The sequence below is a fragment of the Castor canadensis genome, chromosome 9 (assembly GCF_047511655.1).
Source record: "Castor canadensis chromosome 9, mCasCan1.hap1v2, whole genome shotgun sequence".
Classification (NCBI taxonomy): Eukaryota; Metazoa; Chordata; class Mammalia; order Rodentia; family Castoridae; genus Castor; species Castor canadensis.
Window position 1 is genome coordinate 81,833,496 of NC_133394.1, and position 106,651 is coordinate 81,940,146.

Here is a 106,651-nt window from a genome sequence, read left to right on the forward strand (position 1 = left end):
ATTTTCTTCTCTTATTAAGTTTTTCCAGATACAATTACCTCACTTTTTTTTTCTTTTGAGAGAGTCCTTTCAAGGGCCCAAGGGAAAAAAGAATAGAGTAGTATAGTAAACTCCCAGGTATAAATAGTGTGACAGGCTTGCAACCCAGCTTCAAAAATCCTCTCCTCAAAAGCAATCCTATTTGCTCCTTCTGTTCACTACATTATTTTGAATCAAATCCAAGATATCAGATTTTTTCAACCATATATCTTGTTATTTATATATTTTATATGCGTTTTCATATATATATATATATATATATGAGAGCCCTTATGTTAGAAATGAAAGTTCCAGTTGAAGACACAGAGAGAGATGGGGAATTGTCTCAGCAACACAGAACTTTACTTCTGATCAGAGGGTGAGAGTATGCATGCACGCAGGGCAAGCACAAAAGGGACAGGCAGTCTGTCTGTCCCTCCTTACATCCCTGACACGATTTGACCCTTCCTCTTGACCTGGATTGGTCATAATCTGGTTCATAATCTTCTCGATTGGCCAAAATTCTATACTAACTCGGAGGGGGGGAGGGTTAAAATACACAGCATGGAGGGCAATTTTTGTGGGCAAAGGGGCTTAGCAAGAATCTGGAAGAAGAAGCCGGAACTACAGACAATGCAGGTAATTGAAATGGCAACACACACGTCGACGGAAAGGACTACTTTTTCATAATTCCCCCCTCTTTAACTTAGATTCTTTTCTTCAAACTCATTTAACATTAATTGACTATTTCAGCTGTGCTTAACAACAGCTGGCGTGACACAGGATTTTGTTTAGTTAGAGTGGTTTCTGTGAGCCAAACAGTTAATCCTTGCACACAGGGTATAATACAGCACCCAGTTAAGATCATGGCCCCAAATACAACAATGAGGGATGTTAGAATTGAGGCCATTACTCCTTTCCATTTCCCAAACCATTGTTCCAGCCAGCTAGTAAAAAGGGTCATTTATTCCTGATTTTTTTGTTAGTTTGTTTGACAGGGCTGTCAAGCCTTGGAGAGCCTTGCTTATAATTCCATCTGAGGCTGTATTATTAAGGACGTATGTACTGTATTCAACTCCAGTCAGGACACATACCCCCCCTTCTCTGCTAGGATCATGTCCAGAGCCATTCAGTTTTCCCATGCCATTTTATTAGTGGGGCCTAATTGTTCTGCAATTCCCTTTACTGTGTCTCTGGTACAGTTAATGAGCCTCTGCTGATTATTATAGATGTAATTAATCCAGTCCACATTTTTATTGATGGTAGACCACCAAAACAACGCCAATTCAAATCCTGCAGCTATTTGCTTTCTTGCTTTGAATTCATCAGGAGCTCCTTGTGGGATCCCAATGGCATGTATGTAAACGTGAGAGTGGAATGACCCTCCAGGGGAAGTAAGATCTCACTTTTGTTTCCTCTCAGCCAGGGAAGATTTAGGATTTTGAAATGCCAAAGGGAAAGGGATAGCCAATTGGACTAAAGTACAAGTCCCACTCCATATGACCAGAAAAACCTCAAGTAAGGGCTCACCATAACATCACAAAATGTCTACCCTGGCAACAGTTAGAGCAGTTTTATTGGTTAAATCTTCAAAGGATCGGCGTTCACTGCACCTGGATACATTCCCCAGAAAGCTAACATCACAAAATGTCTACCCTGGCAACAGTTAGAGCAGTTTTATTGGTTAAATCTTCAAAGGATCGGCGTTCACTGCACCTGGATACATTCCCCAGAAAGCCTAGTTCCTCCCCCAACACACACGCACCTGGAGAGGCATGAGTTGTAGTTAGAGTTCTGAAGTGGGGGTCTGACCAACTGATGTGACATTAGCCTTTTTGGGTCATTAATGGAAGGGAACAGTAGTGACAATGTCCTGAAAGACTTATTGCCCCAGGCTGTCCTTTCTTGGAAGAGGGAAATCATACATGCCATTACAGCAGGGTCTGTGACCCATCCAAAGGGGAAAGAGATGACTTGGGGGTTCTTGTCTCCCTTCGGCACATGTGTACCAATCGTTCTTGTTTAAAGTGTAGAGGGAATACTTGATCCATTCCAACCAGGCATTTGTCTCCCTATAACCCATCTCAATAGCTATAGTTTTCCTCAAGTCCTTAACTTCTATTTCTTAAGTTATTCCTATCTGATTATGGTGAAGCTTGGGAGATGGCATTGGAAGCAGAACATTAGAGGGTGTTGTGGTAACAGGTTCTTGAAGCAATTCTAAAAGAAACAAACCTATTGGGTTTTTACATGTATTATGAGTTCCTAGCTCATATTTTCTGAAGATAGATGTGGTTCAGTGGACATAGAGGAGGGATCATTGATAATCAACATAAGGGGGTTGCATTGAAGATGCTGACAGTTGGGAGGGAACATGGCACTATGATTTTGCATTTTTGACAGTATTTATTTCCAATAAGGATGACCCATATAGCTAGAAACCATGAAGCCACCTGTATAGCACTCCCTTCCAGGTCTGTTGTCCACCCCACATTACCCCTACTAGCGCATGGAGGATTGTCATGTTAGCTAGTGTGATTACCTCAATGGGAATTGGGGGGAAAGGGCCATATACACATATATATTTCCCAGTCCTGGATATAACATTGGTCTTTAAGATTACCATAAGGGATTGCAAGACATGCATCAAACTTGACAATTATAGGAGAGGAACCCTGGGGAACACTAATAGTAGTTATGCAATTCCCTAAATGAAGAAGAAACAGTCCTGCTAGGGCTTTTTAAAAGTTATTTTTGTGTCATCAGGTTTTGAGGACATGGTCCAGTGTTCTTCCTGGGGTGCTCACTTTACTCGAGTGTAGTGGGTCCATCCTCTTCCAGTGGTGCATGCTGCTGTCTCAGTAGTAAGTAGTACCTGGTATTTGTCTCCCAGGATGACTCAAGCCACTCTCCACTCCTGGTTCTGACCAAGATGTAATCTCCAGACTGGTGAGGGTGTGCTGGGAACTCGAGTGGTGGGGCTTAAGTCAGCAATCCTTGATGCCCAAGGGATGACAAGAATGAAGAGAGACCAAGTATATAGTTTTGATGAAACTGGTCTCTGGTTTCAACAGAGGGAAGGCCAGAGGGCCAGCCTAAGTAAGGTAACCCATATAACATCTCATAAAGAGAAGCTCCTATATCTTTCCAGGGAGCTGTTCCGATCCTGAGCAGGGCAAGGGGTAGGCACTTAGTCAAGGGTAGCCTGGTCTCAAGAACTAATTTGGTTAACTGTCTTCTAAGGTCTAGTTCATCCTTTCAGCGCTTCCTGAGGAAGAGGGATGCCCATTTGAGGCCTGATGCCTTCGTTAATTCCTTGATTATGCTGGCTGTGAAGTGGCTCCTATTATCTGAATCTATATTTTAAACAAGTCCAAATTGAGAGGTTACATTATCCAAAAGTACTGTGACTACTCCATTTGCAGTGGCACTTGATAGAGGCATAGCCTCGACCCAGTTGGTTAGATGATCTACTGTAAATAGTCAACATTTTAAGCGACCACTGGGGTAACTCTGTATAATCCACCTGAATGCTCTGAAATCCTGGATTTCTCCCCCCTGTAAGTTGTCCTCTCAGAGCCTGCTTGCTAACTTTTCTGCAAGTTAAACAGCTCTCAGTAACCTGTTTTACCAAGGTATAAATTCCTGGACATACATAAGCCCTGAGAATAGCATCACACATGGCTTGGGTTCCCCAGTTACTTCCCCGGTATAATTGGGTCTTTACTTCTCTCCTAAGGGGTTTAGAAAGTATTTTTCTCCCATCTGGAAGTAGCCATTGCCCTTCTGGGGTTTGGGAGATGCCCAGCTTTTCTAGTTGAATCTTCTCCAAGGGAGTGAAAATGGGGTTCAAGGATGGTGCTTGGACAACAGGAATGAGCTGTAACATTTGGAGTTCTGAATGAAGAGCAGCCTCCTTTGCAGCCTTATCAGGTAAATTGTTTCCCTGAGTCTTCCAGGAGTTACCTCGTTAATGTCCTGGAACTTCAACTACTGCAATTTCCTCAGAAAGCATAAGGCTCTCTAACAGTTTAATAATCAATTCCTTGTGTATCAGATCCTGTCCCTTACTGTTAATTAATCCTCTTTCCACTCATATCTTCCCAAAGGTATGTGCTGCCCCAAATGCATGCATAGAATCTGTATAGATGGTTCCTTCCTTGTCTTTTGGAAACTTTAGGGCCTGATTGAGTGGAAACAACTCATAGGTCTGAGCTAGCCATCTGTTAGGTAATCTTCCTGACTCAATAACTTTTAAGTTTTTCTCCGTCCACCACTGAATACCCATTGTGTCTTTTCCCTTGAATCATTTTAGAGGAACCATCTAGAAACAATTTGAATTCATCCAGAAAGGGAGTCTCTAAGATCTGGCCTAACTTTGGTCTGATATTCAATGATATCCAAGCAACAATGTTCCATGGGATCTTGTGTTTCCCCTCCCAATAGGAACTCAGCCGAATTTGGATAATTCCAGTAGTCACAGTCAGATCATCCCTTTCCAATGGGATAGCCTTGTATTTTAAAATCCTAGAGTCAGTTAACCATCTCTCCACTTTTTGTTGGAGAGTGACCCTAACCTGGTGAGATATGATGACTATTAGAGATCTCCCAAAAGTCAGCTGCAGTCAATAGGGCTGTGGCCTCTACTGCCTGGACACATTCTGGCCATCCTCATGTGACAGGATCAAGATTTGGCTAAATAAGCTATAGGCTGTTTCTTCTCTCCACGTTCCTGGGTGAGGACTCCCAGGCTGTTCCTTTATCTACATTAACAATAGGTGGAAGGGCTTCTCCAGGGAAGGTAGGGCCAACCAACTCAGGGGTGCTGACCAGAGATTGTTTAAGATAGTCTGTTATCAGAATTTCCTCTGGCTTCCAAATTAAGGGATCAGGCTCCTCTTCTAGTAGTTTGTAGTATAACGTTTTGGTTCTAAGAATTCTACCCAAAGCCTACAATATCCAATCAGTCCCAAGAATTTTCGAAGCTCCCTCCTCTTGGTCAGAGGCAGAAGCATGCCAGTAATCCCTTGTATCCTTTCAGGGCTCAGTCTACATTTTCCTTTACTGACTAGGTGTCCCAAATATCTTACCTCTTCCTCTATAAACTGCAGTTTGGTTTCAAGACTCTTAGTCCTTGGTGGCCCAGGAAATTTAAGACTGACTGTAGCATCAGTCACCTCTTTTTCAGTAAATCTGGACAACAGAAGATCATATACATATTGGAAAAAATGTGTCTAAGGGGGAAGGGCAAATTCTTCCAGTACTCATTCTAAAATTTGGCCAAACAAGTTGGGAGAATCAGTGAAACCTTGTGGAAGAACTGTCCATTGATATTGTTGTTTCCTGACAGTTTGGGTCCTCCCATTAGAAGGCAAAAATGTCCCTATCCTCCACTAGAGGAAAGGCCCAGAGTGCATCTTTCAAATCTACCACACTAAACCACCAGTGATTGGGAGGGATTCTGTTAAGGAGGATATAGGGGTTTGGGACTATAGGGTGTCTGCTGCAAACTATTTGGTTGATAGCCCTGAGATCCTGTACCAGCTGACAAGATCCATCTGATTTTTTCACTGGTAGGATGGGAGTGTTAAAAGGAGATATGCAAGATTCCAAAAGGTTATCCTTTAACAGTCCTTCAATTATGGGTTTTAGATCCAATCTCCCTTCTAGGGGAATGGGATATTGTCTACTTTGTATTTTTATACAGGGGGGTGTTTAGGTCAATATGAATTGGGGGGATTTGTAACCTCACTCTATTTCCATCCTCAGTCCAGATCCTCGGGGGAGGACTTGGCTCTCAATTTTTGCAGTCATCAAATTTAAAGAAATCTTTTAAAAAATTTTAACTACTTTTATTTCTATGCCTAATTCAGACAGTAAGTCTCTCCCCAAAAGGTTGGCTCCAGTCTCAGGTACAAAAAAGAAAATGACTCATATTGCCCTATCTTGAAATTCCGCCTGATTGCAAGCAAAAAAAAAAAAAAAGGGAACATTGACTTCCTCTTCCTTTACCCTGGAAATTGGAAGCCATTCTGAAAAGAGGGATAGACCTGGGGGGTGAGGGGGAGGCCATAATGAGGGATGATCTGGCTGCTCCAGAATCGACCAAAAAGGTGATCTCTTTTTCTTTGGGTCCTACTTTTAAATTTATCAAGGGTTCTCCATAGGACCCATCCATATAAAAGAACCCCTGGCCCCCCTATTCTTCCTCAAAGGTCATAAGGGGAATTCTCTTCTCTTCTTCTTCCCCTCAGAGCATTCCCACTTGAAATGTCCTGGTTTCCCACACTGATAACATCTGTTTTCTTTCTTTCCCCCTGGGGTCTGAATCCTGCCTTCCTCTTCGAGATTTTTGGGTGGGTTTGTACCCAGCTTTTTGAGAAGTGTTTTTCCCCTAAGTGGCCTGCCCAAGAGTGGATGACATAATTTTATCCTTTTGCTTTTGTTTTTCTTCATCCCTCCTCACAGAAAACTTTTGGGCCTCCCTCAATAAACCATCTGAGTTTTTATCTTTCCAGTTTTCTATCTTCTGTAATTTTTTAGCAATGTTTGGCCAACTATTAGTCACAAAATGGAGTTTAAGTATTCCCTGTCCCCAAGATCATCTATATTTAATCCTGAATACTTTCTCATTTGGTCCTTCAGTCTATGAAGGAAGTCAACAGGTCCTTCATCTTTTCCCTGTTGCACATCAAAGGCTTCAGCAATGTTTTGGGACCATGGAACAGCTTCCCTAACAATGATTCTGATGGTGGGAGAAATGGGGGACTTAAGGAACCTGATCTTTAAAGGGATTAGTGAATCTGTTCCATAGGGTTTTTGTCCCGATTTTGGGATTCTGCCTGAGGAACCCCCATATTATAAAGACGGGGAACAGGAAAGAGGTTCCCATCTGGAGGACTTTTCCTTTGGCTCTGTTTTGTCCTCTGCTCTGTTATCTTTCCCCTATTTTAGAGGGAATAGGACTACAGGTCCCTGCTTCCAACAGAGATCATAGTCAATTTCTTCTTGGCTCCCTGGATTTTTATCATTAACATGTTCAATCAGTAATTGACAGACCTAGTCTTCATCTGACCCAAATTTTGGCCAAAAGACTGCCAGTTTAAAGATGGGTCCCTGGGTCCAGATGAAACAGCAGTATTTAATCATTTGTTGCTTCCTTTTGCCTTTGGTCCTCCGGTTATTGTACCAGTATTTTTTTTTTTACAGTACAAGAAAGTTTATTTATTTTGCAATGCTGAGGATTCAACATACAAGTAAATTTAAATCCTTGGGTTTTTTTTAATGTTTTAAGAACAAATAATTTTCTTAAACATTGCAAACTGCATACACTAGCCTTCAAATACATCATACCTCAGTCCAACTACAGTCAGTCAAATCAGCAGTAGTTCATTATAGAAACTCAGATAAGAGCAAAAGAACTTTCAATGTACATTAAGACACTAGTAGGATCTTGATGGGCAGGGATTGGGGAATTATACCTCATTTCTAATCACTAATGTGTAGTAAAGATTATCAAGAAAATTACGTGAAAACATATAGGAAGAAGTAATTCAGAGTCTAAGGTAGATTAAGTTTGGAAACACTAACAAACCCAGCAAAAGTATAATGGTATAACTTCTTTATCTGCTTTTTTTTTATTCATTTATTCATACGTGCATACATTGTTTGGGCCATTTCTCCCCCCATCCCTCCACCCCCTCACTCTCCCCCCACCCTCCTCGCTTCCAGGCAGAATCTGTTCTGCCTTTATCTCTAATTTTGTTGAAGAGAAGACATAAGCACAATAAGAAAAAGTGTTTTTGCTAGTTGAGATAGGGATAGCTATACAGAGAGATTCCTAGCATTGCTTGCATGTACAAATGTGTTACATCCCAAGTTGATTCAACTCTACCTGACCTTTTCACTAGTTCCTGATCTCCTTCCCATATTGACCTCTGTCACTTTAAGGTTTCTGTATTAGTTCCTCTGCAGTGGGGACATCAAATGCTATCATGTTTTGGATTTTCTACCTATCCCCATACCTCCCATGTGTCCTCTCCCCTTGTCACGTGACCCAAGTCAACCACATTGCTGTATTTGCTCTAGATCTAAAGTCTGCATATGAGGGAGAATATACGATTTTTGGTCTTCTGAGCCTTGCTAACCTTTCTCAGAATGATGTTCTCCAGTTCTATCCATTTACTTGCGAATGATAAGATTTCATTCTTCTTCATGGCTGAGTAAAATTCCTTTGTGTATAAATACCACATTTTCTTAATCCATTCATCAGTAGTAGGGCATCTTGGCTGTTTCCATAACTTGGCCATTGTGAATAGCACTGCAATAAACATGGGTGTGCAGGTGCCTCTGGAGTAACCTGTGTCGCGTTCCTTTGGGTACATCCCCAGGAGTGGGATTGCTGGATCATATGGCAGATCTATGTTTAGATTTTTAAGAACCCTCCAGATTTTTTTTCCAGAGTGGTTGCACCAGCTTGCATTCCCACCAGCAGTGTACAAGGGTTCTTTTTTCCCCACATCCTCGCCAACACCTGTTGTTAGTGGTGTTTTTAATGATGGCTATTCTAACAGGGGTGAAGTGGAATCTTAGTGTGGTTTTGATTTGCATTTCCTTTATGGCTAGAGATGGTGAGCATTTTTTCATGTGTTTTTTGGCCATTTCAATTTCTTCCTTTGAGAAAGTTCTGCTTAGTTCAGTTGCCCATTTCTTTATTGGTTCATTGATTTTGGGAGAGTTTAGTTTTTTGAGTTCCCTGTATATTCTGGTTACCAGTCCTTTGTCTGATGTATAGCTGGCAAATATTTTTTCCCACCCTGTGGGTGGTCTTTTCAGTTTATTTATTTATTTATTTATTTTTTGAGGAGAAGGAAATAAGTTTTTTGTTTTTTTTTTTTTTTTTTTTGGTCTCTTCAGTTTAGAGACCATTTCTGTTGTTGTGCAGAAGCTTTTTAGTTTTATGGAGTCCCATTTGTCCATCCTTTCTCTTAGCTGCTGAGCTGCTGGGGTTCTATTGAGGAAGTCAGACCAGTATTTTAGCATCTGTTCTAAGGAGTTGTCTGGAGGGATTTTGTTTGTGGATTCATCTTCCCTAGAGCTCTTTTTATTTGCGTTGTTTCCCATCCTGGTCTATCTGGCTGGTGAGAATACTTGGTAGGTGTTATACCTCCCTGATTTCCTGGAGGTGTCTCGCACACTACCACACATTCCTCATTCCTCTTTGACCAATTCCCTTGTGGGACAATATCCAGCAGGTGTTGCTTCTTAGTGATAGGCCAGTCCATATGAACCCCCAACTAGGACCAGGTGATCACCTGGAAAACTGCCTGGACACCTACAGAACTGTGAATCAGAACTCCTCACTCACTTGTGCCTCAGACACATCTCATTCACTCTCACACAACCTCCAAAACCTTCCCGGACACCAAGGAATACTTTGCCATCTAATGGTGTTTCTTACCTTGGCCTGTGCACAGAGTTGCCTGGCCACCACAGTGTACTGTGCATGCCAGGGCCCTTTCTCCCTATAGAGAGAATCCAGACCCAGGAAGGAGTCCCTAGTCCAGGAATGCTGGTCACCTGATAGTCCATGGCCCCTGCAATGAGACAGAGGGGTGCGTGTCCCCCAAAGAAAAAGGCTTCCGAGCACCCCTCCCAGATGGAAGTCAAGGTTTCATGACCAATGCATCAAATTGTAAGAAATGAAAGTTCCAACTGAAGACACAGAGATGATGAATTATCTCAGCAACACAGAACTTTACTTCTGATCAGAAGGGTGAGAGTATGCATGCACGCAGGGCAAACACAAAAGGGACAGGCAGTCTGTCCCTCCTTACATCCCTGACATGATTTGACCCTGCCTCTTGACCTGGATTGATCCAAATCACGAGTTCACAATCTTCTCGATTGGCTGAAATTCTACACTAACTTGGGGGAGGGGTTAAGATATACAGCATGGTGGGCAATTTTCACGGGCAAAGGGGCTCAGCAAGAATCTGGAAGAAGAACCTGAACTATAGACAATGAAGGTAATTAAAATGGCAACATACACTTTGATAGAAAAGACTGCTTTCTCATACTTTTATATCTATCTATCTATACATATATATCATATATATGTATCATATATAGATATGTATATCATATATATGGCATATATGATATATAAATATATATGATGAATTTATGTATATGCACACATATATATACATATAGATATATAGATAAGAACTCTCTGAAAATAAAAACCCTCAAATACCATTATTATATCTAAAAATTCAAAATAATTCTTAACACAAATATTTGATCCAAGTGCAAATTATTCCAATTGTCTCACAGTTTTCTTATAATTGTTTTGATCAATTCAGAAGTCAAACAGAATCACACATTGCATTGGTGTATTGAACTCTTAAATTTCTTTACATTTACATTTCTCTTGAATTCTTTCTTTCTTTGCAATTTGTTGTTGAAAAAAGTAGAAATGAAAGATGAGGTTAAATATGTAGCCAGGAGCCAGATTTTGTAGGGCTTTGTAAGGTATTGTAAGGACTCTGGATTTTAAGTGCAATGGAAAGCCACCATTAAAAAAGCAGATCATCATGATCTCAGGTTTTTTTCAGCCTCATTCTCATTCTGGCTGCAGTGTGGACAATGGATCACAGTGGGCAAGAGTGGAAACAGGCAGAGTCATTGCTGTCTCCAGCAACCAGCCCTCAGCCTTGTCCTTCAGTTATGACTTCACACAAAGATTTTCTATTCTCAAAATAATCAATACCGACATTGGACATAGACATTTTCTGCTAAACAGTTCTCTTTGGGACAAGAAACAACCTTGCTTCAGTATTCTAAATATGAACATGAATGAGTTTGCAGCAGATTAATCTCAGCATGGCAGAGTTCTTGCTCTGAAGTGCTCCCCTCTGTATAGACAAAGCAACCCTGGTCAGGCGCCAGGATGAACTGAACCCCCACTGTTTATAGCAGTTGCAGGAGAAGCCACATTGGGTCTGCTTGATTTGGCAGCTTTAAAAGAAACTCAGTCCTTATTAGTAATCAGAGCCAAGTCCCCATCCTGTTGTTTTTTTTTTTTCAGTTTCCACTTCAAAATAAATTATTTCTGACTCTATTGAGCACTGCAAATAGGACCCAAAGATTTAATAAAACATGCTGCTCAAAGAGAATTGATAACAAAGGTTTGGGGTTTGATAAAATGTTCGGTGCTAGCTAAGGGCCTTTTTTAGCCCAGATAATAAATTGTTTTTGTTCTGCTGTTTAAAAAGATCAGATTTTTGCCAGGTACAGTGACTCATGCCTATAATCCTAGCTACTTGGGAGGCTGAGAGAAAGAAGACTATGGTTTGAGACCACTCCAGGAAAAAAGTTAAAGAGACTCTCATCTCAACCACTAGCTGGCACAGTGTTGCAAACCTGCCATGCCATCTACACAGGAGGCCATAGGTAAGATGATCAGGGTCCAAGACCCATCCTGGGGAAAAAGTGAGACCCTATCTGCAAAATAACCTAAAAATACAAACAGTGGTAGAGTGTTTGGCAAGTGCAAGGCCTTGAGCAGAAGCACCACAAGAAAAGAAAAAAAACAAAAAAAGAGATTTTCTAATTTCCTCTAGAAAGGACAACAATTTATGTCACCTGCATTCTTTTTAAAAAATTATTTCCTTTTTACATTTCTCTTGGCCTTTGTTGCCCTAATGTACTGATTGAATGGATGGTTATGTTGGGGCCACCAGAGTCCCAACACTGCCCCTTTCTTACTTGTGTAATCGTAAGCGACTTATTTAAAATCTCTGTCCAGGTTTCCCCCCTCTAAAAAGCAGGAAGGGAGCTAGGCACCGGTGGCTCATGTCTGTAATCTTAGCTACTCAGGAGACACAGATCAGGAGGATCACAGTTTGAAACCAGCCTGGGCAAATAGTTTGCGAGACCCTATCTCAAAATTACCCAACACAAAACAGATGGCAGAGTGGCTCAAGTCATAGAGTGCTTACCTAGCAAGCATGAAACCCTGAGTTCAAACCCCAGTACTACCAAAAAAAAAAAAAAAGGCAGGAATAGTAGCAGGAATATGTCCTAGGCTTGCACTGAGGACCAGATGAGTGAGAATTTATAATGGATTTTGAACCCAGCTTGGCACACGGTGTTAGAAAGTGTTATTAGCTACCTCCAAACTTTTAAAATGTTGGCGAGGTTATGACTTCTTTATGTTCTTTTAGTTTAGTTTGGGTTGGCACATGTTAGCTTTTCACTGTGACAGATACAACTTAAGGAAGGAAGGACTGACTTTAGCTCACAGTTTTAGAGGGTTCTGTCTGCTGGATTCATTGCTTTGGGCCTGAGGCAAGGTCAAATATCATGGTAAAGGGAGTCCTCAGGATTGCAACTAGCATCCTAATTCATAAAAATTGAGTTCAAATTAATAACGACTTAATTTCTTTTTTTGTGTTTGTGGTACTGGGGTTTGAACTCAGGGCCTACATGTTGAGCCACTCCACCAGCCCTTTTTTGTGAAGGGTTTTTTGAGATAGGGCCTCATTAACTATTTGCCCTGGGCTGGCTTTGATCCTCCTGATCTCTGTCTCCTGAGTAGCTAGGATTACAGGTGTGAACACCAGTACCCAGCAACAACTTAATTTCAATCACAAAGAAAACTTTGTTCCTATATAGCTTTGTTCTGTCCCATCCTTTATGGTATTATTGTCAAAGAATTTACATTTTTATGTATTGTAAGCCTATCAACACAGCTTTATAATTATCGCTTGATGTAGTTGTCTTTTAAACTGCATAAGATTAAAACAAGTAGACCAGGCATGACGGCATAGCCATAATCCCAGCACTTGGAGGCAGAAGCAGGAGGATCAAGAGTTCAAGGTAAGCCTGGGTTACATTGCAAGATCCTGTCTCAAAAAACATACAAACAAACAAACAAGAACAAAACAAGTTACAAGTAAAAACAAACATATCTATTGTTACTTTATAAATAAGTTCTCTTCTTTTTCTTTTCTTTCTTTCTTTTTTTTTGGAGATAGGATCTCAGTATGTTGAATGGCCTTGACTTCAATGTGTAGCTCATCTAGATCTAGGGCCGCAAGCATGATATCACTGAGCTGAGCTACACCCCCGTCACCTTCTTTCTGCTGGTAAAGAGTTCTTGGTGGATGTCTTTTCTTCAGCAGTGTGGCTGTACCATTCTACTGCCCTTTGACCTTCATGATGGCATGAGAAATTAGCTATTAAACTTACTGAAGAGACAGGCACAGTGGCCTGTGCCTGTAGTCCCAGCTACCTAGGAGGCTGAGGAAGGAAATCTGCTTGAGCCCATGAGTTCAAGACCAGCCTGGGTAGCATATGAGATCCAGTCTCAAAAAAAAACTTGTATGTAGTGACTTGCTTCTTCCTTGTTGCTTTCAAGATTCTCTTTGCCTTTTGATAGTTTAATTGTAATGTGTTTCTATGTGGGTTGCCTTAAATTTATTCCTTTTTTTTTGCCAAAAAAATTAATGAGTTACTTGAATGCTTATATTAATTTTTAAATCAAATTTGAGACATGTTTAGCCATTGCTTCTTCAAATATTCTTCTCCCTTTTCTCTTTTCTTTCCCATTATGTAAACATTGGTCCATTTGACGATGTTTCACAAGTCTCCGAGGATCTGTTCATTTTTCTTCTTTCTTTTTTCTCTTTTTCCCTCAGGCTGGATAATCTCAAAGATGATCTTTGAGTTTGTTAATTCTTTTTTTCTGCCTTCTCAAATTTACTGATTAACGCTTCTAGTGAATTTTTCATTTTAGTTATTATACCTTTTAGCTCCAAAACGTCTACTCATTTTTATCATTTCAGTCTCTTTATTGATATTCCCTTTTTGGTGAGACATTGTCTTCCTTTAGTTCTTTCAACATTTTTATAATAGTCCCCATCTTTGCCAGGGGAATCTGAGAGTTCAATGCTTTCAAAGACGTTTGCAATTCTGCCTTACCTGCCACTTTCTGCTTGTGCAGAGATTTACAGACAGCTAGAATGAGATTAGAGCCTCTCATGTCTTTCCTGGTCATTGTGCCTACTGCACCATATATGTTTCTGGCCTTCTGAATCCTGGTTACATGTTAAAGCATTCACCTCTCCCCTTTTCCCACCCTCCCTAGTCAATGTGGACATCTCACTTCCCAGCTTCTCCTTTAAATTTTTTGTTTATTTGTTTGGTAGTACTGAGGTTTGAACTCAGGGATTTGTGATTACTAGGCAGGCACTTTACTGGTTAAGACATGCCCCCAGCCCTTTTTGCTCTGGTTATTTTGGAGATAGGGTCTCACTTTTTGCCCAGGCAGGCCTGGACCATGAGCCTCTCATTTTCTGTTTTTCCTGTAGCTAGGATTACAGGCATGTACTACCATGCCCAGCTTCATTCCATTGAGATGGGATCTTGCAAACTTTTTTCCCCAGATTGGCCCAGAGCCACTTTCTTCCCAATCTCAGCCTCCCATGTAGCTTTGGTTGACAGTGTGTCACTGTGCTCAGCTATTGGTTAAGATGGGGGGGGGGTCTCACAAACTCCCTGCCTGGGCTGGTCTTGAACCACGATCCTTCCTATCTTAGCCTCCCAAGTAGCCAAAACTACAGGCATGAGCCACCAGCTACAGGTACTCCTTTAAGTTTTTTGTCTAGATTCACCTGGGCCCAACTGTTATTGCCTCAGGCAGCTACAATATTAAACTGTTTCCAGCCAGTTGTTTTCACTAATTGCCCTGAGGGAAAAGGCTATTCAGTCAGTGAGCTCTGAGCCTAATCAAATACTGGCCTTGTGAATGAAGTTTCAAGGAAATTGCCAGACTGGGAAATAATGATAATCTCTGGGGGGAGAGGGCCCCTGAGGAGCTCCAAACCCAGCCTGCCTGTCTCCAGAGACTGTTCAACTGCTGGTTTTTTATGACTATGATGATGATTGAAAGGTTGTTGGTTTTCGTGGCCTCTGGGGACCTGGAGAGAGTGAAATGGAATATGGCACATATTGCTAACAATACTTAGTCTTCTATTTCCTCGAATCAAGTACTTCTTTGATTATTGCAAGCCTTTGGTTAATTTCCAGAGTTCTGGAAGCATTGATTTTGACCATGTCTCATCCGTCTTCTCACTGTTTTTATAAAGGGGGTGTTCACTCTACCATTTGGAAATGACTAATATGATTGGCTTTCTCATGAGTGGTTACTGAGCCTCTCTCAAGTAAAAGGTTACCCTTCAGAGTCACGCAGTTTACCTAAAATCTTAGCACATTGGTTTTTGCAGAGGAAAAGGAAGAAAAATGTGAAGCTATAACAAGTAAGCATGTATACTGTTATTGCTTTGATTAATGAATCCAGGGAACTTTTTTTTTTTTCATTTTTCTTTTATTATTCATATGTGCATACAAGGCTTGGTTCATTTCTCCCCCCTGCCCCCACCCCCTCCCTTACCACCCACTCCACCCCCTCCCGCTCCCCCCCCTCAATACCCAGCAGAAACTATTTTGCCCTTATCTCTAATTTTGTTGTAGAGAGAGTATAAGCAATAATAGGAAGGAACAAGGGGTTTTGCTGGTTGAGATAAGGATAGCTATACAGGGCATTGACTCACATTGATTTCCTGTGCATGGGTGTTACCTTCTAGGTTAATTCTTTTTGATCTAACCTTTTCTCTAGTACCTGTTCCCCTTTTCCTATTGGCCTCAGTTCCTTTAAGGTATCTGCTTTAGTTTCTCTGCGTTAAGGGCAACAAATGCTAGCTAGTTTTTTAGGTGTCTTACCTATCCTCATCCCTCCCTTGTGTGCTCTCGCTTTTAGCATGTGCTCATAGTCCAATCCCCTTGTTGTGTTTGCCCTTGATCTAATGTCCACATATGAGGGAGAACATACGATTTTTGGTCTTTTGGGCCAGGCTAACCTCACTCAGAATGATGTTCTCCAGTTCCATCCATTTACCAGCAAATGATAACATTTCGTTCTTCTTCATGGCTGCATAGAATTCCATTGTGTATAGATACCACATTTTCTTAATCCATTCGTCTGTGCTGGGGCATCTTGGCTGTTTCTATAACTTGGCTATTGTGAATAGTGCCGTAATAAACATGGATGTGCAGGTGCCTCTGGAGTAACAGTCTTTTGGGTATATCCCCAAGAGTGGTATTGCTGGATCAAATGGTAGATCGATGTCCAGCTTTTTAAGTAGCCTCCAAATTTTTTTCCAGAGTGGTTGTACTAGTCTACATTCCCACCAACAGTGTAAGAGGGTTCCTTTTTCCCCGCATCCTCGCCAACACCTGTTGTTGGTGGTGTTGCTGATGATGGCTATTCTAACAGGGGTGAGGTGGAATCTTAGTGTGGTTTTAATTTGCATTTCCTTTATTGCTAGAGATGGTGAGCATTTTTTCATGTGTTTTCTGGCCATTTGAATTTCTTCTTTTGAGAAAGTTCTGTTTAGTTCACATGCCCATTTCTTTATTGGTTCATTAGTTTTGGGAGAATTTAGTTTTTTAAGTTTCCAGGGAACTTTCTAGGAGTATATTAAGGAAGATTAACCATTTTTAAACAAGAAATAGCTTTTCTTTTTTGAACAGCCATAGTTCATATCTATGTGTCTTACATAAGACTTCCTGCTTATGGGCTATTTCAGGCCATGAAAGGAAATAAGGGGAAAAAAAACCAATGGATATGAATTTTTGCCATTAAATCACTTTTTATTCAATTATGTTAGAAACCCTTAAACAATTTAGCTTTAGAGCACCCCAAAGAGACAGAGGATGTTATTGTCAGGGACACAAGATCCAGGGTGTATGTTTCCTGGATAATTATGTTTCAGCTCATTTATTCCCAACAGAAAAAGAAGACGGAGTAAACAGAAAGATAACTCATCCTGTAAGCGGGACCTTGTGAGCTGCACAGTTGACAGTACAAAAGAGCCAATGATGAGACAAGCAATTAAAGACACAGGACTCAAAGGAGCAACAAATGCAAAAGGCATCTCCCAGGTACAAAGTGGTGTTCAGGGGACAGGGCTACCCCACTGTTTTGTTTTGTTTTGTTTTGGATGCTGTCACTTTGATGAGAAGCTTATGTAAATGAATCAGTGGCTGGTGCTTATGCTTAGCATGCACAAGACCCTGGATTCCATCTCCAGCCCCCTGCCAAAAATAGTACAACCTAAAATTCTCAGGAGTTATTTTGTCTTAATTTGATTATCTAACAATTACTTAATGTACAGCCAGGTGCCAGTGGCTCACACCTGTAATCCTAGCTATTCAGGAGGCAGAGATCAGGAGGATCCCAGTTTGAAGCCAGCCTGGGCAAACAGTTTTAGAGACCCTATCTCAAAAAAAAAAACCCAACAGAAAAAAAGAGCTGGTGGAGCGTCTCAAGCAGTGGAGCACCTGCCTAGTGAGCATGAAGCTCTGAGTTCAAACTCCAGTACTACCAAAATGAAAAAAAAGAAAAAAATCCTTAGTCTACCGCTGAAATAAAACTGTGAAGTCAAAGATAAAACCTTTGTGATATTTTTGCTTCGGCAGTACTGGGGACTATAACCCAGGACTCGTGTGCTAGGCAAACGCTTTACCACTAAGCTACATCTCCAGTCCCTGGAACTTATTTATTTAGTCTACAGCATTAGAAGACATATTTCCTCGATGTGGCTTTTACAGGCAAGATGTACCTTATCCTGCCAGGCACTGTAGCTCACTCCTGTAATCCTAGCTACCAGAGAGGCTGAGATTTGGAGGATCCCAGTTTGAGGCCAGTCTGGGCAAAAAGTTTGCAAGACCCCATCTCACCCAATAAAAGTTGGGCATGGTGAAGCACACTTGTCATATCAGCTATGCGGGGAGCATAAACAGGATTGCTTTTCAGGCCTGCCCAGGCATAGCCACGTGACTCTATTTGAAAAATAGTAAAACAAAAAGGGCTGACACTTCTAAGATGAATAAGAGTTAGTCAAGAAAAAAAGTGAAGGTGGGTGTGTTAGCCAGCTTTACTGTAACAAATAACAGACAGCTAATAAGAAGGGTTATGTTGGCTCACAGTTGGGGAGGTTTCAGTCTGTGATTAGTTGGTTCGACACATTCCCTTTGGGCCTCTTTCTAGGGGGAGGTGGACGTCATGCTGGGAGCCCATGGCAGACCAAACTGTTTACCTCACACCCCCAAATTAAAGAGGACAAAGACAAGACTAGGGCCCACAATTCCCTGTGACCCAAAACTTGCCACTAGGAGCCACCTACTGAAGATTCTACCACCTCACAGTAGCACCACACTGGGCCCCAGGCCTTTACCAAATAGGCCTTTGGTGGACATTTAAGATCCAAATCATAACAGCAGAGAAAGAGGAGAATATAAAGAGAAGAACTTTATTGGGTGAGAAAGTTGTGTCTGTTTCATGAAGGCAGAAGTGTGGATCTCTGAGAACCAACTGAAAGTTCAGAATGCTGGACTTAGAGAATCAAGGGGGTATGAAAAAGTAACTAGGCTAGATGCAATGGCATGTACCTGTAGGCCTAGCTATTTGGGAGGCTGAGGCAGGAGGATCATTTGAGTCCAGAACTTCGAGGACACCTTGAGCAACAAAATGAGATCCTGTCTCAGAATAGAAGACTAAGGAGATTAATAAAGGGCTAATCATGAGTCAAATTGAGTACTTTAGGCTTTATCTTGTGAATGATAGGAAACTACTAAAGATTTAAATAGGTGAAGAAAGAGTCCTATTTGTGTTGATGACACATTCTTCTGGCTTCAATGTGGAAAATGGAAGGAAGGCAGGATTAAGGCTTATATACTCGAATTTTATAGGATTCTTACAAATGCAAAGTCACATTAAAATGATCATCAAGGGCTAGGAAAGGAGCTCACAAGTTACGCACTTGGCAACATACGTGAGGCCCTGGGTTTGCTCCCAGCACAGAAATAAGTAAATGAAAACACATGAGTATCCAAATCAATCTGGAAAATGATGTGTGACCAAAGGAAGCTATCAAGGGATGGATTTTAGAAAGCATGTTCTTGGGGGCTCAGTGGTAAAGCATATATTTAGTATGCTCAAGGCTCTGGGTTCAGTTCCCAGCATCTCTCTCCCAACAAAGTGGGGAAAAAAATGGACTCGAGGCTTGGCTCAAGTGGTATAGTGCCTGCCTAGCAAGTGTGAAGTCCTGAGTTCAAATCCCAGTACCACCAAAAAAAAAAGAAGAAAAAAAATTGACTCATAAGAAATCAGTGAACAGAAGAAACAAAATGGGAAGAGTGAAAAGGAAGAATGTTGGACAAGATTTAAAGAATATTTTTAGGCTGGAGGAATAACTCAGTGGTAGAGCACTTTCATAGCAACCATGAGGCTCTGGGCTAAATCCCCAGCACCCAAGGAAAAAAAAAAAAAATCACAGAATAAAATATATTCAAAATAGTATGTGTGGGGGGAGGGGTGTTTTCTTTGCTTTTTATTTATTTGGAGGGGGAGGCCATACTGGGGTTTGAACTCAGGGCTTCATGCTTGGTAGGCAGGCACTCTACCACTTGAGCCACTCTACCAGCCCCTTTTTGTATTGAGTATCTTTAAGATAGGATCTCTTGAGCTGTTTGCCTGAGCTGGCTTCAAACCATGGTCCTCCTGATCTCTGCCTCCCGAGTAGCTAGGATTACAGGTGCCACTGGCACCTGGCAGCTTTTTATGGACAAAACACTTGTATTTTTCATTTTTGTAGTGCTGGGGATGAGTACAGGCAAGGCAAGTACTGAGCTAGAACACTTGTAAATTCCCTGATCTAATAGAAATGAGAGCCATTTTGTTACATACTAGAATGCATTGAACTTGAAATAGATGTTTTATAATGATATTTAAATAGCATCCATTAACATGATAATCAAGTTGATTGTCACAGTTCACCCTGATTTAATGATAAAAGATGGGCAGATAGCATAGAAAATTACATCCTCCCATACACGGGGTCAGACTAAAATTTAGAGGCCTGTGTACTATCATGCCATGATTCCTCCTCTCACATGCATTTCCAAGTAAAAATAATAATAAACATCACTATAATAAATATAAAAAGTCTAACACATTTCTGATTTTTTCAGTGATAACTTTGTTTCTGTGTTGTCCTTTAGGGTAGCTACTAGTCACCCAAAGCAATTTAAATTAAAATTAAATAAGATTAATAACTTCATTTCTCAGTGTTGCACTAGCCCCATTTCAAGTGCACAGTTGTGGCCAGTGACTATCTTATTTTTTAATTTTTCAATTTTGTTGGTGGTACTGGGATTTGAACTCAGGGCATCCTGCACTTGCTAGGCAGGTGCTTTACCACTGGCATCACTCTATCAGTCCAAGTGACTATTAAAAAGAACACAAAAAGAACATTTCCAGGCTGGTGGAGTGTCTCAAGTAGTAGAGCACCTGCCTAGCAAGCATGAGGCCCTGGATTCAAACCCCAGTCCCACAAGAAAAAAAAAGGAACATTTCCATTCACACAAAAATGTCCTATTAGACAGTGCTGAGTTATGCTCTATAAAAATATATAACAAATATTTTCAAAAATCGTTCTCTCGCTTTTGTTTTCCTACTGTAAGAACAAGCCTACTGAATTATTCACAATTGGTAGGTTACAGAATCAAACTAAGTGTCCATCAACTGATAGATGAAGAAAATTCAGAATGCGGTTACTATTTGGCCATAAAAAGAATGATCTCACTCATCTGTACAATCTAAAAATTTTGACACGTGCGATGGCTCTGTAGTCCCAGCTACTCAGTAGGCTGAGGCAGGAAAATAACCTAAGCCCAGGTGTTTGAGGCCACCCTTGGCAACTTAGCAAGACTCTGTAGAAGAAACGATCAATGAGCCAGGTACTGGTGGCTCATGCATGTAATCCTAGCTACCTGAGAGGCTGAAATGGATAGGATCACAGTTCTAGGTCAGCCAGGGAAACAAGTTCAAGAGACCCCATCTCAACCGAAAAAAGCTGTGCATGGTCCATGTCATGCACCTGTCATCTCAGCTATAGTGGGAAGCCTAAAATAGGAAGATTGCAGTCCATGCTGGGCAAAAGTGAGCCCCCCATCTCCAAAATAAACAGTGCAAAAAGGGCTGGCAGCATGACTGAAGCAGTAGAATGCCTGCCTAGCAAGAATGAAGTGCTAGGTTCAAACCCCAGTACTGCCCCCCCCAAAAGAGATAATAGCGATCTTTGGCATCACTGCATTATTTGTTAAGTCTTCCAATGGAATAAACTAGAACTAGGCAATTTTCTGTTCTCTGAATGATTATATTTTTGAAAAAATCTTTTTGTAAGAAAGGTCCTGCTGATTATAGTTTGACAAGTAATTTTAAGAAAGAGATATGTCCTGAGCCTGGCACTGGTGGCTCACACCTGTAATCCTAGTCACGCAGGAGACAGAGATTAAGGAGGATCGAGGTTTGAAGCCAGCCCAGGCAAATAGTTCCCAAAACTCTATCTCAAAAAATCCCATCACAAAAAATAGGGGCTGGTGGAATGGCTCAAGGTGAAAGCCATGAGTTCAAACCCCAGTACCACTAAATAAATAAATAAGTAAGTAAATAAATAAATAAATAAATAAATAAATAAATATAAAAGAAACATGTCCTGGTAAGTACTCATTCTTTTAGACTCAGTTCAGATAAAGTTCTTCTCTGAATCCTTTCCTGATCGTCCAGAAACTTAGGTGTCCTCGTAACCTTCCAACACATTCTTCTTTTATAGAACTTGCCACATTTTGGTCTTATTATTTGTGTCTTCCCCAGTGGCTGTTGGACTGTGAGTTGGAGGGGGCAAGGGAGTACATTTTATACAAAACGTGTCACCAGGCCTGACACAGTGTCTGGGACTCAGTCCTGTGTTCTGGGAACATGGTTGTCTGCCAAGGTGTGGGATTTTAGCTGGGCAAAGCACTTTGGGAGTATGTTTCGTTCTGTGTCTTCTCATTTACGCTATTAAAGGGTTTGGGGATGATGCTGTCATCTTTAGTTTAAAATTAGGAGCAGTTCAGAGAAGCTAAATGACTTTCCAAGCATGGCACAATGAATAAAACTCTGGGTTCTAACTAAATTGTCAGCCATCAGCATTCTAAAATAATGTTATGCTCACCCCTGACGCCATTCCTGGAAGGTGTCTATTAAGGAATCAAAATCACGTTTTATTCCTAGTATAAGGCAAATATTCCCAAGTTAGAAGGAAACGTGACAAGTCTTACATAACACCCTGTAAGATATGGTGGAAGTACTCTGTATTCATGTATGAAAATGGAAGAATGAGACCTATTGAAACTGTTCTAAGACGCGGGGGTTGGAGGATAAAGGAAAATGATGGAGGGGGTGAATCTAAGTTACATTGTAAGCACTTTTGTAAATGTCACAATGTACCGCCGGTACAACTATAATACACCAATCAATTAATAAAAGAAAAAAAAAACCCTGTAAGAAAGACAATTGTCATTTTAGACTTTCCCTGCGGAGCCTAACTTAGAGCAGTTCGCTTCTAGTCCCACCCCTTGGAGGGTGGGCTTGCCGTACTGCTGCTCCTGTTCCTAGTCCCGCTCCTATTCCAGCAGAGGGCGCTCCAGGCGTTTCTGTGGTGCCTTCCATTCCTCCTGCTTCAACCTACTCCAAAGACATTAAGTTTTAGCCCAATTCTTCTTAGGCCAATTAATTGAATGGTCCTGTTTCTCCCTGGGGGTACATTAGGAGCTGGTAGACTTTGAACATCTTGAGGAGAGAGTCTCTGCATTTAATTACATCTCTCCATGCTTAATTAAGTTGGTTATACTTAAAAATACAATGTGAAATAGATTTCCTTTCCCACCTCTCCCCTTTCCTTGCCCCCCCCCACCTCCTTTTTGTCCTGGTTGCTCCCCCAGTCTTAGAGCATAATTTTCAATGTTGATTTTCCATACAGACCAACACAGGATGATTCAATGATAACAGTGTGCCTCCCTTCAACACATAGCTTACCCAGTTCATGTCACATGGTAACACGAAGATATTTTTAGACATTCTTCATCTGGCAGTTGAAATACTTCAAAATATCTTTACATCTGCAGTATGGACCCAGAACTCATTGCAGAGAATCAATTCTGATTGTGGCAAATTGTTGGCTTGTTTGTGTTTTACTGGTGGTTCATGCAATCTCTAAACAATGGTAAAGAAAACATTATTCAGTGCTTCTAAAAGATGCAGTTCCACCAGGTGCCAGTGGCTCATGCCTGTAATCCTAGCTACTCAGGAAGCAAAGATCAAGAGGATGGTGGTTCAAGGCCAACCTGGGCAAACAGAGACCTCATTTCAAAAAATCCAAAACAAAAAAGGGCTGTCAGGTGGCTCAAGTGGTAGAGCACCTGCCTAGCAGGTGTGAAGCCCTGGATTCAAACCCAAGTACTGCCAAAAAAAAAAGTTAAAAATATTTATTTCTTTTCTCATTTTTATTAGGATATATTTGTTGCACAGGGGGATTTATTGGTCCAATTTCAAATAGACTTACATAGTACATTGGTTAGATAGCCCCCGCCATATCCCTCCTTCTCCCTCCCTGCCCTACTTAAAGCAATTGCAAGAGGTTTCATTATTCTATTTCATATATATATATGAAGCCCATCAACCATATTCCCTCACCTTCATCTCCTCCATTCACGCTCCCTCTCCCACAAATACCCTCCACACACTGTACCTATTTTACAGTCCTGTCTTTCATTATTAATTGCAAAGTCAATGTTCAAATGGGTTTCTTGATGTACCCCTGCTGTGAGTGTGCTTTACTTTGCTCAGTTCAGCCCTTTCCATTACTCTCCCTTACCCCTTTACCTCCCACTCCCCTTTATTCAAAAGCTTTTCAATACACATTACATCTTCTTCCTGCACAGATGTAATGCATTGTGATATTGTTGACTATCATTTTCTTTTCCTTTCCCTCCTCCTGAGTTCCACACAGTAGTTCCACTATTACAAACATGTTCTTCATATAAATGTATATATCATCATGTTTGTTTCTGTGTACATGTTTATCTTTTGGATCTATCTTCCAATATGAGAGAAAACATGCGGCCTTTGTCTTTCTGACCCTGGCTAACTTCACATAATGTCCTTCAAATGCATCCATTTACCTTCAAACCACATGTCATTATTCTTTATGGCTCAGTAAAACTCCATTATATTATCACAGTTTCTTAATCCATTCATCATCAGTGGTAGGGCATATGGGTTGTTTCCATAGCTTGGCTATTCTGAACAGTGCTGCAATAAACATTGGTGTGCAGTCTCTAGTGTATCCTTACTTACATTCCTTTGGGTATATGCCCAGGAATGGTACCACTGGATCGTATGGCAGTTCTATTTTTAGTTAAAAATATTTATTGAATATCTTCTATGGTCTGGCTGTCATGCAGGCAGAAATGGTAACATGATAAAAATTTCACTTACAAAAAACCTATTTTTAAGTTGAGTGTGGTGGTGTGTGCCCATAACCTCAGCACTAGGGAGGCAGAACAGAAGAATCAAGTTTGGAGACAGCCTGGGCTACAAAAAGAGATACTGTCTCAAAAAAAATTATTTCAGGTAAACTAAAGATTTACATATAAAATGTAAAACTAAAACTTTTAGAAGAAAACATTTTTTTTATTTCTTCAGTACTGGGGTTTGAACTCAGGGCCTACACCTTAAGCCACTTCACCAACCCTTTTTTGTAAAGGGTTTTTTTCAAGATAGGGTCTTACAAACTATTTGCCTGGGCTGACTTCAAACCACGATCCTCTTGATCTCTGTCTCCTCAGTTAGGAATACAGGAGTAAGCCACCGATGCCCAGCTTGAAAATATCTTTTTAGTCCAAGAATAAGATACTGTTTATTTCTTTATTTCTTCTCTCGCTCTCTCTCTCTCTCTCTCTCTCTCTCTCTCTCTCTAACTTTGAGATGGAGTCTCACCATGTTGCCAAGGTGGACGGCAAGCTCAGGGGTTCAGATGATGCTGCTCCCAAGCACTGGGGCTGCAGTCCTTTGCAGTGTGCCTGGTAGAACAGAGTTTCTTAAAAAAGATATGAACTTGTCAGCTCACTTGGTAAAGACTGATCACTTTGATTACATTCTAATCAAAAGACACCATTAGAGAGTAAGATTATTTAAAAAATCATTTAAAAATAAGACAAATGACAAGTTGGGAAAGGAGATTTCATACTAACATAATTTGAAAAGGATCCTTTGAATATTATTCAGGATATTAAAATTTTACTTCTAAAAAGAAAATTAGAGGGCTATGGGTGTAGCTCAGTGGTGGAGTATATGCTTAGCATATGCAAAACTCTGGATTCATCCCCAGCACCTCCAAAAAAAAAATCAGAAAAGGAACAAAAATCCAATAGCAAAATGAGCCCTGAAATTTAAGATTCTGTAGAAAAAAAATCCAAATTCGTAATAAACATATTAAACATATTAAAATATCATTCGTAGCTTGATAAATGCAAATTAAAACTACAAGATACTATTTTATTTTATTTTTTCATTTTTCTTTTATTATTCATATGTGCATACAAGGCTTGGTTCATTTCTCCCCCCTGCCCCCACCCCCTCCCTTACCACCCACTCTGCCCCCTCCCTCTCCCCCCTCCTCAATACCCAGCAGAAACTATTTTGCCCTTCTTTCTAATTTTGTTGTAGAGAGTATAAGCAATAATAGGAAGGAACAAGGGTTTTTGCTGGTTGAGATAAGGATAGCTATACAGGGCATTGACTCACATTGATTTCCTGTGCATGGGTGTTACCTTCTAGGTTAATTCTTTTTGATCTAACCTTTTCTCTAGTACTTGTTCCCCTTTTCCTATTGGCCTCAGTTGCTTTAAAGTATCTGCTTTAGTTTCTCTGCATTGAGGGCAAAAAATGCTAGCTAGTTTTTTAGGTGTCTTACCTATCCTCACCCCTTCCTTGTGTGCTCTCTCTTTTATCATGTGCTCATAGTCCAATCCCATTGTTGTGTTTGCCCTTGATCTAATGTCCACATATGAGGGAGAACATATGATTTTTGATCTTTTGGACCAGGCTAACCTCACTCAGAATGATGTTCTCCAATTCCATCCATTTACCAGTGAATGATAACATTTCGTTCTTCTTCATGGCTGCATAAAATTCCATTGTGTATAGATACCACATTTTCTTAATCCATTCGTCAGTGCTGGGGCATCTTGGCTGTTTCCATTACTTGGCTATTGTGAATAGTGCCGCAATAAACATGGATGTGCAGGTGCCTCTGGAGTAACAGTCTTTTGGGTATATCCCCAAGAGTGGTATTGCTGGATCAAATGGTAGATCGATGTCCAGCTTTTTAAGTAGCCTCCAAATTTTTTTCCAGAGTGGTTGTACTAGTCTACATTCCCACCAACAGTGTAAGAGGGTTCCTTTTTCCCTGCATCCTCACCAACACCTGTTGTTGGTGGTGTTGCTGATGATGGCTATTCTAACAGGGGTGAGGTGGAATCTTAGCGTGGTTTTAATTTGCATTTCCTTTATTGCTAGAGATGGTGAGCATTTTTTCATGTGTTTTCTGGCCATTTGAATTTCTTCTTTTGAGAAAGTTCTGTTTAGTTCACGTGCCCATTTCTTTATTGGTTCATTAGTTTTGGGAGAATTTAGTTTTTTTAAGTTCCCTGTATATTCTGGTTATCAGTCCTTTGTCTGATGTATAGTTGGCAAATATTTTCTCCCACTCTGTGGGTGTTCTCTTCAGTTTAGAGACCATTTCTTTTGATGAACAGAAGCTTTTTAGCTTTATGAGGTCCCATTTATCTATGGTATCTCTTAGTTGCTGTGCTGCTGGGGTTTCATTGAGAAAGTTCCTACCTATACCTACTTACTCCAGAGTATTTCCTACTCTTTCTTGACAAGATACTATTTTATATATATGCCAGGTTGTCATAAATTAAGAAATCTAGCAAAAACCCACCAAGTGTTGGCCAGAATGGAGGGCAACTGAAATCCTGACTTTCATTTTCCCTGTCTCATTCTCGCTGTCTCTCTCTGTGTACTGGAGTTTGAACTCAGGACTTGTACTTGCTAAGGCAGGCACTCTACACCTTGAACCACACCTCCAACCCCCCCTCAGAGATTTTTCATAAAAATATAAATTGATACAACCATCATAGAAGTCATGGATAATTCGGCATTATCCAGTGAGTTCAAAGTCAGGCATAGGGTAAGACTAGCAGTTCCGCTCATAAAGCGCGTGCCGTGCGTGGCAACAATGTCTGTAGAAGTGAAGAGCTGGAAGATAGGACAGATCGGCAGGACAGATGAGCGCTTATGGTGTGGTAGTATATGTGCCCAGGGCAACACTACACACCAGTGAAGAATGAATAAAGAGCGTTCATGTAAATCAGCAGGGACAGATCTCACAAGCACCATGTGAGCAAGAGAAGCAAGTTGCAGAAAATATGTAGAGTATGATACCATTTATTTACATTTCAGAAACATGCAAAGCAAATGCAAATAGGGTAAAACTACAAAGAAATATGTGAGAATGATATTCAAACACCATTACGTTCAGGGTACTGTTTATCTCTGTGGGAAACAGACAGGGATGTGTTTGGAAAGGATGTTCAGAGGTAAGTACCGTCTTATTTCATAATCCTTTATACGTGTGTATAATTACACATGTGTTTGTGTATAAAAGGATAATTCACCTTATACATACACATATACTGTTAAGTGCCATGAGGCATATATAATTTTTCCTTTTTATTAGCATATGCTAATTCCTCAGAATGAATTTCATTATGTATCATATGTTCATACATGTATTTGATGTAGTTTGACCACATTCACCCCCTCCCTGCTCCCATTGGTCACTTTCCTCCTCCAAAATAGTCCCCCTTCTATTTCTACATCTTTTTTTTTTTAATTTAGATTCTGCATATGAGAGAAAGCATGCAATATTTGTGTTTCTGAGTCTGATTTATTATGTAGTTAGTTTTAAATAATAAAATTGTAAGTGTAGAGCTCTCCTAGCTCTGACTGGGAAGATGTCACTCTGAAAGAATGTGACAGGTTTAAATTAGAGTCCTGGTTGTAGACAAAGCATTCAGGGAAAACCTATGAGTACTATGAACAAAGAAACTACAAAATCACACTGGATTGGATTTGAGGGGAACAAAAAGCTGTAAAAAGATGTTTCACCTAGAGTGGCAGTCATGTTTGCAATCCCCGGATCTGGGAGGCTGAGGCAGGAGGGTCACGAGTTAGAAGCCAGCCTGGGCTGCATGGCGAGTTCCAAGTCATCATTGGACTACATAGCAATGTGAGGGGAATAAATGACAGTGGTGACTCCATTTTGGATAAAGGAGATATTTTAGAAGCAGACATCTGAAGGGGCATGAGAAACAACAGGCCTCTCATCAAGATAACAGAATGCAGCTGCAAGATGTGGGTGGAAGGCCCCAGGACCAGGAGGAGCTGACAAGACCTTCTCGGAATGTTCTGTTTGATAAGGATGTGGTCAGGCAGGTGACCGGATTCAGTGAGAAGTTGATCAGGTGCCAACCAATCACAAATGTAGTTTCAAGGTAGAATAGTTGGACCTAAGCCAAGCAGAGCCCTGTATCAATCCTAGACTCTGGCTATACTATGGCTTAACTTCCTTACCTCCTCCCACATGGGAGCTCTGCTATCTTTGCAATAAACCTGGCATCTTCAGTCATCGACTTCACCCAGCCACAAACTTGGGATCAGCAATCTAGTATCAGCAAGACCTTGTCTCAAAACACAAACGAACAAATAAAAAGTTCCACTATTTGAAAATTTGGAAGAGATGAGAATTCAGGTGTTGCTGAGGAAGTTGAAAGGAGTAAGTTACTGATTATAAGTCAGAGTTTGCTGAAATTCACTATTGATAGGTGAGACAGTGGAGCACTGGCAACTGGACAGAGAGGTCAGTGGTGCTGAAACCAAGGTGAGACTTCAGTGAGAATTGGATTCTTGAAGCAGGAAGCGATCAGAGACCACTCTTACGTTTACTTAGGGAGGAAGTAACCAGCCGGGTAACAAAGAACAATAACAGCATCATCTGCTAACAGACCAGCAGCAAACTGTGCCTACATACAGGAAGAAGCCAGTTCACGGGGTGGGGGGGGGGGAGAGAAAGAGAGAAAGAGAGAGAGAGAGAGAGATGAGTTTAAAACCCAGTACTGCCTAAATAAATAAATACATTCATCCTTATTAATCAAAGAAAGAAAGTTAAATATTGGCAACTATAAAAAAAAAAAGAATTGGTAGAGGTGTCAAAAAATAAACAATCTCATATATTAGTGTCAGTCTAAACCTAGAAAGGGGTCACTTAAGATGTCAAAAATCTCCTTAGTGGGGCAGGGGGTATAGCCTAGCATGGTCCATGCGCTGGGCTCATAACCAGCTCTACCAAAAGAAAAAAGAATTGAATTTTATGTGCCTTTTGATACAGTAATTCTACTTCTTAGGAAGTATCTTTGAGGCAGGACAGATAGATGAGGAGACAGGGAAATTATATTATTTTAATAAATATTTAAAAGGCCAGACTCAGGCATTGGAATGAGAAAGTAAAAACTGAAAAGATAGAGCAGCTAGTTCCCTCCCATCTCCTTTCAGAACATACAAGAGCTATCTGCTTCTGCTTTCCTCTTTGAGATGTTAACAAGCTCCCAGGTTCCTTAGAAGGGTGAAAAATACTGTATCTGGTAGGGAGAAGTTCTAATAATAGGCGCCCCTATTATCTCTGCACTTGGAGTTGGCCAGGATGACCACCCCCCCGCCCCCGTTTTAATAAGCACCTCAGCTACCCAGATCCATTACCTTTGACCGCGTGTATTTTCCCAGCTCCAGTATAAGACTAAGAAATGGAAAGCAACGTTTTGAGTCTCTACTCCAATTTCCTGCATAGGGACAGGAAATATTCGCCCCTCCCCCCCCCCCGCCCCATTTCTTCCCACTTTTATCCTGTTATACTAAATTTCTTTCCTAACAATTTTTACTACATTTGTGTCTTGCTTCTTTTCCTGCCAGATGTGTAGGAAAAATGATCTTTTCTGTCAAAATATATGTCACCCTCTTAGATTACTTTAAAATTCCTCAGGTTGCCATCTTAGTTGACTTGCATTGTTTAAAGGGTTCCTGTTTCTTCTTCCAGATTCTTGTACAGCCTCATTGCCTGTGAAAATTGCCCACCAAATTATGTGCTCTAACCCATCCCCTAAACCTTTTTAGCCAATCAGGAAAGATTGTGAACCTTTGGCCTGGACAAATCCCAGGTGAGGGACAGGTACAACTGTGTCAGGGATATAAGGAGGAGCCACTGTCAGCCGTTTTGTGCTTGCGTGTCTGCTCCGCTGGAGTGAGTACATGCTTGCACCCTTTTGATCAAAAGAAATCTTGTCAAGATTTTCTCTGTCTTTTGTGTGTCTGTTTTTAGCACCAGAGAGTCTTTAATTCCAACAGATGCAAGAACTGATGTATTTATCAGTGCTATTTTTTCCAGTAACATCTTGATGTTTTAACTACAAGCTATATAACCCAGTACATTTTGTGTGATAACTGAAAAACTCAAAACAACAAGCATCTAAAAATGAATGCTTCACAAAATGGGTAGTTGTTAAGTCCATACAGTAAAATACTTTGCAAGCATTCTTCAATGTTGTTAGATATAAATACTCTAGTTTGGAGTTGGCAAGCTATTCAGCATAAATTCTAAAGAGGGGAAAAAAGCAATTTTTAAAAATCCTTGTGGCTCAGTGGCAGAGCAAGCCTAGTATGCTGGGTTTGATGCCCAGAATTCCCTCCAAGGTATATATGGATATATATGTATTGTGAGAAATATGGTCACTTGTTCAAACTCAAAGAATTGATTCAGAGACACATGAAGTGCAGCAGAAGCGAGACTTTAATGGCAATCTGAACAAGAGTGAGTAAGCCAGGTACACTTAGAGCAGTTAGAATAAGCACTTTATTGCTAGCACTCAGGACCCTAACCCTGTTCCTCTTTGGCTGAGTTTATATTCTTTTCCTGGATGACACCTAATTCCTATTGTGTTATTTTAAAATATGCCTGTCTTGGGATTGGTCATATTTTAGAAGTGAGATCTGCCTCTTCCTGTGGCAGGAAGGTCTTCCTGTGATATGTGCCTTCTGGCATGTATTCAGTTTTTACCTATTTTCTCATTTTATTGTGATTTACCCCTCCCAGCTTAAGTTCCCATTTCAGTTGCCCCTTCCCCCAACATGCATAAGCAGATAGACAAGCAAGTGGCTAGGGTTAAATGCCTTGCCTTGAAAATGGACACCACTGGTGTTATTTCTAACATGCATATATATGGAAAATAATGTATGTAAAGAAATTATCTAAAAGGTACACAACAAGATAAGAATAGTTGCTGAGTTTTATGTTTGTTGCTTTTTGGGACAGGGTCTTATTATGCAGCCCAGGCTGGCCTCAAACTCACCATCCTCCTACCTCAGCTTCTTGAGTAGCTGAGAGTATAGCATGATACTTCTATAAAGAGATAAAACGTTACTAACTTTTACTTTCGGTTCTGAAAAATGTCTATGTAGCTTTCCTAGTTATATCAAAAATTTGTTTACAGGGATGTAATTCAGTGATAGAACACTTGGGCGAGCATGCATGAAGCTCTGGGTTCAATCCCCAGCAGGGGTGGGGGTAGGGAAGGAGAGTGAGTGAGAGAGGAAGGAGGGAGAGTGAGGGAGGGGGAGAGAGACAAGAAAAAGGAAAAATTATGTTTAGATATCATGAAAACAAATGAGGAAAATATCGGGGCACAGGAATCAGCTCAAACAGAGTACATCCCTGTACATTCTGGCCAGAGGGAGTTGAGTATTACATTATTCTTCTATCCAGCATCCTTTCCTATGCGGTACTTTACAGTAGACATCTGGCACACAGCAACAACCTGTCTCAGATTGGGTTGCCCCAGAAACACAAGTAGGGTATTTCATTGGGGAAGCCATCCCAAGAGGCAATGGTAGAGGAGAGGGGAAGTGAGAAAGGGAAGAGAGCCAGTAATAAAAGCAAGCTCAGGGGTACCCTCAGGAAATTCACAGAAACTTCATTCACCTAGTGGGGTCAACTCCAAAGTACTTTCTGTGTTGTTTCCCAGAGTTCCAAGGTGTACAACTCACTTCCCTGATTTGCTATGGCCCCAGGCAGATAAAAAAAATCTCAGGTCAAGCTGCAGGTGCCTGCTGATGGGAGCTGAGGCTCCACCTGTGTGCTCTGCAGCCCCAACTTCATCCACACCAGCATTTACATAAAGAATCTTAACCTCTAGGCCTCTTGTTCTTTCTACTACTGATTTTGAATGATTGTTTCCATGATGCTATGAAGGGCTAAGCCTCCCCTGAAATGTTAGGGGGTGGGGATAAGAAGAGGGAGGGAATTGAGAAGATTGTAATTTAGTTCAACTGCTTTGTGCTTAACTGGCAAGATGTGCTGAAATAGGAAAGATACCCAACACTTAAACTGGGGTCCCCAGAGCTTAAATATAATGGAATACTTTGTTTGACCAGACTCTAGAAACCAAGAGATCGCTGAGATAAAAAGGTTTATTGAGCCATTACAGATGCGAGTCAGAAAGAAAGGACAAGCCTGGGACAAGTTCCCGTAGCCCCCAGCAGAAAGGCATAGGTAGCGGTGGGAAATGTCCACAGCTCTAAAGAACCAAAGTATTTTATAATTGTCATTTGTTCAATTTTGAGAGAGAGGTGGGGGGGGGGGGGAAGAGAGAGAGAAAAAAAGACACAGAGAGACAGAAAGAAAAGAAAAAAGGAAAAATTATGTTTAGGTATCATGGAAACAAATGAGGAAAATATCGGGGCACAGTAATCAGCTCAAACAGAGTACATCCCTGTACATTCTTGCCACAGGGAGTTGAGTATTACATTATTCTTTCATCCGGCATCCTTTCCTACATGGTACTTTGAGGGAGAAATACAGGCATTGGAAGCACAGGCAGAAGTGGTTTATGATGAAGCTGCATTGGTGATAGACTAGAGGGCAGGACTGCTCACAGTGGGGAAGTTTTGGGGTGGGGGAGGCAGAAGCCAAAGCAAGTGCTACCTCTGGATTGGTTGTGACTGCAAGCAGAATGATGATACTTAAGAGGTCGTGATAGGATTTGAGTTCAGGTTTTAACATACATTCAAGAAAGGAAAATGATCTTTTCTTCTCTTCAGCCTATAGCATATTTCTGATTAACCTCCTAGACTATTCCTGGTCCTTGTAATTACATTTAGGACATCTCAGAAAATTTGTCTTACCAATATACATACACTTGAAACATTTGGTTTATTTATTTATTTATTTATTTATTATTGTTGTTGTTTGGCAGTACTGGGGTTTGAACTTAGGGCTTTTCTTTTGCTAAGCAGGACCACTTGAACCACACTTCCAGCCCTACTTGCTACTTAAATATTTTAAGTAGCAATACTCTTCCTATGTGAGGATCCCATATCCGCAAATTCAACCAAAACCACAGATGGAAAATATTCAGGAAAAAAATCCCAGAAAGTTTCAAAAAGCAGAACTTGAATTTGATACATGCTAAGCACCCTGCTGAATCCACATGAACAAGGGTGTGTGTTGACACACCCAGCTATAGCTCTCTGCTGTTCCAGAGACCCTTTGTCCTCTCCAACACTGGCAACTTTGTTTCACATCTCATTCAAGTCAGTACTGAATATGTAGACATTTTTCTTGCCACTATTCCTTAAACAATATAACAATATGGCAACTATTTACATAGCATTTACCTTGTATTAGATTTTATGAGAAATGTAGAGATGATTTAAAATATAAAGAAGGATGTGCAGAAGTTACATGCAAATATAACTGTGACCATTTTATGTGTGGCAATTGGGCATCATGAATTTTGGTGTCCAAGGAGTTCCTGGAACCAATCCTCTGCTAACACTGAAGGTTGACTCCATATAGTGAAGTGTCAGTGTCAGTGAGACAGATGAAAATGTTAACTGAGGAGGGAGGCACTTCCATATTTAAAGAAGGTCATAAACTGAATCCTGGCCTACACTAGAGGATCACCTGACTGTTGGAAATGAAGGTGATAAGCCCAGCCTGAGCAAAACGTAATAGCAGGTGTTAATTTTAAATCCTTCCCCATCCTGCTTTGTGTCAGAAAAGCTGGACTTTATGTAGAAAAGTAAGTCCTCTGGCTTCTGGTAGCCATATATGAAGATGGGGATGTCATTGGAGGAGGTCAAGAGGGAGAGGAGAAGACTAGAGTGTTCTATAACAACTTCCTTCTTGCACAAGGGTTGCCTCAGCTAGCTGGTGTTCCTTATGAAGGTTTTGGCCAGGAGGCCCTCTAGACACAGTTTTCTTCTTCAGATTCTGGAAACTGCTCTCTTGCTGACTCAAGGGCACCAAACTATTCATTATAGCTTTCCATAGGATCTGTTGACACCTTTATTAAATTCCGCCCACATTGCCTGAGTGCACCAGGAGCTTCCTGCCAGCAGCCAGTCTGTGACAGTGAGAATGAACTGGATGAGAGAACAGGGAACTGTATGACAGAACAGACAGTTGAGAAGTAGAGGGGTTAAACTAGACACTTCTTTTTAGCTGTAAAGAAAAATGGCATTCCAGATTGGAGGATGATATACTGAGAGAATTTTTAAAGTCCTGACTGATGAGGGTTGGTGTTGTAGCTCACTGGTAGGGTACGTGCCTAGTATGCACAAAGCCATGGGTTCAAGCCCCAGCACACACACAGAAGTCCTGAGTGATGTGTAAATGACTGCTTGCCCATAGGCATGCAGCAAGGGTGATCACATGTCTTCTGTCCAGAGCTCTTCTTGGCCTCATCTGTTCTCTACTGGACAGCTGTTAGCATAAAGGAAGAGTCATGTTGGACCTCTACATTTATAGGCATATATCCAATTACTCTGTGACCTTCTATAGTTCAAGTCTTAGCTGATGGTAAAAGGAGCAATTGGAACCTTCCAGATAGGCTGAACAAGAAGCTACTTTCTTCTAATAGTCAGGTTTTGCCTCTGAGGAAATAGGCTGAAAGGCTTTCTTCTGATTCTGCTTCCTTGAAAAAGAAAAACAATTATAACAATTTCTTTCTTTCTTTCTTTCTTTTTCAATATTGGCTTATAAACTCCCCACAGAAATCACTTAGAAGATGAGAGAATATGAGAATGCAAGCTGCTATCTGCTCATGCAAGGATTATGGGTGCATGACTTCTAGATTGTGGCTTTGTGACCACCAGCAACCATTTAGGGGAAAGAATTACCTCATTTACAACATGTTGCAACATTAGAACCTCAAAGTAATGTCTAGAAGTTTCTATGTAAAACGGTCGAGGTCTAGTGAGGTAAATTCACATGCCCTGTCTGATTACTCAGTCCTGGTTTATCTCTCAATCAGTGGTTTCCAACAGTTGATCTCATGGTTCCTGTGTGCTATAGCTTCTTTCTCCACTGACCCTTAAAAAAAATCAGCAATCCTAAATTTCAAATTAAAAAGGAAAGAAAGCTTGAAAGCCTGGCAGTCCACTTGGCAATTTGGATGCCATTTTTTTGTTTTTTTTTTTTAACCAGATGCAATATTATTCTTTTTGCAACTGGAACTTCCAGGACCTCAAGACCTTTAGTAAGACTATGTTTGTGGAAGCTACCATTAAGACACAATTCTGCAATGCAATCTGACACAACTACTGCAAGTCAGTGCAAAACCTACAGATTAAGGGCACAGTCCTTAACTTGCAAGCAGCAAGTTTAGGGATCCTTAGACCACCGGCACTTCTGGGTAACTTGCAACCAAATCCAGAGGATCCCATGGCTCCCTAATGTTCAATAACTTGTTAGAATGACTTACAAAAGTCAGGAAAGCACTGTCTTTATGTTTTATTATAAAGGATACAAATCAGTACTAACCAAATGAGGAAACACATAGGGTGAGGTGTTGGAGGGTTCCAAATGCAGAACTTCCATGCCCTTTCCTTATGGAGTTAGGATATGTGCCCTCTGGCACATTAGTGTGTTCCCCAACCAGGAAGCTCCACTGAGCTTTGGTGTCCACAGGTTGTATTGGGATTTCATTATGTAGGAATGTTTGAACTATTGGTCATGTGACTAAACTCAAAGTGCAGTCTCCTCCTCTTCCCTTCCCAGAGGTCAGGATGATGTCACATGGCAGAGAATATGGAAGGTTGCATAATATACCATAACTTAACACTCAACAGATAGATGCTCCATTACGTATATGTAAACATATATACATATATATTAAATACATATATACATATAAATGTATTACATAAACACACACACACATATATATTACATATAGAGATGCATGTGTAGTAACATGCTCTTAAATCAGAGCTAAGTATGTCTATGAAAAACAAAAATCCCTAAACACAATGGCTTAAACAATATCAGAGTTATTTTCATTGCATGGCAATCTGGGGCTGAACTGATAGCTTAATGGTCATCAGGGACTCACAATCCTATTATTCTAACTTCCACCATCCTATACATGACTTCCACCCTCAAACAGCTTTATATTCCAAGATAGCTCCTAAAATGCAAGCCATCACTTCCAGGAAGAAAGAAGAAGACAGATACTTGCACCCTCAGCTAGGTCAATTCCTTTTAAGAAGTCATCAACAAATCCCTGTGTGACACTTGTATTTCATGGCTAGAACTTAGACCGACTATAAAAAAGGCTGAAAAACAACCTTTTAGCTAAAGACACATATACAGGAGCTCCTTTACTAAGGAAGAAAGCACAAGATGTTGCTTAAGTGACTAACAAGGTCTTCCATATTGCATTTATTTTAGTTAAAATGTTTTCAGAGATAAAACTCTGTGGTGAAGCTGGGCGTGGTGATGCACACCTGTAATACCAGCACTTGAGTCAGGAAGATAGTGAGTTTAAGACCAGCCTGGACCACACGGTGTGACCCTATCTCAAAAAGACAAAACAAAACAACAATTCTATTATGAAAATGTGAAGATAATATCTGAAAGCTAATATAACATGGAGCTATAGCTTAATGAAAAGGTACTTTTCATGAAGATCACACATTTAGGATACATAATAGAAGTGAAAGTTATATTTGTCTCGCATACCAGTTCCAACCATACATATAAATACAATTTTGTTTTCAAATAAATTGCATAAATTTCAAAAATAGTTATTGCATGGGCACAAATGGCTCATACCTGTTAATCCTTGCTACTTGGGAGGCTGAGATTGGGAGGACTGTGGTTCAAGGATAGTCCAGGGAAAATAGTTCCCTAGATCCTATCTCTAAAATAACCAGAGAAAAATGGAATGGTGGTGTGGCCCAAGTGATAGAGTGCCTGCTTTGCAAGCATAAAGCCCTGAGTTCAAACCACAGACCCAACACCACCACCACCAATAAAAAGTTAGTGGGAAAACAGTCTGAATATGTTTTTCTGATAACTAAAAACACAATTCTCTTTCATTTTCTTTTCTTTTCTCTCAAGCTGGGGATCAAACTCAGGTCCTTGCATATATATGGTAAGCAAACACCCTGTCACTGAGCTATATCCCTAGGCTAAGTCACAATTCTTTTTGAGTGTGGTAGGGATGAAGGCAAATTATCCTGCCATTTCACCTATTCCTCTAGAGAGAATTCCAGTTCCCCATATATGCATCCTGAGAACTGAAACATATCTGGGCAGGTTGATGGGAAATGGAAAGTGATTTGACTTGGGCATGATAGAGTAAGCCAAAGTGAAGTGCTAAAAATGAAAAAAAAAAAAACCCAACAGATTAATAACAAGTTTAAAAACTTACCAACACCGGGAGTTTTCAAAAGAGCACAAACTGAACTAGCAGTAGCCATACCAAGGATGCCTTCTGTTTTAGCTCCACTCACAGACCACCACAAACTCCCCAAAATAAATATTCAGAGGAAACAAGAACAGTGTGCCTGCTATGTAAATCTATCTTTATGTAATGTCCTCTAGCTCAAAGCAGTACCCTCATGCCTTTCATTCAGACTTTTAACTTAATTTTTTTCTTAGAGTACCATTCTAGAGTACCAGTGAGAACTAGCTATGGTCCTCTAAGAAGCAGAGTTGAGTAGCTATGACAAAGACTTTATGGTCCTGAAGCCCTAAAATATTTACTATCTGGTTCTTGGCAGAAAAATATACATTGAACCCTTTATCATACAAAGTTGATAAGCATTCATTTATTGCCCAAGTATTTCTTGAGAATCTACCATACGTCAAGTACTGTGCTTCTATTTTCTGTGTAAGGTGTTTTCAGACAAATGAAAGAGATAGATCATTTAAATGCTTGCTGGTGTTACTTTGGGGCAAAATAGGTTGCAATGTGCATGGGAGAGGAACTGCAAAGACGAAAGTCTTTCTGATTAAAACAGTGTCCAAGATGATACTGGATGGTGGTTAGAAGTTAGCCAGGCAAAGTGGCAGGAGGAGCAGCAATTATAAAAGGCCAGTGAGAAATGAGGGAACGTCACATATTTCAGAGGTAACAGTGAAAAAGGTCAGTAGAGGTTTAGAGCTATCTTTGTCAGATTGATTGCATGGGTAAACAGATGGAAAAACTGTTATTAGCTTATTAAAATAACATAAAATGCCCCACTGGACCAAGGCCAGAAAAGGTAGCTAGACAGTGTGTCTTGGAGCACAAGGCAGGAAATAATTGTTATGGGAAGCTTGAGCACCACAGTAAAGGTTGGTTGTGGTGGTCCAGCATGGTGGCTGCCTGTAATCCTAGCTACGCAAGAGGCAGAGATTGGGAGGATCATGGTACAAGGCCAGCCTTGGCAAATAGTTTACAAGATGCCATTTCAACCAATGGCAGAGCACAATGGTGTACACCTGTCATCACACCTACACAAGGAAGCACAAATAGAAGGATTGTAGTGCAGGCCATCCCAGGCATAAAGCAAGACTGTGTCTCAAAAACAACCAACACAAAAGAAGCTAGTGGGATTGCTCAAATGGTACAGTGCATGTCTAGCAAGGGCAAGGCCCTGAGCTTGATAAGATAGAGTCCAGGGGTGGATGGAGTAACTAACTGTTATCTGGTGACTTGACTTGAACAAGGTGGTGGTGACTTTGCTGGTGATTCAGGATCTGTAGACAAAGACTCTCAGTAGCTCTTAACCTCTGTCCACAAGCTTTCCCTCCACAGCAAATGAGGCTAAATTTGTCCTCTTGATTAATCTTTCCAAATCCCTTTGAAGGCAGTATCAGAAAGTTTTTTTAGGTTATAAAGCCTTTTATTGCAGGATTAGAGATAAAGGCTTAAAATGTAAAATGCAAATGTTGATTGAGGTTTAAGCATTGCAATTTATTCTGACTAAAGTGCAATCAATGAGCCAACAGATGTCAACATGTTCTTTCCACTTTTTATTTATGGGACTTTAGGAGGGGAAGGAATCTCTCAGATCCTTTCATATTAGTCTTGTGTATCCTCAAATGAAGCCAGGGAGGAAAGGAAAGAATAAAAAGTAAAAAGATACTTTCTGTCAGATTTAGAAAGGAGTGTTTTGTTTCAGTTAAGGTAAATCTTGTTTTGTAAGATACATACATACATACATATACATACACACACACACACACACACACACACACACACACACATATATATATATATATATAAAATAGGTGAAAGTACTGTTATGAGCTGGGCACCAGTGACTCGTGACTCACACCTGTAATACTAGCTACTAAGGAGGCAGAGATCAGGAGGATCATAGTTCAAAGCCAGCCCCAGGCAAATGTTTTGTGAGACTATCTAAAAAAAAAAAAAAAGACCCATCACAAAAATGTGCTGGTGGAGTGGCTCAAGTGATAGAGAGGCCCTAAGTTCAAACTCCAGTCTTCCTCCTCCTTTTTCGTCTTCTGACAAGAAGGAGGAGGAGGAAGGAGAAGGAGAAAGAGAAGGAGAAGGAAGAAGAAGGAGAAGAAGGAGGAGGAGGAGAAGGAAGAAGAAGGAGAAGCAAAAGCAGTAACAGACACCACCATCGCTGGATGCCAGTGGCTTATGCCTGTAATCCTAGCTACTCAGGAGACAGAGATCAGGAGGATCCTGGTTCAAAGCCAGCCCCAGGCAAATAGTTAAGAGCACTGAGCACCTGCCTAGCAAGCATGAGGCTCTGAGTTCAAACCACCCCCCCAAAAAAAAAAAAAGAATCTGTGGAGCATAAGAAGGAACTGAGATAAAAACTAAAGGCGTACAAAGCCTATCCAATGGAATTACAACCAAAAATTTCCAGTTCTTGGGGAAGATATAGAAACCACGTATAGGAGGCATTTTGAATACCAAACAGACATAACTGGAGAAGAACATCACCACACCACATCACAATTAAAATGCCAAAACTAGAGAACAAAGAAAGGATACTGAAAGCTGCAATAGAAAAATGCAAATTTACATAAAAGGATAAATACATAGTCACCTCAGACCTCTTAGCGACAAACCCTAAAACCCAGAAAAGCACAGAATAATATATTTCAAGCTCTGAAAGAAAATAACTGCCAACTCAAACTACTATATCCAGCAAAGTTAGTTTTCAGTTTTGATGGAGAAATAAAATCCTCCCTTCTACCAGGCCTGCACTGCAGAAAATACTTAAGGGAATGCTATACATGGAAAAGGTAGAAAGATAATCACAAGGAGAGCCTAGGAAAGAATAAAATTCAAAAGGGGAATAGATGAACACATGTTCAACTCAGCAAACCAACAAACTCCAAAGATGAATAATGGTGAAAGAAAAGAATAAGGAAAACTCTAGTCAACTTAGAAAAAACACAATACATCACAAGAAACAGTAAATTCCTCTCAATCATAACCTTAAGTATAAGTGGTCTTAACTCTCCAATCAAAAGACAGAGACTGAGTGATTGGATTAAAATACAGAATCCAACTGTTTGTTGTCTACAGGAAACATACCACACAGGCAAAGACACACAGACTAAAACTGAAAGCATAGAAAAATATATAATACCAAGCAAGCTGAAGTCAAAAGCAAGCAAGAGTAGTTATTCTCATATTGGACAAAGCAAATTTTAAGAAAAAATTAGTCAGAAGAGATAAAGAAGGTCAAGAAGATATAATGATTCTAAATATATATGCACTTAACATGGGTGCCCAAAATTTCCTTAAAAAATGACTGAACATAAAGGGAAAGATAGGTTCTGATACAATAGTAGTCTGAGACCTCATCAATAGATAGAGCACCCAGACAAAAAAAAAATCAACAAAGTTTTCTCAGAACTAAACAACACTTCTGACAAAATGGACATCACAGACATCTATATAGCATCCTACAGCAGCAGATTATGTATTCTTCTCTGCAGCCTATGGAACTTTCTCCAAAATGTATCACATCTTAGGCCATAAAGAATGTCTTCATGTTAAAAACTGAAATAATTTCCTGCATCCTAATAGATGATAAGGAATAAAATTAGAATCAACAGCAAGGAAAACTCCAAAAACTCTTCAAATCTATGGAGATTGTACAACACACTTTTGAATGATCAGTGAGTCATTGAAGAAAGTAGGAAAGAAATCTGAAAACTCCTAGATTCAAGTAAAAATGAAAACACAACCTACCAGAACCTGCAGTATACAGCAAAGAAAGTGCTAAAAGGATGGCTTTAGCCATGAGTGCCTATACTAGAAAATCAGAGAAATTTCAAATAAAAAACCTAATGATATACATCAAGCTCTTAGAAAAACAAAAGCAAGCCATATCCCAAATAAGTAGATTTAAAGAAGTAATAAAAATTAGGGCAGAAATTAATGAGATAGAGACTAAAAGAAGAATACACTGAATCAATGAAACAAAATCTTAGTTCTCTAAAAAGATACACAAGATTGACAAGTTTTAGGCCAACCTAACCAAAAGAAAAAGGAAGAAGACCCAAATTAATAAAATTAGAGAAGAAAAAGGGCTTATTACAAAAGACACAATGAAATTCAGAAGATCACTAGGGAATATTTTGAAAACTTTTCTTCCAACAAACTGAAAAATGTAGAAGAAATGGTTAAATTTCTAGACACATATGACCTATCCAAATTGAACCAAGAAGATATAAATAACTTAAACAGATCTATAGCAAGTGATAAGACTGAAATAATAATAAAGAAACTCCCAACAAAGAAGAGCCCATGACCAGACAGATTCACTGCTGAATTCTACCAGACCTTTAAAAAACTAATGCCAATCAACCTCAAACTATTCCATAAGACAGAAAAGGAAAGAATGTTACCAAATTCATTTTACAAAGCCAGTATTACTCTAATATCAAAACTGGGTAAGGATGGAACAAAAGAAGGTTATAGACCAATTTCTTGATGAACATAGACACAAAAATCCCCAATAAAATACTTGCACACCAAATTCAACAACATATTAAAAAGATCATACATCATGATCAAGTTAGTTTCATTCCAGGGATGCAAGGATGATTCAAATATATGCAAATCAATAAATGTAATACCTCACATAAACAGGGTCAATGAGAAAAATCACATCCTTTCATGATAAAAACTCTGAAAAACTAGGAATAGTAGGAATGTACGTCAACATAACAAAGGTTGTATATGACAAACCTATGGCCAACATCATGCTAAGCAGAGAAACTGAAACCATTTCCTCTAAAGTCAGAAATAAGACATGGGTATCCACTCTTCCACTCTTATTCCATATAGTACTTGAATTCTTAGCTAGAGAAATAAGGCAAGAGAAAGAAATAAAAGGAATACAAATAGGAAAGGAAAAAGTGAAATTATTCTTTTTAGCAGGTGATATGATCTTGTATCTAAAACCTTAAAGATTTCATAAGGGCTGGAAGTATGGCTCAAGCAGTAGAGAGCCTGCCTAGCAAGCACAAAGTCCTAAGTTCACACCATAGTACCACACCCACACCCAAACACACACACAGAAGTGCAGGAAAAAAAGATTCTATCAATAACTCATAGCTCTCATAAACACTTTCAGCAAATATCAGGATATCAAATCAACATACAAAAATCAATAGTTTTTCTATACACCAACAATGAACAGGCCAAGAAAGAAATCAGGAAAACAATTCCACTCACAATAGCTGCAAAGAAAAAAAAATACTAGGAATAAACTTAACTAAGGAAGTGAAAGAAATGAAAATCATGAAACACTGAAGAAAGAAATTAAAGAAGACACAAGAAGATGGAAAGACCTCCCATGTTCATGGATGGGCAAAATCAATATTGTGAAAAATTACTATACTACCAAAAGCAATATACAGATTGTTTTCGATAACATTAATCACAGAAACAGAAAAATGGGGAGAAATGACCCAAACAATGTATGCACATGTGAATAAATGAATAATTTAAAAAAAAAGAAATAGAAAAATGAATCCTAGAATTCTTATGGGAATACAAAAGACCCCCAAATAGCCAAGGTAATCCTGAGCAAAAAGGAACAATGCTGGAAGTATCAAAATACCTGACTTCAAACTATACTACAAAGCCATAGTTGCAAAAACAGAAAAACATTATCATAACAACAGACACACAGACCAATGGAATACAATAGAAGACCCTGCTATAAACCCACACAGCAACAGTCATCTGATTTTCAACAAAGGCCCAAAACATATGTTGATGAAAAGATAGCCTCTTCAACAAATGATGTTGGGAAAACTGGATATCCACATGTAGAAGACTGAAACTAAATCCCTGTGTCTTGCTCTATTACTAAAATAAATTCAAAGTGAAAGAACTTATGTAAGACCTGAAACGTTTAAACTACTAAAGGAAAACTGGAAGATATAGGCATAGGTAAACAACTTCTTGAACAGCTCAGGAAATAAGAGCAAGGATTGACAAAAGGAATTGCATCAACAAAATGCTTTGGCACAGCTAAAGAAACAGTCATTAGAATGAAGATACAGCCTAGGATGTGAGGGCGATCTGGCTGTGACATCTGTCACCCCATTGATCGCCAGGGTTGATTCTGCTGATCTGGCTAGCTAGGCGGGTGTCCCCTTCCTCCCTCACCACTCCATGTGTGTCCCTCCCGAAGCTGCGTGCTTGGTGGAAGAGGACGACCATCCCTGATAGAGGAGGACCATTCTAAGGTCAAGGGTATACAAGTAGCTGTACTCCCCTACTAGAACCTCCAAACAAGCTCTCAAGAGACAGCCTACAGAATGGGAGAAAATTTTTGCCAGTTATTCATCTGACAAGGGATTAATAACTAGAATATATAAAAAGCTAAAAAAAACCCTCAGCTCGATCTGGGACCTGGTGGCTCATGCCTGTAATCCTAGCTACTCAGGAGGCAGAGACTGGGGAATTGCAGTTTAAAGCCTGTCCCAGCAAATTTTTTGAGACCCTATCTTGAAAAATCCCATCAAAACAAAGGGCTGGTGAAGTGGCTCAAGGTGTAGGTCCTGAGTTCAAACCCCAGTACCGCAAACAAAACAAAAGAACTGGCTGCAAAAGAACCAATAACCCAATTCATAAATGGGCAAATGAACTGAACAGACATTTCTCAAAAGAAGTACAAATGGCCAATAAATACATGAAGAAATGCTCAGCATCCCTAGCCATGAAGGAAATGCAAGTCAAATGACACAGACTCCATCTCACTCTAGTTAGAATTGCCATCATCAACAAATGCTGGCAAGGATACAGGGAAAAAGGAACACTTACACATTGTTGGTGGGAATGCAAATTAGTGCAGTCACTATGGAAATCAGTATGAAAGGTTCCTCAAAAACCTAAAAATAGAACTACCATATGATCCAGCAATTCTGCTCTTGGGCATATATCCAAAGGAATGTAAGTCAGTGTACAATGGAGACACTTGCACACCCATGTTTATTGCAGCTCTGTTCACAGTAGCTAAGCTATGGAATGAGTCTAGATGCCCTTCAACTAATGAATGCATAAAGAAAATGTGGTATACATACACAATGGAGTTTTATTCAGCCATAGGAAAGAATGGAATTATGCCATTTGCAAGAAAATGGATGGAACTGTGATTATCGTGTTAAGTAGCATAAGCCAGGTTCAGAAATATAAATATTTCACATTTTCTCTCACACACAGAATCTACATTACCTGCTCTATAAAACAAGAATGTAAATATGGGGCTGTTTAAGGAGAATGAGCAGAATGGGGCAGAGGGCAAGAGAATAATGGGTGATGAATAATTTTGAAGTGCTTTTTGTCTATTTATAAAAATGGAATGAGCCCAACTAAAAGCTGTTTAAAAATTAAGGGGCGGGAGCAATGGGGGAAAGAGTAATAGAGGGGGTTATTCTGATCAAAGTACAGTGTATGCATGTATGTAAATACCACGGTGAAAACCTTTGTATGATTCATATACACTGATAAAAAGAAAACAGAAGAATTATTTATTTCTATGTAAAAATAAGACACGTTTGTATATGTGGATATATGATATACTCATATATATGTTTCTAGAAGAATCAACACAAACTCATGTGTTAATATTCCTAAATATTATAGGGTTAATTTGTGGGGGGGGGGGTTGGGGGGTGGTACTGGGGATTTAACCCAGGGCCTCCTGCATGCTAGGCAAGCACTCTACCACTGAGCTACATTACCAGCCCTCCTGTTAAAACTCTGAGCTACTGTCAAACTAAATTGCCTAGGCTGGTGTCCAATTTGCAATTTACTTGCCTCACGCTCCCGAGTAGTTAGGATTACAGGTCTGAACCCAATGCACAGCCTAAAATTAAATTTCTTATAAAAGTTTTTAGGACCGTGAAAGCTTGAAGTGGCTGTGGTAAAAGATACTTTCAGGGAAATATCCTAAAACATATCCTAAAACATTGTTTCTTTGCTCTCTTGATCAACGCCCCCCCCCCTCGCATTTCACTTTATTGAAAAGCTGCTTTATTTCAACATTTTTACTTGTTACTTGTAATGGTTTTTAGCTGTGACAACTTAGTTCAATCAACTGCTTCCTGAGGTTTATAAACTGTGGGTATGTGTTTACAAACACAGACTCTTTTGTGTATCTCTTGTAGAGCCTGTGGTGAAAGTGAGATAGAAACAGAAATAGCGAGGCTTTCTTTTTCACTTTTTTGGACATCAATGCTAAGAACTGAGTCAGAAGGCGCAAGAGATTTGATGGATTTACAGAGAGACTCAGTTTAGCAGCCGCACGGAAGTGAAGCCATGGACAACCTCAGAGGTACTTATACAGGGTCCTGTCTGCACGTCTGTCCTGGGGACGTTCGCTAGGCGCTGGTGGGCCTTTACTCCGCTCAGTAACCGCGCAGGAACCCCTGAAGATCACCGCAGTCGTCCCCGGTGGACGCGTGGGGGTGGGGGCGGACCCGGGACAGAGGGAGTCGAAAACTACAATTCCCAGAGTGCTGTGCGTGGCGACGCGGTCTTCTTGCCTGGCCCCGCCCCCCGAGGTCGGGGCTTTTAGGGGCCGGGACCTGAGGACGCCAGGCGCCGGCCGGGTCTCGGCGGGGCCGCGCACGAGGGCGCGCGTCCGTCGGGTGTCGGAGCCAGCTAGTGTTGCGCCGCTGGGGGCGGCGGGGAGGCGTCCGGGCTCCGGAGCCTTGGCGACGCTGGCAGGAACCAAGTGGAGGATCAAGGTAACCGACGCTCGGCTCCGCTCACACCCCTCTTTCTTTGTGCGGGCTGTGGGCTCGTACCGAGCCCAGTCCGAGTCGTCACGCCGCCCCGAAACTCGAGCCCGCGAGTCGCAGCCAAAACTCCGCAGCTCAGAGCGCTGGGGCCCGGCAGCCGGAGCTCGCGCCCCCTCGCTCCGCGGCGTCGCCGGGTCGCCCCCGTTGGCGGGAGAACGGGTGCGTTCTCGGAGGGGACGCGAGCCCCGGCTCTGTCATCCTCGCGGGTGGCTCGCTCCTTGTAGGCTTTAAGGGAGAGAGGGGCGGGCAGGTGCTCCACGGGCTCAGGCTACAGCGGCTGTGTTGATGTCGTGGGTTCGAGGCCAGGAACGGCTGCCGGACGCCCCCGGGATCGGCTGCCTGCGGGGGCTTCCACAGCCCCGGGGCGGTCGCCCGGCCCGCACCCGCCACCCGCCCGCCACCGGGGCTCTCTGGCCGAGATGGGGTATCTTCTGTGGCGCGGAGTCACTGTGAGCAAGTGTCGCCCGGTGTGACACCAGAAGCTGCAGTCGATCGTTCGGTGGAGTCGTTTTAGTGCCGCGGTGACAGCGCTTTGCTCCTTCCCTCAGCTCTCCGCTGGGCTTGCTGGTTTCTTGGGTTAGGGGGAGCGAGTTGTCAGCATATAGTTTGTGCTTTCCAGCCGGTGCCTGGTCCTTCGCTGGCCTTGCACAGTCCTAGCGTTGGGGCGCTCAGGTTTGGGAAACCTTGTTGTATTTTTCCCTCTTGGCAGTGTTTCATGGTTTTCGTAGAAAGGTTTTTCAGTATTCCTTGTCGTCTGTTTTAATTGCACACCTTTCTTTGTTGCTTTTTGCGTTCGGCTTCTGTTACCAGTTGGAGAGAGTAGATACTTTGGGAAAGGGTCTCAGAACCTGGATTGACAGTATTTTATCTGCAGAGTGCATTTTTTTCCCTCTCTTACGTAAGTTGACAGTTGTTGGATTCTTGTTCTTATCTCTCCACGAGAAAACCCGCCTTCCTCCATCTCCCTCATGTCCTGGCCCTACTAGAGGGTGAGTGCACTTGGGTAACCAGTGCACCAGTGTTAATATTGCTGGCGCCTGGAAAGCTGCTTAGAGATGGCTTTGGCATTGGCTGTTGCTTTTCCTCCTACTTCCTCCTGGCACCTTTCGTTCCTCAGTCAAAATGACTGACCCACTTAAAACTTTTAGTGACTTTATACATTGCCTTTTATATACCAAATAGTATAAGCATAGATATAAAAATAAATGTCTAAAGATACTCTATTGAATTGTATCCAGTTAGCTTTATCATTATTTTTCTGTGTGTGTGCATATGTACACAGCAGTTTGGGAGATTGAAATCAGGCCTTTGTGCATACTGGGCAAGTGCTCTACCCCTGAACTACATCCCCAGCCCTCATTTTTACATAAAGCCACTAATTCTTTTAACATTTAATAAGATTACTGTTATTGCTTTTTAAAATTATATATTCTGTAATAATTGCAAATTCTATATCCCCACAGGAAACCCAATTCACAGTCAGTGAGAGTAATTTAAAAACAAACAATGTTTTCCCTTTAAGAAGAAAGTGGAGTGGATAAATTTTGGCCCCACCCTCTTTAAAAATAGATATTATTTTTAGAGTAGTTGTAAGTTCACAACAAAATTGAGCAGAAGGTATAATAATTTCGCATATAATCCTGGCCTCACAGAAACACAACTTTCCTACTGTCAAGATCCCTCACCAGAGTGATCCATTTGTTAAAATTGTTACTGGTAGTGACATTATCACCCAAAATCCATAGTTTGCATTAGGGCTCACTCCAGGTATTGTACATTCTTGGGATTTGACAAATGACCCCTTTGTTTTACAAAGAACTTTTGAGAGCAGTAGAGAACCAGAATGTGTTGTCACTTAAAAAGAGGTTAAAGAGGCTGGAGATGTAGCCCAGTGGTAAAGCAAGCCAGAGGCCATGGGCTCCATCCTACACATACACATAAGGACATGCCTGCACACACACAAGAATATTTTGAGCATCCTAAAAATTAGTTTCAGATAGCTTTCATGTTTTAAATTGTATGCTTAAGTTCTTATATTCAAATCCTCAGCAAAGAATCATTTAATTTTGTATATTAACAACTAAAAAGATGAATGAGAAGAAATATTTCATAGAATATCAAAATGTCATGTTTTTCAGTGTTAAACTCATTAGCATAACCATACCTACTCTTTTCTGAAAAAATGTTTTATATTAGCAAATGAAGCAAGAGGAAATTGAATATTTTAAACACATTAAGTTCTGTTTACTGATGTCAAGATAAGTCTGCAATAAAATATGGTCCACTAGGCTTTTGTTATAGTTAATGTCTGTTTGTTTTCTCTGTTCTGAGGTGCTTTGGTGGAAGTATTAATATATAATAAGGACTGATAATGTACTCAACTTAGTTCTGGATTAGAATCCTAGCTCTCCATTCATGTTTGTGTGACCATGGCAAGTTGTTATCTGAACCTCTGTTTCCTTAGCTATGTAAGAGAGATAAAAATAATATATTATGCTTCTGTTTTCCTAGAATTGTTGTAAGGATTAGTTTTACTTATGTGGAAGCATGTTATATACCATAATGTACTATAATATTTATAGGTAGCATGAGTCACATGCTATATTTTAAGATACCACCAGTACAATTTGATGGATACTCCTGGTGCAAATGCTGTTAACTTTTTTCTTTTTAAAGGATTAGTTGTATAAACAGTGTATTATTTGATTGCTCCCCGGCCTTTTGGCTAATTTCAAGTGGAAAGTATATTATTTGGTTGGTTATTAATGATTTAGTTGGTTCCTAAATCAGAGATAGACTTATGAAAGAGCGTTGGAGAGACCATGGGAAATTATTTACTGCCTCTCTGATTCTTAACCTGTATTTGTTGGTGTGACAAAATGTCTTCCAAGAGTCTATGAATTCTGTGTGCATTTTGTATCTTCTGGCTTCAACAGATTTAAAAAAGAGGTTCGTGACCCTCCTCTCCTTTTCTTCTTGCCTTCCTCCTCCCTCCCTTCTCCCACCCTTCCTTCTTTTATTTCTTTCCTCTACGTAGCCCAGGCTGGCTTCAAACTTGAGATCTTCCTTCTTCAGCCTTCTTAAGTAGCTGGGATTACAGGTATGATCACCATTCCTGGCAAAGTGTTTTTTTTTTAAAGGGAAAGTGTTGAGTTTTGAACCCAGACCCTTGCACATGCTAGGCAAATGCTCTGCCACTAAGCTACATCCCCAGTCGTACCTCCTAAGGGTCCTAAGAAAACTAGCTTCAGTTACCCAGGCAGGTTTCTTTACTAGAAATTTTGCAGATTATTTTTAAAATTAGTTTTTGGAGGACAGAAAAGAGAACAAGTAATTTTTGAAGTAGAGTGCCTATTTTTCTTCCAGAAGTACAAGTTGATATTTATGATAAAGTGTCTTCTTCTGGAGGTGATATCACTGATGGGTCCATTGTCATTGAGCAGATACTGTCTATTTTTCTGTTGCCTGACAGCTTTGATGGGCACTAGAATAGATGGGAGAGTACTTTATTAAAGCCAGCATGTTTGACAATTATTTAAAATTATAAATATAATTTGGTTTACTCTAAAATTTGGACATTCTTCTTCTCTACTAAATACCAAATGCTAAAGAAAAGTAAGTATTTTATCTTTCAAAGTAGATATTTATGTAGCATGTCTTTGTATAATATTTCTTGTATGTCAGAGTGTAAAGATGTATTAAGTCCTAACTCATGATTATTTTGACTTACAGTATTGCTGGTTTGGAAAGAATACAGATATATATGTTTTTGAGAAATTTATAATTTATTTGTATGTCTATTGTTAGATTATAATTTGTGATTTTAATTCGTAACATTTGAAATGAATCTTATTTGTATCTTTGGAACTCAGAGTTAAGCTATAGGTCTACGTTTAAATTCATTCTTATAATAGAGTTTGCAAGTAAGCTGTGTCTAACTGCCCTATTTTCCTTGTGTAGTGATCGTTTGCTGGGCTATAAGGTTTTACGATTACAATGTGAAGGCATTACTATTTCTGGATCAGTTACGAGTAGCATTCCCAAGGCTTGGAGAGGAGCATGAGGTGGATCAAGTGAAGCTATACAAACTTATGAATGAGTCTCATTGCAGCAATGTCACCTTTTTCTTTGAGATCTTTTTTCCCTTTTGATGTTGGTCAGTATTTTCATTTGAAATCTAACTGTTTTTCAAAGTTCAAGGTTCAAAATCAGTACCTGGGAATTTATAGAATAATTTAGTACAGTTGTGACTCTCTAGACTTGCTTTTTATGAAAATAGGGGTTTATACAGACCTCAAAGTTCAATTAGAGGTGAATGCTAGCATTTGTAGAATAATTCATGTATAAAAGCATAGTCACTGTACTGTTATACTGTCTTTATTTTGATGCAGAGGTTGCTTAATTTATTTTGATATTGCAAGTTTGAATTAAATTGATGGCACATGGAAAACACAGGATAATAATTTCAGAAAAAAATTTTTCCCTACGTGAATACCATTATTTTCAGAAGATTATGGTTTTTATGGGTATTCTTTTCCTCTTGAACTTAAAAAGAAATTCTAAAACATTTCCTATGTAGGGAGAATATTATTAATACTACTATTTAGTCCTCTCTAAGACATTTATATATAGGCACTTCTACACAGAGTTAAAATTACTGGGGTCTTTGGCCTACTGGTAAGACTTGGATTTTGGAGTCAGGCAGACCTATGTTGACATCTGGGCATTACCACTTTATAGCTAAAACACCTTGGGTATGTTTCTACCTTCTCTGAGCCTCTTTACCTACCATAGTAAATAAAATTAAATAAAAATAAGACTAATACTTTTTTAGTTGTCCTCAGGATTGAAATGAATACATGTAAAGTAAGTCATTATATCAGTTTACTTATGTATGTAGCTTATGTGTCAGGCAATTAACTCATTTAAGCCTTATCATAAATGTGGTATTGCTATTTTCCTTGTCTTTACAGGTGAAGAAACTGAATCAAAACTGAATTTAATGAAAAGTTATGTAACAACGAAAGTCATACAATCAGTAAATTGATAGTAGACACATTAGTAATGCTGACTGTTGTCAAATTTTTAAAAAGGAAGACAGTGATATAGATGGTCCTCATCTTCTGCTCTTGAGGGTTACTGATAATTTGCATGCTAATGTAGATCATTATAAAATAGTTTATTTTTTTGCTGGAAAAAAATCTTGGAGCATTGTGTTTCTTTTCAAGGACTCAGGATAATTCTTAAGAATAATAACATCTACTTATAAATGTTTACTATATACTACATACAGTAAACATTACATGTATTACTTAACCTTCACAGAAACTTTAAAAAAAAGTTGTAGTTTGGAGTAATTTAAGAGATGTACCTATAGCTAATAGGAAATAACAAATAGTCTTGCTCTAAGATCTCTGCTATATAAACCACTAGCTTACGTGCCTTGTGTTAGACACATTTTTCTAAAAAATATACAGGGGAGCAGCTTTTGTAATTTTAAATAGGAAAAAGAGTATCCCCATAGTTTAGAACTAGAAGGAAATGATGACCTATACCCAGGGTCAACAAACTTCAGCCTACAGGTAAAACCCAACTTGCACCTTTTTTTTTTTAATTTTTATTTATTTATTTATTTATTCCTTTGTCTTTTATTATTCATATGTGCATACAAGGCTTGGGTCACAAATTAGTAGAATCAGGAATGCAAAAGGGGAGATAACAACAAACACCATGGAAGTCCAGGAAATCATCAGAGACTACTTTGAGAACCTATATTCAAATAAATTTGAAAATCTAAAAGAAATGGACAGATTTCTAGATACATATGATCATCCAAAACTGAACCAAGAGGAAATTAATCACCTGAATAGACCTATAACACAAAATGAAATTGAAGCAGCAATCAAGAGTCTCCCCAAAAAGAAAAGTCCAGGACCTGATGGATTCTCTGCTGAATTCTATCAGACCTTTAAAGAAGAACTGATACCAACCCTCCTTAAACTGTTCCATGAAATAGAAAGGGAAGGAAAACTGCCAAACACATTTTATGAAGCCACTATTACACTTATCCCAAAACCAGGCAAAGACACCTCCAAAAAGGAGAACTATAGGCCAATCTCCTTAATGAACATTGATGCAAAAATCCTCAACAAAATAATGGCAAACCGAATTCAGCAACACATCAAAAAGATTATCCACCAAGACCAGGTAGGCTTCATCCCAGGGATGCAGGGGTGGTTCAACATACGAAAATCAATAAACGTAATAAACCACATTAACAGAAGCAAAGACAAAAACCACTTGATCATCTCAATAGACGCAGAAAAAGCCTTTGATAAGATCCAACATCATTTCATGATAAAAGCTCTAAGAAAACTAGGAATAGAAGGAAAGTTCCTCAACATTATAAAAGCTATATATGACAAACCTACAGCCAGCATTATACTTAACGGAGAAAAATTAAAACCGTTCCCTCTAAAATCAGGAACCAGACAAGGATGCCCACTATCTCCACTCCTATTCAACATAGTACTGGAATTCCTAGCCAGAGCAATTAGGCAAGAAGAAGGAATAAAAGGAATACAAATAGGTAAAGAAACTGTCAAAATATCCCTATTTGCAGACGACATGATCCTATACCTTAAAGACCCAAAAAACTCTACTCAGAAGCTTCTAGACATCATCAATAGCTATAGCAAAGTAGCAGGATATAAAATCAACATAGAAAAATCATTAGCATTTCTATACACTAACAATGAGCAAAAGGAAAAAGAATGTATGAAAACAATTCCATTTACAATAGCCTCAAAAAAAATCAAATACCTAGGTGTAAACCTAACAAAAGATGTAAAAGACCTCTACAAGGAAAACTATACACTTCTGAAGAAAGAGATTGAGGAAGACTATAGAAAGTGGAGAGATCTCCCATGCTCATGGATTGGTAGAATCAACATAGTAAAAATGTCGATACTCCCCAAAGTAATCTACATGTTTAATGCAATTCCCATCAAAATTCCAATGACATTCATTAAAGAGATTGAAAAATCTACTGTGAAATTTATATGGAAACACAAGAGGCCACGAATAGCCAAGGCAATACTCAGTCAAAAGAACAATGCAGGAGGTATCACAATACCTGACTTCAAACTATATTACAAAGCAATAACAATAAAAACAGCATGGTACTGGCACAAAAACAGACATGAAGACCAGTGGAACAGAATAGAGGATCCAGATATGAAGCCACACAACTATGAGCAACTTATCTTTGACAAAGGAGCTAAAAATATACGATGGAGAAATAGCAGCCTCTTCAACAAAAACTGCTGGGAAAACTGGTTAGCAGTCTGCAAAAAACTGAAACTAGATCCATGTATATCACCCTATACCAATATTAACTCAAAATGGATCAAGGATCTTAATATCAGACCCCAAACTCTTAAGTTGATACAAGAAAGAGTAGGAAATACTCTGGAGTTAGTAGGTATAGGTAAAAACTTTCTCAATGAAACCCCAGCAGCACAGCAACTAAGAGATAGCATAGATAAATGGGACCTCATAAAACTAAAAAGCTTCTGTTCATCAAAAGAAATGGTCTCTAAACCGAAGAGAACACCCACAGAGTGGGAGAAAATATTTGCCAATTATACATCAGACAAAGGACTGATAACCAGAATATACAGGGAACTTAAAAAACTAAATTCTCCCAAAACTAATGAACCAATAAAGAAATGGGCATGTGAACTAAACAGAACTTTCTCAAAAGAAGAAATTCAAATGGCCAGAAAACACATGAAAAAATGCTCACCATCTCTAGCAATAAAGGAAATGCAAATTAAAACCACACTAAGATTCCACCTCACCCCTGTTAGAATAGCCATCATCAGCAACACCACCAACAACAGGTGTTGGCGAGGATGCGGGGAAAAAGGAACCCTTTTACACTGTTGGTGGGAATGTAGACTAGTACAACCACTCTGGAAAAAAATTTGGAGGCTACTTAAAAAGATGGACATCGATCTACCATTTGATCCAGCAATACCACTCTTGGGGATATACCCAAAAGACTGTTACTCCAGAGGCACCTGCACATCCATGTTTATTGCGGCACTATTCACAATAGCCAAGTTATGGAAACAGCCAAGATGTCCCAGCACTGACGAATGGATTAAGAAAATGTGGTATCTATACACAATGGAATTTTATGCAGCCATGAAGAAGAACGAAATGTTATCATTCGCTGGTAAATGGATGGAATTGGAGAACATCATTCTGAGTGAGGTTAGCCTGGCTCAAAAGACCAAAAATCGTATGTTCTCCCTCATATGTGGACATTAGATCAAGGGCAAACACAACAAGGGGATTGGACTATGAGCACATGATAAAAGCGAGAGCACACAAGGGAGGGGTGAGGATAGGTAAGACACCTAAAAAACTAGCTAGCATTTGTTGCCCTTAACGCAGAGAAACTAAAGCAGATACCTTAAAGCAACTGAGGCCAATAGGAAAAGGGGACCAGGAACTAGAGAAAAGGTTAGATCAAAAAGAATTAACCTAGAAGGTAACACCCACACACAGGAAATCAATGTGAGTCAATGCCCTGTATAGCTATCCTTATCTCAACCAGCAAAACCCCTTGTTCCTTCCTATTATTGCTTCTACTCTCTCTACAACAAAATTAGAGATAAGGGCAAAAATAGTTTCTGCTGGGTATTGAGGGGGGGAGCGGGAGGGGGCGGAGTGGGTGGTAAGGGAGGGGGTGGGGGCAGGGGGGAGAAATGAACCAAGCCTTGTATGCACACATGAATAATAAAAGAAAAATGAAAAAAAAAAAAAAAAAAAGGCTTGGGTCATTTCTCCCCCCTGCCCCCACCCCCTCCCTTACCACCCACTCCACCCCCTCCCTCCCCCCCCAATACCCAGCAGAAACTATTTTGCCCTTATCTCTAATTTTGTTGTAGAGAGAGTATAAGCAATAATAGGAAGGAACAAGGGTTTTTGCTGGTTGAGATAAGGATTTGCACCTTTTTTGTAAATAAAGTTTTATGGGAGTGCAGCTGTGCCCCTTTTTTATGTATTATCTATGGCTACTGTCTTACTATAATGGCATAATTGAGTAGTTTTAACAGGCTGGTATTGTTTTAACAGAGACTGTATGGTCTTAAAGCCTGTCTGGCCCTTTACTGAAAAAGATTGCTCTTTTATGAATGAAGAAACAGACTTAAAAAAATTAGGCAACTTCCCATTAATGCAGCTGGAAATAATAATACAATTATCATGACACTTAACTACTGTCATTTCTGCTATACCATGCTACCTCTCCTTAAATTCTATAAACCAGTGTACTATATGATCATTAGACAAGCAATTTTAAAGTATGTTAAAATGTATGATATTTAAGAATATTTAACCTAGTTAAAGCAGAAATGCAGCCATAACAATAGTGAAGATTTAGTCATTTCTCTTTCCTTCTTAGAATTTGAAGAGCTTTGGAAATGTATTTTGGATGACACAGACTTTAAAGTTCTGTGGCCCACTTTGAACTTCCTCTGTAGAGTTCCCTATAATAAATAAAGGTTTTTGGAATTGATCTAAAACAGCAGTTGTACTGTCTATCACATAAACATATTTTAAATGTAGGTATTATGTAGTTGCATCTAGCTTTTTTCTATTTACCATTATTTTGGTGGAGGCTTTGAAGCAGTGAGTTGGTGTAATCAGATTTCAATTTGGAAATGATAGCAGGCAGCAGTAAGAAGGATATATTAGTGGGAGAAGAGGCTATAATAATAGGTGTCCAATGATAGGGGGTGTTGCTGAGGTGGTATGATTAGAGAAGCGAGGCCAACAACATGAGAAAAATGTAAGTGGAACATATGCAACTTAATTATAGTTGGATATAGCAGAATGGAGACTAAGGGCATTCAACCTGAGCTATCTAGTTACTGGTTGTCTTGACCACTCAGGTTCATTTATTTTAGGTTCTCGTAACATCCTGTATGTAGCTCTCTCATTGCCTTGACCACTTACCAGTATTCTGTTTGCAGCCACTTGATGACTCAAGCTCCTTCATGATAAGGATTTATTATGCCATGTCTTATTAATTTTTTTAATTTATTTTAGGTATGTTTTTTAAAAACTAAGACTACTTTTGTATATACATCTTTTAAAAAGGAAAGTATGTGGGATTAAGTAAGTTATGCCTTAAGTTTCTTCACATTTAGAATCTGACTTTTTTTTTTTTTTGAGACAGGGTCTTACTATTTTTTTTTTCTTTTGATGGTACTGGGGTTTGAACTTAAGGCCTTGTGCTTGTTAGGCAGTCATGCTATCATTAGCCAGGCACTAGTAAGAGCCCAGGCTCTCACTATGTGGACAAGGTTGTCCTTGAACTCATGATTCTCCTGCTGCAGCCTCCCAAGTAGTGGAATTACAGGCCTGAACCATCATGCCTGGCTTTAGCATGTGACTCTTGAAGCAGTTTTTATCTGAGTCATTTGTCTTTTCATAATGTGTAATCTCCTAGTCCATCAGCAGGATCAACGATACAGCTATTCTTAAGAGTGCTTTATCATTACCTCGGTGATTTTCTTTTAATCTCCCGACACCATTTTTCAAGTTTTGATGCAGTTGCTTATTTGCTTGCTGTGAGATACACATTCCTTTGTGCATGTCTTAGTGGGAAAGTATAACATATTCTTATCTGTCATGGGTTTCTGCCATAAAGTAGTATTTCTCAAACTTTGTTGGAAGAGACCAGTTTGTGGACCAAAACTTTTATAAAAGATATCATAAATGAGATCAAAAAGGTCATATGTAATACAAATCAATTTTTATTATTCAATTCAAAAGATATACAATTACTCTCTCAAGAATAAATTTACAATAAAAGTTTCTAAAGTTTCCACTCTTTTTATTTAACTCATTGTAGACCTGTTAAAAAAAAACTAGTTTGTGAACCAGATCTACTTTGAATAGCACTGCTATTAAGCACTTGGCTTTTTCTTTTCTTTCCATTTTTTGTGGTTCGGGAGTATTGAACCAAAGGCCCTGACTATGCTAGGCAAGCACTCTACCACTGAGCTACATCCCCAGTTCTAGCTTTTTGCTGTTCATATTTTTTTTATTTTTTTGGTGGTGGTGGTATTGGGGTTTGAACTCAGGGGCTCACACTTGCTAGGCAGACACTCTACTGCTTGAGCCACTCTACCAGCCCTTTTTGGGGCTGGGTATTTTCAAGATAGGGTCTTGTGAACTTTTTTGCCCAGGCTGGCTTTGAACCTCTGCCCTCCTGATCTCTGCCTTCTGAGTAGGTCATACTCATTTTTGAATCCCCAGGACCTGCAATGCAACACGTAATGATATGTGACAAAAGAAGAAAATTTAGGGCAACACTAATAAATGAAGTCTTTCACTGGACAAAGATGGAGTAGTTTGAGATAAGGGAGATAACTATGTGATTATTTTGAATTCTATGCACTTAAACTTAGTAAAGTTTAAAGGTAGGTTTATGGTTCCTGCTATCAGGACTCCTAGACACTTAGAACAAAATTTGGGTCAACAAAAGTACTAGATGAAAGAAGACTCAATAGACTAACCAGTACTGAAGAATTGATCCAGTTTTTTATATTAAGGGGAAGACCACCTATCCACAAAAATCATGTTAAGCCAATCACTCATGACCCTAGCTAATTATAGACAAAAACTTAGAGGTTGTTAAACTGTTCTCTTCTGGGGCTGGTTGTGTAGCTTAGCGGTAGAGTACATGGCTTAGCTGGCCTCCTAAAAGCGTTTACAGTGTATTAATCAGGTAAACCTAAAACAGAAATATAAGGAAGAAAGTTACAATCAGAGATATCCAGAGGTTCACAAAACAGAGAGATCACATGTCTTTTGGAGAATTAGAGAAGGCTTCATAAAAGAAGGAGTATTTATTTATTTAGGTGGCACTGGGGTTTGAACTTAAGGCCTCAGGCTTGCTAGGAGTAGGAAGGCAGTCTTGCTGCTTGAATCACTTGTCAGTCCTTTTTTTTTTTTTTTATGATGGCTTTTTTTGAGATAGGGTTTTGGGAACTATTTGTCCAAGGCTGGGTTTGAACTGCGATCCTCCCAATCTCTGCCTTGTGAGTAGCTAGGATTAGAGGCATGAGCCACCTGCAGTGAGCCACCTGCACCTGACAAGAAGGATTTTTTAAGCTAGGCCTTGACATTATTGCTTCACCAGGAGTATCTTGAGCACTTGCACATTCATTTGAGGAAAATTGAATAATGAAAGCTGTGATATAGTAGAAAAGGAATGGGCTTAATCACTGGATTGAAACTCTAGCTTCTACCATTTTCTTGCTGTGTGACCCTGTGCAAGTCAGGGAGGTTTAGGCCATCTGTAATATTGTGACACTTAAATGAGAAAGCATAAGTAAGATGTCTGGCAAAGGGCATGGTTTAAGTAGTATTTCCATCTTCTTTCCCTTCCCCCTACTTTATGTTAAAAATGAACAGAGGAAGACTAAAGTTAGACTAGAGCCAGAGCAAGGAGGGCCTTGAGTGCGAAGATAAGCTATTCAAACTGCATACCTTAACTGGTTTGGTAGTGGCACATGCCTGTAATTCCAGCTACTCTGGAGGATCATCATGGTTCAAGGCTAGCCCCAGAAAAGCTCAAGATTCTATCTGAAAATAAACTAAAAGTAAAAGGATCCGGGCATGCTGATGTGGTAGAGCACCTGCCTAACAAGCAGAAGGCCCTGAGTTCAATCCCTAGTGCCGTGCAAAAAGAATAAAGACCTAGCTTCTTTGTCCAGGTTTCGGCCTGATATTTCTCAATCAGTGATGTTCCCTCCCTTTAATTAATCTGTGTCTGACTCTTCATGCTGGCTTTGGCTCCATTTCATTTCTTCTGTCATTTTAGTCAGAAGATCTCACATGTCCAGTAACACTAAAATGGACAGTTTCTTTCTGTTCTGTGCCTTTTTATATCTTGTATTGCACTGGAGGGAATTTCCACTGATTGTGTGGTTGTTATTGTTCTTTTTATTCTTCAGTGCTCTGCTGTTGAGCTATACTCTCACCCCTTTTTTTTTTTTTGTTTTGGGTATTGCTAAATTGCCCAAGCTTAAACTTTTAATCTTCCTACCTCAGCCTCCTGAATAGCTTGAATTACAGACCTACAGACATGTACCACCACACCTGGCTCCTCTCCCCTTCCCTCCCCTCTCTACCTCTCTCCTACCCTCTCCTTCCTTCTTCCTTCTCCTCCCCTCTCTTCCCCTCTTCTCCTTCCCACAGGGTCTTACTTTGTAGCCCAGGCTGGCCTGGAATTTGTGATCTTCCTGCCTCAGCCTCCCCAAATTCTGGGATTACAGGCATGCACCACCATGCCCAGCTGGTTCTTTCTCTTTTTTGAGGTTTGAACTTAGGCATTACACTTTCAATGCAAGAGCTCAAATGCTTGAGTCACAACTCCAGCCTTTTTTATTTTGCTTATTTTGGAGACAGGGTATCACTTTCTGCCCAGGTGGCCTACCAGTCGTCCTATTTTAGGCTTCCTGCTGCAGCTGGAATGACAGGCATGCACCACCATGCCCAGCTTTTGGTTGAGGTGGGGTCTTGCTAACCTATTGCCTGCACTGGCCTTGAACCACAATCCTCCCAATCTCAGTCTCCTGAGTAACTAGAATTACAGGCGTGAGCTGTGAGAGCCCAGCTCTTTTTAGTGTTTTAAGAAGCCTCTCTTATGACTGTACTAATTTACATAACCATCAGCAGTGTGAGAGTTCCTTTTCTCTGTACATCTTTGCCAGCATTTACTATTTTTGTTGTTGTTAATAGCCCTTCTAATGGGGTGAGATGGTATCTCCTTATAGTTTTAACTTGCATTTCTCTGATGGCTAATGATAGTAAGCAGTTTCTCATATATTTATTAGTCACCTATATTTCTTTTTTTCTTTCTTTCTTTTTTTTTTTTTAAGTACCAGGATATGAACTCAGGGCTTCACACTTGCTAGGCAGACACTCTACCACTTGAGTCACTCCGCCAGTCCTTTTTTTGGTGTGTATGTTGGGTATTTTTGAGACAGGGCCTTGCTTTCTTTTTGCCCAGACTGTCCTTGAACTGCAGTCCTCCTTATCTGTCTCCTGAGTAGCTAGGATTGCAGGCATGAGCCATGAGCGCCTGGTTTATTTCTTCTTTTGAAAAGTGTCTAGTCAGATCATTTGCCCATTTTAAAACATTTTGGATCGTTTGTTTTTGGTTAAGTTTTTTGAGTTCTTTATGTGTTATGGATATTAGCCCTCTGTCATATGAATAGTTGGCATATATCTCCCCCATTCTGTGGCCTGTCTCTTCCCTGTGTTGTTTCCTTTGCTTTATAGAAGCTCTTTAGTTTGATATAGTCCAATTTGTCAAGTTGCTCTTGGGCCCAGAAAATCATTGCCTGTATCAATGTCTTGGAAGTGTTTACTCCATGTTTTCTTCTAGCAATTTCAGAATTTCAGGTCTTACAATTAGGCCTTTGATCTATTTTGAGTGAATTTTGCAGATAGGAGTCAAGTTTCAGTCTTCTGTATATGAATATCCAGTTTTCCCAGCACTATCCTTTCTCCAGTGTGTGTTTTTGACAGCTTTGTTAAGAATTAGTTGGCTATTGATGTGTGGGTTTATTTCTGGGATCTCTGGTCTATTCCATTGGTCTGTGTGTGTGTGTGTGTGTGTGTGTTTATTTTTGTGGTGGTACTGAGTTTTTCAACTCAGGGGCTTACACTTGTAAGTGCTATACCACTTGAACTATCCCTGTAGCCCTTTTTGTGTTATTTTTCATATAAGGTTCTCTTACTTTTTACTAGGGTTGGTCTCTGTGTTCCTCCTACCAACACCAGCCATGTAGCTAGGATCATAGGCATATACTATCAAGCCTGGCTTAAGTGTTGAGATGAGGACTCCGTAACTTTTTGCCTAGGCTAGCCTTAATGGTGATCCTCTCAATCTCTGCCTCCTAAGTAGCTGGGACTAAAGGCACAAGCCATCACTCAATGCCATATGTGTCTTTTAGTATGCCAATACCATGCTATTTTAGTTACCATGGCTTTGTCATGTCTTGTCATCAGGTGTTGTGATTCCTTTAGTTTTGCTCTTTTTTGCCTTAGATTGCTTTGGCTATTTGGGGTCTTTTGTGCTTCCATATAAATTTTGGGATATTTTTTCTAGTTCTTTAAAACATATCATTGACATTTGAATGGGAATTGCATAGAATCCGTAGATCACTTTGAGTACTATGGGCATTTTAACAATATTAATTCATTTAATTCACGAACATGAAAAGTCTTACCATCTTTTTGTGTCTTCAGTTTCTCTCATTGGTGTTTTGTAATTTTCATTGTAGAGGTCTTTCAGTTGGTTAAGTTTATTGTAGCTATCGTGAATGAAATTGCTTTTATGATTTCTTTCTCAGCAAATTCATTATTGGTGTTATAGAAAAACCACTGATTTTTTTTTTATGATGGTAGTACTGAAGATTGAATCCAGGGCCTTGTGCAATCAGCTACATCCCTACTCAAAACTCCGAATTTTTGTATGTTGATTTTGTATCCTGCTACTTTACTGAATTCATTTATCAATTCTGTAGTCTTGTGGTGGAGTCATTGGGTTTTTCTACCTAAGAATTATGTCATCTGCAAACAGAGATAGTTTGACTTCTTCCTTTTCTATTTTGTGCCTTTTATTTCTGTCTCTTGCCTAACTGCTTTGGCTAAAACTTCTAGTGCTATACTCAGTGGTTACAGTGGCACTCTTGTCTTCTTCCTGATCTTAAGAGGAAGTGCTTTCAGCCTTTTCCTATTCAGTATGATGTTAGCTGTGGGTGTGTCATGTGTAGTTTTAATTACGTTGTGGTTCTATCCTTCTATACCTAATCTTCTCAGGCCCTTTATCATGAAGGGGTATTGCATTTTATCGCATGCTTTTTCTACACCTGTTGAGGTGATTATATGATTTTTATCCTTCATTCTGTTGCTGTGCTGTATTATGTTTGTTGATTTGTGTATATTAACCACGTACATCCCTGCAGTGAAACCAACTTGTTCATGATGAATGTTCTTTTTGATGTGCTGCTGAATTCTGTTTGCTACTATTTTGCTAAGAATTTTTCCACCTGTGGACTTCAGAGAGTATCTGTAGCTTTCTCCTTTCCTTTCCTTCCCTTTCCCCTTCCCTTTCCTTTTTCCTTTCCTCCCCATCCCTCCCATCATAGATTTGTTGTTGTTGTTGTTCTGCTGTGGATTTAACCCAGGGCTTTACATATGTTAGGCAAGTTCTCTGCCACTGAGCTATACCCCAAGTTGTAAGAATTCTTTTTTCTTTCTTTTTTATTTGACAGTAATTGTGCTTTCTAGGAAGGCACTCTACTTGAACCACTCCACTTGAACCACTCTTCCTAGAAATTCTTTACATATCTGGATATTAACCCTTACCAGATACGTGGTTTGCAAATACTATTTTCTCCCATCTTGTTGATTGCATTTTCACTTTTTTGTTTATTTTGCTATACTAAAGTTTTAAAGTTTGATGTCTCATGTGTCTAGTTTTGCTTCTGTTGCTTGTAATTTTGGTATCATACATAAAAAATCATTGTCGGGGGGAGGTGGCCCAAATAATGTATACACATGTAAGTAAATGTAAAAGTGATAAAATAAAAAAAAAATCATTGCCAAATCAAATGTCATGAAGCTTTTTAAAGTATGTTTTCTTCTAGTAAGTTTTCTCTTTTTTTTTTTTTTGGCCTAGCTCTGTATCCCAGGCTGGCCTCAAACTCCGGATCCCCCTTTCTCTGCCTTCCAAGTGCTGGGATTACAGATGTGCACCGCCATACCTAGTTGATATCCAGTTTTATGCAGTGTCTTTTTATCAATGGCAATTTTCTTTCTTTTTTTGTTTGTGGTGAGGCTAGGGTTTGAACTCAGGGATTCATGCTTGCAAAGCAGGTGCTCTAACACTTGAGTCACACCTCCAGTGTGTTATACTCTGATTATTTTGGAGATGGGATCTTGCAGACTATTTGTCTTAGCTGACCTTAAACTGAGATCCTCCCGATCTCAGTCTCCCAAGTAGCTAGGGTTACAAGAATGAGCCATTGGCACCCTGCTCTAATGGTTGTTTTTTTGCTGTAAAGTCTGTGCTGTTTGATAATATAGCTACTTCAGTTTAAAAATTACTGTTATCATGGTTATATTTCTTTTCTGTTTTACCTATTTGTATTTTTACACTTAAAATGGGTTTTTCATGTATGCAACTCATAGTTGGGTTTTTTTAGTTTCTTTATGTAAGGTAATTATAGATTTCATCTGCAGTGGTTAGAAATCATAGATTAACATCTTACATAGCTTTAGTACTAGGAAATTTATATTGAGATTATGTGTATCTCATGAACATTTCACCTGTTTTATGTGTTCTTATTTGTGTTTGTGTGTGTGTTATCACATAAGAGTACTGCTGTAGTGAAGGTAAGTACAGTTCCCTCACAAATATCTCTTGGGCTAACCACTTATGGCTATAGCCACTTTTCTCTCTTCGTCTTTCCCTAACCTCTGGAGACTAGTAACTTGTTCTCCATTTCCATAGTTTGGTCATTTTGGGACTACCATATATAGTAGTCTCCCATTATCAATGGGCGATATGTTTCAAAACCCCCAGTGGGTACCTGAAACTGCAAATTGTACCAAACCCTATATATATCATGTTTTCCTATATGTACATACCTATGATAAAATTTAATTTATAAGTTAGATCATGTATGAAATTAACAACACTAGCGAATCATAAAATAACTGTAACAACTTACTCTAATAAAAGCTACTTGTCTCATCCTTTCTCTCAAAACACGTTATTGTACTAACTCTTGTGATGATGTGAGATAGTACAATGCCTATGTAATGAGATATAATGAGGTGAATGACATAGGTATTATGACATAATATTAGACTCCTTTCTTAAGGGTTACTTGGAACACAAGCACTGCAATACTACAACAATCTAATACCAAGACAGCTACTTAAGTAAGTGACTAATGGGTGGCTTACTGCTACAGAGTAGACATATTGAACGAAGGTATGATTCAAATCCTGGGTGGAAAGGAGCAGGACTATACAAGATTTTATAACACAAGGGCTGGTGGAGTGGCTCAAGCAGTAGAGTGCCTGCCTAGCAAGTATGAAAGTATGAGGCCCTGAGTTCAAACACCAGTACCAACAAAAAACCCAAGATTTTTTTAATCATGTGAGTTAGCATGGTATATAATTTAGAACTTATAAATTACTTATTTCTGAAATTTTCATTTAATATTTTCAAACAAAGGATTATTATAGGTAACTGAAACCAGGGAAAGTGAAACTATGACAAATAGGGACTAGTGTAAATGGAGTCACACAGTATGCTTTTTATTCAGCATAATTTCTTCGAGTTCTGTCCAAGTCTTACATGTTTTTTTTTTCCTTTTTCTTTTATTATTCATATGTGCATACAAGGCTTGGTTCATTTCTCCCCCCTGCCCCCACCCCCTCCCTTACCACCCACTCCGTCCCCTCCCTCTTCCCCCCCCCCAATACCCAGCAGAAACTATTTTGCCCTTATTTCTAATTTTGTTGTAGAGAGAGTAAAAGCAATAATAGGAAGGAACAAGGGTTTTTGCTGGTTGAGATAAGGATAGCTATACAGGGCATTGACTCACATTGATTTCCTGTGAGTGTGTGTTACCTTCTAGGTTAATTCTTTTTGATCTAAGCTTTTCTCTAGTACCTGTTCCCCTTTTCCTATTGGCCTCAGTTGCTTTAAGGTATCTGCTTTAGTTTCTCTGCATTAAGGGCAACAAATGCTAGCTAGTTTTTTAGGTGTCTTACCTATCCTCACCCCTTCCTTGTGTGCTCTCGCTTTTAGCATGTGCTCATATTCCAATCCCCTTGTTGTGTTTGCCCTTGATCTAATGTCCACATATGAGGGAGAACATACGATTTTTGGTCTTTTGGGCCAGGCTAACCTCACTCAGAATGATGTTCTCCAATTCCATCCATTTACCAGCAAATGATAACATTTCATTCTTCTTCATGGCTGCATAAAATTCCATTATGTATAGATACCACATTTTCTTAATCCATTCGTCAGTGCTGGGGCATCTTGGCTGTTTCCATAACTTGGCTATTGTGAATAGTGCCGCAATAAACATGGGTGTACAGGTGCCTCTGGAGTAACCTGTGTCACAGTCTTTTGGGTATATCCCCAAGAGTGGTATTGCTGGATCAAATGATAGATCGATGTCTAGTTTTTAAGTAGCCTCCAAATTTTTTTCCAGAGTGGTTGTACTAGTCTACATTCCCACCAACAGTGTAAGAGGGTTCCTTTTTCCCCGCATCCTCGCCAACACCTGTTGGTGGTGGTGTTGCTGATGATGGCTATTCTAACAGGGGTGAGGTGGAATCTTAGAGTGGTTTTAATTTGCATTTCCTTTATTGCTAGAGATGGTGAGCATTTTTTCATGTGTTTTTTGACCATTTGAATTTCTTCTTTTGAGAAAGTTCTGTTTAGTTCACTTGCCCATTTCTTTATTGGTTCATTAGTTTTGGGAGAATTTAGTTTTTAAGTTCCCTATATATTCTGGTTATCAGTCCTTTGTCTGATGTGTAGCTGGCAAATATTTTCTCCCACTCTGTGGGTGTTCTCTTCGGTTTAGAGACCATTTCTTTTGATGAACAGAAGCTTTTTAGTTGTATCTATGCTCTCTCTTAGTTGCTGTGCTGCTGGGGTTTCATTGAGAAAGTTCTTACCTATACCTACTAACTCCAGAGTATTTCCTACTCTTTCCTGTATCAACCTAAGAGTTTGGGGTCTGATATTAAGATCCTTGATCCATTTTGAGTTAATCTTGGTATAGGGTGATATACATGGATGTAGTTTCAGTTTTTTACAGACTGCTAACCAGTTTTCCCAGCAGTTTTTGTTGAAGAGGCTGCTATTTCTCCATCATATATTTTTAGCTCCTTTGTCAAAGATAAGTTGGTTATAGTTGTGTGGCTTCATATCTGGGTCCTCTATTCTGTTCCACTGGTCTTCATGTCTGTTTTTGTGCCACTGCCATGCTGTTTTTATTGTTATTGCTTTGTAATATAGTTTGAAGTCAGGTATTGTGATACCTCCAGCGTTGTTCTTTTGACTGAGTATTGCCTTGGCTATTTGTGGCCTCTTGTGTTTCCATATACATTTAACAGTAGATTTTTCAATCTCTTTAATGAATGTCATTGGGATTTTGATGGGAATTGCATTAAACATGTAGATTACTTTTGGGAGTATCGACATTTTTACTATGTTGATGCTCCCATGAGCATGGGAGATCTCTCCACTTTCTATAGTCTTCCTCAGTCTCTTTCTTCAGAAGTGTATAGTTTTCCTTGTAGAGGTCTTTCACATCTTTTGTTAGGTTTACACCTAGGTATTTGATTTTTTTTGAGGCTATTGTAAATGGAATTGTTTTCATACATTCTTTTTCCTTTTGCTCATTGTTAGTGTATAGAAATGCTAATGATTTTTCTATGTTGATTTTATATCCTGCTACCTTGCTATAGCTATTGATGATGTCTAGAAGCTTCTGAGTAGAGTTTTTTGGGTCTTTAAGGTATAGGATCATGTTGTCTGCAAATAGGGATATTTTGACAGTTTCTTTACCTATTTGTATTCCTTTTATTCCTTCTTCTTGCCTAATTGCTCTGGCTAGGAATTCCAGTACTATGTTGAATAGGAGTGGAGATAGTGGGCATCCTTGTCTGGTTCCTGATTTTAGAGGGAATGCTTTCAGTTTTTCTCCATTAAGTATAATGCTGGCTAAAGGTTTGTCATATATAGCTTTTATAACAAGTCTTACATGTTTTAGTAACTTCGTCTTTTGTACTGCTGAGTAGAATGCCTGAGTCTCTGCCTTTAATGAGGGCATTTAGTCCATTTACATTTAACATGATTATTGATATGTTGGGTTTAAGTTCAACCATCTTGCTCATGGGTCAGCAAACTGTCTCAGGAACTAAATTATGCCCAAGAAATATTTTTTATAAATAAAATTTTATCAGAACACAGCTGTACTAATTCATTTACTCTTATTTATGACTTTTATGCTACAGTGGTAGAGTTGAGTACTTGTGATGCTGTATTGCCCACAAAGCCAAAAACATATTTACTCTTCAGCCCTTTACAGAAAAAGTTTCTTACTCTTGATTATGCTATCTTTCTGTTTGTCCCCTCAGTTTGTCCTTTGTTGAACTGAAGCAGAAATATGAACTTTAAAGAATTGCCATGATGGTTGATGCCCATTAGAATATCTATATATACTTACTGAAGACAAAATTTTTGACTTGGCAGAAGATGTCTGTGCTAGCTTTCTGTGTCACTATAATAAAATACTTGAGATAACCAACTTATAAGAGAGAAAGTTATATTCTGGCACATGGTTTCAGAGGTTTCAGTCCATTGTCACTTGGCCCTGTTGCCTTTGGGCCTATAGTGAGGCAGCTTATCACATTGTGAGGGCATAAGAGAGGAAGCTACTACTTACCTCATGGGGGCAAGGAAGCAAAAAGAGAGAGAGGAAGGGACTGGGGCCCCAGTATCCCCATCAAGGACTCATCTCCGCTTACTTAACTTCCTCCCAGTCAGCCCTACCTCTTAAATGTTCCACCGCCTCCTAATAGTCCCACAGGCTGGTTACCAAGCCTTTTAACATGTGGGCCTTACATTTATTTTCTCACAGTTTCTGTGGATCAAAGTGTACACATAGCTTAGTTGGGTCCCATGCTTAGGATTTCAGAGAGCTACAATGAAGGTATTGAACAGTCTGCATTCCCATGTGGAGGCTCAGCTATGGAAAAATCTGCTTCTGTACTCATTCCTATCATTGGAAGAATTTTATTTCCTCTTAGCTGTATAGCTGAGGGCCCTAGCTTTTTATAGACTATCAGTAGAGGCTTCTGTCAGGACTGGAAGATTGCCTGTAATTCCTTGCTAAACCACCTCTACATGGTAGTTTGCTCTTCAAGGCCTGCAGGAGAACCTTTCACTCCAGTCTGCTCACACAGCTATTATATAATATGACATAAACAAGAGTATTAACGTCCTATGACCTTCCCATATTCTCTTGATTAGAAGCAAGGGTATTATATAAAGAAGTGACTCATTGGGGTCACCATTATGTGTGTTTTCACAGAAACTTTAAGAAGATACTATCAAACACCCACGCACAGGAAATCAATGTGAGTCAATGCCCTGTATAGCTATCCTTATCTCAACTAGCAAAACCCCTTGTTCCTTCCTATTATTGCTTATACTCTCTCTACAACAAAATTAGAGATAAGGGCAAAATAGTTTCTGCTGGGTATTGAGGAGGGGGAGCGGGAGGGGACGGAGTGGGTGGTAAGGGAGGGGGTGGGGGCAGGGGGGAGAAATGAACCAAGCCTTGTATGCACATATGAATAATAAAAGAAAAAAAAAAAAAGCAAACCCTAAGTCTTAAAATAAAAAAAAAAATGTGGATATGCAAAAAAAAAAAAAAAAAAAGAAGATACTATCACTATGATCTGTAATCTCACATTGCTTGTTTTGGTTACTATCAAAAGCTGGAAATGATGAGGTTAACAATAAAGAACAATCAAGTTAATGTTCTGGTTAAAGCATTTAAATTTTCTAAAACTGCATAGTATGCAAAATTTTCAACTCATAATACCAGTATTTGCAACATGGCTGATAATTTCATCAGCACTTACAAACCCATTACTGCACTTACAAACCCATTACTGAATTTCATATAGTTGTCAGGATAGTGTTGTGGGTGGATTGGTATCCCTGTTTATAGGTAAAGAAGCTAAGGGAGATAGTAAAGCCTTCAGGGAAGATCACACAGGCAGGAAGTGGTGGGACAGCTAGTTTAACTTAAAAGCCTTTGCTTCTGTCACCAAACTAGGATTGTGGCATAGACCTGTTTGTTGATAGTGTGCATATTCATCAGATAAACTTGATAATGAGATAAGTTTGATTTTATATGTAATTCTTTATGAAAATGCAAATAAAATGAGGCCTTTATATTGCCATGCTGAAGTTCCTGTGCGTGGCTGTACAATATCATTAATCCTCAAAATATACATGTAAGTGTTATCTCCATTTCACAGAAGAGATAACTGAGGTGGTCAGTGGCCAGGGTTATACAGTTTATAAGAAGTGGAACTGTATCTGACTTCAGAATTAGGATGAACCAGTTCATTCAAAATAAGCATTTTATTACCAAAAGCAATGTATATGTTCATTGCAATCCCCATCACAATTCCAATGACATTAATCACAGAGGTAGAAAAATCAATCCTGAAGTTCATACAGAAGCACAAAAAACCTCAAATAGCCAAGGCAATACTCAGTCAAAAGAACAATGCTGGAGGTATCACAATACCCAACATCAAACTATACTACAGAGCCATAGCAATAAAAACAGCATGGTACTGGCACAAAAACAGACACGAAGACCAGTGGAAAAGAATAGAAGACCCAGATATGAATCCATGGAGCTATGCCCACCTTATTTTTGACAAAAGCGCCCAAAACATACCATAGAGAAAAGACAGCTTCTTCAACAAATGTTTCTGGGAAAACTGGATATCTGCATACCGATAGATCCATGTCTTTCACCTGTACAGATACCAACTCAAAGTTGATTAAGGATCTTAATATAAAACTTGAAATTTTGAAACTAGTGCAGGAAAGAATAGGGAATATACTGGAACTTGTAGGTATAGGCAATGACTTCCTAAATAGTATTCCAATTATCAGTGCCTAAGAGAAAGGATTGATAAATGGGACTACATGAAACTAAAAAGCTTCTGCACAGCAAAAGAAATGGTCACCACATTGAAGAGGCTGTCCAGAGAAGACAAGAAAATCTTTGCCAGCTATACATCTGACAAGGGATTAGTAATCAGAATTTACAGGGACCTCAAAAATCTAAACTCCTAAAGAATCAATGACCCAATGAAGAAATGAACTGAAGAGAGCTTTTTCAAGGGAAGAAGACCAGATGGCCAAAAAACATAAGGAACTGCTCAGTATCCCTGGCCATAAAGCAAATACCCACCCCACTCCTGTTAGAATGGCTACTCAGGAACACAAACAACAACAAATACTAGAATGTGGGGAAAAAAGACCCTTCATACACTGTGGGTAAAAATGTAAATTAGTACAACCACTATGGAAAACAGTATGGAGGCTCCTCAAAAAAGTAAAAGTAGAACTGCCATATTATCCAGCAATTCCACTCCAAGGGATATACCTGAAGGAATGTAAGTCAGGTTGCAGTAAAGACACTTGCACTCCCATGTTTATTGCAGCATTATTCACAATAGCTAAGCTATGGATACAGCCAAGATGCCCCACTACTGATGAATGGATTAAGAAAATGTGGTACTTACATACAATGGAATTTTGTTCAGCCACAAAGAAGATGACATTTTGTCATTTGCAGGTAAATGGATAGAACTGGAGAAAATCATCTTAAGTGAAGTTAGCTAGACTCAGAAAGTCAAAGTCCACGTGTTTTCTCTCATATGGACCCAATACAAATATAAGCAATATTATATATACATACATACACAGAACATGTATCCAAAAGTGGAACTGGTAGAGGAGATTAAGGGAGGAGGAAATGAGGGAAAGAAAGATGGTGAATAATAATGAAGTTCATCACATTTGTGTAGGAACAAACCATAACAAAAATTGTAAGCAACACAGGATAGGGGAAAAGGGCAAGAAAGTACGTTGGGGGTGTGGAGTTTACATTGACTTAAGCACAATGTATGTGCTTGTATAATACCAAAGCAAAAATTCCACTGACCAATGACCAGCTACTTAAACAACAAAAGACAAGAATGAAAAACAGGTCACCCTGATGGGAGGGTACTACTGGGAGAGGGAGGATGAAAGAAGGAAGTAAAGGAGGTGAATGTGGTTGATTTACTTTCTCTTCAAGAATGAAAATAGAATATTTAAACCTGTTGATATCACCTTAAGAAGGGGAGTAAGTTAGAAAGGAGAAAAACAGGGGATGAACCAATTCAGAATACAATATAGATAGGTAGATAGATAGATAGATAGATAGATAGATAGATAGAGATAGATAGGAATTGCTGTACATATAGCAGTAATGCAGTAATGGATTTGCAAGTGTTTATGAAATTATCAGCCATGTTGCAAATATTGGTATTATGAATTTTGCATGTATTCCTCTTGTATGTTGATTTATACTCTTTTGGATAGATGCCTAAGAGTGATATAACAGAGCCAGATAATAAGATAGATTTATTTTTAGCTTTTTGAGGAATTTACATAGTGGTTACACTATTTTATATTCCCAGCAACAGTATTTGAGGGTTCATTTTTCCCCACATCCTTGCCAGCACTTGTTACTGTTTGTTTTCTTAATCATTGCCATTCTGTCTGGGGTTAGATAGAATCTCATTGTAGTTCTGATTTGCATTTCCTTTATAGCTAAAGATGTTGAACATTTCTTCATGCATTTATTAGCCATTTGTATTTCTCCTTCTGAGAACTGTTCATTTATCCATCCATTAATTGAATTATTTGTTCTTTTGTTTAGTTTTTTTGAGATATTTATATATCCTGAATATTAATCCTTTGTCCATTGAATAGATAGTTGAAATTTCTCTCATTCTGTGGGTTGTCACTTCATTCTGGTAATTGTTTCCTGTGATGTGCAGATGTTTTTTAATTTTACACAATCCCATATGTCAATTCTTGCTCCTATTTTGTGTGCAATTTGAGTCCTATTCAGAAAATAATTGCCTATGCCTATATTCCGGTATTTTCCCATAGTAGTTTCAAAGTTTCAGATCTTACTAATGTAAGATGTTTGATCAATTTTGAATTGGGTAAAATATAGGGATGTAGTTCAGTCTTCTACATGTAGGTAATCAGTTTTCCCAGCACCATTTGTTGAAGAGGCTGTCTTTTCTCCATTGAAGTCCAGTATTGTGATACATCCAGCAATGCTCTTTTTGCTCAGGATTATTTTTGCTATTTGGAGCCTTTTATGTTTCCATATGAATTTTAGCATTGATTTTTCCATTGCTGTAAGAATGACATTGGATTTTGATAGGAATTGCATTGAATCTGTAGGCTGCTTTCTGTAAAATAGTCATTTTTATAATAATTCTGCCAATCCATGTACATGAGAGGTCTTTTCATCTTCTGGATTCTTAAATTTCTTTCTTTAAGGTTTTATAGTTTTCATTGAAGAAGTCTTTCATGCTTTCATTTTCAATAGATTCTAGGATTTAAAAAAATTTTCCCCCTCATGTCTTCAATGACTACTGATCATTCCAACAATGTATTGGTTCAGTCTCCATGTGTCTGTGTATTTCCTGTAGTTTCTCTTTTTCTTTTGATTTCTAGTTTTATTCCTTTGTGGTCTGATAGAATATAGGTGGCTATTTCATTTTTCTTATATTTGTTAAGATTTATATTATGTCCTAAAATATGACCTATTTTGGAGAAACTTCCATGGCATGTTAAGAAGAATGTATTTTGTGCAGCTGCTAGAGGAAACAGTCTGTAAATGTCTGTTAAGTCCTTTTGGTCTATAGTGTTACTTAATTCTGAAGTTTCTTTGTTGATTTTTTTTTTTTTTTGGTATGGATAACCTATCTTATCACCGAGAGTGGTATTGAAGCTTTCCACTGTTATTGTGTTGAGGGTCTGTCTGTTTGTAAGTACACTAGTGTTTGTTTAATGAAATTGGTTGTGCTAACATTTGGTACATATATATAATAACAATTTTTATCTCCTCTGAATGAATTGTTCCATTTATTATTATGAAATGACCTTTGTCTCTTCTGACTAATTTTTGTTTGAAGTCTGTTTTATCATATATGACTATAGCTACTCCTGCCTGCTTTGGGTGTCCATTTGCTTGGAAAATTGTTTTCCATCCTTTCACTCTAAGCCAATGTTTGTCTTTGTCTATGAGATGCATTTCTCATAGGCAACAAATGGACATTTTTTAATCCAACCTGTTATTCTAAATCTTTTGATTGGAGAATTGAGACCATTAATATTTAGTGTTAATATTAAAAGATATGTAGTATTTCCTGTCACTTTGTTTTGTGATGTTTGCTTCTTTCCTAATCCTTATTTGCTAATCTACTCATCTGGTCGGGTTTATCTTGCCTGTATTTCCAGGTTGTGGGTTTTTTTTTTTTTCCTTTTCTGCATGTAGAATTCCTTTGAGTATCTTCTGCAGTGCTGGTTCAGTAGTCATGAATTCCTTTTGCTTGTATTTGTCATGGAAGGTTTTCATTTTTTTTCAGTTATTAAGTTAACCTTGCTAGCTACACTAATCTAGGTTGACAGTTACTTTTTTTCAGAACTTAGAATATATTATTATATTCCCTCCTTGCTTTTAGGATTTCTGTCGAAATCTGCTATTATTCTGATCAGTTTGCCTTTAAATGTGACTTGTTATTTCTCTTTCAGCTGTCAGTCTTCTTTCTTTGTTGTGTATATTTAGGGTGAACTATAATATGTTTAGGAGTATTTCTTTTCTGTTTGATGTTCTGAAAGCTTTGTGTACCTAGATGACCCACCCCTTCTCAAGATTGAGGAAGTTTTCTGCTATCATTCATTGAATGTTTTCTATGCCTTCATTTTGTATCTCTTCTTCCTTTTTCTATATTCATGATTCATAGGTTTGATTTTTCGAGGTGTCTCAGAGGTCTAGCATGTTCTGTTTGTATTTTCTTAGTAGTTTTTCTGTCTTAAATCTAATTCCTTGACTTATCTTTTAATTCCTAATACTATATTTTCAACTTGTTCCATTTTATTACTAAGGTTTTCAACTAAGTTTTTTATTTGAGTTATTGAGGTTTTCATTTCCAGGATTTTCATTTTGATTTTTTTTCCAGAATTTCCATATGTTTATTGGATTTCCCCTTCTTGTCCTACATTGTCTTCCTGTTTCATTTAGCTATATTTTATATCCTCTTTGAACTCACTCAGGTGCTTATATGTATATGTCCTAAATTTCATTGATTGTTCTTATTTTGAGTTCATTGTTTGAAATTGTATCTGCTTCAGTATCATTCAAGTCCTTTGTTGTGGAACAATTCACCCTTGCAAGAAACATGTGGCCTTGTTTTTTCATATTATTTGTGTTTCTATGTTGGGATTTACACATCTGTGGCCCAGGTTTTGGTTGAGGTTTTTATCTCCTGTGTCCTTTCAGCTGGAGTTTTACAATATTTAATTAAGACTGAGTGGTAGCTAGGTTGTTGCTGTATTTGTTGTCAGTGGGCTGGGGAGTGTGGTTAAGTTGTCAAACATTCACCTATAGTGTTCAAGATACTGAATCCAGCCTCCTATTCTACTTAGGGAGAGGAAGCTTAGTTGCAGAAACAATCAAAGTTGACAGACACCCACCATGTGAGTACAGCAATCCCTAACAAAGACCAATCACCTACCCTTATCCAGTATCTTAAGAGGAGTAAAGGAGTGAAGACAAATCTTTGTGGATTAGAATGACCTTAGTTAATTCTAAGTAATGGTAATGGGAAAGAGATGGGGGAGACAATGCTAGAGAATAATAAAAGGTACATGGTGTTGAAAGACTGGGGAGAGTAGTGACTATGGTTCATGGAAGGGGGTAATGAAAAAGTGAAATGAGATAGGAGGAAGAAGTCTAGCTAAAGGTGTATTAGTAAAAAGAAAGGAGAAAGAAAAATGTAGAAAAATAAACAAACAAAACAAAACCAAGCTAGCAGTCTTAACTACCAGCTAAAGCTGTAGGCAACAAAGAACTGTGAGTAGGAGAATAGAATTAGAGAAAAAATATACAAGAGTACTATTCTGCTAGATGGTGGCTCATGCCTGTGATCTTAGCTACTTGGGAGGATGAGATCGGGAGGATTGTAGTTTGAGACCAGCCCAGGCCTCTTTATCTCCAAAATAGGCAGAGTGGCCTAAGTGGTAGACCACCTGCTTAGCAAGCATGAGGGCCTGAGTTCAAGCCCCAGTGTCACCAAAAAAAAAAAAAAAAATACACAGAGCAAAATGAACTGGAGGTGTGACTTAGCCTGCCTTGCATGTATAAAACCCTGGGGTTCAAAAACCCAGTCTCATCAGAAAAGAAAAAAAAAAGTACTATTCTAATTGTAGATGGAAAGAAAATAGAAATGGGGGAGGGTGCAAGGAGAGAGAGGGAGGAAAATATAGTAAAGACTGAATATTGAAAGTTAGTGTTGTGACTCAAGACAGTAAAAAAACAAACAAAAAACCCAAAGAAATAACAGAGCTAAAAAAGAAAGCAAGAAAGAGAACAAAAGTACCTAAAACAAGCATACAAAATAATCAAAAAGATACACACACACACACACACACACAGAGAGAGAGAGAGAGAAAACTCCAAAACAGTCTTCATTGTCTTCCCTGCTCTCAGGGGCAGGCAGGATAGGGCAGGGAAGGGGAGGGTATAGTCTTAACTGGTTCTACCAAGTTAGGGGAGCCTGGCTTAGAGTCAGCTCAGCAGTTTCATGACTGCTCTGAGCCCAGGGCTGGTCCTCTAAGCAGGAAGGAAGATTTGAACTGCTATTATAGGGACTTCTCTCAACCCTACAGTTCTTAATCACTCCCCACCTAACATGTGGCCTGTTCTCTACACAGGCATCCTGGTCAGATGCTGCAGTGTTGTGCTCTGAATTTGCTGGCATTCTCCCTTGGTCATACATACCACTTGGGTCCAATGATTGGGAGAATTTCTGGATGGAGCTACGACTGGTGGAGGAACTGTGTTGCTCCTTAGGACTCTATCTTTTGTCTCACTTGGGTCTCTGTGAGCAGTTGCTGTGGTTTCTTCAGCTTCTGTTGCAGGCTAGCCTGGCAGAAAAGAGATCTCTGCAGCTTGCAGCTTCACTAGCTCTCTTGAAGTCTGTGCCAGGAGCATTGACTTTGTTAGTCGTTCTTCAAGGGGGTTTGTTGTGAGAATAGCTGTTTAGTAAGGTGTGTCCCTGAGGAGAGATGCTGGTTGATATCTCTCAGCCACCATCTTCCCTCCTCTGTGGACTCTATTTTGAAGACAGTGCATCACATATCTCAAAAGTTTTGTGCTTTTCAGATTATTTTTCTTTTTTCCCTGGCAATACTGGGTTTGAACTCAAGGCCTACATCTTGGGCCACTCCACCAGCCCTTTTTTTGTGATGGCTATTTTCGAGATAGGGTCTCATGAGCTATTTGCTCAGGCTGGCTTTGAACCACGATCCTCCTGATCTCTGCCTCTGAAGTAGCTAGGATTACAGGTGTGAGCCACCAGCGCCCAGCTGGATTATTGTTCTAATTTGAAATTTTAAGGGAATTCTTTACTGATATAAAATAGGTGAAGACATTTAGCATAAAATCTATGTGACTTGTCATAAAAACTACTGAGTTTTTTCAATAATGCTTTATAAGGTTATTTTACATACATTGTATTAAATTATGGTTACTAATGATAGATTTTTTTGTTTGTCTTTACGTGTGTTTTGTTGAATTCTCTCAGTCTCAGCAAACTATACAATGGCAATTGAGGGAATTTTGAAAAATGAAGTTCCGTGATTGCATCTACCTTTTGTCTTCTCTTTAAAAAAGAATAAATGGGATGTTTGAGAAGAGAGCTTTATTGAAAGAATACTGTTGCAAATGGCTTCAGAATCTATAAATGGGAAGCAATCTAGGAATCATTTAACTAAGGGGAAAAGGCAACATCAGCAGCATATAAAGAACAGATCGTCAGTCAGTGATTGTGATGGAGAAGATTCCTTTACCTTTGAAGCAAATGAAGCTTGGAAAGATTTCCATAATTCTCTTCTTCGATTCTATGAAAATGGAGAACTCTGTGATGTCACACTAAAGGTAAGACTTCTTTTTTCTTGATTTTCTCATCTGCTTCAGTGTATTAAGAAAAATGGAGGATTTGTACTCACACAAGGCAAAGTTTTGGTGCTTTACTTATTTGTTAATCTTAATCCTTTTTTTTTTTTTTTTTTGAGACAGTGTCTCACTATATAGCCCAGGCTGGCACTCAACTTGTGATCCTTCTTCTGGGTCTGCTGATTAACTGGGATTGCACCACCATGTCCTGCTCAATCCTTTTTTATTGAAGAAGAATCTGTTTTTTATTGTATTATAAGGGAGGGTGAATGAAGGAAGTTTAGAATAAAATAAAATTATTGTACTAATTTAGTGTTGACAATTATTAATTCTTAATAAATTGAAATTTTTCAGATAAGCTTTAAACTTTTGAATTTAAAAATGATCTTGATTTTTTTTGAGGGGGAAGGGGGGACGCTGGGCTCTGGTGGCTCATGCCTGTAATCCTAGCTACTTGGGAGGCTGAGATCTGGAGGACTGTGTTCCAGGACAGCCTGGGCAAAAAAAAATACATGACACCCCATTTCAATGGGAAAAGGCTGGGCCTGGTGGTGTGTACCAGTCATCCCATCTACAGCAGGAAGTGTAAAATAGAAGGATCACAGTCCAGACCAGCTTGGGCAGAAAGTGAGACCCTATCTCCAAAATAACCAGAAATACTCTGAAATACCAAAAATGTTTCTTCTCTATGACACTGTTTGTGTGTAAAATTAAGAAAAATTAAAAGCCATGAAAATGTTTAATATCTAATATCACTAAAATTAATTATCATTGATTATTTTAATTAGATATTGATTTAAAATTAATAGCTAAATAAATAATTTGTCATATTCACTGTATAGAATAGCATTCATCTAATAAGTGGTAGGATCACAAAAGGTTTCAGAAACTTGAAAAAAAATTATACATTTCAGGAAAATCTTAGTTATATTTCCAATGCATACAAAAAAGTTGGAAGCAAATATACTGACAGGTTGACAGTAATTGCATTGTGAGTAATGTTTTTTCCTTTGTGTTTTTCGGTGCTTTCTTAATCTTGCACATAGATTTTAGTCAAGGAAAAAAAAAACTTGGAAAAAGTAAATGACCTTTACTGTGGGCCAGTAGATAGGTCCATTTTGTAAGTCAGAACTAACAGTTACTAGAATTTTTAATGTTCTTTATTAATAAGTGTTCTTTCTATGGCACTTTTAATTTATTTCACTTAACTCAGCAGATCATTTATTGTTTTAAGAGTTTTACTTAGCTTGTCATATATATTTTTTGACTGATCCTAAATGTTGAATCAACAATACAAGTATCGGGTACTCAATTTCTCCACGTTCATCCTCTCTTCACAACATTGCCAAGGTGAAAGTAAAGTGCTTTGCTAATCTAAAAGCCTTTGTTTCATTGTATTTTCATCCATACTAGCCAACTTATGAGAAATTATTCAAGACTTTTGATTAATAGTTTTTCAGCTTTTCTTTTAAAAAGTAAAGACTCATTTTATTAATGTTGATATTTTACATATTTTGCTGTTTAAACTTGACATGATTTTTCTTGTAGTATAGAATTATTCATATGCTCACTAATCTAAGAAAGATATGAATTAGAAGATTTACTGGTATCAAGGATACATAGATGTATGATAGTATTTATATGATTTTAAATCATCCAGTAATATCTAGCATTTTGTACTTTAAATACACATCAAGTTTGTGTATTTTTTATCATTCAGCTTTGGTTCCTTTAATTTCTGATTTCTAAAGAAATGTTTTTGGTAATTGATAATTTTCCTTTGTTTTTTTTTTTTTTTTTCAGTATGGGTGTTTGAACTCAAGGTCTTGTACTTGCTAGGCAGATGTTCTAATCACCTGAGCCTCTCCTCCAGCCTTTTTTTTTTTTTGGATAGGGTCTTTCATTCTTTTGACCTGGGCCAGCCTCAGACTATGATTTTCCTACCTGTGTCTCCTGCTGGGATTACAGACATGCACCACCACACAAGCCCCTAACAATTATTTTTAACCATGGAATGAAAATGTAGAAGTAAACTTTAAAGAAGATAGTGAAATTATATAATATAAACGAAAAATTGATGCATTAAAAAGACCACATTTTTAGGTATTCATATTTCACATATATAAAGATATTTTTGAAGTTTAGATTGATAATTTATTTTAAAAGTATATAATAAGGTGTGTGTGTGTGTGTGTGTATGTGAAATAGCCACATTTTAGTTTATTTGAATCAAGAGATTAGAGTTGTAGACAGACAAAGTCATATTAAAATCAACATGAAAATAACTTGCTGGCTATTGATGTGTACAGAACTGTGATAAGGAAGTGAGTGTTAAAATAATGGTTCTGTGGAGTTAGGGGGATGGCTCAAGTGGTAGAGCACCTGCCTAGCAAGCACAAGGCCTTGAGTTCAGACAACAGTGCCACAAAAATAAAATAAAGTAATGGCTCTTTGGAAATCGCATACCATATTTTATAGTATTATTATGTCATAGTGTTTGCAAGTTATTTAATTGAGTAAGTTTGTCATATGACATTTACAGATACTTGCCTAGAAACTGAATCCCTGTGGTTGCACGTTCACACAATTTTTTAAATAATATTTTTAGTCTACAAAAATGTTTAATATCAAATTTCAGATCTCATTTTAGGGCTGAATCAAATTTGAAAATATGCCAGGCTTTATGTTGTTGTCTGTTACAGCTTGTGTCTCAATAGAATCTAAATTCTACTTCGTGTATTCTACTTAAAAATTTAAATGCTATATAACAGAGAGAATTAATCATCTGATACTTGTTAAAATGTTTTTTATCCTATTAATGAGAAAAAATTGGCATTTATAAGCAAAATTATTTATATATTATAATGCTCCTTGGCTTTTTATTTAGAAGGTCTCATTTTAAAATTAATTGTGAAATAATGAGACACACTGTAAGTTTATTATATAGTCAAAAATACACAAAAACAGGAGACTTGGTAAAGTATTACTATCCTCATTACTGTTTTTTCACCCGTTATTTCTTAGGACGTACCTGGAAAACTGGATTGCTACTAGACTATGGGTGTATTTCAGTGGTAGAGCACTTGCCTAGCATGCTTGAGGTCCTTAGTTCAATCCCTAGCATTTCAAAAAAAGAAAGAGGAGAAAAAAGAAAAGAAGATACTTCACTGAGTACCAAAAACTTTCAGATGAAAATAGAGATTTAAGTATAAAACATTACACTGTAGCTGCAGTAGAAAAAATACACAAAACACTAATTTAACACTGGAATGATTCCCATTTCAAACATTGTACTTAAGAAAGAAATCATAAAGAAAAAGACTGATTTGATTATATATTTATAAAAACTAGGAACTGGGCACACTGGCTCATATCTGTAATCCTAGGTATGCTGGAGGTGGAGATTGGGAGAATTGTGGTTCAAGGCCAACCCAGGCAAAAAGTTAGGGAGAAACCCTCCCCCCCCACACACACACCCATCTCAACAAGCTGAGTGTGGTGGTTCATGTCTGTGATCCCAGCTACATGAGAGGCATGTAGCTTCAAGATCTGAAGCTGGCCTCAGGCAAAAAAAAGCAAGACCTAAAGTAAAAAAGATCTGAAGGCATGGTAGAGTGCTTGCTTAGCAAGTCCAAGACCCTGAATTCAAACCCCAGTACAACAAAAACAAAACAAAACAAAACACACACACACACACACACACACACACACACACACACACACACACAAAACTATAGGGAGAAAAGAAGCTATAGCAAACTATGAAAAGAAAAAATAGCAACTATAAAAGATAAAGTAAATTTCAAATATATATGACAGTTGTCCAGTACTCTAAATGTATCACTTTTTACAAATGAGAAAAAAAAATCCATAGTTCATAGAAGAAAACCAGATAGCACCAAATGTATTAGTCATTTAATCTTCATAAAAGAAACATAAACAGTAGGGTAATATTTTTGTTCACCAAATTAGCAACTATTTCTTAGCAAGTTAACAACTAAAACATGGCACAAATACTGTAAGTAGGTCAGATATGGATAGTTTGACTGTACATAGTCACATCGTACCTATTTTTTTTTTCCCCAGGTGATAGGGTCTCATTACACAGGCCAGGCTGGCCTGGAACTTAAGATCCTCCTGCTGCAGCCGCCTGAGTGCTGGGTGTGTGGCACCATGCCTGGGTGTACCTACCCTTTGAAGCACTGCTTCTATTTATAGTTTATCTGTGGGAAATAGAGAATGTGAATAAAGATTCACTTATCAGTAAGCTTGCTACTGTGTTGTTTATAATGGCACACTGTTGGACGCAATCTAATTTTTCAACAATTAAGGTGGTATGATTTTAATGTTTTAATTTTACTACTTTTATGTGAAATATATTATCTCAAAATAATTTAAATAGAAAATTATAAAAACCTCAGTTGCACTCATAATAAATACTAATAAATATTGATGTCTTTGCTCTGTGCTTTAGTTTTCTGAAGCACAAATCATGGATAGTAATAGTACCTGCTCGTAGGGGTTATTGGATAATGAAAAGTGAGTTAGTATGTGAAAAGCGCTTAAAAGTTCCCAGTGTGTAAGTATCAAGAGATGTTTGCTGTTATTCTCATTAATTCACAAAATGATCCTCACAGATGAGATGACAGAAAATCCTAGTACTACTATGAATTGTCTAGAGTTTTTGTCTTTGTTACAACACATACTTGGTGTTGATCTGAAGCAGATTTTGATAGGAAACTGTCTGTTTTGATTTGTTTTGAACAGGTTGGATCAAAGCTAATCTCTTGTCACAAATTGGTTTTGGCTTGTGTTATTCCCTACTTCAGAGCCATGTTTCTCTCTGAAATGGCTGAAGCCAAGCAAACACTGATTGAGATTAGAGATTTTGATGGTGATGCAATAGAAGACTTGGTGAAGTTTGTCTATTCTTCACGGCTTACTTTGACTGTTGACAACGTCCAGCCTCTCTTATATGCAGCCTGTATTCTGCAGGTTGAACTGGTAGCCAGAGCTTGTTGTGAATACATGAAGTTACATTTTCATCCCTCCAACTGCCTGGCAGTGAGAGCCTTTGCAGAAAGTCATAATCGAATAGACTTAATGGACATGGCAGATCAGTATGCCTGTGAACATTTTACTGAAGTAGTGGAGTGTGAAGACTTTGTAAGTGTGTCACCCCAGCACCTCCATAAGCTTTTGTCCTCCAGTGATTTAAATATTGAGAATGAAAAGCAGGTCTACAGTGCTGCTATCAAGTGGCTTCTTGCCAATCCTCAGCATCACTCCAAATGGTTGGATGAAACACTTGCACAGGTAGGAGTAAAGTAAGATTGTTTGTGGCTGAAATGATATGGAAGCAAACCAACACTTCATTTTTACAGAAATATAACTTATTTGAAGGAGTACAGAAGCCACTAATGTAACAGAATCACAAAATAGCTTTAATTCTTACTTTCCATTCACTTTCTATACTGTTTTAAGGATAAGTCTGAATTTGTCACATGTGAATGATTTTTAACCTGAATATTTAAAATTTTCGTTGAAAGAGTAGTAATGAATATTATATTTATGGTATTAGGAAATGGTTTTAAGGAAACAGCTCTAAAGTAATATAATATATTTCTGTTGTTTTACATTGAATTTCTAAATTTTAGTGAATTATTTTGCTACTGGAAGTAGTTATTCCTAATGCACGTAGATTTATTCTACAAATAACTATAAGACATCACTTTCCATTTTCTTCCCTCACCATAGTTTGATTTTTTTCAACCTCAAAAATGTGTCATTTTTGTTATTACTCTGAATATTTTAAAAATTATAGACTGGGATGACTTGGATAAGGAGGTAATAAATGGGCCCTTTAGGGTCTATGTCTGTCTTTTCCTTTATTTTCTTGATCTCCTTTTTTTTTCTCTACTCTTTCTATCCCCTACCCCACCCCACCCCCGTCTCTTATTTTCCCTCCCTCCTTCCATTTATTACTGAGATGTAAAGTGATGCTACTCACAAGAGAAATAGTCTTACTTGTTTTTTAAATAAATGTTTTCTTAAAACTTTGGGATTGATAAAAAGCACAGATAATTATGCCAATTTTAAAATTTTTATTTCTAATTAAAACATTTCTATTATATTATTGTTGTACTGGGGGTACATTGGTACACATACAAAAGTGCTTACAATAAAGCTTAGTTAAATTCACTCCCTCCATCATAGTCCTTGATCCCCCTTCTCCCTAGTCTTAGCATAATTTCAATAGGTCCAGTTTTTTATTAGCATATAATTATTGTACATGGAGGATACATTGTGACATTTACATACATGTTTACAGTATATTTTTATTAGATTCACCCCTTCCATCCTTCTCCCTCACCCTCTTACCCCCAATTATGTAAATTTTTAATAAAAAATTCTTAATATCAAAAATTTTAATAGCTGTTATTAACAAAATTGCTTGTAATTACGGGTGCTCTCATTTTAAATGTTTACAGGCAGAGGAAGTAAGCCTCTTCAAAGTGCAATTACAATTACAATTGTGGTACTGGAGATTGAACCTCAGGCCTCGGGCATACTAGGCAAAGTGCTCCTTTCCCTTGAACCACGCCTCTAGACATTTTGTTTTGCATTTTGTTTTTGAGATAGTATCTTGCTAACTTTATCATGCTAGCCTTGAACTCATGATCCTCCTGCCTGTCTCCCAGGTGACTAGGATTATAGGGATGCACCCCCCTACTCCTGGCTAGGTTTTGTTTTTGTGGTTTTGGAGATTGAACCCAGGACTTTACACATGCTAGACAAGTGCCTACCAATTGAGCTACACCTTCAGCCCCTAGATAAGTTTGGAAAAGAGAACATTCTGCAGTGAAAATGGTGAACAAACTATTATTATTTAAATTTGATATCACAACTATCCATGATCTTAGGTTCGTCTGCCATTATTGCCAGTTGATTTTCTTATGGGTGTTGTGGCAAAAGAACAGATTGTCAAGCAAAATCTAAAATGTAGAGATTTATTGGATGAAGCAAGAAATTACCACCTTCATTTGAGTAGCAGAGTACCTGACTTTGAGTACTCCGTTCGGACAACTCCAAGGAAGCACACTGCTGGTAATTAAATTACTCATTTTATCAACTCCCCTGGGAGGATCTTTCATTTATTGAGGGTTGTTTATGTGTGCTCAAACTTAACTGTAAGATAATTAGTATCTGATTGCTTTAAGGTAATGATTTACAAATAAGTTTATATATATTCATAATTCTCACTGTACACAATTTAATTTTACCAACAGGGTGGGGTTTCTTTTTTGTTGTTGTTGTTTTGAGGCAGGGTCTCATTATACAGCCCAGGCTGCCCTCAAAGTCACGATCTACCTGCCTCAGCCTCCCAAGTGGGATTACAGGTATGTACCACCATTCTTGGCTCTAGGAAACCAGTCTCTTCCTTTGAGGTGTCCTCTGATTCTTCTAGGCAGAATTAGCTTCTCTGTTAGGGCCATTAGAGTCCTCTGAACTTTTTCTATGTTGCAGTGTAATCTATTTATTTGACATGTCCTGAGTTAGGTTTGTTTCCCCAGTGCCAAGCATGGGGCTTGACACATACTATACATTTAGATATTTGGTTTGCATCTTACCAAATCAAAAGAAAGGCAGGAAACATAGCAAACATGTCTATAATGAACCATATTAAACTATTAAAATCTGAAGTGTTTATGTTTCAGGACGCATGAGCTTTACCTTGATTTTCCACAGTTTTTAGTCTTTTTATTTATAGTTTTTATATTTATAACAAACAAATTAGCGCCTGCTTAGCAAGTGTGAAGCCCTGAGTTCAAACTCAAGCAACACACACACACACATATACAAAAGTGTAATAACATATTTGAGAGATGACAGAATGTCCAATTCTGAAAGAGGAACTCTGAATGGAGACTTCTTGTATGATTACTGCTAACTAGTATACAATTATCAAATAATGAGCTCTGTGGAATAGCTAACAACAAAAGGCAGTAGTTTTTTGTGAATAGAGTAGAATTATATGTAGGTAATATAAAGTCTGAAAGTCATACACCTGCCTGTGTGTTAGGTTAACATGAAAAGAGCTATTACCAATTCTCCTTTCTATATGTTAATCTAAACAATTTGGTGGGGTATAGAGGTTTTTTTTTTCTTTTTTGTTAATACTGGGGTTTGAACTCAGAGCTTCACACTTGCCAGGCAAGCACTCTATGAGCCCTTAAAGTTTTATTTTTAATTGTGAATCATGTATCATAAATTCAAGGTATTTGATGAAATTATTCAAATCCATCTTTTTTGTTTGTTTGTTTCATGCTGGATTTCAAACCCAGGACTTGTGTGTGTTAGGCAAGAACTCTTCAAATCCAGATTTGAGTTCAACATCTCAGCATCCGTGTGGTCTCACATGATTATATGAACTTTGTGTAGTAGATTTTAACAAAGCTTTCAACCCTCATTATGCGAGTCCCGTTTTATGATGAGAAGGCCAAAAATTAAAAAGTATGCCAAGACCACGCAGAAAAATAGCAGAGAAAGGATTTGCATCCTGATATTTATACTTTCCATTCATTTATTGATGAACAGTTTGACTACATTTGTGTGTGTGTGTGTGTGTGTGTGTGTGTGTGTGTGTGTGTACACATATGTACTGGTGGTTGAACCCAGGGCCTTGAGTATGCTAGGCAAATGCTTTTACCACTTGAGCTATGTCCCCAGTGTGCCCATTTCTAATTTTGTATTTGAGATAAGGCCTCGCTAACTTTGAACTCATGATCCTGAGTAGTTGGGATTACAAGTATCTACCACCATGCCCAGCTTGACTACATGACCTTTAAGGTCTTTTCCAACTTTAAATTTCTCTGACTTAAAGTATTGAATTAGTTGGAAAAGAGCACAAGCAGTTAAATTCATTCATTATGCAATCATTCAGCAAACATTAGGAGCTTACCATGTGGCAAGATCTGGAATAGGTATTAGAAATGTCTATAGAGAGACATAGACAGCCCTGTTTGCGGAGAATTTGCAGTCTGCTCCAGGGAAATAAACATTTGAAAAAATAAATACAATAAAGTATTATGCGTGCATTGATACCACAAAGTACAAAAATACTTTGCCTTGAAAGTTATTTTTGCCTTGAAATGGTTAGGAAAGGTTTAGAGAACTGCAGCCTTGGTTTTGAATAGTAAATAGTTGTTCTTCTGGATGCTCCTTAGGGGAAAAGAGGTTCAGTCCATTTCACTTTCCTTGAATGCCTCATACATTCTAGGCACTGTGCTAGTCCCTCTTAGTGCATAACTGCGTAATGAATAGTCTTAACCTTGTTTAGACTCTGGTGACAATTGTCACGTAATAGATCATTTCAATAGTGTGTTAAGTGAATGATAGTTACCAAAAGTGCTGGAGGAATACCAAGAATGAGCACTGTGAGCGCTGTATGTATGTTGCAGGAGATTAGGTAGACCCCAGAGGGACTTCATGCTGTGCTAAGGCTTTCCTTTGTGTGTGTGTGTGTGTGTGTGTGTGTGTGTGTGTGTGTGTGTGTGTTTGTGTGTATGTATGATGCTGGGGATCAAACCCACAGCTTCATGAATGCTAGGCAAGCACTGTGCCACTGAGCCACATCCCCAGATCTAAGGTTTTACCTTCAAGGCACTGAATGCTTTTTTTTGATGGAACGTCACCATTTACTTGGGAACATGTTAGAAATACAAATTCTTCTTATGATTTTGGGGGGATTTTGGCAGCACTGGGGTTTGAATTCAGGGTCTCATGCTTGCTAGGCAGGCACTCTTACCACTTGAGCCACTCCACTAGCCCTCACTAAAGTTTTCTAGTAGAAAGCTATTGAAAGAACCGTTTCATTAGATTATTCTGTTGATAATCTAAGTGATAAGAAAAGAGAGATCTTGCAGTACTGTAATTGAGTAATAGCTGATGAGGGCCTGAACTAAGACAGCAGCAGAGGCAATAGAAAGGACGGGTTAGGACACTGCAGGGAAGGAAGAGGGTGTTTAGGTAGGCGAGGAGGAGGGGAGATCCTTTTGAACATACTGGGTGCCTGTGGGACATCAAGTGGCAATGTGACTTAAAAATGTGGGTTGGAAAATACTGTGGTACAGACAGAATTTAAAAGAAAAGGATGAACTTTTCCTGTGAAAGCATAAAGTATGTGAGAAATAAGCTGAGGATGGAACATGGAAGGCAGAAGGTAAAACAATGTTTGGAGACACAGGAAACTTTGATATGATAGCTATCAAGAGAATAAGGAATTTCCAAAACAAAATGCAAGTAGATCAACATAGCAGATGTTGCATTTGTGTTAAAATTAGAAATAAGTTAATTTAGAAGTTGATTGAATGTCCTTAGCAAGAGCAATTTTGCTCTGGAAGTGAGGATATAAAACATGGAATGAGATGTTAGAAGAGATGGCTGATGTATCATATTCTTTGAAAAACACAAATAAAGGGAGAAAAAGTAAATAGATTTCTAGTGACATCACATTGAATGTTACTCAAATAATGCTTTTTTTTTACCATTACTAAAAATTTTGACTTCTAAATATTCTTCCATACTAATTTTTTAAAAAGCTTCAGAAGCTGTGATTTTGATCTCTATCTTGTGGCTTTACCTTTAGGTGTGCTGTTTTGTGTAGGTGGTCGAGGTGGATCTGGTGACCCCTTTCGCAGTATCGAATGCTATTCTATCAACAGAAACAGTTGGTTCTTTGGACCAGAGATGAATAGTCGAAGGCGACATGTGGGCGTAATCTCTGTGGAAGGTGGGTCTGCTAGTGCCTAAAATCATACCACATGATCACAGTGCTCTTTTAAATACTTGAACTGTGAGGTTTCTTTGTTCATCTAAGAAAATTGCAGAATTGTAAAAAAATTAATATATCAATAAAAATATTTAGGTTGTGATTATTTACTTACTTTGTGCTCACAGATGCTAATTGTATAACCTGTTTCATATAAGTATATAAATATGGAGATAAGTAGCAAGGAAAAGTTAAAGTAGCAATGATGAGTTAAAATTTTGTCAGACCTGGTGGTGCAAGCCTGTTATCCCAGCACCCAGGAGGCAGAGACAGGAGAAACTGTGGAGTTCAAGCCAGCATGGTATACACAGAGACCCTGTCTCAAAACACCAAGAACTGGGGCTATAACTCAGTAGTAGAGCACTTACCTAGCATGCCCAAGGCCCTCAGTTTGATCCCCAGCCCTGCAAAAATAAAGAAATAAATAAATGAAATAAATAAATAAAATAACTCTTTTAAGTTTATATTTGAAAAAAATCAAAGTAAGGAAAGATGTTTATTGAACTCAAATTACAAGTATGGATCTTTTTTCTATACCAAATTATTATTATTACTGAAATGAGATTTCTAACTCATTACCAAAAATGAGTAAATTTCAGAAACATGGATAGATTATTAGAAAACTTTTAAAATCCACTTTCCTGATTATATAAGTATACCAAATGCTTTTTTAGGAAAATATAAAAATATTTTTAATAAAAATTTAAAGTCATCTGCAACCTAAGCACCTAAAAATAAGCACAGTTAACATTTGCTTAACTATAATCATATTATTATTATTACCATTATTTGTTTAGCTGTTATCCTATTCTCTCTGTGTATTTTTTTGTTTCATTTAGAAAAAGTTTGATCATACTGTGTTGTATAATTTTTTTGAAAGCATGATTGGTGATTTCATCTACTATGTAATAAAAAGTTAGGAAACCCAGGAGAGTGGTGTTTGAAAGCATTTAAATACTTTCATACAGAACAGCATGTTTAGTGAAAGCTTACATTGGCCTTTACTTGACTACTGAAGTGACATTGATAATTTCGATGTTGCAGTATTGCAAATTAATTTGTTATGACATTCTAATATTTATAAATAGATTATAGTGTTAGTAGTTCATTTATTTGGAATCACATGAAATACTTCTTTATTTGACAGGTAAAGTGTATGCAGTAGGTGGCCATGATGGAAATGAACACTTAGGTAGCATGGAGATGTTTGATCCTCTCACTAACAAATGGATGATGAGGGCATCAATGAACACAAAGAGGTAGATCAGCATGGAAATGTCTTTTGAATTGATGGTCTTAATATTGAAAGGTCTTGCTTTTAAGTTTTTTCTATTTTTAGAAACTGCCTTCTCAAGCACATTTTGTTAAGGCATCTAAAAAGATGCTTTGTATAACATTTTGTGTTTTTAAGCATGGAATCACATTTTAGCATACTGTTGGGTTAGTTACAGTTTTCACTTGTATTTGAGCATTTTTGTAAGTCTCTGTTTGAAACAGTTTTAGATGGCTTTTCAGAAAAGTTGCAGAAATTGTAGAGTTTCTGTGTACCAGTGTTTCTTAGGTAAAGATGATTTTGTCCCCCTTTGTGGGGGGATTGAGTGTCTGGAGAGCTTACAATGCATAGGACAGCCCCTACAGCAAAGAACTGTCTGACCCCAAATGCTGTGGTGCCATGGTAAGAGAGTATACCTTGCTCTATAGCTTTCACCCAACTTCCTCTATGTTAACATCTTACATACAGCCATAGCACAGTGATTGAAATTAGCATTGATACAATACCATTAATTAACCTATAGACCATAGTCACCTTCTGTCATATATTCTTAGGCTTGTAATGGATTTTTCTTGTCTGATTGGTATTTTGTCTTTTCCTGCTCTTGGTGGAAATGTCTGTATGTCTCCCTATTAAATATGAGAGCAACTTTAGATTGAAAGCACATGTTTTATTTTTTTATCATGTTAAGAAAATAACCCTCATGTTCTGTTTTCTTTACTGATTTTATGTGAGCATTCATATTTTAAATTCTCATCTATAACAGAGTATATGTTGGTAAATAGATCTCTCTAAAGGGGAGATTTTTAGTTACGTAAGTCAGTACTCTAGCTTGGTCAATAATTTTTCTGGCAGTACTAGGGATTGAACTCAGGGCCTCATGCTTGCTACGCAAGAGCTCTACCACACGAGCCGACCCTCAGTCCTTTTTGTTTTTCAGGTAGGATCTCAAGTTCTTCCATAGGTTGGCCTTCAACAGTGGTCCTCCCATCTCTGCCTCCTGCATAGCTGGGACTGCAGTCATCACATCATTAGTGACAGGCCTTGGATTTGATCCCCCTAGCACTGCAAAAAAAAAAAAGTTGTTTTAAAGCTAACTGTACATGGGAGTACATTGGGAGTGCATTGCCATCTAATTTCCTATTCCAGCTTAATTTAACAATGTGTTTTTAACTGAGTTTTCTTCACATATTAAAATATGAAGGATTAGATAGAAATCAGAAGAGAGCTGTGCTGAAGAGATATTTTTGCTCCCCTTTTTTTCTCATGAGAAAGAATCTTAGGGGAAAAACCTAGTACTAAAAAAAGGGTATTATCTTTCACAACCTACTACTTTAATAGGGCTTGCTTCATACTAAGTGGTAACTACAAATAGTTTGAATTTGAATGTATGGAGTAAAATGAGGGAGGAAAACCCAAAGTATGTTTTTACTCTTATTTCCTTGACTCTTTGTCATGCTCTGTGATTCAGTTTTTAGCAGAGAATTGAGTGAAACTTTTCTATCAAAGTAACAGTTGAATTTCTTTAATCTTGTGAAATCTTGAGCATTTACAATAGGCATCCAACTATATAAAAATAATAGAGCTGCAGTTGGTCACATCATTTGCTTATAATTTATATTCCCCCAAATCATCTTTTTGGCATGTATTTCAACATAATTTTCACATGTAACATACCTGGCTTCCTCTTTCACCTTTCCACTTAAGTGTATACTGCTGTTTGTTGAAGCAGTTTTTATTGCAGCCCATCATCCCAACAAAGCATGTGTGTGTTGATTTGCTTGCCCAACAATAAAAGCTAAATTCCCATGCAAGACGTAGCAAGTGGTGAAGATATGACTACAATGTCCCTGCTTCTGTAAACCTGATTAGTGGACTAATAAAGACATACTTAAGGGCAATAATGTTATTTAGCACAGGGTAAGTAAAGGGTGCTAGAGAAGTGGAGAAGATCTTAACCAAGCTTTGTTTAACTTCAGATCTGAAAATTTAACCTGATTAAGTGATTGTAGGTGAGGTTAATGGTGGTGATTGGGGAGAGAGATGATGAGCCTTTAAAAAAGGGGAGGTAGTCTGGTATAGGATACATACCTGTAATCTTATTACTCAGGAAGCTGATGCTTAAAGTTCAAAGTCAGCCTGGGCTACATAATGAGACCCTGTCCAAAAAGGCAATAAAGAGTTCGGGGTACAGTGGCTTATACCTATAATTCCAACTACCTGGGAGGTGTAGATTGGGAGTATTGTGGTTGAAGCCAGCCTGGGCAGAAAGTTAGTAAGACCCCTTTCTCAAAACAAATAAGCCAGGTATAGTGGTGCATATCCCCATTACATGGGGAGGCATAGGTAGGAAAATCATGGTCTGATGCCGGCCTTGGGCAAAAAAAAAAGCAATGCTTTACCAGAAAAATGAACTAAAGCAAAAAGGGCTGGGGTTGTAGCTTAAGTGGTAGAGCACCAACCTAGCATGTGGGAAGCCCTTATTAAAAACTCCAGTACTTTAGGCAAGAAGAAGGAATAAAAGGAATACAAATAGGTAAAGAAACTGTCAAAATATCCCTATTTGCAGACAACATGATCCTATACCTTAAAGACCCAAAAAACTCTACTCAGAAGCTTCTAGACATCATCAATAGCTATAGCAAGGTAGCAGGATATAAAATCAACATAGAAAAATCATTAGCATTTCTATACACTAACAATGAGCAAACTGAAAAAGAATGTATGAAAACAATTCCATTTACAATAGCCTCAAAAAAAATCAAATACCTAGGTGTAAACCTAACAAAAGATGTGAAAGACCTCTACAAGGAAAACTATACACTTTTGAAGAAAGAGATTGAGGAAGACTACAGAAAGTGGAGAGATCTCCCATGCTCATGGATTGGTAGAATCAACATAGTAAAAATGTCGATACTCCCAAAAGTAATCTACATGTTTAATGCAATTCCCATCAAAATTCCAATGACAGTCATTAAAGAGATTGAAAAATCTACTGTTAAATTTATATGGAAACACAAGAGGCCACGAATAGCCAAGGCAATACTCAGTCAAAAGAACAATGCAGGAGGTATCACAATACCTGACTTCAAACTATATTACAAAGCAATAACAATAAAAACAGCATGGTACTGGCACAAAAACAGACATGAAGACCAGTGGAACAGAATAGAGGACCCAGATATGAAGCCACACAACTATAACCAACTTATCTTTGACAAAGGAGCTAAAAATATACGATGGAGAAATAGCAGCCTCTTCAACAAAAACTGCTGGGAAAACTGGTTAGCAGTCTGCAAAAAACTGAAACTAGATCCATGTATATCACCCTATACCAATATTAACTCAAAATGGATCAAGGATCTTAATATCAGACCCCAAACTCTAAAGTTGATACAGGAAAGAGTAGGAAATACTCTGGAGTTAGTAGGTATAGGTAAGAACTTTCTCAATGAAACCCCAGCGGCACAGCAACTAAGAGATAGCATAGATAAATGGGACCTCATAAAACTAAAAAGCTTCTGTTCATCAAAAGAAATGGTCTCTAAACTGAAGAGAACACCCACAGAGTGGGAGAAAATATTTGCCAACTATACATCAGACAAATTACTGATAACCAGAATATACAGGGAACTTAAAAAACTAAATTCTCCCAAAACTAATGAACCAATAAAGAAATGGGCAAGTGAACTAAACAGAACTTTCTCAAATGAAGAAATTCAAATGGCCAGAAAACGCATGAAAAAATGCTCACCATCTCTAGCAATAAAGGAAATGCAAATTAAAACCACTCTAAGATTCCACCTCACCCCTGTTAGAATAGCCATCATCAGCAACACCACCAACAACAGATGTTGGCGAGGATGTGGGGAAAAAGGAACCCTCTTACACTGTTGGTGGGAATGTAGACTAGTACAACCACTCTGGAAAAAAATTTGGAGGCTACTTAAAAAGCTGGACATCGATCTACCATTTGATCCAGCAATACCACTCTTGGGGATATACCCAAAAGACTGTGACACAGGTTACTCCAGAGGCACCTGTACACCCATGTTTATTGCGGCACTATTCACAATAGCCAAGTTATGGAAACAGCCAAGATGCCCCAGCACTGACGAATGGATTAAGAAAATGTGGTATCTATACATAATGGAATTTTATGCAGCCATGAAGAAGAATGAAATGTTATCATTTGCTGGTAAATGGATGGAATTGGAGAACATCATTCTGAGTGAGGTTAGCCTGGCCCAAAAGACCAAAAATCGTATGTTCTCCCTCATATGTGGACATTAGATCAAGGGCAAACACAACAAGGGGATTGGAATATGAGCACATGATAAAAGCGAGAGCACACAAGGAAGGGGTGAGGATAGGTAAGACATCTAAAAAACTAGCTAGCATTTATTGCCCTTAACGCAGAGAAACTAAAGCAGATACCTTAAAGCAACTGAGGCCAATAGGAAAAGGGGAACAGGTACTAGAGAAAAGCTTAGATCAAAAAGAATTAACCTAGAAGGCAACACCCATGCACAGGAAATCAATGTGAGTCAATGCCCTGTATAGCTATCCTTATCTCAACCAGCAAAAACCCTTGTTCCTTCCTATTATTGCTTATACTCTCTCTACAACAAAATTAGAAATAAGGGCAAAATAGTTTCTGCTGGGTATTGGTGGGGGAGAGGGAGGGGGCGGAGTGGGTGGTAAGGGAGGGGGTGGGGGCAGGGGGAGAAATGAACCAAGCCTTGTATGCACATATGAATAATAAAATAAAAATTAAAAAAAAATCCAGTACTGCCAACCCCCCCCCAAAAAAAACACCCCAGGTTTGCCAAGAATATTTTTGTCTGCTGGAATTGGTGGGGGGGTAGATACATGTATGCATGTTTGTTTTTCTTCATATGTATTGAAGGGGAATGACAAGATTAGATTTCTGCTTTAGAGGTTCTCTGCCTACAAAATGGAGGAGGAATTTAAGAAAAAGTGAAGTAAAAACAGTGTGGCAGACCAAAAAGGACTTTTAGCCAGGCGCCAGTGGCTCACGCCTGTAATCCTAGCTACTCGGGAGGCAGATCAGGAGGATCGTGGTTCAAAGCCAGCCCTGGGCAAACAGTTCACAAGACCCAAATTGAAAATACCCAACACAAAACAGGGTTGGTGGAGTACTCAAGTGGTAGAGTGCTTGCCTAACAAGCTTGAGGACTTGAGTTCAAACCCCAGTACTGCCAAAAATAGGAGGAGCTGAAATAGTTTGCTCTAGAAATAATGGTGGTTTGGAGCAAAATGGTAGAAATTGAGATGCAGAATAAAGGGACATATTAGAGAGGTAGTTTAGACATGCACAATCAATAAGACTTTATAATCAGATATGGGTGGTGGGAAGAACAAGAAGGTAGAAGTAAAGATGACTGCTTTAGTTTCTGGCTTCAACAATGAATTGAAAGTGGTGCTGTTTTTCTGAATTAGGAAAACCAGATGAATAGCATAAAAGTTTTGTCTTATGGTGAGGGCATATTAATTTTCTATTGCTGTACAACAAATTACCACAAAGGTGGAATCTTAAAACAACACACATTTATTAGCTCAGAATTCAGAAGTCCTGCAGGCTTGCTTAGGTTTTCTACTTAGGGTCTTCCCAGACAAGAATTGAGGTATTGGCTGAGCTAGGAGATGACCTGGAGGCTTTGGGGAAGAAGTCACTGCCAAGGTTATTCAGGTTATTGATAGAATTCAGTTCCTGCAGTTATAGGACTGAGTTTCTCAATTTTATTGGCAGTTGGCTGGGAACACACTCTCAGGTCCTTTTTAGGTGTTCCCCGTCATCTTCAGACAAAAACCAGCATGCTGAAACCAGCTTGCTGACTCCATGTTGGAGGAACCTCTCTGCTTTAAAGAGGTTGTGATTAGACTATCCCCACCCAGGTAGTCTTTTTTTTTGCCATATAATGTAGCATTATCTTGGAGGTAACACCAGGGAATGACAGTCATGGAGGCATCTTAAAATTCTGTCTCCCACATGGACATGGATAGTGGGTTTCATTTCAGATTAAAGTTAAGAGCCAGTAAGCCAGATCGGAGGTAGAAAGTGAATATATGTGTATTTGAGAAATAAATTCAGGAAGGAGTGCAGTGCTTATGGAGAGGGATTATGGAGTGCTGTGAGGCCTTAGGACAGAGCCTTTAAGAACTCTGTAAGTTAATGGTAAAGAAATTACTGATAAAGGAAAGTGAGAAGCACCAGCCAGAGATATAGAAGAACGGAAATGTGTGATGTCAGGAAAATCAAGAGAAGAGAGTTTTGCCAAGTAGGAAATGTCACCTGGTCCTTTGGCTTGTGGAGGAGGGAGAATTATTAGGCATACTTTCTTTACTTCTCCTCTGATCTAACACATTCATGTCCTAGAGAGCCCACGCACATGTTCATGCAGAACTGAAAGTTTTTATAACCACCACATTTTCTATGTCATAGCTTTATTCCCCAGAGGAAAGAGATTAAGGAGACTGAAAATGAATGTTAATGTTACTCCTAATTCTTTCTTAGGACAATCTCTAGTAAACATAGAGTTAGAATCTCTAGAATACCCACATGCTCCAGTACCGATTGGGCATTGCTGTTCTGAAAATTTGAAATTGAGTATGCTCTAATGCAGATATTCTAAAATCCAAAATCTGATAAACTTCTGGTCTCAGAACATTTCAAACAAGGGATATTCAACCTGTAAAAATACATAGCACCAAATAGGGGCCAGGCATTGTTGTAAGTACTTTACCTATTTTAATTCAATAACAGCTTTGCCTCAGATGAAGAAACAAGGTAGTTGGGATTTATATGGTACATTACTTGGCATCCAAATTAGTGACAGATAATAGTTTTAGAAGGGTTTAATTTTTGATTGTTATAATATGTTCTTCAAGAAACTGAGATAATTATTTTCTGATCATGATGGTAATCAATTAGCTTTTAATTGGGGCTAAGTCTCTTCCTTTCAAAGAAAAATAAAGCAATAGAGTAGGAATTAGCCACTGCTTGTAAAATGATTATTCTTTTGTATGGTGACAACAAAATGAGCTATGCAATTACATGAATTCAGAAATGAGATTGGCTTTTGACCTACAGAGCGAACTATTCTCTGTCAACCTGTTAATCTCTCAGTTATGTAACTGCATGTTTGCTAATTGAGTATTTTGGACCTCTTTGTCGTATTCTGTTGTTCTGCTTTATTATTTGATCCAAGTTTAGGGCTGGAGGTATAGTTCAGTGGTTGAGTTAGTAATGAGCATGTACAAGGCCCTGAGTTCAGTCACCAACACCAGCTCCCCACACCCTCCACCCAAAAAAACAAGAAAGAAAAACTTGAGCTGAGTTTTAAGTTGCCTGTGTAGGCTGCTTTAAAGGGATTCTTCACCTAACGTTGCATAGTTTGGTAACACTTTAGCCATCTGTTCAGAGGCTTTGATAAATCTAAAAATAATGGAGACAAACCATACTCTGAAGATTACCGTGATAAATGACTTGACTTAATCATTTTCTTTGCTACTTTTTTCCTGGAAACAAACTCAGGTGCTAAAGTATTTTTTGTTGTTTTTGCAGGCGAGGAATTGCCTTGGCCTCCTTAGGAGGCCCAATTTATGCAATTGGAGGGTTGGATGACAATACTTGCTTCAATGACGTGGAGAGATATGACATAGAATCCAATCAGTGGAGTACAGTGGCACCAATGAATACTCCCCGGGGAGGAGTTGGCTCTGTGGCTCTAGTGGTAAGTTATACAGCAATCTGCCCTTTGGATGGCATTGCATCACATCTATAGTCAAATAAGGGAAGGTCTGAAATATTACATATATATATCATATTATTTCATGAAATGTTGCCTTCTTTCATATTCTGGCCTACTATTAGGACCATATCTAAATCAACTCAAAATCTAATGTCATTTATTTTGCTTATTTTTCTCCATTTAGAGCCATGTTTATGCAGTAGGTGGCAATGATGGAGTGGCTTCTTTATCTAGTGTGGAGAGGTATGATCCACATCTGGATAAGTGGATAGAAGTTAAAGAAATGGGCCAACGAAGAGCAGGCAATGGAGTTAGCGAGCTTCATGGTTGTTTGTATGTTGTTGGTAAGTGGATGGTGACAAATGTCATTAAACAACTTAACAAATAATGAATATCATTTAATCTTTTGCACAATTAGTCCTGAGATGTACTTTTAAATCCTTAAGGTTGACATTAATGGTTTTTTATTCTTTCATGTTTAGTTTGAACTCTCTATTATCATAGTTGTAATACAATGATCTGTGATTTGTCAAAATCGATCAGATTATGCACATAAAATTGATGAATTTTATTTCAGTTGACTTAATAAAATTAAGCCCATTAGAGAAGTTTCACTTGATTTTTTTTTATTGACCTTGTTTTTAAAGAAACATCATAGTATGAATATTTCCTATTTTCAGGAAAATAGGCTGAATCCCCAAAGAGACCTGTTATTCATTTAGACTTAGAAGAGTATAAAAAAGACAGCATTGTTAAAGTAACTCTGTATATATCCCTCAGGAATATATTAAATAAACTGTTAGAATGATCTACAGAAAAAGACTGTCACCACCTAGACTGTGGAAGGAAAAGTGTGAATTTGGCAAAGATTGGTGAGAATTCAGTTGTTGTCCACTATCTGTTATCATGCTAGCAATAATAGTATTAAAGGAAACAATTGGAAACCTGAACTTATATCTGGATGAGCCGTTTGATTTAGTGTGGTGTATTCCCTTCTCAAGTCTTCTTACTATTAAAAGTACAGCACACAGAGATGCAATCTCAGCCTTAACTTACTCCTGAGAAGCCAAAGACAAATTGTGAATGATTGCTTTTTCTTCTTTTTTCTAAATGACCTGCTTAGCTATAGGGACTCCACTTTTTTCCACTCTAAGTTTTGGGGGTTTTTGGCCATACTGGGGTTTGAACTCAGGGTTTCACGCTTGCTAGGCAGGTGCACCACTGCTTGAGCTACTCTGCCAGCCGCCTCCCCCCCTTTAATCCTAGCATGGAGGTTAAATACCAATTAAATTAAGCGGGATTGTACAAATGTCTAATAGTACTTGGTGGTGGTGATAGATAGCGTTAGATGAATTTTTCTTCCTAATTTTCTCTAAACCATTCTAAAATAGGTTTAAAAGTTCAGGTGGTAGAAGCTATTGAATTGAGATTTAGTCATCTGTTTCCCATAACATATAATTCTATTTTTAAAATATTTCTTTATATAGGTGGTTTTGATGATAATTCTCCTCTGAGTTCAGTTGAGCGGTATGACCCTCGAAGCAACAAGTGGGATTATGTGGCGTCACTCACCACTCCCAGGGGTGGAGTAGGGATCGCAACAGTGATGGGCAAAATCTTTGCAGTTGGTGGTCATAATGGCAATGCATACTTAAATACGGTGGAAGCATTTGATCCCGTGCTGAACAGGTAAGCAGCGCGTTTTCTCTATGCCTTAATGGTATCTTCCAGGAACAGAGTAATCCTCCATTACCCTTGGGATCTGTCCCAGTACACCTTGCTGCCCACCAGCAGATACCTGAAACTACATATAATAACAAACCATATAGATACTGTGTTTGTTCCTGTATATACATATTTATGATACAATTTAATTTATAAATTAGGCACAGTAAGAGATTAATAATAATAATAAAATAGAACAATAATAACAGTATACTGTAATAAAATTGCCATTATCACTAGGCTTCTGCTTTGGGATTATTATTAAGTAAAATAAAGGTTATTTGAACAAAAGCCCTGGTATACCACCAGTCAGTATGATAACTGAGATGGCTACTAAGTAAATGACTAATGGGTGAGTAGTATGGAATGGATATACTGGACAGAGGTCTGATTCATGTCCCAGGGAAGGACAGAATGGAAGAATGTAATACTTCATCATACTGCTTAGCATAGTGTACAATTTAATACCTATGAATTGTTTGTTTCTATAATTTTCTATTTAATATTTTTGGACTATGGTATACTGCAGGTAAATGAAACTATGAAAAATGAAATCTTAGATAATGTTTGTAGTTGTTAATATAAAACTTTGGAATATTTTTATCTCCCTTTGGAAGCTTTTCTTTTAAAACCAGTCTCATAATTAGGAGTTTCTGTCATTGATTGATATTTTAAGTAAATTATGCTTTGTTTTAAGATAACGTTTTTTTCTCCTATGCTTTTTTTCAGATGGGAGCTTGTTGGATCTGTGTCTCACTGCAGAGCTGGAGCAGGTGTAGCTGTGTGTGCTTGTTTAACTAGCCAAATTCGAGACGTAGGTCATGGATCCAGTAATGTGGTTGACTGTATGTGATTTGAGTTCCAGCCACAAATAATTTAGTCATATCTGATAGGCAAGAAAGACAACAAACATTTTGATATGACCTTTTTTGAATTGTAACTATAACTAGAGTCCTATTTAAATGTTGACTGCTATATTGTGAGTAAATAAAACTTGTGGAATGGTAGCTGAAGAGTTCTTAGTCATAAAGGTAAGTTTGGCACTTTTGCCTTAGCAAATAAATGAGTAGGGAAAGACAGTAACTTGAAAACCACACCTACTCTGAAAATTATTTTAAAGTAGTGCTCAAACTTTGAAATCTCTGTTTATTTGGATGACTAAAAATGTGATTTGTTGAGTTTTACATTTTCTTTTGCTTAAGAAAGTGGATTTTTTCCTAGAGGGGAGATTAGAACCTGTTCATCAATATAAAGGCATAAGAGACCTGCTCCTTTTGAAGATCATTCTATGTGGTGCTGATGAGTTTATGCATTGCTTTGATTCTAGGTGTTGATTTTCAATTACTTAGATATTTGCAGAAGTAGAAAAAAATGGTTTTGTCTTTCTGAGTGCTACTTGGTTGGATTTGTGAATGCTTATAGGAGAAAAATCTGCCCTTAATTTCAGTTACAACTGCTAGCACACCAAAAGACTCAGCTATACTAATTCCATCTGAACAAGTCTACAGGTTTTTTGTTTTTGTATCTCATGCAAAAAGTGAGCCAGAGAAAATCTCATGAAGGCTTTAGATGTAATAATATTCTAATGACCAGTTGAGAGACCTTAAGGAATGGTGGAGATTATATGGCTCCCTAATGAGGGGACTCTGAAAACACTTTTTCTTCTTTGACTTAATTGTTTGATTTTGAACCCAGGACCTATTGTTTTCCTTTTTTATTATTTGCCCCCATCCTGGTTTTTCTAATTGTATGGATCTGGATTTATTTATTATCAGAAAATGAATGCATTTTTACAAAAACCCTTTATAGACAGTAGTTTATTGATTAGTTTAAATCTATCAGTAACCAATAGAACAGGTTGTTGGTAAAAATAGAGAAGGGATTGAAATTACAGTTTTACTCATTATATTTAATACCTTCCAGTATGTTTATTGAAATTTCATTGAAAATACTTCTACAAGTTAATTTGAAGCTGGGATATTAATAAACCTACTGATATAATAGCTTTTCATTGTTTTAACTAGCATTATAAAATAGACTATTCATTATATGTATGTATTTTTATGAATATTTATTAAGAACATTAAAACATTCTACTTTATATTTAAGCCTTCCTTCTAGGCCTTCCTAAATTTTCCTTTAGTTATATATTAGAATTTATTGTAGTTTACTGCTGATAGGTTATCTCATTCACAAGGAAAGTGGCAGTGAAAGATACTTTCCCCATCCATTTAGCCCTGAAGTTCACTGGCTCATTAAATTAGATCCTGGACTTGTCAGTATGGGACAGAATGCCCCATCCCAAAAGGTAATGCCTATTGGACATACCAAACCTAAGGGATAAAAAACAAGAGAGCTAAAGCTAGCAGATAAACATCTTTCATGCAGCATATTTAAAGGTTTCCAAATTAAGCTGTTTTTCTACTATCAGCTTGTGGGCAAGTTCATAAGCCATTGCTGGATCTGAACCAGGGTCCTCTAGTGTAACTGTAGCCCCCAAAACATTAACTGTGTAACATTTTCTGGACTGGCTACAACTGGCTGGATATGGAGATTCAGTCTCAAAGTCTGGCTTTAACTGTCTGTTTCTCATATCTGATGGAGTTCTTGTATTATACTGCTTGATACTGGTATGCATGTTATATTTTATTTTCAGGGGTGAAGATCTTGTTTCCTATGATTTTTTTTTTCCCTTAACATATTTCTGCCTCTGTTATGTGTATAGCTTGGTGTATTCCAGTTACAATTGTTATGATACAGTGGTCATCTAACATATTAAGTTAATACCCTTGCTGCCTGGTTTAAATATGAAATACTGTAAAAGAAGTAAAGTGAAATAAAGGGAACATACAGCTGTCTGTCCCATATGTATCAGCAGTCAGATTATAGTCTTGAAGGACTTGACAACAGCAGGAAAAAATAAGTAGCAGAATCAATATGCAGGCTCTTTATTGGACCAAAACATATTCAGATGTGAAATGAGGATCAGATTGAAGAATGATGCCATTGAAAGATGAGTATACTCATAGTAATGAGGAGATGAAATATTTAAAGACAACTTCTTTATTGTGAGGCCTCACTTCAACCTCAGATGCTAATGGTACCTACCAAAAAGTGGTGTAAAATAGTGATAAAATACTGACATTATAGATGGGAAAAAAAAGTGAAAATTTATGTATTCTTTTTTTTTCCTCCTGAGATACAGTTCTGATTCTGTTGCCCAGGCTGGCCTTGTATTCTTAGGCTCAAGAGATCCTCAGCTTCCCTCTAAAGCTGGGACTCCAGACATACCACTGCTTCATATATTATCTTCAAAAAATACTTTTAGGTGATTCTCCCATTTAGTCAGTAAGGCCACTGTTTACTGTATTGCACTGCCACTTTTAAAACAAATTATTTGACATTGGTTTTGACTAATTTCACTCTATTCTTATGTAACCAATTGATTATTTTGTAAATGTTTGAACAAATTTGTATTCCCTTGAAGGACTATTAGTTATTCTTTTAATTTCCTAAAAACTTTGAACTTGTAATATTGTTAAATCCCTAGATAAGAGATTGTTGAAGTTGCATAACTACTTTTATAAATGGTAAAATTGAAAATTTTTTGCTGTTTTTTTCTCTGACTTACTGATAAAGTGAAAATGCATTTAGGATCTAATTCATGTTTTTTCAGTTAAGAGTATTACTGGACTCACACCTGTAATCCAGCTACTTGGGAGGTAGAGATAGTCCCATACAAAAAAGTTAGTAAGTCCCTATCTCAAAGAACAAGACGGATGTGTTGAGGCACTTTTGTAATTCCAGCTATGAGGGAGGCATAGGTAAGGAGAATTGAAGTCCAAGACCAGTGTCAGGCAGAAGTTCAAGACCCTATCTGAAAAATAACTACAGCAAAAATGGTTTGGAGACATGGTTCAAGTGGTAGAGAACTTGCCTACCATACTTCCTGAATTCAAACCCCAGTATATCCAAGGGAAAAAAAGAATATTTCTGCAGGTTCTTATATCAGACTTAAAAAAGAAATCATTGCTAGGATGTCATTGGCTATGTATCTTTTTCTACTTCATGTGAAATTAGAAGTGGTGTCAAAATTTCTCTGTACTGTTTTCTTAAAGCCATTGATACACACTTGCATTAAGATGAATGTTGTCCTAAGTAGTAACCTTACACAGTTGTAGTTTTCTTTTCTTTTTTTTTTTTTCGAAGCACTGTTATGAGTGCTAAAAACTTTTCTGAAACTTATCTTTGAGCAAAATAGCCATTTGTAAGTCACTCAAAAGAGTTAGTCTCATCATAGCCATATATTAATTTTAACTAAAATCATTACTGGATTATGGACCTTCATCAGTCACAGCTTAAAATATTTCATAGCTATTTCCATGGTAAAATATGTACTCAAAGAATTAAAATTTTTTCCTCCACTGGCAAAATGTTTTCAAAAGTAAACAGTTCCAATGAAAGATTTTTAAAATCTTTCTAAGCAATAGTACCATAAGTGAAAGAATGTATAAATACTCTGTGAGAGTAAACTTATTTAAATGCAAAATTTTGGGGTTTCTTTTGGGTTTCACATATTGCTGAACCATCCTACTACTGCAGAGCATAGAAACAAAAAAAATCATTCCTAGTGAAACATGTTCAGTGGTCCACACAGTGGTGACATTTTCAGCTTGATATGGTAATGTGATAATGATCTTGATCCAGCATGTGTGTCAACTCATTCAGCTCCTCACAGACATAGCTTGGTGCTCTTCCAACAATAAGGCACAATTCTCTCACTGGAATTGTATCTGATTGTATTACCAGATTTCATCCACCATTGGAGCATAGTACAATTTTGCTTTTTCTTTCTTTTTTTCTAAATTTCTTTCTTTTTTTCTGCTGGGGATTGAACCTAGATCCTTGTTTACTTTTGTTTCTTGACCAGGAATTGTTTAGTTCTCAAAGTCTTTTGAGAAGATGTGAGGAAAGAAATCAGTGCCTTCATGTAATCAACAGGTCACTTCCATTGTGGATGATGCTAAACTGTATCTACATGAAGACAACTCTTTAGAATATAAGGAGTTTGGACTGAGGACATGACTCAAGTGGTAGAGCACTTGCCTATCAAGCACAAGGCCCTGAGTTCATTCTCCAGTGCTGCCAAGTGAATACCACAAGTAAATAAATAAATCAGAACATAAGGAGGTTTTGGGTTTGTGTGTGTTTGTATGTGCCTGTACTGCGGATGAAACTCAACACCTTGTACATACTAAGCACTAGCTTTAACCCTGCACTAAGGGTATATAGTAAGCTACATCCTCAACCACAGTTGGTTCCCCCGCCCCTCTTTTTGTGGTATTGGAGAGCAACCCAGGACCTCCTGATGTAGCTACCACTGAGCTACATCCCCAACCCTCACAAATTTTTGAAATTTCGTTAATAGTCTTGAGGGATATTAACTATCATTACTTAAATAGCAGTTAACTTATAGTAATATATTTAGTCCTTACGGTAATTCTGCATTTTGCAAGGTGTGATGTTGCACACCTGTAATCTCAGCTACTCAGAAGGTAGAGGCAGGGGAATCGAGAGTTTGAGGCCAGCCCAGGCAAAAGGTAGCACAATCCTGTGTTGAAGACACAAACAGAAGGACCTGGGGCATAGTTTAAGTGGTAGAGTGCTTGCCTAGCCTATGTGAGGCTCTGGGTTAAATACCCAGTACCTGAAATAAAAATAAAGAAAATTCTTCATTTAGCTTAAAAAAGTAGGTTCAAAGATATTTAGATTTTTCAAGATCCACAACTAATCAGTGGTTTGCCAATACTCTTTGTGACTAAAAACCTCAATTCTTAATACCTACATTCACAAGGTAATATGCATACATCTAGTAAGTAATATACATACATTTTCATAGTCTCTTTAACAGTATGAAAGTATTTCAGATCATTCTATATGTAATATTTGATGCTTACATAAAAATTTGTGCAACATGGAAGTTATGAATTATAATAAAATACAAGTACCTACATACCCACTAGCTAATTAAAAACTAATCCAGTTCTGTTAATATTGACCCTACTGCTGTGTTCCTTCTCAATTCCAACTCCTGGCCTACCTTCCTCCCCACAGGTAGCTGCTGTCTTGAATCTTTCATTTGTTTGCTTTTTTTTGTTTTCATAAATGTCCCTAAGTCATACATTGTTTACTTTTTGTAGTATCATACTGTGTGTAAACATATGTGTAGTAAGCCCACCTTATCCACAGTTTTGACTAAGTGTAGCACAAAAATTTAATTTTAGAAAAATCAAAATGTCCCACACACATTCTGCAGCTCAGTGGATGCAGAGAAGCTCTCAACCAGTCTGTTATTGTCGGTTGTGTTTAAATCATTATGTGATCTGTTGAGTGTTTCCCTGCTCTTCATTTTGTGAAAATATTCCTCCCAAAAAGCAAATTGTGCCCCAGAAGAAGCATAATGTGCTTCATTTAAATGATAAATGAAAATTTTACATTCTTTCAGAGGCAGCATGTCTTTAGTGAAAGTTGGGTGGTGATGTAAGAAAAATGAATCGGGCATCACAGTATTCGAGATAAAGAGCATAAAATAAGGTCCAGCTTTTGGTGAGCAGTATTAATGTAGCCCGCTCCATGTGGTTTCAAGTTACTGATGCTTAGGCTGTATGTGGTGTAGGGAAGTGAGTAACTTTACAGCACTGAACTGCATCCTGAGCATTGATGGGCTTTCCTGAATCATTTGCTGGCAAATATCAAGGGTCTACTATAATTTGACTTTTTCATTCAACAATCTGATTGTTACAATTTATGTCGTTGGGAGCAGTTTTCCCTTTTTTTTGAGTTTACAAACAATACTGAAACAAACATTCATAGACATTTTCTTGGTGAGCATTTCCAAAAGTCCTTCAGAATTTGTACCTAGAAGCAAAGTTGTTTTTTTTTAAGATGTGTGCCTGATCAGTTTTATACACCTTTTATAACATAATGCCAAGTTGTTTTCCAAAAACATAAATACCATTGTGTAGATGATAACTTGACCATTATATAATTTTGTCATTCACTTGCTGTTGTTAAGACCTAATTTTTACCAGTATGATAGGTGTAAAATGAGCTTGTTATGGCTTTAGTTTGCACTTTCCTAATTATTAATAAGTTGAATATGTTTTCATGTTCAGTCATTTCTACTTCTTCTGTGAAATACTTATCCATCTCTTTTACCCATTATTCTATTTTTTCTTTTTACTTAAGAATTCTCCATAATATTCATGATAATGATCTTTGTTGCCACTTTCTGTTGTCATTTCACTGTCTTCTTACAGTTTGTGGCTTATCTTTTC

General features: G+C 38.3%; 1 protein-coding gene and 1 non-coding gene across 6 annotated transcripts; one reads left to right on the forward strand and one right to left on the reverse strand.

Moving 5' to 3' along the window:
* Positions 1-45,600: 45,600 nt before the first annotated feature.
* Positions 45,601-45,672, reverse strand: Trnaa-agc (transfer RNA alanine (anticodon AGC)). The gene has a single exon. It is a non-coding gene; the product is annotated as a tRNA-Ala (tRNA).
* Positions 45,673-46,241: 569 nt separating this feature from the next.
* Klhl8 (kelch like family member 8) lies at positions 46,242-102,917 on the forward strand. Of its 5 annotated transcripts, none has more exons than XM_074041797.1 (10): positions 46,242-46,264; positions 77,340-77,692; positions 82,478-83,026; positions 84,634-84,817; positions 88,359-88,502; positions 89,689-89,800; positions 97,403-97,571; positions 97,774-97,933; positions 99,077-99,278; positions 100,044-102,917. In XM_074041797.1, the coding sequence occupies exons 2-10, from the start codon at positions 77,480-77,482 to the stop codon at positions 100,165-100,167; spliced, it is 1,857 nt and encodes a 618-aa protein (XP_073897898.1). In that variant the 5' UTR covers positions 46,242-46,264; positions 77,340-77,479; the 3' UTR covers positions 100,168-102,917. The 5 variants fall into 5 exon arrangements, with proteins under 5 accessions (XP_073897898.1, XP_020039629.1, XP_073897901.1 ...); XM_020184040.2 differs by lacking the exon at positions 46,242-46,264 and adding an exon at positions 46,515-46,679; XM_074041800.1 differs by lacking the exon at positions 46,242-46,264 and adding an exon at positions 46,515-46,679 and having other exon boundaries at positions 88,377-88,502.
* The last annotated feature ends 3,734 nt before the right edge of the window (positions 102,918-106,651 follow it).

Coding starts and splice junctions, on each gene's coding strand:
- Klhl8 (XM_074041797.1), top strand. CDS start 77,480: ATGGCTTCAGAATCTATAAATGGGAAGCAATCTAGGAATCATTTAACT. Junction 77,693..82,477: donor TCTGTGATGTCACACTAAAG/GTAAGACTTCTT, acceptor TGTTTTGAACAG/GTTGGATCAAAGCTAATCTC. Junction 97,572..97,773: donor TTGGCTCTGTGGCTCTAGTG/GTAAGTTATACA, acceptor TTCTCCATTTAG/AGCCATGTTTATGCAGTAGG.